This window comes from Natrix helvetica (assembly GCF_964273705.1).
Source record: "Natrix helvetica genome assembly, chromosome: 1".
Taxonomy (NCBI): domain Eukaryota; kingdom Metazoa; phylum Chordata; class Lepidosauria; order Squamata; family Natricidae; genus Natrix; species Natrix helvetica.
Window position 1 is genome coordinate 190,022,910 of NC_138548.1, and position 144,179 is coordinate 190,167,088.

At 43.9% G+C, this 144,179-nt stretch overlaps 1 protein-coding gene across 1 annotated transcript; it reads left to right on the top strand.

Annotated features, from left to right (window-relative positions):
- The first annotated feature begins 4,532 nt into the window (after positions 1–4,532).
- RAMP1 (receptor activity modifying protein 1) lies at positions 4,533–66,744 on the top strand. Its single transcript, XM_081932560.1, has 3 exons — positions 4,533–4,853; positions 45,691–45,826; positions 65,731–66,744. Exons 1-3 carry the CDS (start codon positions 4,802–4,804, stop codon positions 65,984–65,986), a joined length of 444 nt encoding a protein of 147 aa, XP_081788686.1. The 5' UTR covers positions 4,533–4,801; the 3' UTR covers positions 65,987–66,744.
- The last annotated feature ends 77,435 nt before the right edge of the window (positions 66,745–144,179 follow it).

Consider the following 144,179-nt stretch of genomic DNA (forward strand, 5'->3'; position numbering starts at 1 on the left):
ATCTATCGGAGCAGGGGAATCCAGAACATTCTCATATAATTATCCAACACAGGAGGGTCACATCTAAGGTTGAACTTAAAAAATAGGAATTAATGTTATAATACTACCATCAAAGGAATATACTGTTATTGTTATTGCTGTAAGATTATTAATCCCAACTCTTTTCGATATTATTGGCATTAGTACTGATTAATTTAGGAGATTGTTTGATCACAATATAAGTAATAACTATAAGCAATTTACTCTTAGATTTTATTAAGTTAATAAAATAGATTAATAGATTAATAGAAATTTAGGAGTATTATAAGTGTGACACACACACACACACACACACACACACACACACATGAGCCAGGGAAATAGGTATGTATTTGTGTTACAACCCCTGGTATGCCTAAATATGGGAGGAAGGTCACTACTCCCTCTTTCTGTCCTTCGGCTCATCACAGAAGACCATGCAGGCAGAAAACCACATTTTTATTTTTAATGTTGTCTTTTTATATTTGTGTTGTATTTGTACTGATAAATAAATAAAGGGAGACTAGTATAGATCTATTTCGAGCTAATTAGCTCTCATCAGCTAGCCATATCTTTACTGGGATTTGAACCTGGGCTGTATTAACATTAAAACATTAAAAATAAAAATATGGTTTTCTGCCTGGTGCACAATGAAAAACAGGTTGCACTAATCTTTCTCGATGCCCAAAAGGCATTTGATAATGTCAACTGGGAATTTTTGCTCCAACAATTAGAATACATGGATTGTGGGGATAAATTTATAAACCAAAAAGCCAAAGTAATAATCAATGGTGAATTAACACAAAGTATTGTAATCCAGAAAGGTACAAGACAAGGTTGCCCCTTATCCCCCCTGCTGTTTATACTAACCCTAGAAGTACCAGCCAGGAATGTACGTAAAGAGGTACAGATAAAGGGACTAGAAATCAAAAAGGAGCAATTTAAGTTACAGGCCTTTGCGGACAATCTAGTGTTTGTGCTAGAAGAGCCTATAAAGTCCGGTACGAAACTCATTGAGGAATTGACAGAGTATGGGAAAATAGCGGGTCTAAACATAAATATGACAAAGACCAAAATGCTGACTAAAAATATGACTGTTAGCGTTCTAAATACCATGCAGAATTAAATCATTGTCCAAGGCAAAGTTATCCTTAAAGGTCCAATTTATTCGTACAGGCAAGTTAGCATGTCTATGGAATTCCAACACTGATTTTAGTCTTGGAATTCCACCCAGTTGAAAGTTCATGATCTATCCCCACACCCCATAATCCATCACATGTTCCAATCATCATCTTCCACGCTGGCATCTACACCCCTCTGCTTCCGGTCAGGTGTTGAGGTGCGGAGACAAAAGTTGACCTTGGCTTCTATAAAAGAATGTCAACAATACATTCCACAATCCTACTCCTTTCTATTCCCCCCTCCCAACTACTATACTAATGAACAGCATAGAAAATTATAAGAAAGTGTGGCAGGCCAAAGATCCTAAAAAGAACATAACTACAGGCCTGACAGGCGGCCTCTCCTCAGAAGAAAAACATTTCCTGAAAAGAGAATAACATAAAAGTTAACATAACAAAATTAACCACCTCTTCTCCACCAATGGTGGGAGAACAAATTATGTTTAAACCAGAAACTTTTCTCCTAGGCATAATACCGGAGGGGTTTAAGAAAGATACACTTTATCTAATTATACATATACTAACTGCAGCGCTCATAACCTATGCACAGTATTGGAAAAAAGAAAATACACCATCAGAGCTTTATATAATCAGAAAAGTGTTGGCCTGTGCAGAAGCAGATAGGCTCACTCTTGAACTTAAAAATAAAGGGGAATCAGAATATTTTGAAGTATGGAACAGATTTTATAATTGGTATAAGACAAGATGACAAGACTGGAACAAATGTATATATTGTGATTGGACAGAAGGATAGACAATGTATTAAGTAGATTAATTGTTAATGGTTGAAACTAGCTGTACATAATGTGAATGTATGGTCACTCCGACTCCGCGGTATTGCATTGTGGGATAGATAACATATATATATAAGGAGTTGACAGATGTCATCTCAGAACCACTGTATCACGTCTTCCAAAAATTCTGGAGCACCAGGGAACTACCACAGGACTGGAAAAGTGCTGATGTAGTTCCCATCTTCAAAAAAATGGGGGTGGGGAACAGACCCAGGCAACTACATACCAATTAGCCTAACATCAATACTCGGGAAGATACTGGAAAAGATAATAAAAAACCTAGAAATGAGTAAAGTAATAACTAGCAGTCAGCATTGGTTTGTTAAAAACAAATCATGCCAAACTAATCTTATTTCATTCTTCAACATAGTGACTAAATAAGTAGACAAGTGAAATAATGTGGACATAATATAAGTACGTATATTATGTCCACATTATTTCACTTGTCTACTTATTTAATATAAGTAGATATAATATGTATATTATGTCCACATTATTTCACTTGTCTACTTCAGCAAGGCATTTGACAAAGTAGACCAAGACCTACTTCTTGGTAAGCTAGAAAAAAGTGGGATAGATAACATCACCATCAGATGGATTCTTAACTGGCTGACAAACCATACTCAATGAGTAGTCCTTAATGATACTACATCTACATGGAGGGAAGGAAGCAGTGGGTTATCACAAGGTTCTGTCCTAGGCCCAGTACTTTTCAATATCTTCATAAACTTTTTAGATGACGGAATAGAATTACCAAATTTGCAGATTATACTAAACTGGCAGGAATAGCCAATACCCTAGGTTAGCGATGGTGAACCTTTTATGGCTCCTGTGCCATAAGGGGGAGAGCGCAGGGGGCCGTTTTTTTTGCACTCTAGAGGCTTCAGGGTATATTGTTAAGCCCTCCTCAGGCTCCTATAAAGCCTCTGGAGCCTGGGGAGGCCGGAAAAAGCACGCAAAAAATGGGGGGGTCGCGCCTGTCATGCAAATGGGAAAGTGGCACAGTGTAGATGTGACAGATTATATTTTCTTAGTAAAGAAAATTGTCGGTTTAATAATATACTGCTAGATAGACTCACAGTGGGTGAAATTAGTGCTAATTGGTGGATCTACTTCAGCTTACAGGGAAGAATTGAGTGGAATGCCAGGAAGCTTAGTTCCGAGTCCTGTTCTTTTAATGTTTTTTAATCAATGACTTGTGTGAGAGGTGGTGAGTTTGCAGAAAGGCACAAACGGGAGGGTGGGGGGTTGTGTAAGTAAATAAATTTAAAAAATTAAAAATATATAGACAGATTTGAGCAGTAGGCTGAAATGAATAAATGGAATTTGTTCAAGGAGAAATTTAAAGTTCTGCATCTGGCTGGGATGGGTATTTGGCTTGGCAGTACACATAAAAATAATCTAGATACTCTGGTCAAACCCAAGTGAAGCATGAGCCAGCAATATGATGCAGCTGCTAAAAAGGTCAAACACTATTCTGCAGTAGACAAGGGCATGGTGCTCCGATCATGAGAAGTAGTTTGAAGTACGGTATTTAGTTTGGGGCATCATTAGTCAAATATGATAGTGACAAACTGCAGCAAATATTGGGGCTATTAAGATGGATGAGGGCTCCAGAAACCAAGGCCTATAAAATGTTGAAAGATCTGGTTATATTTTGCTTTACATAAATTATAGCTGTGAGGACATAGTATAAGTGTCTTCCAATACTGGAAGATTTGTCACTGCCCTAATGGACTCTAACTCCTGACTGAGTTGTCAGCCAGGGGAAGAGACTGCTACACAATTTGGTGAATTTTTTGCAACAGTGTTTGGGACAGGCTGTAAAGCCATCTATCAGAGATGCTCAAGTAGATATGATTCTAGAATTAATCAGAACACTTAGAAATCTTGTTCGACAGAGTATTTTTAAAGCTATACAATTTTGTCTGAATGGGTAGGATGTTTTTTTTAAACTGCACAATGTTGCCTATTTTATTAAAGGGCATTTACCAAGCATAGTTTAAAAACGATATTTGCCTTCAGAAAAAAAGGAAATTGCTCTTTTCCCCATCACCCGGGGAGGTGGGGGTGTGCGGAGTACTGTATCAGAGATAAAGATAAAGGTGGCTTTCCCGCTCCTTGTCGAGAAACGGCCCGTGATACTATCCGCGAAGGAGGTCGTACAACACTGGCGGCTGGATAACATTAGAATTTATTGTCTTTTGCTTTCGACTCATGGCGACTCTCCGCGTTGCCCTCTTTCAACTTTGATCTTTTGAGTTAATAATAAAACAAGGAAGTGATCCTTGGTTAATTCATTTTCAGGCAGTCTCAGAAATAGAACCCACAAGGCCAAAAACGATTCCACCAGCACAAATTAATTTATTTTAAATATCTCTGTTACGCATGTTATTTACGCTTGCGACGGAGTCTGGTACAAGCTACCCTTATAGCAACAGCATGGCCCTCCGCCGCCCAGCAAGTCCCTGGAGGAAGAAGAAAAACGAAAATAATTCCTTCGCTCTTCCTCTGCCCTCCCAGAAACGATCCAATCAGAACTGCTTCTCTTTCTACGTGTCTTTTGCGACCGCTAACGATCCTTTCTCGAAGAAGAGCGAAGGGACGGCTCGTGGGCTCGTTTACTACAGCTCGTATCTTCCAAACTCTCTTAGTGGAGGCTTTTCACGAGGTTGAATTGGTTGCATTCGGTCCTCCCCTTGACGTCTGCAGCAGTGTCTGTCTTTGGAATGATTTGTTCGTCAAAGATTCCTGTTGCTTAAAATAAAGTCCCTTGGCGTCGACAGGCTTCATTCCTCTACTGGAGCCATGGCTTTGGGAATGGTCCCCCTACTGAAACGTTGCTTGTGGCTTGGCCTCGGTGAGTGCTGCTTCGTGCCAGTTCAGAATGTGGCTATTTAGAGGCAAGAACAGAGGGGTGGGCAGGCCAGACACGACCGGAGTCATCCACACTTTGAGATGATATAGACTAAAATCCGAATGGGGAAATTTAATACATGTATGTATGTGTGTGTATACATATTTGTGAGTGTTGACACACACGTATACATATACTCTATGTGTCCATATATTGTCAATCTGCCTTTTGATGATGATAGGATGGTAACTGGTGATGATGATTAATGGCAATACAAAACAATTGACCAGCTTCTCACAAAATAACTTTTCCTTTGAATCAACAGACAAACTTAATTTTCTAGCAATATCAACTTTCAGCTGCAGTGGAATTGTACAGTGCCTTTTGCATTTACAAATACAATTTGCACAAATTATTTTTGAGTTTGTATTCTGCTTCTGTTTTATCAACTTATGCTTTGCAAGTCAGTTTATGTGATGTCTTTGCTAATCATTTGGAAAACACCATGCAATGTCTTAGCCTCCAAGTTGATAGAATTAAGATCTGTCATATTCTAAATCAGGATAAGATGGAAATAGATATGATCCAGCTATAAGATTGAATTTCAAAGAAAGAAATGGCAAAATCAAGTGAGGTACTAATAGCACTCTATAAAGTCTTAGTAAGACCACACCTAGAATACTGCATCCAGTTTTGGTCACCAAACTATAAAAAAGATGTTGAGACACTAGAACAGGGGTGTCAAACTGGCCACCCAGGCTGGATGCATCCAGCACAGGCCATGCCCTCTACCAGCTCCATGAAGGGAAAAAACATCAGGATACATCACATGACATGGTGAATTTGACACATGTGCTCTAGAAAGAGTGCAGAGAAGAGCAACAAAGATGATTAGAGGGGCCTGGAGACTAAAACATATGAAGAACAGTTACAGGAAATGGGCATGGCTAGTCTAGTGAAGAGAAGGACTAGGGGAGACATGATAGCAGTGTTTCAATATTTGAGGGGCTGTCACAGAGGAGGGTGTCAACCTATTTTCCAAAGCACATGAAGCCAGATAAGGAATAATGGGTGGAAATTGACAGGGTGAATTTGATTTAAATCAACTTGATTTAAATCATGATTTAAATCACTAGTAAAAAGGCTGATTTAAATCATAATTTTTTAAAGAGCAACTATCATCTCTGTCCCGCAGTGGCTGCTGACCTGCTATTGATTCACCAACAGTCCCATTCACTTTAATGGGACAATTGGTGATGCGACAGTGACACAACAAGGTGACGGATGTGGCAGGCAGCAGGTGAGTGGATGTCCTCTAACGGGCGCTTCCATGATGAATCTGAAATGACAGGTGCTCTTTAATATTTATAAGCTGCATAGGTTTCACTTTACTACTTTCCCTTCACACTAAAGAGCCTGGTGGTACACATGCATTGCTCTTCAATTATATAGTTTGTAGTGTACATAGATTTGCAAACTAATGGGATAAAGGAATATTCCTGAACTTTGTTTTATGATTTATCTCATGGTTACTGTGAAATTGTGTGAATGCACCAATGCAGTGCATGTTATCTCAGCTTGCAGAGCTTAGATTAATTGAATGAGTTTACCAAAAATGTAAATATTGCAGAATATACAGCCTCATGCAACATAACTAAGCTCCATTTCATGCTGAATAAACAAAATTATTAATGTATGTTAAATAGAAAACTATCTTTAGATAGATTTTTTCTCCAAAAGCATTTTATTAAAATAAATTTGATAAAAATAAAAATCCATTTTAAATTTAAAAAATCCAATTTAAATTTAAAAAATCCTTTTTCCCCATTTTAAAAAAAAATCATCAATTTTTATCCACCTGCAAACTGATCAAGGAGAAATTCAACCTAGAAATAAGAAATTTTCTGACACTAAGAACAATCAACCAGTGGAACAGCTTGCCTCCAGTGAAGTTGTAGGAGTTTCATCACTAAAAGTTTTCAAGAAGAGACAGTATTGCCATCTCTCAGAAATGGTGTAGGATCTCCTGTTTGGGAGGGGATGGACTAGATGATCTACAAGGTACCTTCCAATTCTGTTATTCTGTTATTATTAAGATTGGATACAAGTTTAATAAATAATGTTCCCCCTCTCCCATGGAGACCCCTCCCTCTGCTGACCTAAGCAGCTGATAGTGTCCTTTGCTTGTATGTGTGCTCTCTCGCTCTCTCTGCCTCTCTCTCCCTCTACCTTCCTCCTTCCCTCCCTCTCTCAACTTCCCTTTCCTTCTGATTAGCTAAGCTTTGGGCTACATAAGCAAAACGAGCAAATGGATCTGAGCCATAAGGAAGGCTGTTCCTCTTTGCAGGGAATAATCCATCACAATGGGACAACTCTTCCTGAAGTTAGACTGAAGTTGTAATTTCTTAAATCCTTCACCACCCCACCCTTTTTTTTTCTGAGGATAAGAACAAGTTTGCTGTCTCCAGGAGTTTGGGAGTTTTTTTGCCTTCAACTCAATGCTGACTTCTGGTGATTGCCTGGACTGCCTGCAGTTTTCCTGGCAAGATTTTGGAAGTGATTTGCCCTTCCCTGCTTCTTAGAGTTGAGAGAGAATTAGAATGACTGGCCCTAGTCACCCAGATGGTTTTTGTGCCTAAGACAGGACTTGAATTAACAATCTCCTGATTGCTACACTGGTGCCTTAAACCAGAGTTCCCCAAACTTTCTGCCTTTGCAGATGGAGGGGGGGAGGGGATGGTTTCTCACAAGTGGCCAGAAAGTGTGCTTGGGTGTGTGCAGCTCCATTTGCACCAGTGGTGTGCATGCGTTTGACCGCTGCTCGGACAAGTGGGAATGAAAAAGTTACAATGGATAACTTCTCTGTTACAATAAACACATCTCTGTTACAATGTCAGATTTTTGAGATGTAAAAAAATCAAACCAAGATAAATCACTTCAGAATTCTTTTCACCTTTAATATAAGATATCAGTTATATATAAGATATAAGATATCAGTTGTACAATTCAACTGAAAAACAAACTATCATATCAAGTATAGCTGCTCCTTATGAACCTTCTTTTGCCCTCAGAAGGAGAAAGTTTTCCTCAAAAAAATTCCTGGAAGGACAGTGCTTGATGGAGTTATGTCTCAATAGATGCCAAAGTTATTACAGTCTTCCATTTTTCTTTATGGCTTTGTCTATGTAGGACAGATACTATTTTCTAGTGGAAGTATTAATGTCTTTCTGGAGTTTAACATTAGATCCCAGAATGGATTTTGGAGCCTAAAATGGATCCTATGTTGGCAGGAAATGTAAGCTAACATTCATAAAATCATAATCATCTTATTAAAAAAAAATCAAAATTACCTAAATCAAGAAATAAAAACTCATATATAAAAGATAAAGCCATATATGAAAAACTAAGTACACTTTACGATTAAATAGCTTGTAAAATCAGTTTAGCAGCATTAACATGAAGTAATCATTTTCTGTATGACTTCATCAGACTCACATAATTGTGGAGACCTTTGGCCCACTCTTCTTTACAATGTTCCTTTAGTTCATTGAGGTTTATGGGTGTTTATGCACAGTTCTCTTAAAGTCCCATCATAGCACAACATTCAGTAGGGATGATGATTTGCAACTGCTAGATTCTTTTCTTTTTCATCCATTCTGTTGCAGAGTTGCTAGTGTGCGTGGGGCTATTGTTCTGTTGCAATGCATCATCCAATGTTGTCTAAGCTTTAGCTGTTGGACAGGTGGGCTCACATTTGTCTCTAGAATACTTTGATATATAGAGGAGTTCGTGATTGACTCAATGACTGCAAGATGCCCAGGTCCTGTGGCTGCAAAACAAGCCCAAATCATCACACCCTCCATCATTGTGTTCAATGGTTGATGTGAGATGTTTCTGCTGATATGCTGTATTTGATTTTTGCCAAACATAGCACTGTGCATTATGGCCAAACATCTCCAGTTTGGTTTCATCTGTCCAAAGGACAGTGTTCCCGAAGTCTTGATTTGTTCATCTGCAACTTTGCAAACCTGCCATGTGCTGCCATGTTCTTTTTATAGTCCCAAGGCTATTCATGCCTTTAAAAAAAACAGGCCAGTTTTCGTGAAAAACGGGCCGGTTTTGGGAGGTTTGCAGAGTGCAAAAACGTTTTTTTTTCCCTTTTGGAAAACTCTTTAACTGATTGATGAGAATTACATTGATCAAGTGCTGTGCCAGTAGAAACACCTAGCTATCTATTGTATTTCTCTCTATTCCTCTACCTTCCTACCTACCTACACACACACTCTCTCTCTATCATCTCTATTTCTCTCTCTCTCTCTCTCTATCCCTTTATCTACCTATCTATCTATCTCCCTACCTATCTACTGTATCTCTCACTATCTCTTTCTACTTCTCTCTCTATCCACTTACCTACCTACCTACCTACACTCTCTTTCCCTCCCTACCTACTGTATTTCTCTCTCTCTCTTTCTCTCTTTCTCTATCCCTTTACCTACCTACCTAATACTCTCTCTCTCCCTACCTACCTACTGTATTTCTCTCTCTTTCTCTCCCTCTCTATCCCTCTACCTACCTACTTTTTAAAAAATTGCCTCTTCAAAACCTTGGTGCATCTTATACTCCGAAAAATACAGTAACTGTTTTAAACAGACTGCTTAATATTGGATTTGAGAATAAGAGAGCCGTTTACTGGTAAAAGAGAAGTATTGCAACACTACAGCAGCAGTATATTGAAGGGAAGTTAACCTAATATATACAAAGATTAATACACAGAATAGAAGCAACAACATCTGGAGAATGACTTGACCTTGACTATTGTGAGAAGACAATTGGGAAAATCTGAGAACATTTAATGTTCTTTCTTTTTCCTTTTGAAGAATTTTAAGGAGTTAATTGATAATTGATAATTTATTTATTATTTATTTATTTACTGAGCGCTTATAGACCGCCCCCTCTCCCGAAAGGGACTCGGGGCGGTGTACAGTCCATATCGGAAATACATCATATAAATAACTATAAAATTAAGCAATTAAAATTGTTAAATAGATAAATAGATACGAAGGAGGATAAAAAGGTTTAACAGAACTGTACAGCTGAGTAAATAGTTTAAAACCCCTACAAATATCCCATAAGATTAAATTTAAAAAACAATTCCCCTAAAATACCAGTTAAGAAATATGTTTGCCAGGAGGTAGCAGTTATGATTATGCCAGGCCAGCCAATCGGAACAGGTGTGTCTTCAATTTTTGTCGGAAGGAGCGGAAGTCGGTGGTGGTTCTAATGTCGGGAGGGAGGTCATTCCAGAGGGTTGGGCCCATCACAGAGAAGGCCCTACTCCTTGGCGCTGCCCGTTGGCATTGCCTAGTGGACGGCACTAGGAGAAGTCCCTCCCTGTGAGAGCGAATTGGCCGCAGGGATGTGTGTGCAGAGATGCGATCCCGCAGGTAGCTAGGTCCTGTGCCATGGAGCGCTTTAAAGATGGTGATCAAAACCTTGAAACGCACCCGAAAAACCACAGGCAGCCAGTGCAGCTCGCGCAGGAGTGGTGTTACGTGGGAGTACCTAGTACTCCCCATGACAGCCCGCGCAGCTGCGTTCTGGACTAGCTGCAGTCTTCGGGCGCGTCCCAAGGGAAGCCCCATGTAGAGAGCATTGCAGTAGTCCAGGCGAGACGTCACCAATGCATGAGTGACCGTGCGTAGGGCATCCCGGTCCAGAAGGGGGCTCAATTGGCGCACCAGGCGAACCTGGTGGAACGCCCCCCTTGCCACGGCTGCCACATGGTCATCCATTGACAGCCGGGCATCTAGGAGGACGCCCAAATTGCGCGTCCGTTCCACAGGGGGCAATTGTTCGCCCCCTATGGCCAGCGATGGAGTCAGCTGGCTGAACCGAGGTGCCGGTAGCCACAGCCACTCAGTCTTGGAGGGGTTGAGTTTGAGTCTGTTGTCCCCCATCCAGACCCCGACGGCTTCCAAACATCGGGACATCACTTCAACAGCCTCGTTGGGGTGGTTTGGGGTTGAGATGTACAGCTGAGTATCATCAGCGTACAGATGATACTCAACCCCAAAACCACGGATGATCTCCCCCAGTGGCTTCACATATGCGTTGAACAGGAGGGGCGAGAGGACCGACCCCTGCGGCACCCCACAAATGAGTGGCCTCAGGGTCGACCTCTGCCCCCCTGTCAACACACATTGCGTCCGGTCGGAGAGGTAGGAGCCGAACCACCGCAAAATGGTGCCTCCGACTCCCATCCCCTCCAGCCGGCGCAATAGGATACCATGGTCAATGGTATCAAAAGCCGCTGAGAGGTCTAATAGGACCAGGATAGAAGAACAACCTCTATCTCTGGCCCTCCAGAGATCATCAACCAACGCGACCAAGGCTGTCTCTGTGCTGTGCCCGGGTCGGAAGCCGGACTGGCGTGGGTCTAGATATTCGGATTCGTCAAGGTGTCGCAGAAACTGCTGTGCCACCACATTCTCAACAACCTTCGCTAGAAAGGGAAGGTTGGAGACTGGACGATAATTAGCTAGCTCCGTTGGGTCAATCGAAGGCCTCTTGAGCAAGGGCCTCACCACCGCCTCTTTCAAGGCAGTTGGTAAGGATCCCTCACCCAACGAGGCGTTCACCAGGCCCAGAAGCCAGCCTTGTGTCACCTCCCAGGATGCCAGTACCAGCCAGGAGGGACACGGGTCCATTGAACATGTGGTGGGTCGCAGCCGTCCACGCAACCTGTCCAAATCCTCGGGGGCAACAGAGTCAAACTCCTCCCAGAATGGTCTCACAAGACTCACTGTTGACGGCTCGCCCGGTCCACTGGAGGGGGCCCATCCGCTCCGGATCTGAGCGACTTTGTCCTGCAGATATTCCCCAAACTCCTCTGCTCTTCCCTGCAAGGGTGCCCCCCGCGTCCTCTGCGACAAGAGGGAGCGGGTCACCCTAAACAGGGCGGCAGGGCGGTTATCCGCGGACGCAATAAGAGCGGCACAATGTCTACGTTTGGCCGCTCTCAATGCCACAAGGTAGGTCCGTAAATAGGCTCTTACCTGTGTTCGATCAGACTCGGAGCGTGAGGACCTCCACCTGCTCTCTAGACGTCTCCTATGGCGCTTCATCACCCTCAACTCCTCGGTGTACCAAGGAGCTCGGGTGGGTCGCTGCCGTAGGAGAGGTCGCAAAGGCGCAACCCGGTCCAAGGCCCCAGCCGTCGCCCTATTCCAGGCGGCCACTAGGTCTTCCGACCGAGCGCGGGTCAGGGCTATAGGTAGTGGCCCAAGCTCCGTCTGGAACCTATCCGGTTCCATCAGGTGCTTGGGGCGGTACCAGCTTGGACAGTCTGGCTCCGCCTCCTCGCGGTGGAGGGTAGCGCCAGGGAAGTCCAGCCGGAGACATGAGTGATCTGACCATGACAGGGGAGTAACCACTAAATCCCCTATTCCCAGATCACTCGTCCACTGCTCAGATACAAAAACAAGGTCCAGTGTGTGGCCACCTTCGTGTGTGGGGCCCTGAATTAATTGGGTCAGGCCCATGGCTGTCATGGAAGCCATGAACTCCCGAGCCACCTCAGATGCTGCTCCCGTCGACGGCAGGTTGAAATCCCCCATAACCAAAAACTTGGGGATCTCAACCGCCGTCTCTGAGATCAGCTCGAGGAGCTCGGGCAGGGCCGCTGATGTATAGCGAGGAGCCAAGTATACAATCAGCAGACCCCACTGCCTCCCTGGGCCCCATTTCACACCTAGGGACTCACACCCGGGTATCTGAGGGACAGTGAACTCCCTCGGCTCTAGACAATCCCGTATAACTACCGCCACCCCACCACCCTTACCCAGGGCCCGAGGCTGATGGAATGCACGGAAACCCGGTGGGCACATTTCCACCCTCGTGGCCCAACCAGGTCTCCGTTATCCCTGCAGGTCTCTGTTATCCCTGCAAGGTCCAGCTCCCCCTCAGAGATCAACTCACTAATGAGGGGGGCCTTGTTGGTCACGGATCTTGCATTGCAAAGCATCAGCCGCAGGCCCTGGCTCTGTAGTTCCTGGCCACCTAGACTGCGGGGGTTGGTACAATCGACCGGGCGTAGCCAGCAGCCACGGTCTCCCAACCGACCTTGTGATCTTCTCTTGTCCTCGCATCCCCCCCTCCCCGCGACCGTTGTAATAAAACAACCCTCTGCTGGAATAACTTGTTCCCTCTTCCCCCCCACCCCGCTCACTTCCCTCCTGGACTCACCTGTTCGTCTGGCACTGGCTTCCCTCCCGGCCTGGTTGACCCACCCCCCCTCCCTGGAACCCCCTAAAAACAATACAAAACATTTAGATAAAAATCCCCTTAGCTTCCGTTTCTTCCACCTCTCGGGGTTCACAAACCCGTCATCAAGGCAGGCCCTTGAGAGAGCCAAGGGCCATGCCTGCGAGAGAGGGGCCTCCCGCAGGCGGAGCAGGTCTGACCTCAAATAGATTGTTAGATTGTTAAAAACCCAGTAGGGTAAGGGTGCTGGTGATGAAAAGTTAATAGCCGGCGGGTTAGAGTCTCAATGGGAAGCTGGAGGCTTCAATGTCCAGATAGTCCTTGGAAAAGGGGGGGGGGAATGATCAAATATCCCCCAAATGGTGAAGGAAGGCAGAGATGGCAGGGAAGTGGGAGACAGTCCAAGGTGGTTCCAGATGGGTGTGGGTTCCTTAATGGGTGGGGTGGGGGGCATTCTTGGCCCAGTTGTTTTTGGCCTAGGCAGCCGCTCAGGCCTATCCATAGCCCTGAAACAGGGCCTCCAGCGGCCTCTGAAGTTCCAGGCCACCCCCAACCGTTGTTAATAATTAATTGAAGGAATTAATTTGCAATCAGCGAACTTTTCTAAAATTGACTATTGGATTAAGGATTGGAAAGGTCAGAAGAATCTAGTGGATTAATGTGAACTAATTTGGATTTGGACAACTCACAAGAAGGAAAGGGCCAGAAGAAAGGAGAGGAGGAAAATAAGATTTTAAAACTTGGATAATTTGGGAGAGACATATTTGGAGAACTATAAGGCTGTAAATTATTGTAAAATAAAGTGAGGGGTTTGGGAGGTATAAACATGGGATTGATGAAAATTTTTAAATACTGAAATATTGGAACAATAGAAATATACTTTTTATAATTGGTATTAAATCACTGTAAAATGGATCCACAAGAGACATTAGAAATATTGTTGATGTTAAAAAGTATGTGTGAACTTATAAGAGATAGTAACGAGACAAAGAGATTGTTTAAAGATACAAAAATGAATGTAGAAGCTACTCAACAGTTGGGGGGGGAGGAACATGATACACAAGAAATAGATGAGAAATTAGAAAAAGCAGGGGAAGGAAAATAAGAAATAGAAACAAGAAGCAAGAAGCCCACCAATGTATAAGTACAGAGAGAAAAAAGAAAAACCTTGCTAATAAAACAGCGAAAAGAAATCTTGGAGATGGGTGTTCAAATAACACTACAAAAAGAGATAAAAGACACTCAGGAGAGAAAGACTAGTAGATACAAAAAAACCAATAAGAACTCAAGAGAGAAAGATAAAAGGTTGACCAAATAATAAAAAATGATGGAATTCTAGAAAGATTAAGAGATGATAGATAATGAGAAAATATATTAATAAAATGGGAAAATACGATAATCCCAATAAGTGCAGATTAGTAGATGGTATTCTAAGTTTAGATAATGTAACTGTATTATTAATATATTAATAGTGTGTTAAAATATATTGTACTCCCATGATGGATTGAATATTGCTAATAATTTGTGTTATTAGTAATCCCACACATTTGGAACATTGAAACTATGGTGGAATAATGAGTGATTTTCATAATATTTAAGGACAATACCTAGGAAGGGATAACAAATGTAGGGCACAAAGAAATGTTATTGAAATGAAATAATGAAATGTCAAAGGAATATGAAATGAGATAAATATTGTCGAAGTTGGAAGAATTTTACATAATATTTGTATTATTATTGTTAATGTTGTCCAAAACAGATTTGACCCAGTCAATGCAATGTCCATAAATTATGTATGTTTATTACTGGAAAATAAAAAAAAACCTATATGGGAAAAAAGAGTCTGACAGCCCAAGGATAGAAACCATTTTTAAACCTCTTCCTCTTCGTTCGGCTGGCTATGCTTCAATGTCTTTGGTAGAAGTGCGAAGAGTATCTCTGAGTATCTTCCTAACTCTGCTAAAGCAGCGAAACCTGGCGATGTCATCCAGTGGTGTTAGAAGGCAACCAATGGTTTCTTGTGCTGAATTGATCACTCTCTCTAGTGCCTTCCTGTCCACAGCAGTTAAACCAGCATACCATACTGTAATGCAGTATGTGAGGACACTTTCTATCATGGACTCATAGAAGAGGTCATCAGCTGTTGTTCCACCAGATTTTTTCACAGAACTAAGGAAATGAAGTCTCTGTTGGGCTTTGCCAGTCACCAGAGACGTGCTGTTTTTCCAGGTGAGATCTCTTTTTACAGAGAAAAAGCTTTTTCCTTGCAACCCTTCCAAACAAACCATACTTGTTTAGTTTTTTTTAATTGCACTGTCATGACCTTTAACATTTAACTGAGACCTGTAGAGTCTGACATATAACTCTTGGATTTTTTGCAATTTCGCGATATTTCATGATTTTTTCTAGTTCTTTTCTTCGACTCTGGCATCTCCAGGTACAGCGATATCAATAAACTGTACACTTCGGCCCTCTACAACCGTGATATCTGGCGTATTGTGTTCCAAATGACAATCTGTTTGTATTTGAAATTCCCACAAGATCTTCACCACCTCATTTTTGATAACTTTTTCCACTTTTATGTTCCCATGACTTTCTGGATACAGGTAAATCATATTTTTTACATAATGACCAGTGGATCAATTTAGCAACTCGGTCATGTCTAGCTTTGTAATCAGTTTGTGCAATTTTGCTGCATTCACATATTAAATGTGAAACAGTTTCAACTTTGTTATTGCAAAGTTGGTAGCTTGGGTTGTCAATGGATTTTTGTATCTTTGCTTTCATGGCATTAGTTTGTAGTGCTTGTTCTTGAGCAGCCAGTATTAAACCTTCCGTTTCTTTCTTGATAGTTTCCATCTTAAGCCATGTCCATGTCAAGTTGTCATCACATTTTCCTTCAATGTTTTTCAAGTGCTGTCCATGCGTTCGAGCCGGAGGGGGAAAGAAGGAGAAGGAGAAGGAGGACAACAAAGCCCCATTCGCTTTCCCCGTTCCCCCCCCCTTTCGCCTTAATCCTTGCGATGGCGCGGCTAGAGGAGGAAGAGGAGGAGGCGAGGGCGGCGCGGCCGAGGCCTGACGGACTTCCCTTCGGCCGAGCCCATCCTAGCGGCGGTGGCGGCGGCGGCAGCAATGTGAAGGCCGGGCCCTGGCGAGCGCGCAGAGGCTGGGCGGAGCGGCGCAAGGACGCCGAGCCTGAGGTGCCGCGCGGCGGAGGCGATCCGGGCCCGGGCGATAGAGACGCACGTCTCGTGCCTGTTCAGGGACCATCCCGAGGCTTCCCTGAAGCCTTCAGAGCGCTTAAAACGACCATCTGAGCAACCCGGAAGTCATTTCCGGGTTGCTTGGAGGGTGCTTTTAAGTGTTCCGAAGGCTTCAGGGAAGCCTCCGGACGTTCCCTAAAGCCTCCAGGGGGGGGCGGGGGAGGCTCTTTTCGCCCTCCCCAGGCTCCTATAAAGCCTCTGGAGCCTGGGGAGGGCGAAAATATCATGCAAAAATGGGCGCGTTGTGCGCGCATGCGCATTGGGGGCACGTTGCATTATGGGTGCGGCATGACCGCACACGACCCCCCCGCGCTCCCCCCACTTGTGGCACGCGAGCCAAAAAAGGTTCGCCATCTGTCATGCAGCTGTTTTTCCTTATATTCTGCCTTTGTTTCTGTTGTTTTTATGCTGTTCTCCATTTTCACAGCCTGCAGCAATTTTTCTGTATTTTGGTTCACATAATCATTCAAACTTTGTTTTTCTTCTACAGTTTGATGGATTTGCAATAGCCCCCTGTCCCCTATTTTTCTTGGCAGGTACAACCTGTCAATGTCACTTCGTGGATGTAAAGCATGGTACATATTCAAAAGTTTGCATGTTTTCCGGTCCAAGTTTTCCAGTTCAGCCAGAGTCCAGTTGATGATTTCAGTTGAATAGCGTATCATTGTAGCTACCAATGGTTTAATGGTTTTAATTATGTTTCCAGCATTCAGCTTTGATTTTAATATTTTGTGGACCCTCCTGATGTATTCCTTTTGCGTTGACTCTTTGACTTTTCCATTCAAGATGCTATCTGCTTCCAATATACCTAGGTACTTGTAACCATCATCCTTTGCTAATGGTTTCACTATATTTCCATTTCCCAGTTCTATTCCTTCTGTTTTTTCCATTTTTCCTTGCTGCATAGATAATATAGCACAGTGATGGCAAAACTTTTTTGGCTCGTGTGCCATAAGTGGGGGGAGCGCAGGGGGGTAGTGTGTGGGCGTGGCACACCCATAATGCACTGTGCGAACCCCCGGGTGCATGCGCACACTACAGGTGCTCCCCCCGATTTTTGCATGCTTTTTTGCCCTCCCCAGGCTCCAGAGGCTTTATAGGAGCCTGGGGAGGGCGAAAACAGCCTCCCCCGCCCCCTGGAAGCCCTCCGGAGGCTTGAGGGACGTTCAGGATGCTTCCCTGAAGCCTCGGGAGCAGTCAGAACGAACCTCCGAGCAAACCAGAAGTGATGTCTGGTTTGCTCGGAGGGTCGTTTTGAGCGCCGAAGGCTTGAGGGACCTTCGGGACGCTTCCCTGAATCCTCCGGAGCAGTCAAAACGACCCTCCGAGCAAACAGGAAGAGACTTTCGGTTTGCTTGGAGGGTTGTTTTGAGCGCTCCGAAGGCCTGAAGGACCTTCAGGACGCTTCCCTGAAGCCTCCGGAGCAGTCAAAACAAACTTCCGGTTTGCCCGTAGGGCAGGTTTTTTGCGCTCCGGAGGCTTCAGGGAAGCTCATGAAGCCTCCATGTCAGCGTTCCAAATATCATGCAGAATTAAATCATTGTCCAAAGCAAAGTTATCCTTAAAACTCCAATTTAATAAGACAGACATGTTGGCATTATGCTGTGAAATTTCAACTCTAATGTACATCCCGTGGGTTCACCCAGTTGAAAGTTCATTATCTATCCCCACATCCCATAATTCATCACATGGTCCAACCCTCATCTTCCATGCTGGCATGTACACCCCTCTGCTTCCAGCCAGGTGTCGAGGTGCGGAGACAAAAGACGACCTTGAGCTTCTAAATAACAATACATTCCACAATCATATTCCTTTCTATTCCCCCCTCCCAACTACTACACTAATGAAACAGCCTAAGAAATTAATAAAAAGTGTGGCAGGCCAAAGATCCCAAAAGGAACAGAACTACAGGCCTGACAGGCAGCCTCTCCTCAGGAGAAAAACGTTTCCTGAAAAGAGAATAACATAAAAGTTAACATATTAAAATTTAACCACCTCTTCCTCCCCCAGGGGGACCCTTTGGCTTATCAGGGAACTTCTCATGGAATTGTTTCACTAATTTATCTGCTTTCAGATCCCAACTTTTCACCCACGTAGCTTCGGACAAAGGGTATCCCTTCCAATGCACTAAATACTGTAAGCGATCCCTATACAGCCTGGAATCTAATATTTTTTTCACCTCATAATGTGTTTCCCCTTCTACCACTACGGGAGGAGGTGGAGTTTGGGTGGATGGTCTTATGCTAGACCCCCTTACCGGCTTCAATAAACTACAATGGAATACCGGGTAAATTTTCCCTAAGAGTCTGGGTAGGCTGAGTCGAACTGTAACTGGGTTAATTATCTTTTCTATCAATTCGTTTAATTTCAACTTCACCCAGTTCTTCTCCATTAGCCATAAGCTTCGTTTTCCAGAGGTTCATTGAAGTTTCCATGAATTTTTGTATGTTGCTGCTGATGCCAAAGATTTTCAGGCATTTCTTGATCCAGCTGTGGGGAACTGTATCAAACACTTTCTTATAGTCTTTCCAAGCCATGAACAGCTTGGTTCGTCTTTTCTTTGAATTCTTTAGGATTAGCTTGTCAATCAGCAGTTGGTCCTTTGTTCCTCTTGATTTTTTGCAGCATCCTTTCTGCAAGTCATTTACTTCCAAGTATCCGTAAATTTGGTTTGCAATGACACCAGTAAGGAGCTTGTATGTTATTGGCAAACAGGTGATTGGCCTATAGTTCCCAGGGTCCTTTCCTTTTTCTTTATCTTTTTGGATCAAAAATGTCCTTCCAGTTGAAATCCATTCATCATTTTCAGGTGTTTTTAAGATCTGGTTCATTTGGGCTGCCAATCTTTCATGCATACTTGTAAGTGCCTTTAGCCAGAAACCATGTAGCTCATCTGGTCCAGGTGCACTCCAATTCTTCACTTTTCTTGACTGCCTTTGCACCATTTCTTTTGTTATTTTCACATCTTCCATTTTATGCACTTTAATAGAATCCTCAACCTACTTGATCCATTTTGCATTTCTGTTGTGCTTCTTGTTGTTTTCCCACAAATTCTTCCAGAATTTCATTTTTATTATTACTATTATTACTATTATTACTATTATTACTATTATTACTATTATTACTATTATTACTATTATTACTATTATTACTATTATTACTATTATTACTATTATTACTATTATTACTATTATTACTATTATTACTATTATTATTATTATTATTATTATTATTATTATTATTATTATTATTATTATTATTGCATCAACAGAAGTGTATCACAGCGGCCAGTTGTTTCGCCGGATTTGGCATTAATTACTAGTCGGGCCCCACCCAGGGGCCTAGGACGTTGTAACATATTTTCGTAATATGTGTGCAGATCCAAGCAGTGCAGCCTTTTGCATTTGACTGATGGTGATTTTGTCAATTTTTAACTGTTATATTTGTCAATATTTAACTGTTATATTTGTCAATATTTAACTAAAATTATTATTATTATTATTATTATTATTATTATTATTATTATTATTATTATTATTATTATTATTATTAACTTTATTCATTAAACATGAAACTCAGTCAACTGAACATTCAAAAATGCATCACATTGACTGATGCTAATGGCTGATCTAGGTTTCTGCCAAATACCTTCTTAAGATGTACGAAGCTCCAAGTAGTGCGGTTTTTGCAGTTCCGCTGGTGTTATTGCAGGAAGCTACAATTTCTTGATGTGTTTTATAAAATTCTTGGACGTGGTACCAACTGCCCCGATGACAATGGGTATCACTGCTTATTGTTTATTATTATTATTATTATTATCAGAATTGCATCACAGCGGCCAGTTGTTTCGCGGGATTTGGCATTAATTACTAGTCAGGCCCCACCCAGGGGCCTAGGACATCGTAACGTATTTTCGTAATATGTGTGCGGATCCAAACAGTGCGGCCTTTTGCATTTGACTGATGGTGATTTTGTCAATTTTTAACTGTTTTAAATGTAATTCCAGTGCTTTTGGAATAGCACCCAGTGTGCCGATTACCACTGGAATTACCACTGCTGGTTTGTGCCATAATCGTTGAATTTCGGTTTTTAAGTCCTGGTATGTCGCGATTTTTTCATATTCCTTCTCGGCGACCCTGCTATCACCTGGTATTGCGATGTCTATGATTGTAACCTTATTTTTCTCAACCAGTGTGATGTCTGGTGTATTATGCGCCAGTATTTTATCCGTTTGTATGCGAAAATCCCACAAGATCTTGACCATCTGACCCTCAACGACTTTTTCAGGCTTATATTCCCACCAGTTTGTTGCTGTTTTAATATTATAATTTTTGCACAAATTCCAGTGGATCATTTGTGCCACTGAATTGTGCCGCATTTTATAGTCAGTCTGCGCGATTTTTTTACAGCAGTTGAGTATGTGGTCAACAGTTTCATCAGCCTCTTTGCAAAGTCTACATTTGGCATCATCAGAGGATTTTTCGATTTTGGCCTTAATGGCATTTGTGCGGATAGCTTGTTCTTGCGCAGCCAGGATTAGTGACTCTGTTTCTTTCTTTAATGTACTTGCTGTTAACCATAACCAAGTTTTTTCACTGTCCACTTTATCTTTTATTTTTTCCAGAAATTGGCCATGCAATGCTTTGTTCTACCAACTCTCCATTCTTAATTTTATCACATCTTTTCTGTATTCTTGTTTCGTCTGTTGGGCCTTCAATAGATTTTTGTTCTTTACTTCGATTAATAGATGTTCTTGACTTTCTTTTAAATAATCAGCCAGTGCATGTTTTTCTTCTTCAACTATTTGCTTCACTTGTAATAATCCTCTGCCACCTGATTTTCAGGGTTGGTATAGTCTATCACCGTGATGGCGAACCTATGTCACGCGTGCCACAAATGGCATGCGGAGCCATTTGTCAGGGCACGCAAGGCGCTGCCCTGTCAGCTGGCCAGCGCGCATGCGCGCGCTGGCCAACTGAGTTCACCTTTTTAAAAGCTATTTTTCACCTTCCCCAGGCTCCAGAGGCTTTATAGGAGCTTGGGGAGGGCGAAAAGAGCCTCCCCCCCCGGAAGCTTCAGGGACCGTCCCTGAAGCCTTCGGAACGCTTAAAACCACCCTCCGAGCAAACCGGAAGTGACTTCCGGGTTGCTCGGAGCGTCATTTTAAGCGTTCCGAAGGCTTCAGGGACCATCTGGACAGCGGAGGGAGGGTGGACTCTATAGCCTTCCTGCCATGCGTCCTCTCGGGGCTTTGCGCGGGCGTCACAAGGATTAAGCCGAAAGGGGGGGAGGGGGAAAGCGAAGGGGGCTTTGTTGTCCTCCTTCTCCTTCTCCTCCTTTCCCCCTCCGGCTCGAACGCGGCGCCAGGGCCTGGCAGGCAGCGAACGAATCTGAGCCTGCCAACTGAAGGAAGAGGGTGAGAGGCGGGTCCTGTGAACGGCGGCAGCAGCGGCGGCAATAGTTGCAACTCGGCGGCAGGCAGCTGAGTTGCGACTATTGAGCGCCGCGCCGCCTGAGGCTAGAGGAGGAGGAGGAGGCGAGGGCGGCGCAGCCGAGGCCTGACGGTCACACAGCCGCCTCGATCCCTTGCACCGCTCCGCCCAGCCTCTGCGAAGGGAAGTCCGTCAGGCCTCAGCTACTCCCGCCCTGGCGGCGGCAGCAGCGATGTGAAGGCCGGGCCCTGGCGAGCGCGCAGAGGCTGGGCGGAGCGGCGCAAGGACACCGGGCCCGAGGCGCCGTGTGGCAGAGGCGATCCGGGGCCAGGCGATGGAGACGCACGTCTCGTGCCTGTTCAGGGACCGTCCGGAGGCTTCCCTGAAGCCTTCAGAGCGTTCCGAAGGCTTCAGGGAAGCCTCTGGACGGTCCCTGAAGCCTCCGGAGGGCCTCCGGGGGCCGGGGGAGGCTCTTCTCGCCCTCCCCAGGCTCCTATAAAGCCTCGAGCCTGGGGAGGGCGAAAAAAGCATGCAAAAATGGGCACGTGCGCGCATGCGCACTGGGGGGCGCGTTGCATTATGGGTGCGGCACGCCCGCACACGACCCCCCCCGCGCTCCCCCCACTTGTGGCACGCGAGCCAAAAAAGGTTCGCCATCGCTGGTCTATCAATATCACCACGTGGATGTAAACTGTAGTGCATTGTCATTAGTTTCCTGGTTTTTCGGTCCAAAATGTCCAAATCAGCTTGTGTCTAGTTGACTATACCAGCTGTGTATCTTATAACTGGTATTGCCCAGGTGTTTATGGCCTTGATTGTATTTCTACCATTCAATTTAGATTTCAAAATTTTCCTAACTCTGTTGGTGTACTCTCCCCTGACAATAGTTTTTACTTCTCCATGCTTGATGTTATCCAACTGCAGAATGCCTAAATATTTGTAGGCTTCATTTTCATTGCATTTAATTTGTTGGCCATTGGGCATTTCAATTCCCACATATGTAGTGATTTTGCCCCTCTTTATGGATACAGTGGCACATTTTTCCATGCCAAACTGCATTGAAATATCGGTGCTGAATACTCGGACTGTGTTTGTCAATGATTGGATTTCTGTTTCTGACTTTCCATAGAGTTTCAAATCATCCATATATGACTTCCGGTTCCGGCTGTGGATCGTGACGGGCATGTTCTGCTCGCTCCGTGCGCTCCTGGTGGGCCCCCCCCTTGATCGGGGAGGGCACAGGAAGCCCCGTAGAGGCTCCTGCCAAGGGGGTGGCTTAGCGGGGACCCCCTGTGTCGGTGTCAGCCGGGGGGGCTCCCTGCATCACCCTAGGCATCGGGAGGCAAAGGGGAGGCGCTTCTGCGTCTTCGCGTTGAGGCAGCTGGGCGAGACTGACGATTCGAAGGACACAGCTGCAATGCGGTGAAATGGAAATTCCCCCCGTTCCCTCTCCTGACTGAAGGAAAAACAAAAAGACTGTCAGCTCTTTGGAAAAACTTTCAACCCGTTCCAGGGAAGTGTGACTGGAGGGAGGGGGATTTCCCCCCCCCCTTGGATAAGCGGCTCTAAACTGCTCGCTGCCCCCAGAGGAGGAGGAGGGGGGTGAGCCCTGGAATGAAGTCACGCTCATAGCAAACAGCAGATTTATTTTACTGCGATTGTGAAAATGAGGTGATGATCTGTTCTTCTTTTGAAAACTTTGAAACCTTTTGGTTTGCTGCCTTCCGATCCCGGAGTTGGCAGGGCAAGATGGCACACTTCCGTTGTCTTCGTGTACTTTGAAACTTGACTCCACCCACAGAAACTGCTGGCATTTTGTCTTTGTCTCCGTGACACTCAGAGATATCTCTTGTTACATTTTATCCTGGAGTTGGAACAATGGATTTTACTGCTTGGACTTAGAATTTAGAAAAGGTCTTTACTTGTCTGGACTGCCTGCCTCGTGATCTCTCTCGGCTATCCACCTTTACAACTGTTTCTTCCCTGTATTGACACAGCCACCTCTGAGCTCTTCTTACTACAATGCCACCCAAAAGACCACCACCAGGGAAACCGGGTTTTGCTGGCTCTGCCCCAGCATCTTCAACGTCCAGCCCCAGTGGACAACAGACTTTAACATCTTTGTTCCAGCCTAAGCCCTTGGAGGTGGACTTTCAACAGATGTTTCAACAACTCTTAAAGGGGCAGGAGGACTTGTAAAACCAATTGAAAGAAATGAACGAACAGCTCAGAGAGAACCAGAACCGAACGATCCAAAATTCACAGAGACTGGAACTGTTGGAGGAGGGGATGGCTGAGATGAGGGGGGAGGTGAAGGGGGTTCAGAGAGGAAATCAAGAACTTGGGAACCATCAGATAAAAATGGAATTTGAAAGGATGTCCCTGGGGGGGAGAGGGGGCGACTAAGAAGTCAAATTAAATAAATAAAATAAATAAATGTCCTTTTTCCTTAGATTTCAAAATGTAATCGAGGCTAATGATGAAGACCTGAGGGATATTATGACAAATCTACTGGCTGAATACATCCAAAAAGACAGACAACAGATGGGGTGGGATATTGACCTGGTCTATAGAGTAAACTCAGCATATGCCAGAACACATAACGTTCCAAGGGAGGTCCACATTAAATTTCTCAGAAAGACTACAAGAGATGAGATTCTGAGTGCACAAAGGGGGCAAGTATTAAAATACAAGGATAGAGAAATATCCTGAAACAAATCCCAAAGAAAGTTAGAGATAAAAGAAAAAATTATTCGCTTCTAGCGAAGAAATTATACCAGAAAGGGGTGTGGTTCAGATGGCTTATGCCAGAAGGTATGTTAATATTCTGGGAGGACACGAGAGTTAGAATCAACACAACTATGGAGGCTGAGGCCTTCATGGAAAAAACCAAAGTCCTCCTAGATAAATTTGATGACACTACACAGGATACACAGGACACGGGAGGTGCCGGAGCCCTGCCGGAGGGGGGAGAAGAGGCAACATCGAGAAAACTCAGATCACTAAAATGAACTGAAAATCTGTTTGATATAAAATGATTGAAATTATTTGAAGATAAAAGGTTATATGCTGACAAAATACTATTAAGTAGTAACAACTTAATGTAATAATAAATGAAAGTTATGAGAATGGGGGGGAGGGCCATTTCCTGCATAATGTGGCTGTCAAAATTTGTAATTTTATCCACCGTCCCCTTTCCTGATTATTTTTTATAAACCCAATAAAATTTTCTTTTTTAAAAAAATCATCCATATATAATAAATGCGAAATTTTATTCGGCTTCTTTGGCTGTTTGGTAGCCTAATTTCATTTTTTTTAAGATTACTGATAGTGGGATCATCGCGATGATGAAGAGAAGAGGTGAAAGTGAATCACCCTGGAAAATTCCTCGCTTGATATTAACCATTCTGTAGTTCTCATTCCCTACTGCCAACTCGGTTCTCCATTGTTTCATCGCCTTTTCAGTAAAGGATGTAATATTTTTGCTAATGCCTGTTGTTTCTAAGCATTTTATGATCCAACTATGTGGCAATGAGTCGAATGCCTTTTTGTAATCAATCCAGACCATATTCAAGTTCGTTTTTCTGTTCTTACAATTTTCTAATATCATTTTATCAATTAGGAGCTGATATTTTGTGCCTCTGCTCCTTCTTTTGTTGCCTTTCTGATCTACTGGCAAGATGTTGTTTGTTTCCAAATAATCCATAATGTTGTCTGCAATAATGCCTGTGAGTAATTTGAAGGTTGTTGGCAAGCATGTTATTGGTCTGTAGTTTTCAGGTATTGTTCCTTTAGTTGCATCTTTCTGAATCAAGTATGTTTTTCCAGTTGTCAACCATTCATCAATCTGGCCATTTTGTAAAATCTCATTCAGTTGCCTGGCCAATATTGCATGTAAACTGGTCAGATATTTGAGCCAGAAACCATGTAATTGGTCCTTTCCAGGTGATGTCCAATTCTTTACTTTTTTTACTCGATTTTTGACCATCTCAGTTGTTATTTCTAATACTTGCATTTGTTTGTTGCCAATGCTTTTCTCAAAGTCATGTATCCATTTTGCTTCCTTATTGTAGTCCTTTGCATTTTCCCACAATTCTTTCCCGAATTCAACTGTGGTCTGCTTTTCTGGTTTTTGACTTTTGGTGTCACCATTCACATTAAGACTTTGATAAAAACGCCGTTGGTCTGATCGAAATTGCTGATTTTGTTTATACTGGATGATTCGTGCCTCATATCTTTCAATTTTCCTAGCTGTTGCTGTTATCTGCTGTTTTACAATCTCTACAGATTCATTGATGTTTCTTGTATCCAATCTATACCTTCTGATTAGCTGATCTATAATTTTGTTGTTCATGCATGTTCTTCAAGTTGCTAGCATCTGCCCTTAATTTTTTGACTTTTTGTTCTAATCGGATTTTCCATTTTGGCTTTGATGCTTTTTCCGTTGTGTAACTAGGTGCTTTGATTTTAATGCCTAGTTCATTAGTGACTATTGCATCTGCGCTGTACATTAACTGGTTCATTTCCAAGATGGATCCCTATTCAATTGTTGAAAGCACTGCATTAACCATTTTCATGATAGGGGCCAAAATTTTCTTAGGCACAGTTTTTAATGATGGTAAACGTTGCCGTTCCTTATTAAACACAAAATGCTCCATGATCTTGTCCTTCAATTCTTTTTGTTTTTGAGTTAGTTCATCAGTTGGTTCAGTGATAACTGGTTCTGGTGACAGTGTTGTTATTTCCTCCCCGACAGCTTCTTCTGGGAGTTCTACTACAGTGTCTTTAGGTGTGTCTTGAGTATCAGTTATTTCTGCTTGTGATATTGTTTTCTTAGTTTTGCAATTTGCCTGAATTTCCTCAAGTTCAACTTCACTAAACACTTTATTCTGTGTAATAAATCGCCTTTGATCTGCAAGTCGTTGTTCACTAACATTTGAATCTGGATGTTGTTGTTTCCATAATTCATACATTTGCCTTAAATAACCTCTTTTTTCAGGCTCTGAGTTGTAGTAACAAGCCATTATGGCACGGTTTTCATCTGCACTATATTTTTGTTGTTTTGTTGGCTATTATTATTATTATTGTTGTTATTGTTATTGTTATTATTGTCATTATTACTACTACTACTATTATCATTATTATTTTCTCTTCTAATTGCAAATAAGACATTGTGGATTAAAAAACAAATGGTCTAAAGGGAGAATTGAAGTGGGATTGGATTTGAAAGACAGTTTACTTCTTTTTCTATACCTATCAGTTAAGTGAGATTTGGGGTGATGGAGGATTATATATGTGTTAAAAGGTGATTGGAGGTGTTGGATACTAAAAAAAAATCTGAGGTAAAATAGTTGACCATGACAAGCACTACAAACCTAACAAAGATAGGGATAAGGAGGAAACCTACCTCCACATCATCATCGACCACCTCAAGTCCATCTAATCAGAGGACAATAGAAGACATGTTACAAATGGAGATATCAAATTCATTTAAGGAATTGCAGGCTATGCTCATGTTAGCGTTCTAAATACCATGCAGAATTAAATCATTGTCCAAAGCAAAGTTATCCTTAAAGGTCCAATTTATTCGTACAGGCAAGTTAGCACGTCTATGGAATTCCAACTCTGATTTCTTCTTGGAATTCCACCCAGTTGAAAGTTCATGATCTATCCCCACACCCCATAATCCATCACATGATCCAATCATCATCTTCCACGCTGGCATCTACACCTCTCTGCTTCCGGTCAGGTGTCGAGGTGCGGAGACAAAAGATGACCTTGGCTTCTACAAAAGAATGTCAACAATACATTCCACAATCCTACTCCTTTCTATTCCCCCCTCCCAACTACTACACTAATGAACAGCATAGAAAATTATAAGAAAGTGTGACAGGCCAAAGATCCTAAAAAGAACATAACTACAGGCCTGACAGCTCCAAGTGATGCAGGAGACCATGACAAAAAACACGATGAAATGAAGAGGAAATAGGAAAAGTGAGAAATGATAACAGGAGAATTAAAAGAAAAGATACAAAAGGATAAAATGTTTGAAAATTTCTAGCAATTGATTACAAAAAACAAACAGAATGATCTACATTTTCCAGACTAAGGGACACCAGTCACAGGTAAAATATAGCACTTTTTTCTTTCCTAAAGAATAACTGCTATACAGAGATATAGTCTGAGTTTCCAGGTAGTTCTACTATGAAGTCCAGCAAGATCTCCTTCCAGGGGGCTTTAGGCTCTGCTAATAGTTGGGGGAATCCTGGGACTTTTTCCTTATTGCGTTTTGTCTACAGCAAAGATGGAGCAGCTAGCCACATAGCTTTCTGTGTCCTTCTTAACGATGGCCACCAAAACTGTTGTTTAACTAAGTGCAGGGTTTTGACAAAGCCAAAATGCCCAGCCACTTTGGAGTCATTGATTTTTTTCCAAGACCATTATCCTTTGGCTTTCTGGGATGTATAATTTTGTTCCCTCAACTTTTCCCCCTCAACCTTTCCCAGCATTAGGCTCTTCTCCAGTGAGTCCTTCCTTCCCATTAGGTGGCCAAAGTATTTGAGTTTTATCTTCAGGATCTGGCTTTCTAAAGAGCAGTCAGGGTTGATGAACTCTAGGATTGACCAGTTTGATTGCCTTGCAGTCCAAGGGACTCATAGGAGTCTTCTCCAGCATCATAGTTCAAAGGCCTCAATTCTTTGGCGCTCAACCTTTCTTATGGTCCAACTTTCACAACCATACATTGCAACTGGGAAACTATAGTCTTGACTATGCACACTTTTGTTGGCAGGGTGATGTCTCTGCTTTTTAGTATTCTGTCTAGATTTGACATAGCTTTCCTCCCCAGGAACAAGCATCTTTTTTTAAAGTAATTTTATTGGTTTTTACAAATATTTTTAGGAAGGGGTAGATAGGTAGAAAAATTTTTGACAGCTACATAGTGCGAAAGGTAGAAATCCCCCCAAATCTCACTTTTACAGTGAAAAAAAGGATCAAAAATTAAGAGATAAACATTGGCAGCTTTTTCTTTTACATTATATCAACAATATATTCAATCATCTTATATATCACTTCCAACAATTACATTGTAACAACAATTGCAATAATGTTTCAAAACTTATTTTTGTGACCTGAGTCTTTTCAATATTGCTTCCTCCCCACTGTCTTCTGGCAGAGCCATGGCCCCTCCCTCCTTCATATCTTGTGTAGTGTCCCCTGTTCCATCTAGAAAGGCACTGTGTTTTTTAATGAAGGCCTCTGCCTCCAGAACTGTGTTATTTCTAATTCTACTGCCCTCCCAGAAAATCAACATTCCTTCTGGCAATAACCATCTAAACCAAACTCCTTTACTATATAATTTCTTTGATAAAGAGGAATATTTCTTCCTTTTGTCTCTTACTTTCTTCAGAATTTGTTTAAGAATGGTTATTTCTTTATCTTTATATTTTAAAGCTTCCTGGGTTTCCACCCAATTGAAAATTCAAAACCTTGCCCCCGGTCCATCACATGGTCCAATCTTCCTCTGCCATGCTGGTATTTCCACCCATCTAGTTCCAGTCAGGTGCAGAGGTGCGGAGACAAAGAATGACCTTGGGCTTCTAGAAAGGAATGTTTTATTTTGACAACACATTCTACCTCTTACTATTTCCCCCCCCCCCACAATTCCCCACTAATAAAACAGCATAGTAAAGAAAGAGAGAGAGTGGCAGGCCAAATATCCTAAAAGGAATATGACTGCAGGCCTGACAGGCGGCCTCTCCTCAGAAGAAAAACATTTCCTGAAAAGAGAGTAACATAAAAATTAACATAACAAAATTAACCACCTTCCCCCCGGGGGGGCACTTTGGCTTATCAGGAAACCTCTCATGGAATTGTTTTACTAATTTATCTGCTTTTAGGTCCCAACTTTTCACCCAAGTAGCTTCGGACAAAGGGTACCCCTTCCAATGCACTAAATACTGTAAGTGATCCCTATACAGCCTGGAATCTAAGACTTTTTTCACTTCATAATGTGTTTCCCCTTCTACAGGAAGAGGGGGAACTTGGGTGGACGGTCTTATGCTGGACCCAATTACTGGCTTCAATAAGCTACAATGAAATACTGGGTAAATCTTCCCTAGAATTCTGGGTGGACTGAGTTGAACTGTAACTGGGTTAATTATCTTCACTATTGGGAATCGACCTTGAAATTTTGGGCCCAATTTCTTGCTAGGCATTCTTAATCTTAAGTATTTGGTAGACACAAAATCTTTGTCCCCCACATGAAAGAGGGATTGGAGTGAGCGGTGTTTATCAGCTTGCTTCTTGTATGCTTCTGCCGCATCTGCTAGAGTTTTCTTTGTATTCTCCCGTCCTTTCTTTAGCGTGTCCACATGGAGGAGGGAGGTTCTCTAGGCAGCTCAGGCATGGGAACAAATTCCATGCTACTGGTAATGTGGAAAGAAGTTAATCCAGTGCTTCTGTGGTCCGCATTGTTGTACACCACTTCCGCAAAGGGTAGCAAGTCCGACTAGTTGTATTGCTGATAGTCCACATAACACCGGATATATTGTTCCACCATCGCATTGGCACTCTACGCTGCACCGTTCGTGCTGGGATGAAATGCTGAGATGAGTCTTTGTGTGGACCCAATGGCTCTCAGGAATTCTCTCCAGAACTTGGCGGTGAACTGAACTCCGCAGTCTGAAATGATCCTCTTGGGCACCCTGTGCAGGCGATAAATGTGTTTCACAAACATTTTCACTAATTTCTTTGCGGACGGCAGCCCTGACCAAGCAATGAAATGCGCCTGCTTGGAAAACAAATCAATAACTGTCCAGATTACTCAATTTCCGCTGCTGTCTGGGAGCTCAATGATGAAGTCCATTGCGATCTCTTCCCATGGTCAGCTAGGGCTGGCCACTCATTGTAGTAGTCCAGAGGGCTTCCCCGGCCGTGTTTTCATTGTTGCGCAAGTAGCACAGCTTTTTACATAATCTTCCACCTCCAGTTTCATCTTTGGTCACCAAAATTGACGCCTGGCGAGGTGGTGCGTTTTTAGGAATCCAAAGTGCCTCCTAGTTTCACATAATGGCTTTGCTGTAGGACTTTCAGCCGCGATCATAGCTTTCCCCCCCTGAGATACCTCATGCATTTATCAACCCAAGCATTCAATTAGCAAATGTGTGGGCAAAAGAAGGAGTTTTCACATTCACTTTACATGATTTACACTATTGAATCCTGAGATTACAAATGTAATTGGCAGGCTCCATTACATTCATAATGCAAAGACTACCTTTCATTGGCATATACCCGTGATGGCAAACCTATGGCACGCGGAGCCATTTCATCTTTTTTAAAAAGTTTTTAATTAGATAAACATTAAAAACATTGGACTTAGTGTGACATTTCTGGCATAAATATTTCCATATAGTGATTAGATCTTACAACAATTACATTTTATATCCATTACATAGGTGTATGTAGTCAGTCATATTACCTGTCCGTTGATCCTTTCTTTTATATAATTACTAATCATACAAATACATATCTGATTCCTACCTAACCCACATTCTTAATACCATATTTTCCAATTCTTAACTTTTCTGTGTTTTTCTGTCCCAGCATTTCCCCCTCATTTCTAACCATCAGTACTATTTGTCCCAGATTTCATGATATTCCGTCTCACCCTTGTCTTTGAGCTCTAGAGTCAGTCTGTCCATCTGTGCACATGTTAGTATCTTATTTATTATTTCTTGTTCCGAGGGAGTCTCCTTATTTTTCCATTTTTGTGCAAAAACCAGTCTTGCTCCCGTTAAAATATGCAGCATTAAATATAGTCCACCTTTGCCATATTTTTCTTTTGTGATCCCTAGCAGAAATAATTCTGGCCTCAACTCCATCCTTTGATTTAGCATCTCTTCCAAATACTTATCTGGTGCCCCAAAGCCCTAACTTTCGTATGGTAGAAGGTCCCTGGTGCTGCATTACATTTCCAACATCATGGCGATAAACTTTTGTTAATTTTAGCTAATCTTTTGGTTAAAATGTGCCACCTGTAGAACATCTTGTATAAGTTTTCCTTATTACGAGGTGGCTAAAGTTAACTTTCTGTTTCTTTACCATCTTGCCAATTGTCCAAATCTATGCTGTAACCAAAGTTCCTACTTCATGCTAACATGGTTCCCTTTACCTTCTCTTCTGCCATTGTATAATCCAATAGATATTGACATAATTTTTTAATCATTTTCTCCTCTTCACCTAGTAAAAGTTTATCTAATTATGTGGGTTCTTTCTTAATACCCCATTCTTTTTTTTCTTTTACGTATCGAAATTGGAGTTGTAAGTAAGCCCACCATTCCAGTTCTATTCCTTCCTCATAAAATTCTCTTCTAGATTTTAGTTCACCTCTTTCATTTAGTATCTCCTTATAAGTAATTACTTTCCCTAAATTAATAAAATTCGGATGCACAAACATCTCCAACATTGATAACCAGGTGGGATTTCCATGTAGTTTTGTTTTTTAATCCTTAACCACACATCAAGTAAAGCTCGTCTTATATGGTGCCTCTGGAAGTACTGGTGGGCTTTATGTTTTCCATCCCATAGGAAGGGAATGCCACCCCATTTACATACCGTGACCTTCCAACGTTAATAGTCTTTTATTTTCAACTTCTATCCAATCTTTTACCCATGTTAGTGCTGCCGCTTGATAGTATCTTTCCCAATTGAGCAGTCTGAATCCTTCTCTTTTCTTGGAATCCTGTAAGAATTTCAATTTAATTCTGAGCCTCTTTCCTTGCCAAATAAATTTAGATACCATTTTATTTAAATTTCTGAAATATTCTTTCTCCAATCTTATTGGTATATTTTGAAATAAAAAAAGTATTTTGGGTAAGATATTCATTTTGACTGTTGCTATTCTTCCCATGAAGAAGACCTGTAATTTTTTCCACAATTCTAGCTCCACCTTAATTTGGTCAAATAGTTTATTGTAATTATCTGCTTTGAGTGTTCTGCATCTCACCATTAATTGTATTCCTAAATATCTCACTTTCTTTTCTGTTTGAATGTTTATTCTTTCAACCAATTCATTTTTCTGCCCATTTGTCATAACAAATAAACTCAAGAGTTTCTGGAGGGCGGGGCCAGCTGCCAAGTTGAATGGGTGTGTCAGACGGTTCTCCGTGGAACACAGCCGATTCCATCCATCCATTTATTCTTCAGAATCATAGGTCCCCTGGAGGGGGACCAGAAGAATTGGGACCCCTGTGAACCGGTTCTCAGACAGCAGCCTGAGACAGGAAGGTAGGAGAAATCCCTGAAGCAACCAGATGAAGGCAAAGACAGTTTGTTGTGGTGGCTGTGAAAGGCTAGCAGCTGGACGATACTAGCGAGGAGTTAGTGGGACAGCAGAGCAATATTTTCTGGTGACAATCGGTTCCGGCAACCTCTTGTGAGTGATCTTGGAGGAAAGAACTTCCTGAGAGGATTTCTAGTGAAGAAAAGAGGAGATGGGGGCCCAGACAGAAAGAGGAGGGAAGATTCCCCCCCTCTGTGGAAAAGCGGCGAAAGATAAGTGTGGGGAAGTAGAGAGATCTGCATTAATTGTGTTTTGCTGGCTGTGTAAAAGGAAGAGATTAAGGGGGAAACGTCAAAGGCTGCAACTGAAAATGGGAGGAGAGGGGGAAAGATTCCCTACTGCATCCCCCTTCGTGGAAGAGCGGCAAAAGTTAAGTGTGGGAAAAAAGAGAGATCTGCATTAACTGTGTTTTGTTGGCTGTGTAAAAGGAAAAGATTATTAAATTCTTCAAAGGCTGTAACTCAAGACGCGATTGTTAATAGTTGATAAATTGAAAAAGTGCTGACTAATTTGAAGAAGCTGACATTTTGGATAGAGACAGCTTGTGTAGCATGGAAAAAGACAAGACTGATAACCTGCTGGCAGAGGAAAGAACAGACTCTTATAGCAATTGGAAAGAGAATAAAGCCAAAAAAGAAAAAAAAAGTTTTTTTCTTTTTGGAAACAGAGGTGCTGGTAGACCTTGTTGACTGGGACCTGCCAGCAGCACCAAAGGATCAAGAAGGAGGACTCTGGAAATAAATAATAAATTGACTTTAGAAGAATATACTTGATTATACTTGTGCCTGGGGCAGGGGTGTTGAAAAAGGCATAAGCAGTAACTAAAATAGAGGATAAACCAAAAAAACCTTACTGGGTATTTGGTATTCCATGGGAAATAGAGATATTGTTGTAAAGCTTTTGGTATATGTAGCTGAATATATCTGTTTGGAATTAGAATTACTATAACTATTACCATTATAAGCTTTCCTGCTGTTTCTTATTACATGTAACTATACTTATCTATATCTATTTATATATCTATTCTACATATTTATGGAATATCAACTATATGTTAATTAGCTTATTTGTACTTAAATATATATGCAATAGATTAACGATATAGATTTTGATACAAAGTGGATAAATTGATGATATTGGTAGAGTGGAGGGAAATATACGAGGTAATATAAATATAAGAGGTAATAGGAACTGGAAGGGTTGGTTTAAAAAGCTGTTGAAAATGACAAGCATTCCAAACCTAACCAAAATTAGAACAGGAAGAAAACAGACTACCCAGACGACATTGGCCTACTCGAGTCCATTGAATCAAACATCTATCAAAGAAATGACACAGAGAGAAAGATCAAATTCATTCAAAAACCTGCAATTAATGTTACAATCAACGCAGGAAGTGATGCTGTGAAAAACCATGAAGATTTGAAAAAGGAGATAGGGGAGGTAAGAAGTGATACTGGGGAACTTAAAGAGAAAAAGTTGATGAAATGAATGAGAGACTGATGCAAGCAAATAAAGACCAAGAGGCAACCGTTTTCTTTTTAGAAGCAGAAAAAGCTGCACACTTCGTACAGTTCCAAAATGTGAGAGAAGAGAGAAGAGACGATCCACCGGAGATGATGACAGAACTGCTGGCAAAGGCCTAGGAATTGGAAAAGAAGAAATGTTGAATGAGAAGATGATAAGCATAGATCCAAAGAACCAAAAGAAGCCAGATCGACAAGAGCAAAAAAAACCAGATATAGGTAGAGATAAGCAGGAAGAGGTGGCGATTCTGTCCTGAATGTTAATGGTTTGAACTCTCCTGTAAAGAGGGGGGAAATTTCTGAACAAACTTAGCAAGAAGAATTTGGATAGAACAATAATACATATAAAAAGACAACAGGAACATCTATTGACCTACCCCATTTGGGAAATATGTTTGCATCATTATCACAACAGAAAAAAAGGGGGGGGTAGTTTTTCAAAATGGCAGAAGAGTTGGACATCCAGGATGGCTAGTCTATAGGCTAAAAAAACAGAAAGAAAGAAGATGGATTAGCAAATTACAAAACAAAGAGGGAAATATAATACATCAAAATGAACGGGGGAAACTGATAACCTATGAGTTCTACAAGAATCTATACAAGGATGACAAATGCAATATAGAAGATAAAGCACAGCGATGTTTTCAGAAAGCCAAACTACCGATAATCCTTGAAAATATAAAAAATATGTTGAACAAAGGCATAACTTTGTTAGAGTTGACAGAAGCAATAAAAAGGCAAAAAAATAATAAATGCCAGACCCTGATGGAACTGCAAGACCTTCTAGGGCCAATACTATTAGAGGTTTTCAATTTGGTATTAAAAGAGGCAAAGATACTGGTATTGCGGGAAGAAGCAAATATTATACTTATCCCTAAGGAGAACTCTGATTTGATGCTAATCAAAAACTATAAGCCCATTTCTTTGTTAAATTTGGACTATAAAATATTTGTGGCCATAATGGCCGAAAGGCTAAAATAAATTCTGGGAGAATTTATCCATGTGGATCAGAGTGGCTTCTTGCCAAGAAGGCAACTAAAAAATAACATTAGGACAATACTAGATGTTCTAGAACAGTGATGGCAAACCTTTTAGAGACTGAATGCCCAAACCCACTTATTTATCTCGGAGTGCCAACATGGCAATTTAACCAGAATATTGAAGTTTTAGTTTAGAAAAACAACTCATATATGATTAACATTTTTTCTCTGAAAAAAACACAATAACAGCGCTTTCAATTATACAAACACCTTTTGATTGAAAGGTAAACGTTTGCATTTGGCATGCTTTTGATTAATGTGACTTTTGCTGTTGTATGCACACTGATAATTTTTCTAACCTTATCTCATACTTTGTAAGTTTGAGATCAGGAGGAGGGAACAAGGGGATTGTAAAAGGCAGCAGAGCTAAGGCAGGATTTACCTCACACCCTCACTCACTCTCATTATAATCTCCTTCCTTCCCTTCTTTTTCCTTCCCTCTTCATTCTTCTTCCTTCCCCTCTTTCCTTCTTTTTGCGTCCTTGCTCTCTTTCCGTCTTTCTTTTTTTTGTTTGTCTTTCCTGTCCCTTCTTGGATGTTCAAATGCAAAAGGGGAAACATTCCTTGCCTTGTGATCAAATGCCACTTTGGCTAGTAGTTTGTGGCCACTTAAAAGACAAACCAGGTTCAGTTTATTCCATGCTTGCATTTCATGGGGACAGACTACAGTACAGCAAAACTGTCAAAATGATGGCTCTGATAGTTGATCAGCGCTCCTCTGTTTTTTATGTGCAATAGCTTTAGCAGTTAAGAACAGAGGTAAATTAGTTGCTTTTCTATTAATTCATAATGATTCCTTAAAAGAGCTCTTCTGTAGGGACACTGCCATGGTCTAATTCCGACTGGAAATATACCCAAGGAACCTATTTTGCCCACTTACTTTGTCCTGTTTTCCCCACTGGAAATAGCTGTTTGCAACACCCAAGGAGGGGATACTTTCCTAAGAGCTCAACATTCAAGAATACCAATGTGCCCATGAGGTATCTCAGGGTGGGGAAGGCCATGGGGGTCCTAGTGATAGAACATATCCTTAAGACCTCCCCAACCCACTAAGATGCCTCCTGCTTCTCCGTTCCTTCCTGCAACAAGGACTCACTTACCTTGCAAACATCTGTTTCCTCTCTTGTTTCTCTGTTTCTTTGTCTTTAAAGAAGGGAGAGGAGAGTTGGTTGGGAAATGTTTTTCATGCCTAGAATGGACACTCCTGGGTGCTATAATATTGTGCAGATTCAGGCACCATCCTCTTTTGCAGAGTCAGAGACTCAGAAACTTTCATTCTTGGAGCAAAAACTGTTTGTCTGCCTATCTCCTGCTCTTCCCCCCCCCCAATTACTTTCCACTTAACTACTTAATGAGGCTTCTTTGTCTCACATGGGGTGGGGTGGAACAGGGACAGTGAAGAGTAAGAGAGCAATCCAAGTGTGTGTGTGTGTGTGTGTGTGTGTGTGTGTGTGTGTGTGTGAGCACTTCAGCCAGGGCATCCAAACTGCTGGCAATGGTGTGGGTGACACCTGAGTAGCAAGGTGGGGGAGAGTTGAATACAAAGCAAGGGAAGGGGTGCAGAGATGCCCCCCAATGGCTTACCTGAGTGCCCTGCCAGCCAGGCACTGAAGCAACTGCTGCCTGCAGCAAGATAGAGTGAGAGGAGGGGGGCTGTCCAAACTGTGTGTGTGTGTGTGTGTGTACGAGAGTGAGCCCCTGCTTTAACCAGGGCACTCAAGTTGCTGGCAACGGCAGGGGAGGGGAGGCGGGAGAGCCAACTGAGCAGCCGTTTTTCTCCCCATCCTCTACATTCAAGCAGGGCCTCTCATTTCCCATGGAATTCCCATGGTGAATTCCAGGTTCAGTTGGGGCATGCAAGCTGCTGGCAGCAGCAACCACCTAAACACCATGATTGCCCCCTCCCCAACCAGCCAGCTCCACCTGACCTGACCTTGCGCAAAGCCTCGCCATTCCTCTCCTTGTCTTCATCGTTGCCCTCTTCATCCAAGTGGCAGCGGGCTCCACAGGACAGGGTCTCATTCCTGCCTTGGTGCAGTGAAATCCGGCAGGCTGGACGTGAGTGTGAATGGCAGTGCTTCCTTGCTCAGTTGGAGGCTTCCTTCAGCCTTCAAACAGTTGCAGGTTTTTTTTCACACTCACATCTAGCCTGCCAGAGTTTGCTGCGCAATGCTAGCGCCTTCCCCCGTGCATGTGCCTCCCATGCTCGCATGGCCCTTAGCAGAGGCCCGAAAACCAGCTGGTCAGCAGCAGGCACGCATGCATGTGTAGTGGAGCTGGACTGGGGCGGCTGGCATGCCCGCACAGGTGCATGTGCCATAGGTTCGACATCACGGTCCTAGAATATTATGAAGTCCACAGTGAGAAACAAGTGGCCTTGATATTTATTGATGCACAAAAAGTGTTTGATAATGTCAAATGGTATGTTGTGCCAGTTATAGTATATGGAATTTGATGAAAACTTCATAAATATGTTTAAGGCAATTTATTGCAATCAAGTGGCCAGAGTGATAATAAATGGGGATACAACACAGAGCTTTAAAATCCAAAATGCACAAGGCAAGGGTGCTCATTATCACCACTATTATTTGTATTAATGTTGGATGTCTTGACTAGGATAATTCAAAAAGATGAGCAAATTAAAGGTGTAGAAATTAAAAGAAGTATTTAAACTCCAAGTGTTTGCAGACGACCTATTTATTATGGAAAAAGCATTGCGGTCTGGCATGAGGCTAATGTACTGGGAGAATATGGGGAAGCAGCTGGTTTGAGGGTAAATAAAGAAAAAACTTAAGGCCCGAAGCCATTTCTGAGAGCACATGAAGTGTTGCCCTGTCAGCTTCAGCATGCATGCATGCGCTGCCCAGCTGATTTTGGCCTTGATTTTTGGCCATTTTTTGCCCTCCGGAGGCTTTCCTGAAGCCAGGGAAGGAACGGAATTCTGGTTTTGTGTATTGGCCTGTTTTTCGCCCTCCCCAGGCTTTTAAAATGCCTCTGAAGCCTGGCAAAAAATGGACCTACTGGACCCACCAGAAGTTGGAAAATGGGCTTTTTCCAGACTCCAGAGGGCCTCTGGGGAGGTGAGGGAGGCTGTTTTCACCCTCCCCAGACTCCAAGAAAGCCGTGCGCGCATGCACAGGGCAGCAGGGTGGGGGCACAAGTGCATGCGCAAGGGGCACAGTGCAGAGAGGTATTAAATTATGGGTTGGGCACGCCCGTGCGATAGCGCACACCTGCTTTGGCACCTGAGATGAAAAAGGTTCACCATCACTGCCATATACTATAGCTCCAAAAATGCTAACCATTACTATTTATCATGTGATCAAGCCTCCAATCTTTAGGAAAATGAATAAAGAATAATATAGACTATCAGCTTTGTTGTATTGTGTCTTATGCACTACTCACAGCAAACAGTCTGCTTTATTTTCCTGTAGATACGGCAGGAGGGGCTACAGCTGGGTTTAGTCACAGCCTGATTGGTTCAGAGACTGAGGGAATTTTGTTAAAGTATCCTTCCTTCCCTATTGGCTCCCAGTTTCCTCTCAGACTCTGGTCCAAGCACTAGCTTTGGCTCCTTGAGGTATTGGTTATAATTTTAATTTGATTAATTGGATATTCTAAATTTTGGACTGCTGGCCATAGAGTCTGCTTTGTCAGTCTCATAAGGAAGCAGGAGTGACCTGGTCTCCTGCCTCTGGGCCTGGGATGCTCTGCCCAGTCCCTGGGTGCACAGGGGTGACAGGCTCCCATTTGCAGCCGAGATAATTCAGAGGCTTCAAGGAATGGCTTTCTACAACTTGATTCTAGCCTCCTGAGCACCGCGGATTTAACAGTCTTGGTGCGGCTTCAAAAGCCTTGCCAAGCCGCCAAAAGCCTCGCCACGGCTTTAAAACCAAATGCGGCTTCAAAACCTCACCATGGCTGTAAGGAAGCCACTGTGGCTCGGAAGCAGCGCACCGCAGCTCGGGAAGCAGATGCTCCCTCAGGGCAGCGCCGCGGCTGGCATTCGGTGCCGCAGCCTCACTCTTACTTGAGTGACAGCGCAGACAGACTCGGCTCGCCACGAGGCCATTGCCTCAGACGGCCTCCTTTTGTCATGAGGTGCGGCGGCCATTTTGAGGCAACGTCGTGGTGGCAGCCATTTTCTAAAGCCAAGGCCTGCATCGCAGTCGTAAATCGAGACAGCAGGCAGTCATCCGGTGGTCCAAAGCCCGCAGCCCGGCCAGACATCAAGGCCAGCAGGCTCCTGAGCAGTTCACTAGCAGGCTCAAGACACGTGAGTGAGGCATGGCCTCCACAGTTCCCGAGTCAGCTCAGGCCCCTGTGGGATCCACGATGAGGTGGCAGAGGAAGGTCAGGGCAGATTGAGAACCAGGGCAGCGGCTACCAGGCCATCTGCTGCCCAGCGCCCTTCTAGAGCTGCTGTGAGGGATGAGCTGAGAGATAGAAGGCCTTGGAAAAGCAAGTGGCCAGAGCAGAAACGTAAGATCAGGCTACTAGATCTGAATCTCCTTGCAGATCCACGTCCCCAGTGAGTCCCAGTTCTCATCCCTCTGCCTCACCCCCCCACAAGGCTTCAGCCCTTCCTCCTTCTATCTTCCCTGCTAGGCTTCGCAGACAAGTGGCCTCTCCTCCTCCCCCAACTCTCTGAGATTGTATAGGGAGGGGGGGTAGGGATCCATTGGAAGGGGGGGGGGTCTAGAGATTACCTTCCGCCCTCACACCTAGTTCCCCAGGGCCTTGCACCCCTTGGGCCCTCAGAGGAGGACCTGGAAGATCTTGAGCTCCTGCCGGAAAGTATCAGGAGACTCATTTCTTCTGCAATCACCAAGGGCATTACCTCAGACCTAGCCCAACAGGAACATGCTTCACAAGGGGTGGCAAGGCCTCATTCTGACTCCAGGCACCCTATATCTCCATCCTCTTCCCGTGGTCATGGTCCACCTAGGGCCCCTTGTCCATCTGTGGTTAGCGAGGGCTCAGTACTAGGGGAGGGGACCCATCCAGACCTGGGGTTTTCAGAGTCACTCCTGATTCCCCAGCCTTCCCCGGTCTCTTTGCACCCCCGGCATTCAAACCTCTCCTGCATAAGGCGAAGAAGACTACTCAGATTGGTACTGGGGCTCAACCTGTGTCCCAACATAGGAATCCCAACCTGGCTATGTTTATAAATCCCAATATGGATAAGGAGGAGGTCCCAGCCCCTCCACTTTTTCTGGAAGTGGTTAAGAACCAGTGAGCTTGACCTTCCACCTTGCTCCTCCTGGGAGTAATGACCGCTGCTTCTACAATATGGAGCAGGCTTTCTCCTAGCCCCTCCAATTGCCAATGGTGGATGCCCCCATTGCTCTTCTTGCTAACACTTCTACTGTGGTCTCAGGGGATGTGGCGGATAAATTAAAGCCCGAGGACAAGCAGGCGGAGTTTACCTTACGTAAAAATTTCACCACTTCCGCCTGGGCTATTAAATCGGCTGCTGCCGCATCCTATTTTAATCGCACCACAGTTATGTGGCTGCGCCAGTTATAGGATCACATCCCGATCCACGATGAGCATCTTCACCAAGACCTCACCAAAATTATTTTGGCCACGCAGTTCTCGGTGAATGTCACTCTAGATTCTATCAAATTCGCTTCCCGGACGTTGTCCACCTCGGTAACATTTTGCTGTCTTTTGTGGCTTCGCAACTGGAAAATGGACAAGTCAAAATGGAATTTGGCAGCGGCCCCTTACACCAGCCCGAATCTCTTCGGGGAATTGCTTGACCCAATTCTCGTTTGAGAACAAGGACAAGAAGAAGGTCCTACCCTCAAACACCAAGAAGCCGGACTCCCGTCCGACTTCTTACCATAGCCCTTCTTCTTACCGGCCTCCTGACCCGGATTATCGGCAACAACGGTACACCCCCTACAGGCCCGACTGGCAGGGTGATCGCCCCTTCTATCAGGATAGGGGGAGGTACCAAGATCAGTCCAAGTGGCCCTTTCGCGGGGGGGGTATGGCCATCCCTTCCACAGAGGGAAATGACTCCAACCCGAGTCAACCCATCGGCAGCTGCTTAGCGTCCTTCGCGGATCAGTGGGACCAGATAACATCAGGTGCTTGGGTCAGGTTCACCATCAGGGACGGCCTCCATCTGGAGTTTCTCTCCCTTCCCCTGATGCTCTTCAGAACCTTTCCTCCGTCCAGGGACCCGGAAAGACGCCGCTTAATGAGTCTAACAATCCAACACCTGCTGAACATTCAGGCGGTGGAACCGGTCCCACCGGAAGAGTATGGGTTGGGTCTATACTCCAACCTTTTCATTGTCCCGAAGCACTTGGGGGGATGGAAGGCAATTCTGGACCTGAAGCACCTCAACCTGGTTTACCGGCACTTCAAAATGTCATCCCGCAGGTCCATTCTCTTGGGGATCAGGCAGGGCGACTTCATGGCGTCCATAGACCTGACGGAAGCGTATCTGCACATTCTGATTCTACCAGCACATCGCAGATTCCTCCGTTTCTTTCACATGGGGTGCCACTTCCAGTACAGGGGTCTCCCATTCACTCTAGCCTCTGCCCTGCGGATGTTCACGAAGGTCCTGGCGGCGTTGGCAGCTCACCTATAATCCCTCCTGGTAAGACTCCAATGCTACCTAGACAACGTGCTTGTTCAGGCCCAATCACGTATAGGAATAGTACCCTGGGCCCGCCTTCACTCTTGGACACTCCAATGGACGCTCATCCCCTATCAACGCCAGCGCATGAGCAGCTCGTTGCAGATAGTCACTCCATCACCGGGCCTCCGCTGGCCCCTATGGTGGTGGTCATCTCCGGCCCTATGTCGCGGATCCGACATTTGGGTGCCAGATCGTACCACGATCACAACAGACGCAATGCTCTATGGCTGGGGGGGCCTTGATGGAATCTAAATTGGTGCAGGGCCATTGGACGATCTCAGACCTGTGCCACAATATAAATTGGCTGGAGCTGAAGGCAGCTCTCCTGGCCCTCCTTCATTTTCGGGACTCGATTGCCAATCACCATGTGCTCCTTCTGACAGACAATGTTGCCACAAAGGCGCACATAAACAGTCAGGGGGGAACTCATTCCAAATGCCTCTGGCTGGAAGCTCAGAAACTTGGAGGAGATCGCCCTGTACCAGGGGGTCCTATTCCACCCGGAGCCCCAGTGGCTCCAGCTGACCGCCTGGCACTTGAGTGGCGCCTCCTGAGGGATGCTAACCTGTCAGCCAAGGTCATTCCTACCATTGAAGCTTCCAGATGCCCGTCAACCACACGAATTTATAACTCAACATGGTCAACATTTGTTTCATGGTGCGGAAGGTTCAATCTATCTCCGGCCAATGCCTCAGTTGCTCAAGTTCTTGAGTTCCTGCAACACGGCCTAGACCAAGGTCTTTCTCATAACACCTTATGGAGACAGGTAGCTGCTCTCTCCTCCATTCTGGCAGGGGATGGATGATTTTCCTTGTCCCAGGTTCCATTAGTCAAATGGTTCCTTAAAGGGGCGGCAAACCTGTGCACCCCTCCAGTGCATTGATTTCCAATGTGGGATCTTTCCCTAGTCCTTAGAGCTCTCACGGGGCCGCCCTTTTCACCGTTGAGGACAGTTCATCTCAGATTTTTAACCCTAAAGGTGACCTTTCTCGTCACCGTTACCTCGGCTCGACGTATCTCTGGGTTAGGGGCATTCCCGTCCAAGGATGACCTATGCCAATTCCACCAGGATAGGGTCATCCTTCGACTAGATCCGACCTTCCTCCCGAAGGTCAATTCCCTCTTTCACAGATCGCAGGAGGTCATTCTCCCTAACTTCTGTCCCTTTCCTTCTCATGAGAGGGAACTCCTTTGGCACCGGCTAGATGTGCGCCGTGCTCTGCGCATTTATCTCAGGTGCACATCCCCCTTTCACCAGTCAGAGGCCCTTTTCCTGTCTTTTCAGCCCAGCACTCTGGGAGCTAGGGTTTCTTCTGCCACTATAGGCAGATGGTTAAGGCAGGCCATCAGGGCAGCTTACAAAGCCTTAGGTCAAGTTCCTCCTCAGGGGATTACGGCCCACTCTACTCAGAGTGCCGCTATCACAGCCGCGTGGGCCACTAGGGCCCCTCTGGAGGACATCTGTAGAGCGGCCACCTGGGCTTCTCCAACGCCCTTTATCCGACACTATCGATTAGATCATTTCGCTTTGGCGGACGCGTCTTCTGGACGTCGGGTTCTCCAACAGGTGGCGACATCCCCTCCCCCGGGGTCTACATCCCGCCCTGGGACTTAGCTTGGGTATGTCCCAGCTGTAGCCCCTCCCACCATATCTACAGGAAAAAGAATGTTGGTCCTTACCTGAACATTTTTTTTATGTAGATAGGCGGGAGGGGCTACATCCCACCCTAGTATTCTGGTTAGGTCAGATAAGGGGCAGTCGGGCGGTGTGTTGTTTGTCTTCTTGCATGATGTTTTTGCAGCTTCTCCATTCCACCTCGAGGAAACTGGGAGCCAATAGGGAAGGAAGGATACTTTAAGGAAATTCCATCAGTCTCTGGACCAATCAGGCTGTGACTAAACCCAGCTGTAGCCCCTCCCACCTATCTACATAAAAGAAACATTCAGGCAAGGACCAACGTTCTTTCTGTGAAAATTTGGATCTTTAATCTAGAGACTTTTATAAAATACCCTACTGATGACTATTTCCTCCTGGCTTATGAGATATGTATAGCATATTAGCAGAGATAGGAAACTTACAAATAATTTTTATTTTGTTTTGTTTTATGAAATTTAGAGGCTACCCAACTGCAGAATATTAAAATTAGAAAATAAGAATAAAGAAAAACCCATTCATCGGGAGTAATGCACACACTGTAAAAGAAAATTTTACCCCAAGCCTGGGAAAACAGCCAGGTTTTTAAAGACTTCCAGAAAATCGATGGGGTAGGAAAGAAACATACAGTATCTCTAGTAGCTAAAACTCAATAGATATAAATCAACATTTATTTCAATATAAATCAAAATTAATTTAGATTTTAATCATGTGCATTTCATGCAATCCTAACATTTCTTACGAAGAAATCTCTGAAGTTGTTAATACTAATAAGGCATTATTTTTCTGTAGGGAGAGACAAAACTTTTAGGGAATTAACGTATACATATGAAATTAACTATATCAAATTGGATATGTGTTGACTGATTCGGTCGTTCACCTAGTTACTTCTACACTCTCAGCTTGACAACAATCGGGAAGGGGTAGTTAGAATGTCTGGGGTGCGAATAGAATGCCAAGACTCCGTGTGCAGATAGTGAGACCCTGCTGCCACCCCCAAGTTCATGCTGCACAGATGTTTGAATGATCCAGGCTGTTCTCATAACAAAAGAAGTGGATGTAATTGGACAATGCAATGAACAGAGGGCCAAAGAGAAAAGGCAAGTTTAACTATGTGGGCATTTGCGCAGGAAACCCAGAGCTGGTTTAGCTTCTGTGCCAATGTAGTGCATTTAATAGAGCTTTACTTTTGGGAAGCACAATGTCCCAGGAGTTCTCTTTTTGGATTTCCTAGCTGGACAGCTGACAGCTGTTTCTTGCCTTTCCAAAAATGCCCTTTATGTTCCTTGTATAGATTTTTGAACAAAATTATTTGTTTACTGATTTATTACATTCTTCAGCAATTGAAAACATCACCACTACTATAACTACTATATTTCCATACAGTCAAATTTGGAAAAAAATGGAAAAATTGTGGTGTTTTCAATTGCTACATTATAACTTACATTTATTAAAACTGCTTGATGGCTGTAGAGGTCTACCTGTAATGTTTCTTTTCTCTGAAATGATTATTTACTCAAGAATAAACAACAATGTTTAATGACAGAAAGATCTATTTGGGATTATTATCCACTGGTAATTTTTATAGTGACATGAATCAAGCAATTTTAGTCTAACCTTATCATGTTTTAAAAATCTTTTTCACTTTCCTTTTTCTATTTTAGCCCATCATTTTATTATGGTCTCTGCATGCCATGAATCTTATGGAGAATTAATTGAGGACTTTTGTCTCAGCAAATTTAAATCTGACATGGAAACTCTCAGGAAGATGCTGTGGTGTGATTGGGATAAGGCTTTGGAGTAAGTATCAAATAATCAAAAGTATTTTTTTTTACTTATTTCTTTTATATTTTTACTTTTTCTTTTATCATGGGTATAAAAGAAAAATTGGATCATAATAGAATGACTAATAATATAACATAATAGAATGAAGTTAAAAGGGACCTTTGATCATTTAGTCCAACCCCTTGCTCAGTACCACATCTGAGAGATGACTGTACAAATCTTAGTGAAGGAGAATTCACCTCTTAATGTGGCAGTCAAGAATTTCCACCAGATATCTAGCCTGAATACACTTTCTTGTAATTTTTATCCAAAACAATATACCGAAAGATTATATTGGAAGGTTAGGGTTAGGGCCTGAATGTTATGGCTGCAAGATGGCCTGAATATCAAGAGAACTGGGGGCAGAGGTAAGCATTACATGCTTGAGGCTGCAGTCTTACTTTTCTTCAGTTTATTTTTCTTGGGATAAAGATCCCATTTATTTGTACTATATTTAAAATGTCATTGCATTTAAAAATTAAAAATCAGACAACTATCTGGAAAAGTAACTTTTCTCTGTACTTTGAAAGTTCTGCTACAAGTCACATTAAAAAATGCTTACCTAACCCTCATTTCAAATTCCCAAAACTAGTAATCTGATTAGGAGGGAAACCAACAGCTTAAAACAGTATTTTAGAAAGGGAGATGAAGGGAAGAGGGAAAAGAAGGAACTGGAATTTTTACATATCCATCAAACTTGTGTTTACAAAAAAACATACTTTTGCCTTAATTCTTTTTCCTTACTGTTTCAACTGACCAGAGAAAAAACATGAAATGTTCAAGGATTTATAGAGATCCTTTGGATTTCTCTTGCAAACTTCTTCAAATGCTGCTAAAAACAAAGAAAAAAGTTTTATGGCATCCTTCCTTCCAAGTGGGGAACACAGATCTTTATTTGAGAAAGCAGAGAGAAAACTCTTGGTGCAACCCTAAGAATTAATTCAATGAGACGGAAAGCCCCAACTGATTTAGATCATCTGAAAGAATCAGATTCCTGTCGGGGGAGCGAGGGACTACAAGACTATTGAAGTGTCACCAAACTGAGGGGTACAAAATGGAAAAGGAAATAAGAGAGTGTGTGTGTTGTGAGGAGGGAATCTTTGGAAAGACTTTTGGCCAGGGAGAGAAGTAGCTACAACCTGAACTCGGATCTCTCACCCACATCGCTGAAGTGTCAAGAAATGGGAATGTGAGGCATAATTTGAAAGGTGTGAAGAAACGTGAGAAGCAGGAAATCTATGGAATCATTCCCTCCAAAAGCCGTTCCAAGACTTTAAGGCACACTGGAGCAATGCAGGCAGATCATTGACCTAACCTGCCTGCTATTGAAGCCACTAACTAGCAATGGACTTTTAGGCAGCAATTTTCTTCTAATTCCCTTGCACTGGCCACTCTGTTTCCTGTTTGTCCATTGCAGCGCAGCCCCGTGCCTTGGAGCTTGCCCCATCCACCATTGCCCAGATGCCCTTGTTTCCACAAGCATTTCTTTGCTAACCTGATTTCTAGCTCTGTCACTTTATTATATCACCATCATGTGTAGGGAAAGTTTGTGGAATTAAAAAAAAAGTTCAATCAATAAATTTCAACTTTGTGAGATTTTTTTTTGCAAGAAGTTGGAATTGATTGATTGAACTTTTTTTTTTAGTTCTACAAACTTTTGTGTCAACTCACAAAAGCATTTCTAGTCTGCTCTTGAGTTGCTATAGGCAGCAGAGGGGGGGAGCATATTCCACTCATACCAGGGTAGGATCTAAGATCCTTGTGAGGTGTGGACTTCTAGAGCCTGCATGAGTGCCTCATTGGAGAATGTGATTTATGACACAGACTAAGAGGAGGTGGGAAACAGGGTCAAAGTTCACCCATAAACTACGTGCCAAAGAATTGACCTCTCTCGAGTAACTGCCGACATGCTGTTCCTAATAAATAACTGGCTTTCTTTTGAAACTTGGCTTAGTCCTCATGAATTAATTAGGATATCTGTCAGAACCTTGACAGCAAGTCAACTGTCTTTTTAAAATTAATCAACATTATCAGGTTTCCTGAATCCCGGACCCTCCGATCGTTCCCCAATATCTGCAGCGCTTGGACGGAACCTCAGGCAACCACGGCAGAGGGCGGGCTATCCAAAGAAAGTCTGCTGCAAGCTACCCAACTTGTTCTTTATGTCTCTTACTCTTTTAGATATCTGTTTCAGGACTACTATTTCTCTCCCTTTATACTTCAGGGGTCCATCTCTTGCTCTTTGAAGTATTTCCACTCTTATTGTCTTCTTAGAAAATCTCACATGCACCACTCTGGAGAGTTTATTCCTTCTCATGTAGCTTGCATGTATTCTGAATATTTCATTCATCCCAGCAAGCATTTCCAGTTTATTCACCTCCAGAGCATCTGCCAGCAACTCTGCCATTTTCTCAGACGATTCCCTTCTTCCTCCTCAATGTTCTGGAATCTCAGAAAATATTCTGCTTTATCCTTCTCCAACATAATTACAGTTCTCTCTAATCCTTTTGTGTGTGTGAGTCTATGGTCCATCTCTTCCACTATTTTGTTTGTTTGCTCTGATTTCACTTCTATTTTCTGAATGTGTTGTTCATTTTTAGTAATTATTTGCTGAATGTTCTCCATTTTATCATCCATCTTTTGTATTCTTTCTTTCATGTCATCATGGTTCTTTGCTATAGCTTCTTGTAGCAGTTGAAACATTGATTTAATTTCTGTTGAAGGGTATTCATTTTTTCCTGTTGTAACATGCTATCTAGTGATCATTGACTTGCTGGACTGGATGTTGCTGATGACATTGCTGATAATGGCGTGGATGTGTTTTTTCTCCCTATTTTGCTTAAATTTGTATTGTAATTTTGGGTTATCTTAGGGAATTTAAAACATTTAAGAGAAATAATCAATAATCAATCAAATAATACACCACAATCTCCAAACAGCTCACAATCCCTTTTCTTTTATTTCTTTTTTTCTTTTCCTAATGTTATCTGGCTGTTTTGATTTAAAAATGCTTTAGCCCCTTTGACTAGACAACAATTCCTGCATATCACCATCATCCTTTTACTCTCTACAGTCTATGTCTATATGGTTTATTTAAAGGGAAACTTTCTTATTGTGCTATTGAAATTATTTTACTCTTTTACTTTTAAGTTGCCAGAAAGGCAATACAGAGCCTTGTCTTTCATACACCCATGTTATTGGGTGAGAGTGATATATTCTGTGGAAGATAATTGATGGCAGCAGGAACTACCAAGCCATTACCTCAAAACAATAAGTGAGATCAAAAGACTCAGAACACTTCTGAAAGACAGTGTTTGAGTCTTTCAGCTTCCCATCTTATGATTCCACTTGTCAATAACAATTATTAAAAACCAAAGATGCTCCTAGATTTCTTCCTATAGAATAGACATAGTATAGGCTCTGTGGAGAAACAGAAGGGGAAAAAATCCAGCCAAGCTGTCTTCAGAACTAACAACAACAAAAATTTATCTGTGATGGGGATAGGATAAAGCAATTGTGACGGAAATGTGCATGACTGTAGTCTCTCTTTGAATCGTCAACAAAGAAAAGAGGTTGGTGGAGAGCTGTAATAGAGATGCAAGAAGAAAAGTTCTTTATTTGGGACACCAAATAACATTCTCTCATCTGCAAGAGGTCATAGAGGTATAATGTAGAGGAGTATGGAGATCACTTTGAAGAAAATATGCATCAGCTTTTAGGAAAACATGGACTTTGCTTAGGAAAACAAAAGAAATATGAGAAGGACACTCAAAACTCTTTCACTTGGTCTCTCTTGTTTATAAGAAGGAGGGAAGGTGAAATGCTGTCAAGATTTTCTATTATAGCCTAAATTAATAAGATAAACCTTCAGTATTTCTTATAATGCTTGTTTCCTGACCTGTCCAGGTTCAAAGATGAGCAAATTGATAGCAGGAACCCTTCTAATACACATGTTACAATCAGAAGTGGGTTGCTCCCGGTTTGGATCTGTTTGGGAGAACTGGTAGTGGTAATTGGGTGTGGGTCACCAAACCGGTAGTGATGGCTGGCTGGCCACGCTCCTAAACTGGCTCACTCAGATGCTCGTGCTGCCTCACCTTCACCACATGCATCCATAGAACTGCTTCCTCCTGCCTACACACAGGTAAGCATTTGTGCTAGTCTAGCACCCCCACTAGCCAGATTCTCCTGAAGCTGTCAGCATTGCAGCCCCCCTCCCCTAAGAGCTCCGAGCAGTGAGTAGGGTGGTGGGGGTGAGCTCTCAGCACTTTTTCCACTTGTGGGAAAAATCTGAGGGGGATCCTTGCTCACCTTTTGCCTGGTCAGCTGGCAAAATGGGGGCCAAGCAACCGGGACCATCAAGCGGCTGTGGCAAGCAGTAAGGGAGCAAGCCCTGGGCCAGCATCCTTGCCTCCTTCCTCCAAGAGGGGGACAGCCAGCATCCCCCACCACTGTAACCCATCCCCTGCCTAGTTAGCTGGCCAGGAAATTGCCAGGCAAGTGGGCGGGACCAGCCTGGCCTCCAATGCTCCATCCAGCATGGGTGGGGGCGGCAAGCTGTAAGGGAGCGAATCCCAGGCCGGCATCCCTGCCTCTTTCCTCCAAGAGTCAGTTTGGGGGATTGCCAGCCTCCCCCACCGCTGCGCCCTTCCCTTGCCGTCCACACAGAGTGTGATAAAGCAGCCCCCGCCGCCAAGGGTGAAGGGGAGCACCCCAACAAGCGAAGAATGCCAGCCATAAAACGCCCGCCTGTGTTCAAATCAGCCTGCCTCTCCCCGCACAGACTCTCTGGAGGGGGAGGGAAGGTCTCTCCCAAGACCGACTTCTTTCCTTCCCTCCTACAGCGTCAGTCCATAGGGGGATGGCACGGACTGTTCGGCAGCAGTGGTGAAAGCGAGGCTTTGCCACCCTCCCATCTAGCAAAACAGAAATTTTCACCTGTTTGGTGTGTGTGGCTAAGTGGGGAGCATGTGACTGAGTGGGCATGGGCGTGAGTGATGTCAGGTTGGCCACGCCCACTGAGTCACATGCCCCCCACCAAGCCGGTAGTAAAAAATTTTGAAACACACCCCTGGTTACAATCCCAAATACCTTAAATAATTTAATAAACCAATTCATGCATATTAACTTTTTGTATTAATAATTTTTGACAATCCAGTTCTAATTAATTTATATCATAGATTAAAACTGCTTTATTGCTTTGAAAGAAAACTCTTTTCCCATCAAGGCTCTGTTGGTTCATAATTTCAGGGAACATTTACTCATTTACCAGTATTCTTCTGCAAAAGAGATTGCATATATGCTGTCTTTCTCTCCTCATATATATATGTCCTGCCCAAGAAGCAACACATATGTATGAAAGCATACATTCTGTTTACAATGTATTCTGGAACATGTATCACACACTCTGTCATTGCCTATTTCAATAGTCTATCTCAACTTCCTGCTTCCTATTTCTGCATGCTCAGTGGAAATATAAATGCATCAAAAAGTTTAATGAAAAATCATTTCATATTGCATATACAGTATTAGTCCTGGGCGCATACATAGCAGTAAGGATGAGTGTTTCTCCTGATAGGTTTTTCACTTAAGTATTGTAATTTTAATAACCTTTCTTGTTTTGATAATGTTTACATTTTATTACATTTTATTTGTTTCCCTTACCATTAAATCAACTCCCAGGATTTTATTCAACTAATTCCTATGTACTGGATGGAGAAGCCAATGCATTTCCCTTGTTTTGCAGTTACTATGAATTCTTTACATGATAAAAGAACAATAGTTCTCCTGGATGCAGAGCTACCAACCCTCAATTATTTACTAGGCAAAAATCCTTGAGTATGAAGCTGTTTTGAAAAGCACTCCAATCCCATTTTTAATGGGAAGAAATTAACAAATTCAAGACCTCAACAAGCAGTGTGAGAAGCCAGGCTTGCAGTTATATCTTCTGGCTACTAGAACTGCTGCCTGAAATTTTGACCAATTGAACCAAGTCCATGGAGTGAAAAATTGAGATCTAAAACATTATCTCCCAGAAGACCTACAGGTGAAACTCGAAAAATTAGAATATCGTGCAAAAGTTCATTTATTTCAGTAATGCAACTTAAAAGATGAAACTAATATATGAGATAGACTCATTACATGCAAAGCAAGATAGTTCAAGCCATGATTTGTCATAATTGTGATGATTATGTCTTACAGCTCATGAAAACTCCAAACCCACAATCTCAGAAAATTAGAATATTACATGCAATCAATAAAACAAGGATTGTACATAGAACAATATTGGACCTCTGAAAAGTATAAGCATGCATATGTACTCAGTGCTTGGTTTGGGCACCTTTTTCAGCAATTACTGCCTCAATGCGGCGTTGCATGGAAACTATCAGCCTGTGGCACCGCTGAGGTGTTATGGAAGACCAGGAAGCTTCAATAGTGGCCTTCAGCTCTTCTGCATTGTTCGGTCTCATGTCTCTCATCTTTCTCTTGGCAATGCCCCATAGATTCTCTACGGGGTTCAGGTCAGGCGAGTTTGTTGGCCAATCAAGCACAGTAATCCCACGATCATTGAACCCAGTTTTGGTCCTTTTGGCAGTGTGGGCAGGTGCCAAGTCCTACTGGAAAATGAAGTCAGCATCCCCATAAAGCTTGTCTGCAGAAGGAAGCATGAAGTACTCCAAAATATCCTGGTAGACGGCTGCATTGACCCTGGACTTAATGAAGCACAGTGGACCAACACCAGCAGATGACATGGCTCCCCAAATCAACAAAGACTGGAAACTTCACACTGGACTTCAAGCATCAAGCATCTTGCAGTGTGTGCCTCTCCATTCTTCCTTCATATTCTGGTCCTTGGTTTCCAAATGAGATGCAAAAGTTGCTCTCATCAGAAAAGAGGACTTTGGACCACTGAGCAACAGACCAGGTCTGCTTTTCTTTAGCCTAGGTAAGACGCTTCTGACGTTGTTTAGGAGCGGCTTGACAAGAGGAATACAACATTTGAAGCCCATGTCCAGGATCCGTCTGTGTGTAGTGGCTCTTGATGCACCGACTCCACCCTCAGTCCACTCCTTGTGAAAATCCCCAACACTTTTGAATGGCCTTTTCCTGACAATCCTCTCCAGGCTGTGGTCATCCTTGCTGCTTGTGCACCTTTTTCTTTTCCCTCTCACATAACTTTCTATTAATGTGCTTTGATACAGCACTTTGGGAACATCCAATTTCTTTTGCAATTACCTTTTGAGGCGTTCCCTGCACAACTGTCAGGTCAGCAGTCTTTCCCATGATTGTGTTTCCTACTGAACCAGACTGAGAGACCATTTAAAGGCTCAGGAACCCTTTCCAGGTGTTATGGCTTAATTAACTGATTAGAGTGGGACACTTTGAGCCTAGAATATTGCACCTTTTTCCAATATTCTAATTTTCTGAGATTGTGGATTTGGGGTTTTCATGAGCTGTAAGCTCATCACAATTATGAGAAATTACGGCGTGAACTACCTTGCTTTGCATGTGATGAGTCTGTCTCATATATTAGTTTCACCTTTTAAGTTATTACTGAAATAAATGAACTTTTGCACGATATTCTAATTTTTCGAGTTTCACCTGTATGTCCTAGAAGATCTTTAGCTCCACATCCTGCCTTGGTTCAGTAGTTCCTGCTACCATCACCCATCCAATGGGAACGTCACATGGTATCTTCCGTCTACAGTTCTGAGGGCTGTCATGACCTTGTTGCTTTTCTAGCCAATGAAAAAAGAAAAATGTGGAGAAAATGCCTATAATGGCAGCCTTTGGCCCAGTGATGTTCTTGTGTGTTGCTAGCTGAATTTCTCCCTGTTCTTTGTGGGGAGAAAGATCAATTTTATTCCCAACTCAAAAAAGCAAAAGAATATAAAAATCTCATTGACAAAAACTCTCAGTAGAAAAGGAGATTAAAATATATGTTTTGAATCAAAAGCAGCATCTTAAAAAACTTCTAATGGAAAAACATATAATTCTGGTAACCCATAAGATGGTGCTTGTCATAAAGACTAGATTGCAGTAAAGATCCAGGTTGCAAGAACACAGCTACATATTAAGCTTGAATAAAGACAAAGAATACTAGAGACAAAATATTAGACTTAAGCATACAAAAACAAAAACAAATGACTTTAATATTCTTACTTCCTCTAGAATATATTGTCGTGTAATTAAATTCTCTTTTGGATTCAGTTGTTACCAGAAATCACTTCCTCCACCAAAAAAACCACAAAACCTTAAATCAGAAGCTGGAAGGGAATGCTCTCCTTTCATTTTTTTTTAAAAAATATTTGATTTATGGCTATCAACTCTGTACATTGTACAATAACAGTCCTCAACCCTTTTGGCACCAGGAACTGGTTTTGTGGAAGACAATTTTTCCATGGACTGGGGCAGTGGTGAAATCTAAAAATTTTCCCTACCGGTTCTGTGGGCATGGCTTGGTGGCCGTGGCTTGGTGGTCATATGACCGGGTGGGTGTGATCAAGTCTTCTTTGCCCTTATGACCTTCAAAAAGAAAATATACCGACTTCCGGTTCCAGCGGCTACGGCGACGGGCAAGGACTTTGCCCGCTCCCGCTCTTCGGTGGGCTTCCCCCATTTTCGGGGGGGCACAGGACGCCCTGAAGAGGCGCCCTGCCGAAGGAGCGGCTCACGGAAGGCTCTGGCACCGGCGGCGGCTGGTGGGGGCTTTTCCGCTTTGCTCCAGGCACCGGGGAGCAGTTTTGGAGGACGCGCCTGCGTCTCGCCCCATGCCGATCGGAGAATGCAAAACTGAAGGAAGCAGCGGCGGTGCGGTGAGATGCTTCCTCTCTTCATCCCCTTACTTTTGAATTGAAAGGCTTTTCAGTACTTTTAAAAGTTAATCTTTCGGAGTTACTCTTTGAGGAGCGGCTAGAGTTGAGGGGGATTCCCCCCCCCTTGGACAAGCGGTTTGTTAAAATTCTGCTCTCGCCCCCTGGGGAAGGAGGAGGGGGGAGAGCCAACTAACGATGCCTCACCCCAGTAAAAGTGCGTTTCATGGGACTTAGATCCAGAACTTATTGATGACCTGAGAACTTTTTGAACTTTTAAAATTTTCTATGCCTCTGAGCCCAAAGCTGGCAGGGCAAGATGGCACACTTCCGTTGTCTTCATGAACTGTGAAACCTGACTCCACCTTTAAAATTCAGGCTTCCGGTCTTTGTCTCCGAGTCACCCAGAGGAATCTCTTGTGGATTGCTATTTTCTGAACTCTTTGGAGAAAAAACTTTCATCTATTGCTAGAGTGATTAAAGAAACTCCCACCTGTTTGGATCCTCTGCCTTCTGGACTCGCCTGCCTGCTCTACTTCTCCAGCTGCCCAGTTCCTACACTGACTGATCTCTTTGTTTCATAAACCATGTCTCCAAAAAGACCACCTCCTGGAAAACCTGGCTTTGCCACTTCTGCTCCAACATCTGCAACATCCAGCCCAGCCACACAGTCAAAGATAACAGAACTGATGCAACCTAAGACTACAGAGATAGACCTTCAACAAATGCTTCAACAAATTTTACAAGGCCAGGAGGAAATCAAGAAACAGCTAAGGGAAATGAAAGATGAAATTAAAGAGAATCAAGCTCAAATTTATAAGAACTCACAGAGACTGGACCTTGTGGAGGGTGGGGTGGCGGAGGCGAAAGGGGGGGTAGAGGCCTTACAGAAGGGGAACAAAGAACTTGATATCCAACAAATGAAAACAGAGTTTGAGAGAATGTCCTTTTATCTTAGATTTCAAAATGTAATAGAAGCAGATGGGGAAAACATAAGGGACATTATGACTAATATTCTAGCTGAATACATACACAAAGATAAACAGCAGATGGAATGGGAAATAGATCTGGTCTATAGAGTGAATTCAGCATATGCCAGAACACACAATGTACCCAGGGAGGTTCATATTAAATTCCTTAGGAAAACCACAAGAAATGAAATTCTGGGTGTACAAAGGGGGCAAACACTGACATACCACGACAGGGAGATAACCATTCTGAAGCAGATTCCCAAAAAAATTAGGGAAAAAAGGAAAAGCTATTCGCAATTGGCGAATAAACTATACCAGAAGGGGGTGTGGTTTAGATGGTTGATGCCTGAAGGTATGCTGATATTCTGGGAGGAGACAAGAATTAGAATCAACACACCCATAGAGGCACAGGCCTTTATGGAAAAAAATAAAGCGAACCTAGAAAAAACAGAAGATACCACAACGGTCACACAGGACATGGGAGGGGCCGGAGCTCTGCCAGCGGGGGGTGAAGGGGAAACACTAAGAAAGCTCAGATCACAAAAATGAATAAGAAAACCACAATGTTATAAACAGACCGAAAGTAATAATGAAATTATATCTAGACTATATATCATAACTATATAAATTGATTGAAAATTATTTTTTCTAGAATTAATATGCTGATTTTTTATCATTATGTATTAATGTTTGATATTTAGATGTAACCTATGAGTTTGGAGGGAGAAGGCGTCTGCCACACTTGCAACTTCTAAAATTTGTAACCATTCCACTTACCCTTTTCCTTATAAATGTTTTAAAAAACCAATAAAACTTTTTTGGGGAAAAAAAAAGAAAATATACCAATTATTTCATGCATTTAATACATAAACAAGATTAATGAAGAATATGTAAGAAGATAAGGAAGATATACCATGATATACAAATTTAACCTTTTAATACTTAAATAAGAATAAAAGAAGTACACAAAACAATAAAAGAGGTACACAAATACTTACATAAAAGTGTTAGTGGTCTTTCACTTTAAGATGTTTCCTCATCGATTTCTCATTGACACTCTCCTCACTTCCACTTTTCTTGATCTTGAGTCTGGGATCATCGGCTGAACTATTCTCATTGCCACTTTCTCACTGCAGGAATAGGGTCCATTTTGGAAGAGGTAGGCCAGTATATTGTCATGAGGTGGATTAAATTAGAAACGGAAAGGCGACTTCTGTTCTCTGAACATATGAAGTTCATTTTTGAGAAATCCGTTTCCGCTTCTGCAGAACTGACAGAAATTGTTCTGACAATATTTTTTGCTTTTTTAACTCTGTCAGGAATTGCATACCATATTTTTCGGAGTATAAGACGCACAAAAGAGGCTGAAAATCTGGGTCCATTTTATACACTAAATACAGCATTTTTGGCCTCCCGAAACCCCACCCCATTCACCAAAACGGCTGTGCAAAGACTTTAGGAGTCCAACAAATCGATGATTTTCCACAAAGTTTATGTTTTTGAAGCCGTCTGAAATAATTAGTCTGTCAACTTTTCTTTCATATGGACCCTTTCCCTTTGCAAGCAGTTCAAATGCTTTCATTGATCTTCTCACCAGTTTCTCAGGCTTTATGATGTCTGCTTGCTTGAAGTGCTGTTGAAAGAAGTGAGATTTCTTCAGAATATCAATCATCAACGTCAAATCATTTAAAAAATATATATTTTTCAGACGGGCAGCCATACTTGAGTATTTTGCATTCAAATAAAAATACTGATGTAGCACTGGATAAGCATGCCATACAGCTATGGTTGCCCTTAAACAGTGGTGGGTTTATGCCGGATCGCACTGGATTGCGCGATCTGGTTGGTCAATGAACCCGGAAGTAATTTCCTGCCCCACCCCCTTGGCATTTTTTGCATTGGGGCTTGCTGCAAGAGAGAGGGAGTAAAGACCTTTTCCGGATTGTTGGTGGTGGAGGTGCGGGCCCGTGCTCACTGAAGCAAGTCCGGGGAAGTCCTTTGCGCCAGCTGGAAAACGTTTTCACTCCCCCCCCCTTGCAGCATGCCCCCGATGCAAAAAATGGCAAGATCGGCACACTTGGGGCTGCTGCTGCGATGTCCAAGATGCGGGCCTCTCCCAGCCACTTTTGTAGCTTCCCGGAGCGCCATGAACCTTTGCGCTCTTCTCCGCGCTCCTCAGCTCCTCGCAATGGCGATCTTAGCAACACGCGATTCACCTCACTCACTGTCTCCCTGGCGACGGGACTGCACTTGCCTGCGCTCCACCAGCTTGGGTGCAACCGGAGAAGTTTCTCTTCAAAGAAATGTCTTCAGTGGAGCGGTGGCAGCCTGCATCCCTTTCAGGAGCTCCAGTGAGGAAACTTCTCCAGTCGCGCCCGAGCTGGTGGAGCACAGGCAAGCACCGTCCCGTCGCCAGGGAGACAGTGAGTGAGGGGAATCGCGTGTTGCTCAGATCACACAGGCGCAGTCTGGTCGAGCACCGGGCAATGGGCGGTAGTTTGTTAGGGCAGCAGAGAACAAAAGTAGATAGCCTAGCCAAGGGCAAAGGATCCTGCAGCCTCCTTTATTCCTTCCTTCCCTCAGCGCCCCCCAAAGCATCCCCCCTGCTCGGCTGCTGTTGCTGCCACCACGCCGTCTCTGCATGCCCGCCTGGGCTCCCCCTGAGTGGTAGTGAGCAATGGCGCAGGGCGGCTACTGCTCCTGGGCTAGCTGTGGGTCGCGCTGCTCAGCGGGCAGCGCCCTGACTCCCTGCCGCCACCCGTGCGCTACCTCATGTTCCTTGTCTTCTGGCCGCGGCCCCACTCCGTGGAAAACAGGCGCAATTACAGCCCGGAGCAGGACCAAAGCCCCTTTCCCAACTGGCCCTTCCTCTCTCAGAAGACTTCGGAGGGAAGCTTCTACAGAAGCCCTGGCAAGTGACAACAAGTTCCCGCCATTACGAAGTCTCCGAGGCTGTAATTTTCTGAGCTGTGCGCGCGTGCCTATGTTTTCCACGGTGTGGAGCAGCAGCGAGGCTCTGCGCGGCCAGCGATGATTCCGGAGGCCATCAGTGGGGGGCAGGGTCCCCCCTCGCGTTCCTCGTCTTCCCGGATGGCCTCCGGAGTCATTGCCGGCCACGCAGAACCTCACCACTGCTCCACGCCGTGGAAAACAGGCGCGCGCGCACAGCTCAGAAAATTACAGCCTCGGAGACTTCGTAACGGCGGGAACTTGTTGTCACTCGCCCGGGCTTCTGCAGAAGCTTCCCTCCGAAGCCCTCCATGCGAGGAAAGGCCAGTTGGAAAGGGGGCTTTGGTCCTGCTCCGGGCTGTAAGCTTCCCTCCGAAGTCTTGGGATGTTCTGAGGAGCCCCCCAAGGAAAAACGCCGCTGCCAGGTACTTTTAACCATATATTTTGGTCCTATGACTGCAGAATGCTGCAAAATACCATAAATGCAGGCCAGTTGTTGAGTGTTTCAAATGTGATTGGAACACTCAACAAGGTGACCACAGTGTGTGTGTGTGTGAGTGAGACAGAGAGACAGACAGACAGAGAGGAACAAAGAGAGACAGAGGGAGTGAGGGAGGGAATCAGAGAGAGACTGACAGAAACACACACACATACAGACAGAGAGAGACAGAGGGGGAGGGAGGGAGAGAAAGATAGACAGACAGAGACACACAGAGTGAGTGATTAAGTGAATGAGTGAGAGACAGACACACCCACATACACACACAGTGACAGAGAGAGGGAGGAAGGGAGGGGAGAGAGACAGAGAGGGAGAGACATAGACAGACACACAGAGTGAGTGAGAGACAGACAGACACACACACACACAGAGTGACAGATGGGGGAGGGAGGAGAGACAGACAGACAGATAGACACACAGAAAATGACAGAGGGAGACAGGGAGGGAGGGAGAGAGACAAAGAGCCAGAGAGAGAGAGAGAAAGAAAGAAAGAAAAAGAAAAAAAGAAAGTGGGAGAGAGAGATGAAAGAAAGAAAAAGAAAGAGAACTTACGACCACAATTGAGCCCAAAATTTTGGTTGCTAAGCAAGAGCGTCGTTAAGTGAGTTTCACCACATTTTCCAAGTTAGCCATGCCCACCCGGTCACGTGGTCGGCAAGCCACTCCCACCAGGTCACATGGCCGGCAAGCCACTCCCACCAGGTCACATGGCCGGCAAGCCACTCCCACCAGGTCACATGGCCAGCAAGCCACTCCCACAAAGGAGGCCACACCCACAGAGTAGGTTCCAAAAAAAATTGAAACCCACCACTGCCCTTAAACTATAGGCAGCCCATCTTGGCCCAAAAACTCTACCATCTTTATGATGCTAATGTCAAGTTCTTCAGATACTTTGTCAAGTTCAATTCGGTTCTTATTGGACTGCTGAAAAATAGAGCATATCTTATCAATAAATATTTTAAAATGATTTACTTGCTTTATTTCCTTTATGGCATCATCTAACACAAGTTGGAGGCAATGATTCAAGCAATGCCATATTGGATTTATTGGATTTATATGGCGCCCTTCTCCCAAAGGACTCAGGGCGGTATACAACATTAAAAAACACATATCACAAAAGTTAAACAGAAATTAGATAAGTATCCAAAAAACAAACCCAATTAATATAACAATAACATTTTAAAAAATAGATAAAATTAACAGGCCAGGCCGGCTTGCTGGAAAAGCCAACTTTTTAGGGCGCGTCAAAAGGACCGGAGGTTGGGGATTATGCGAAGCTCCAGGGGCAACTCATTCCAGAGGGAAGGCACTCCCACAGAGAATGCTCTCACCCTGGGGGTCGCCAGCCAACACTGTCTGGCCGACTGCACCCTGAGGAGGCCAACCCTGTGGGATCGCATTGGACGGTGGGAGGCTATTGGTGGCAGTAGGTGGTCTCGCAGGTACCCTGGGCCTAAGCCATGGAGCGCTTTAAAGGTCATAATTAGTATCTTGAATCACACCCGGAAAACAACTGGCAACCAGTGCAGGCCACCTAAAAGGGGTGTAACATGGGAGCACCTAGGTATCCCCATGATAACCTGCGCGGCCACATTCTGGACCAGCTGAAGCCTCAGGGTGCTCTTCAAGGGCAGCCCCATGTAGAGAGCGTTGCAGTAGTCCAGGCGAGAAAGGACGAGGGCATGAGTGACTGTGCATAGAGCATGCCGATCCAGGAAGGGGCGCAAGTGTCGTACCAGGCAAACCTGGTAAAAGGCCCCCCTGGTCACAGCCATCAGGTGTTCTTCTAAACTAAGCTGTGTGTCCAGGAGGACTCCCAAATTGTGGGCCCTCTCTGAGGGGGCTAAAATTTCTCCCCCTATCATCAAAGATGGAACAAGATGCACAAATCGGGATGACGGAAACCACAGCCACTCAGTCTTGGAGGGATTGACCTTGAGCCTGTTCCTCCCCATCCAGATCTGCACAGCCTCCAGGCATCGGGACACCACGTTTGGGTGGTTTGGGGTAGAGATGAAAAGTTGGGTATCATCAGCATATTGATGATACCGTACCCCAAAACCACGGATGATCTCGCCCAGCGGTTTCATATATATGTTGAACAGGAGGGTGAGAGAACCGACCCCTGGGGCACCCCACAAGTGACGCGCCTCGGGGTCAATCCCTGCCCTCCAGTCAACACGAACTGCGACCAATTCAACAGGTAGGAGGAGAACCACCGTAAAACGGTGCCCCCCACTCCCAACCCCCCGAGTCGTAACAGTAGGATACCATGGTCGATGATATCGAAAGCTGCCGAGAGATCTAATAGGACCAGGACAGAGGAGCAGCCCCTGTCCCAGGCCCGCCAGAGATCATTGACCAACACGACCAATGCCGTCTCCGTGCTGTACCTGGGCCTGAAACCTGACTGAAACAGATCCAGGTAGACAGCTTCATCCAGGTACTGGGGAAGCTGACGTGCTACCACACTCTTGACAACCTTTGCTACAAAGCGAAGGTTGGAGACCGGACGATAGTTGGCTAAAGAAGCTGGGTCCAGGGAAGGCTTCTTAAGGAGGGGCCTAACCATCGCCTTCTTCAAGGCAGTGGGAAAGAACCCCTCTCTCAAGCATTGGTTATTGCCTGGAGCCAGCCTCGTGTCACCTCCCGGGAACCCGAAACTAACCAAGAGGGACATGGGTCCAGCACACAAGTGGCAGCACTGAGTCTCCCCATAATCCTGTCCATGCCCTCGGGGGTCACAGGGTCAAACTCATCCCAGATTGTCTCCACAAGATTCATCCCCGTCGACTCGCACGAATCTATCCAGTCAGAGTCCAAGCCTGTCCGGATCTGAGTGATTTTATCCTGCAGATACTGAACAAATTCTTCAGCCCTACCCTGCAAGGGGTCTTTCCCAGTTCCTTGGTTAAGTAAGGAGCAGGTCACCCTAAACAGGGCGGCTGGGCAGTTATCTGCGGATGTGATAAGAATGGAAAAATGTTGCCATTTTGCCGCTTTTATCACCACTAAGTAGGATTTAATATGAATTCTTACTAGTGTTCGATCAGATTCGGACCAGCTGGCCCTCCAGCCACTCTCTAGGCGTCTTTTTCAGCGTTTCATCTCCCAAAGCTCCTCGGTAAACCAGGGAGCCGCCCAGGATCGACACCGGGTCAGAGGCCGCAAAGGCACAACGCGATCCAAGGCCCCAGTGGCCACCCTATCCCAAGCTTCCACTAGGGCTTCAGTCAAGTTGTGAGCAAGGGATTCAGGAAAAGTCCCAAGCTCCATCAGGAACCTTTCGCGGTCCCCCAGGTGCCTGGGGCAGAACCATCTAGTCGGTTCCGCCTCCCTGTGGCGAGGGGTAGCAGTGTGGAAGTCAAGCCTGATGAGGAAATGATCAGACCATGACAAGGGTTGAATAGAAATATCCCCTAAATCTAGATCATTCATCCACTGCTCAGAGACAAAAATCAGGTCGAGCATGTGTCCCCTATTATGGGTGGGGTCTTGAATTAACTGAGTTAGGTCCATAGCCGTTATGGAAGCCATGAACTCCTGAGCTGACTCGGATGTCTCGCCAATGGAAGGCAGATTAAAATCCCCCAGGATCATAAAGCTGGGGAAATCTACATCCAATCCTTTTCTTGGAAGTTGCTGTCCTGCTGCATTGTCCAACAGTCAGGGAGAATGATTTCAATTTCAGGCTCAGGTGACACAATCCTTGGCTTGCTGCTTTCTCTGAGTGCAAGTTCAAGTGGTGGAAGTGGTGTTGCTTGTGGTGCTTTGGATGGCTTCGGTCATCCAAAATCAATTCTGAAGATCGTTGTGACAGTTTTGGCTTCTTGGCCAAGAAACAAACCAAACTTTGTTGCCTTTTCATCCTTGCTGGTAAAGGCTGCTACCACAAAAGGAAGAAAAAGCGGTTTGTTAGCTGAGGACCAGTGACGGGAGCAATACAAAAGGCACACAAAAACATAAGAAATGGAGACAACTTCCGGTTCCTGCTGGCGACAGACATGCTGTCCACCGCTCGTCTCCCCGGTTGGCTCCCTGGAGGGGTCCCCTGCCAAAGGGCGGCTTGCTGAAGCCCCCCGGAATCAGCGGCAGCTGGCGGGGGTGCTTTTCAGCTTCGCCTAGGAGCTGGGGCTTCGCCTAGGAGCCCTTTTGCCGAATGGATCCGGAGGAGGGGAGTGTACCTGGAGAAGCGCGGCTTTGCCCTTCCCCCTTTCTTGTTTTGATTTTCTTATCCAAATGTAATTGGATTTTTTGCCTTGTAACCAAAGGTATCTAGGCTCAGACTGCCCCTTCTTCTCCCAGACAGGACATTTTATGGTGATACATGTTTTTTTCCAGATAATTGATGGGGATTTAGTTATGAGGAAGGAGATGTCTCTTTCAATAATATAAATTAAAACTATTTCATTTTAAAAAGAAAAGAAGTAAAAATATACAGAAAAAATGGGATAAGGAAATGAAGATAAAGGTCAAGAAATGATATTACCTTAATATTTCAAAAGCAGAAAAAAATGAAGGAGCATAAAAGTGCATTTGTCATGTTTTTCTTAGAACAATTAGCTGAACTCTACCTTGTTTATCATTATTTTAGATAGTAATTTATCAAATCAAAAACACAACATGCAAAATTTGCAATAATCTTTATATTTTAGTCAATTGTAAGTTCAAAAAACAGAGGTGAATTTCTGGTATGGAATCATTTCTCAAATGAAGCCGCTCAGTGAAACAGAATCTTTATAATTGGCATTGTATCTTTGGAAAATACAGCTGATGTGAAAATGCTAAATTTATATAATGTGCTCTGTATATAGGATGCTTGCCATTCATAGCATTTTTCTTAATCAAGCTAATAATTAATATTTCATAACTGGAAATAGTTGTTGAAATCCACTATATTTATTAATAAACTCTTATTAATTTTGTTATTCAATGAGCAATTGTTATGTCAATTGCTCATTGGACAATAAGGGGTTATAAAAATTAACTTCATATCCAAGGTGCTCCAAAGCCAGTGGTGGGTTCCTGCCAGATCGCACCGGATCACGCGCGTTCCCTTTCGGCGCTAAACCCGGATCGCACGCTCCCTTTCGGCGCTAAACCCGGATCGCGCGCTCCCTTTCGGCGCTAAACCCGGAAGTACGGTCTTGCCCCGCCCCTGGCGACGCGGCGACGCTTGCCTGCGCTCCACCAGCTCGGCTGGGAACAGAGACGTTTCTCTGCTCAGCAATGTCTTCAGTGGAGTGGTGGCAGCCTGGCAGGCTGAGCCTGCGTCCCTTTCAGGCGCTCCGCTCCGCTGAGGAAACGTCTCCGTTCCCAGCCGAGCTGGTGGAGCGCAGGCAAGCGTCGTCGCGTTGCCAGGGGCGGGGCAAGAACGTACTTCCGGGTTTAGCGCCAAAAGGGAGCGTGCGATCCGGGTTTAGCGCCGAAAGGGAGCGCGCGCGATCCGGCGCGATCCGGCAGGAACCCACCACTGTCCAAAGCATATGAAAAGAAAAATCTGTTTTTGTTAAGTAACTCTTAAGTAACTATAAACAGGCAGGTGCAAAAGTTATCCTCAGGGGAAGACAATATTTCACAGGTTTTAGATCTATGACATAAAAAGAACATGAGTCAGAAAATATGTTTATGGAATGGCTGGGAATGGGGTTGCTCAAGCACTTTATTTAAATATTGATAGTCCTTGACTTATAACCATTTGCTTAGCAACTGTTCAAAGTTATAGTGGTGCTGAAAAAAGTGATTTAAGATTGGTCTTCACACTTATGACCATTGCAAAATCCCTGAGGTTGTGTGCTCAAAATTCAGGCACTTGGCAACCAGCATGTATTTATGATGGTTGCAGTGTCCTGGGGTCAAATGATTGCCATTTGAGACCTCTTCAACTGGCTTCCAATAAGCGAAGTTAGTGTAGGAAATTGGATTCACTTAACAACCATGGCAGCTTGCTTAACAACTGTGACAAAATAGGCCATAAAATTGTGTACAACTCATTTAATGACTGCCTCTCTTAGCAACAGAAGTTCTGATCCTAATTGTGGTTGTAAGTTGAGGACTACTTGTATAGTTAATAGTAACAGGATACGGTTGGTACAACTAAAAAAAGATTTGTTGATCTTTGATACCTGATTCACGGAGGTGGATTAGGTTAGTTTAAATCAGATTTAAACCCAAGTAACTTGGAATCAGAGTTTCTCAAGCAATTCCATTTTGCTTAAAATTTTTGGAGATGAGGTGAGGGGCCAGGCGAGGCGAGGCCCCTTCGATGTGAGTGATGTCGAGTTGGCCATGACCACCCAGTCACATGACCACCTAGCCATGCCTACCCAGTCACATGATCACCTAGCTGGTAGTAAAAAAATTGAATCCCATCACTAGAAGCTTACTCTTTTGAGCTGGCATCTCCTCTCCCCCGGGGTCAGTGTCCTCCCCCCAGGTTTTCTGGTGGGAAGGATTCTAGAAATATACAATTGTTTGTACTGCTTGTAAGGCACTTTGTGAGAATTGTTACCTATTCTTTACTTTAGAGAAATACCTATGATATTTTGACCCTAAAACAATAACTGCTGTAATTTAGGCTTTGCCTCTATGTAATGGCCCTTAATGATTGAGTGACATTTTTAACAAGTCTCCTTGTCTCTTTTGCAGCTGTTACAAGGAGCTTACCAATTGCACCATCCTGGTAGCTGAGAAACTGGATTGTTACTGGCCAAACCAACTAGTGGATCAGTTCTTCATAACAATTCATAGGCACTACTTCAAAACCTGCCCTGTTTCAGGAAGAGCTGTAGGAGACCCCCCTAACATCATTTTATGTCCATTCATTGTTGTACCAATTTTTATCACCCTACTCATGATGGCATTGGTAGTGTGGCAAAGCAAATACAGTGAAGGCATTATTTAAACTTCTTCTATACCCAAAGATAACATTGGTGAAGATGAAACCCAAAGATTTCAACATCCAAGCTATACTGAAATCTATTTTGCGGTTTCTTTGGTAGAATTCTGGATACCAGAACAAAGTATTTTTAGAGACAGTGTATAATAGAAAACTTTCTGCTACCTAGAGAAAAAAAACTATGCATCTTCTTGAGTTAACAAATATTTTGCTTAAGTCAAGAGAATGCATTGCGAAATTGTTCTCACTGTCTGAACTAGTATTAATAATATTACAGACATGTTGGCAGTACTGCTGCTTCAGTCTTAAATTTTAAGCTTCTCTTTCCTGGTTCTTTCAATATATTTTTATTGTCCTTGGTAATTACACACTTCTCTTTGGCTTATGCACTTTACCTTTAGGTAAGGTAATTTGGGGGGGAAATGATGATGCATCACAATCCGTGTACCATAGAAACAATGTTGATGATGAAATAACAAACTATTTCAATTTATTTTGTTGGTTAAAATCATTGAAAACCAGTATATATTGTTCATTGTGTTAATTTTTCTGGCTGAAAAATTAACATAGCAACGATATTTTAGCAAATCCTAATTCATTCAAATATAATTATTTCTTAGGCATGTTAATGTTTTATCATACCTGTTATATGAACAAATGTTCACTATAAATACTTTATTCGGACATTAAATAATGCAGACATTTATTCACAGACAAAAATTCATCAGATTATTGGCGAAATATTAAAAGTTTGCAACACACCATTCTGAATAAATGCTTTCTAATAAAACTTGTAATAAAATAAAATAAATAGTATAAATATTAAAACAAAAAATCTAGGTTTCTAATAAACCCTATAGCACTAAGAAATTTAATAGTAAATTTGTTAGTAAAGAAATGCTTGGATTTTCTATACAACTTTGGTGGCAAAAGCTAATTTCTGATTACTTTTAGTAAAATTCCCTATCTAAGGACAAGAACATCTACACATTAGCTCACAGCTGTTGGCTATTCCATGTATGGATGTGCTAGACTCTAAGCTAGAGACTGAAAATATGCCATAGGCTATAATTATAAATAATGTTGTTTGAACAATTAAACCCAATGAAAACATGTAAGCTTTGGGTTCATAGGACTTGGTTTGGATATGATTTATTTTCCATGTGTTGCTATTTCAAATCCTAAGCATTACACTTTCATAGGAAATGCAGTTATAAATGAGAAAATAACAGTTATCATCAGCAGGAATTTTTGTTGTCAGGATTCTGGTCTCTCAAAATAATGTATATTCAGATGAGAAAAAGAAGTCGGGCTGATGAGGAGGGGAAGGAAGAAAACATTACTTTTGACCCAGAGCTCACATTCGAAGAATGTTGGTGTTGCCTGAGTCGGAAAAGCTGAAAAAACATTCCATTCTGTGATCTGAGCTTTCACTGAGGAGGTAGACCACAGCATATCTCAGTATTGGCAAAAAAAATTCAATTCAGCCAGAAAACGTTAGTTTTGACCCAGAGCTCAGATTCGAATACTGAGCTTCGAATGTCCTGAGACGGGAAATCTAAAAATCCACTCCATTCGGTGATCTGAACTTATCCTGAGGAATTAAACCAAAGCCTATCCTAGTATTGGCAAGAGAACTCAATTCAGCTGGAAAACGTTAGTTTTGACCCAAAGCTCAGTTTCGAATACGAAACACATATTGGTTGTGTCCTGAGTCGGGATTGCTAAAAGAAACTTTCCCTGAGCACTTAGACCAGTTATGTTAGTGGTCTCCTGAGTCATGGAAGCTAAAAACCCACTCCATTCGCTAATCTGAGCTTTCCCTGAGGAGTTAGACCAAAGCTGATATCAGAATTGGCAAAAGAGCCGAATTCAGCCAGAAAGGTAACTTTTGACCCAGAGCTCAGTTTCGATCAACATGCATACGTTAGTGGTGTCCAGAGTCAGGGAAGCTAAAAAACCGCTCCATTCGCTAGTCTGAGCTTTCTCAGAGGAGATAGACCAAAGCTAATATCAGAATTGGCAAAATAGCCCAATTCAGCCAGAAAGGTAACTTTTGACCCAGAGCTCAGTTTCGAACCACATCCATATGTTAGTAGTGTCCTAAGTCGGGGAAGCTAAAGAACCACTCCATTCGCTGATCTGAACTTTCCCTGAGGAGTTAGACCAAAGCTAATATCAGATTTGGCAAAAGAGTCCAATTCAGCCAGAAAGGTAACTTTTGACCCAGAGCTCAGTTTCGAACCACATCCATATTTTTGTGGTGTCCTGAGTCGGGGAGCTAAAAAACCACTCCATTCGCTGATCTGAGCTTTCCCTGAGGAGTTACACCAAAGCTTATATCAGAATTGGCAAAGGAGCCCAGTTCAGCCAGAAACGTAACTTTTGACCCAGAGCTCAGTTTCGAAACACATCCATATGTTAGTGGTGTCCTTAGTCGCGGAAGCTAAAAAACCACTCCCTTCGCTGATCTGAGCTTTCCCTCAGGAGTTAGACCAAAGCTTATATCAGAATTGGCAAAAGAGCCCAATTCAGCCAGAAACCTAACATTTGACCCAGAGCTCAGTTTCGAACCACATCCATATGTTAGTGGTGTCCTGATTAGGGGAAGCTAAAAAACCACTCCATTCGCTGATCTGAGCTTTCCCTGAGGAGTTACACCAAAGCTTATAACAGAATGGGCAAAGGAGCCCAATTCAGCCAGAAACGTAACTTTTGACCCAGAGCTCAGTTTCGAACCACATCCTTATGTTAGTTGTGTCCTGAGTCGGGGAAGCAAAAAAACCATTCCATTCACTGATCTGAGCTTTCCCTGAGGAGTTGCAGCAAAGCTTATATCAGAATTGGCAAAGGAGCCCAATTCCGCCAGAAAGGTAACTTTTGACCCAGAGCTCAGTTTCGAACCACATCCATGTGTTAGTTGTGTCCTGAGTCGGGGAAGCTAAAAAACCATTCCATTCACTGATCTGAGCTTTCCCTGAGGAGATAGACCAAAGCTTACATCACAATGGGCAAAAGAGCCGAATTCAGCCAGAAAGGTAACTTTTGACCCAGAGTTCAGTTTCAAACTAGATTCATATGTTAGTGGTGTCCAGAGTCAGGGAAGCTAAAAAACCGCTCCATTCGCTAGTCTGAGCTTTCTCAGAGGAGATAGACCAAAGCTAATATCAGAATTGGCAAAATAGCCCAATTCAGCCAGAAAGGTAACTTTTGACCCAGAGCTCAGTTTCGAACCACATCCATATGTTAGTAGTGTCCTAAGTCGGGGAAGCTAAAGAACCACTCCATTCGCTGATCTGAACTTTCCCTGAGGAGTTAGACCAAAGCTAATATCAGATTTGGCAAAAGAGTCCAATTCAGCCAGAAAGGTAACTTTTGACCCAGAGCTCAGTTTCGAACCACATCCATATTTTTGTGGTGTCCTGAGTCGGGGAGCTAAAAAACCACTCCATTCGCTGATCTGAGCTTTCCCTGAGGAGTTACACCAAAGCTTATATCAGAATTGGCAAAGGAGCCCAGTTCAGCCAGAAACGTAACTTTTGACCCAGAGCTCAGTTTCGAAACACATCCATATGTTAGTGGTGTCCTTAGTCGCGGAAGCTAAAAAACCACTCCCTTCGCTGATCTGAGCTTTCCCTCAGGAGTTAGACCAAAGCTTATATCAGAATTGGCAAAAGAGCCCAATTCAGCCAGAAACCTAACATTTGACCCAGAGCTCAGTTTCGAACCACATCCATATGTTAGTGGTGTCCTGATTAGGGGAAGCTAAAAAACCACTCCATTCGCTGATCTGAGCTTTCCCTGAGGAGTTACACCAAAGCTTATAACAGAATGGGCAAAGGAGCCCAATTCAGCCAGAAACGTAACTTTTAACCCAGAGCTCAGTTTCGAACCACATCCTTATGTTAGTTGTGTCCTGAGTCGGGGAAGCAAAAAAACCATTCCATTCACTGATCTGAGCTTTCCCTGAGGAGTTGCAGCAAAGCTTATATCAGAATTGGCAAAGGAGCCCAATTCCGCCAGAAAGGTAACTTTTGACCCAGAGCTCAGTTTCGAACCACATCCATGTGTTAGTTGTGTCCTGAGTCGGGGAAGCTAAAAAACCATTCCATTCACTGATCTGAGCTTTCCCTGAGGAGATAGACCAAAGCTTACATCACAATGGGCAAAAGAGCCCAATTCAGCCAGAAACGTAACTTTTGACCCAGAGTTCAGTTTCAAACTAGATTCATATGTTAGTGGTGTCCTGGGTCGGGGAAGCTAAAAAACCATTCCATGCGCTGATCTGAGCTTTCCCTGAGGAGATAGACCAAAGCTTATATCAGAATTGGCAAAAGAGCCCAATTAAGCCAGAAAGGTAACTTTTGACCCAGAGCTCAGTTTCAAACCACATCCATATGTTAGTTGTGTCCTGAGTCGGGGAAGCTAAAAAACCATTCCATTCATTGATCTGAGCTTTTCCTGAGGAGTTGCAGCAAAGCTTATATCAGAATTGGCAAAGGAGCCCAATTCAGCCAGAAACGTAACTTTTGACCCAGAGCTCAGTTTCGAACCACATTCATATGTTAGTGGTGTCCTGATTCAGGGAAGCTAAAAAACCACTCCATTCGCTGATCTGAGCTTTCCGTGAGGAGATAGACCAAAGCTTATATCAGAATTGGCAAAAGAGCCCAATTCAGCCAGAAACGTAACTTTTGACCCAGAGCTCAGTTTCAAACCACATCCATATGTTAGTTGTGTCCTGAGTCGGGGAAGCTAAAAAACCATTCCATTCGCTGATCTGAGCTTTCCCTGAGGAGATAGACCAAAGCTTATATCAGAATTGGCAAAAGAGCCCAATTCAGCCAGAAACCTAACTTTTGACCCAGAGCTCAGTTTCGAACCACATCCATATGTTAGTGGTGTCCTGATTAGGGGAAGCTAAAAAACCACTCCATTCGCTGATCTGAGCTTTCCCTGAGGAGTTACACCAAAGCTTATATCAGAATGGGCAAAGGAGCCCAATTTAGCCAGAAACCTAACTTTTGACCCAGAGCTCAGTTTCGAACCACATCCATATGTTAGTTGTGTCCTGAATAGTGGAAGCTAAAAAACCACTCCATTCGCTGATCTGAGCTTTCCCTGAGGAGATAGACCAAAGCTTATATCAGAATTGGCAAAAGAGCCCAATTCAGCCAGAAACGTAACTTTTGACCCAGAGCTCAGTTTCAAACCACATCCATATGTTAGTTGTGTCCTGAGTCGGGGAAGCTAAATAACCATTCCATTCGCTGATCTGAGCTTTCCCTGAGGAGATAGACCAAAGCTTATATCAGAATTGGCAAAAGAGCCCAATTCAGCCAGAAAGGTAACTTTTGACCCAGAGCTCAGTTTCAAACCACATCCATATGTTAGTTGTGTCCTGAGTCGGGGAAGCTAAAAAACCATTCCATTCATTGATCTGAGCTTTTCCTGAGGAGTTGCAGCAAAGCTTATATCAGAATTGGCAAAGGAGCCCAATTCAGCCAGAAACGTAACTTTTGACCCAGAGCTCAGTTTCGAACCACATTCATATGTTAGTGGTGTCCTGATTCAGGGAAGCTAAAAAACCACTCCATTCGCTGATCTGAGCTTTCGGTGAGGAGATAGACCAAAGCTTATATCAGAATTGGCAAAAGAGCCCAATTCAGCCAGAAACGTAACTTTTGACCCAGAGCTCAGTTTCAAACCACATCCATATGTTAGTTGTGTCCTGAGTCGGGGAAGCTAAAAAACCATTCCATTCGCTGATCTGAGCTTTCCCTGAGGAGATAGACCAAAGCTTATATCAGAATTGACAAAAGAGCCCAATTCAGCCAGAAACCTAACTTTTGACCCAGAGCTCAGTTTCGAACCACATCCATATGTTAGTGGTGTCCTGATTAGGGGAAGCTAAAAAACCACTCCATTCGCTGATCTGAGCTTTCCCTGAGGAGTTACACCAAAGCTTATATCAGAATGGGCAAAGGAGCCCAATTCAGCCAGAAACGTAACTTTTAACCCAGAGCTCAGTTTCGAACCACATCCTTATGTTAGTTGTGTCCTGAATAGTGGAAGCTAAAAAACCACTCCATTCGCTGATCTGAGCTTTCCCTGAGGAGATAGACCAAAGCTTATATCAGAATGGGCAAAGGAGCCCAATTCAGCCAGAAACGTAACTTTTAACCCAGAGCTCAGTTTCGAACCACATCCTTATGTTAGTTGTGTCCTGAATAGTGGAAGCTAAAAAACCACTCCATTCGCTGATCTGAGCTTTCCCTGAGGAGATAGACCAAAGCTTATATCAGAATTGGCAAAAGAGCCCAATTCAGCCAGAAACGTAACTTTTGACCCAGAGTTCAGTTTCAAACCACATCCATATGTTAGTTGTGTCCTGAGTCGGGGAAGCTAAAAAACCATTCCATTCGCTGATCTGAGCTTTCCCTGAGGAGATAGACCAAAGCTTATATCAGAATTGGCAAAAGAGCCCAATTCAGCCAGAAACCTAACTTTTGACCCAGAGCTCAGTTTCGAACCATATCCATATGTTAGTGGTGTCCTGATTAGGGGAAGCTAAAAAACCACTCCATTCGCTGATCTGAGCTTTCCGTGAGGAGATAGACCAAAGCTTATATCAGAATTGGCAAAAGAGCCCAATTCAGCCAGAAACGTAACTTTTGACCCAGAGCTCAGTTTCAAACCACATCCATATGTTAGTTGTGTCCTGAGTCGGGGAAGCTAAAAAACCATTCCATTCGCTGATCTGAGCTTTCCCTGAGGAGATAGACCAAAGCTTATATCAGAATTGGCAAAAGAGCCCAATTCAGCCAGAAACCTAACTTTTGACCCAGAGCTCAGTTTCGAACCATATCCATATGTTAGTGGTGTCCTGATTAGGGGAAGCTAAAAAACCACTCCATTCGCTGATCTGAGCTTTCCCTGAGGAGTTACACCAAAGCTTATATCAGAATGGGCAAAGGAGCCCAATTCAGCCAGAAACGTAACTTTTAACCCAGAGCTCAGTTTCGAACCACATCCTTATGTTAGTTGTGTCCTGAGTCGGGGAAGCAAAAAAACCATTCCATTCACTGATCTGAGCTTTCCCGGAGGAGTTGCAGCAAAGCTTATATCAGAATTGGCAAAGGAGCCCAATTCAGCCAGAAACCTAACTTTTGACCCAGAGCTCAGTTTCGAACCACATCCATATGTTAGTTGTGTCCTGAATAGGGGAAGCTAAAAAACCACTCCATTCGCTGATCTGAGCTTTCCCTGAGGAGATAGACCAAAGCTTACATCAGAATGGGCAAAAGAGCCCAATTCAGCCAGAAACGTAACTTTTGACCCAGAGTTCAGTTTCGAACCAGATTCATATGTTAGTGGTGTCCTGAGTCGGGGAAGCTAAAAAACCATTCCATTCGCTGATCTGAGCTTTCCCTGAGGAGATAGACCAAAGCTTACATCAGAATTGGCAAAAGAGCCCAATTCAGCCAGAAACGTAACTTTTGACCCAGAGCTCAGTTTCAAACCACATCCATATGTTAGTTGTGTCCTGAGTAGGGGAATGTAAAAACCATTCCATTCACTGATCTGAGCTTTCCCTGAGGAGTTGCAGCAAAGCTTATATCAGAATTGGCAAAGGAGCCCAATTCAGCCAGAAACGTAACTTTTGACCCAGAGCTCAGTTTCGAACCACATTCATATGTTAGTGGTGTCCTGATTCAGGGAAGCTAAAGAACCACTCCATTCGCTGATCTGAGCTTTCCGTGAGGAGATAGACCAAAGCTTATATCAGAATTGGCAAAAGAGCCCAATTCACCCAGAAACGTAACTTTTGACCCAGAGCTCAGTTTCAAACCACATCCATATGTTAGTGGTGTCCTGATTATGGGAAGCTAAAAAACCACTCCATTCGCCGATCTGAGCTTTCCCTGAGGAGTTACACCAAAGCTTATATCAGAATGGGCAAAGGAGCCCAATTCAGCCAGAAACGTAACTTTTAACCCAGAGCTCAGTTTCGAACCACATCCTTATGTTAGTTGTGTCCTGAGTCGGGGAAGCAAAAAAACCATTCCATTCACTGATCTGAGCTTTCCCGGAGGAGTTGCAGCAAAGCTTATATCAGAATTGGCAAAGGAGCCCAATTCAGCCAGAAACCTAACTTTTGACCCAGAGCTCAGTTTCGAACCACATCCATATGTTAGTGGTGTCCTGATTAGGGGAAGCTAAAAAACCACTCCATTCGCTGATCTGAGCTTTCCCTGAGGAGTTACACCAAAGCTTATATCAGAATGGGCAAAGGAGCCCAATTCAGCCAGAAACGTAACTTTTAACCCAGAGCTCAGTTTCGAACCACATCCTTATGTTAGTTGTGTCCTGAATAGTGGAAGCTAAAAAACCACTCCATTCGCTGATCTGAGCTTTCCCTGAGGAGATAGACCAAAGCTTATATCAGAATGGGCAAAGGAGCCCAATTCAGCCAGAAACGTAACTTTTAACCCAGAGCTCAGTTTCGAACCACATCCTTATGTTAGTTGTGTCCTGAATAGTGGAAGCTAAAAAACCACTCCATTCGCTGATCTGAGCTTTCCCTGAGGAGATAGACCAAAGCTTATATCAGAATTGGCAAAAGAGCCCAATTCAGCCAGAAACGTAACTTTTGACCCAGAGTTCAGTTTCAAACCACATCCATATGTTAGTTGTGTCCTGAGTCGGGGAAGCTAAAAAACCATTCCATTCGCTGATCTGAGCTTTCCCTGAGGAGATAGACCAAAGCTTATATCAGAATTGGCAAAAGAGCCCAATTCAGCCAGAAACCTAACTTTTGACCCAGAGCTCAGTTTCGAACCATATCCATATGTTAGTGGTGTCCTGATTAGGGGAAGCTAAAAAACCACTCCATTCGCTGATCTGAGCTTTCCGTGAGGAGATAGACCAAAGCTTATATCAGAATTGGCAAAAGAGCCCAATTCAGCCAGAAACGTAACTTTTGACCCAGAGCTCAGTTTCAAACCACATCCATATGTTAGTTGTGTCCTGAGTCGGGGAAGCTAAAAAACCATTCCATTCGCTGATCTGAGCTTTCCCTGAGGAGATAGACCAAAGCTTATATCAGAATTGGCAAAAGAGCCCAATTCAGCCAGAAACCTAACTTTTGACCCAGAGCTCAGTTTCGAACCATATCCATATGTTAGTGGTGTCCTGATTAGGGGAAGCTAAAAAACCACTCCATTCGCTGATCTGAGCTTTCCCTGAGGAGTTACACCAAAGCTTATATCAGAATGGGCAAAGGAGCCCAATTCAGCCAGAAACGTAACTTTTAACCCAGAGCTCAGTTTCGAACCACATCCTTATGTTAGTTGTGTCCTGAGTCGGGGAAGCAAAAAAACCATTCCATTCACTGATCTGAGCTTTCCCGGAGGAGTTGCAGCAAAGCTTATATCAGAATTGGCAAAGGAGCCCAATTCAGCCAGAAACCTAACTTTTGACCCAGAGCTCAGTTTCGAACCACATCCATATGTTAGTTGTGTCCTGAATAGGGGAAGCTAAAAAACCACTCCATTCGCTGATCTGAGCTTTCCCTGAGGAGATAGACCAAAGCTTACATCAGAATGGGCAAAAGAGCCCAATTCAGCCAGAAACGTAACTTTTGACCCAGAGTTCAGTTTCGAACCAGATTCATATGTTAGTGGTGTCCTGAGTCGGGGAAGCTAAAAAACCATTCCATTCGCTGATCTGAGCTTTCCCTGAGGAGATAGACCAAAGCTTACATCAGAATTGGCAAAAGAGCCCAATTCAGCCAGAAACGTAACTTTTGACCCAGAGCTCAGTTTCAAACCACATCCATATGTTAGTTGTGTCCTGAGTAGGGGAATGTAAAAACCATTCCATTCACTGATCTGAGCTTTCCCTGAGGAGTTGCAGCAAAGCTTATATCAGAATTGGCAAAGGAGCCCAATTCAGCCAGAAACGTAACTTTTGACCCAGAGCTCAGTTTCGAACCACATTCATATGTTAGTGGTGTCCTGATTCAGGGAAGCTAAAGAACCACTCCATTCGCTGATCTGAGCTTTCCGTGAGGAGATAGACCAAAGCTTATATCAGAATTGGCAAAAGAGCCCAATTCACCCAGAAACGTAACTTTTGACCCAGAGCTCAGTTTCAAACCACATCCATATGTTAGTGGTGTCCTGATTATGGGAAGCTAAAAAACCACTCCATTCGCCGATCTGAGCTTTCCCTGAGGAGTTACACCAAAGCTTATATCAGAATGGGCAAAGGAGCCCAATTCAGCCAGAAACGTAACTTTTAACCCAGAGCTCAGTTTCGAACCACATCCTTATGTTAGTTGTGTCCTGAGTCGGGGAAGCAAAAAAACCATTCCATTCACTGATCTGAGCTTTCCCTGAGGAGTTGCAGCAAAGCTTATATCAGAATTGGCAAAGGAGCCCAATTCAGCCAGAAACCTAACTTTTGACCCAGAGCTCAGTTTCGAACCACATCCATATGTTAGTTGTGTCCTGAATAGGGGAAGCTAAAAAACCACTCCATTCGCTGATCTGAGCTTTCCCTGAGGAGATAGACCAGAGCTTATATCAGAATTGGCAAAGGAGCCCAATTCCACCAGAAAGGTAACTTTTGACCCTGAGCTCAGTTTCGAACCACATCCATGTGTTAGTTGTGTCCTGAGTCGGGGAAGCTAAAAAACCATTCCATTCACTGATCTGAGCTTTCCGTGAGGAGATAGACCAAAGCTTATATCAGAATTGGCAAAAGAGCCCAATTCAGCCAGAAACGTAACTTTTGACCCAGAGCTCAGTTTCAAACCACATCCATATGTTAGTTGTGTCCTGAGTCGGGGAAGCTAAAAAACCATTCCATTCGCTGATCTGAGCTTTCCCTGAGGAGATAGACCAAAGCTTATATCAGAATTGGCAAAAGAGCCCAATTCAGCCAGAAACGTAACTTTTGACCCAGAGTTCAGTTTCAAACCACATCCATATGTTAGTTGTGTCCTGAGTCGGGGAAGCTAAAAAACCATTCCATTCGCTGATCTGAGCTTTCCCTGAGGAGATAGACCAAAGCTTATATCAGAATTGGCAAAAGAGCCCAATTCAGCCAGAAACCTAACTTTTGACCCAGAGCTCAGTTTCGAACCATATCCATATGTTAGTGGTGTCCTGATTAGGGGAAGCTAAAAAACCACTCCATTCGCTGATCTGAGCTTTCCGTGAGGAGATAGACCAAAGCTTATATCAGAATTGGCAAAAGAGCCCAATTCAGCCAGAAACGTAACTTTTGACCCAGAGCTCAGTTTCAAACCACATCCATATGTTAGTTGTGTCCTGAGTCGGGGAAGCTAAAAAACCATTCCATTCGCTGATCTGAGCTTTCCCTGAGGAGATAGACCAAAGCTTATATCAGAATTGGCAAAAGAGCCCAATTCAGCCAGAAACCTAACTTTTGACCCAGAGCTCAGTTTCGAACCATATCCATATGTTAGTGGTGTCCTGATTAGGGGAAGCTAAAAAACCACTCCATTCGCTGATCTGAGCTTTCCCTGAGGAGTTACACCAAAGCTTATATCAGAATGGGCAAAGGAGCCCAATTCAGCCAGAAACGTAACTTTTAACCCAGAGCTCAGTTTCGAACCACATCCTTATGTTAGTTGTGTCCTGAGTCGGGGAAGCAAAAAAACCATTCCATTCACTGATCTGAGCTTTCCCGGAGGAGTTGCAGCAAAGCTTATATCAGAATTGGCAAAGGAGCCCAATTCAGCCAGAAACCTAACTTTTGACCCAGAGCTCAGTTTCGAACCACATCCATATGTTAGTTGTGTCCTGAATAGGGGAAGCTAAAAAACCACTCCATTCGCTGATCTGAGCTTTCCCTGAGGAGATAGACCAAAGCTTATATCAGAATTGGCAAAAGAGCCCAATTCAGCCAGAAACATAACTTTTGACCCAGAGCTCAGTTTCGAACCACATCCATATGTAAGTTGTGTCCTGAGTCGGGGAAGCTAAAAAACCATTCTATTCAATGATCTGAGCTTTCCCTGAGGAGATAGACCAAAGCTTACATCAGAATGGGCAAAAGAGCCCAATTCAGCCAGAAACGTAACTTTTGACCCAGAGTTCAGTTTCGAACCAGATTCATATGTTAGTGGTGTCCTGAGTCGGGGAAGCTAAAAAACCATTCCATTCGCTGATCTGAGCTTTCCCTGAGGAGATAGACCAAAGCTTACATCAGAATTGGCAAAAGAGCCCAATTCAGCCAGAAACGTAACTTTTGACCCAGAGCTCAGTTTCAAACCACATCCATATGTTAGTTGAGTCCTGAGTAGGGGAATGTAAAAACCATTCCATTCACTGATCTGAGCTTTCCCTGAGGAGTTGCAGCAAAGCTTATATCAGAATTGGCAAAGGAGCCCAATTCAGCCAGAAACGTAACTTTTGACCCAGAGCTCAGTTTCGAACCACATTCATATGTTAGTGGTGTCCTGATTCAGGGAAGCTAAAGAACCACTCCATTCGCTGATCTGAGCTTTCCGTGAGGAGATAGACCAAAGCTTATATCAGAATTGGCAAAAGAGCCCAATTCACCCAGAAACGTAACTTTTGACCCAGAGCTCAGTTTCAAACCACATCCATATGTTAGTGGTGTCCTGATTAGGGGAAGCTAAAAAACCACTCCATTCGCCGATCTGAGCTTTCCCTGAGGAGTTACACCAAAGCTTATATCAGAATGGGCAAAGGAGCCCAATTCAGCCAGAAACGTAACTTTTAACCCAGAGCTCAGTTTCGAACCACATCCTTATGTTAGTTGTGTCCTGAGTCGGGGAAGCAAAAAAACCATTCCATTCACTGATCTGAGCTTTCCCTGAGGAGTTGCAGCAAAGCTTATATCAGAATTGGCAAAGGAGCCCAATTCAGCCAGAAACCTAACTTTTGACCCAGAGCTCAGTTTCGAACCACATCCATATGTTAGTTGTGTCCTGAATAGGGGAAGCTAAAAAACCACTCCATTCGCTGATCTGAGCTTTCCCTGAGGAGATAGACCAGAGCTTATATCAGAATTGGCAAAGGAGCCCAATTCCACCAGAAAGGTAACTTTTGACCCTGAGCTCAGTTTCGAACCACATCCATGTGTTAGTTGTGTCCTGAGTCGGGGAAGCTAAAAAACCATTCCATTCACTGATCTGAGCTTTCCGTGAGGAGATAGACCAAAGCTTATATCAGAATTGGCAAAAGAGCCCAATTCAGCCAGAAACGTAACTTTTGACCCAGAGCTCAGTTTCAAACCACATCCATATGTTAGTTGTGTCCTGAGTCGGGGAAGCTAAAAAACCATTCCATTCGCTGATCTGAGCTTTCCCTGAGGAGATAGACCAAAGCTTATATCAGAATTGGCAAAAGAGCCCAATTCAGCCAGAAACCTAACTTTTGACCCAGAGCTCAGTTTCGAACCACATCCATATGTTAGTGGTGTCCTGATTAGGGGAAGCTAAAAAAACCACTCCATTCGCTGATCTGAGCTTTCCCTGAGGAGTTACACCAAAGCTTATATCAGAATGGGCAAAGGAGCCCAATTCAGCCAGAAACCTAACTTTTGACCCAGAGCTCAGTTTCGAACCATATCCTTATGTTAGTTGTGTCCTGAGTCGGGGAAGCAAAAAAACCATTCCATTCACTGATCTGAGCTTTCCCTGAGGAGTTGCAGCAAAGCTTATATCAGAATTGGCAAAGGAGCCCAATTCAGCCAGAAACCTAACTTTTGACCCAGAGCTCAGTTTCGAACCACGTCCATATGTTAGTTGTGTCCTGAATAGGGGAAGCTAAAAAACCACTCCATTCGCTGATCTGAGCTTTCCCTGAGGAGATAGACCAGAGCTTATATCAGAATTGGCAAAGGAGCCCAATTCCACCAGAAAGGTAACTTTTGACCCTGAGCTCAGTTTCGAACCACATCCATGTGTTAGTTGTGTCCTGAGTCGGGGAAGCTAAAAAACCATTCCATTCACTGATCTGAGCTTTCCGTGAGGAGATAGACCAAAGCTTATATCAGAATTGGCAAAAGAGCCCAATTCAGCCAGAAACGTAACTTTTGACCCAGAGCTCAGTTTCAAACCACATCCATATGTTAGTTGTGTCCTGAGTCGGGGAAACTAAAAAACCATTCCATTCGCTGATCTGAGCTTTCCCTGAGGAGATAGACCAAAGCTTATATCAGAATTGGCAAAAGAGCCCAATTCAGCCAGAAACCTAACTTTTGACCCAGAGCTCAGTTTCGAACCACATCCATATGTTAGTGGTGTCCTGATTAGGGGAAGCTAAAAAAACCACTCCATTCGCTGATCTGAGCTTTCCCTGAGGAGTTACACCAAAGCTTATATCAGAATGGGCAAAGGAGCCCAATTCAGCCAGAAACGTAACTTTTAACCCAGAGCTCAGTTTCGAACCACATCCATATGTTAGTTGTGTCCTGAATAGGGGAAGCTAAAAAACCACTCCATTCGCTGATCTGAGCTTTCCCTGAGGAGATAGACCAAAGCTTATATCAGAATTGGCAAAAGAGCCCAATTCAGCCAGAAAGGTAACTTTTGACCCAGAGTTCAGTTTCAAACCAGATTCATATGTTAGTGGTGTCCTGTGTCGGGGAAGCTAAAAAACCATTCCATTCGCTGATCTGAGCTTTCCCTGAGGAGATAGACCAAAGCTTATATCAGAATTGGCAAAAGAGCCCAATTCAGCCAGAAAGGTAACTTTTGACCCAGAGCTCAGTTTCAAACCACATCCATATGTTAGTTGTGTCCTGGGTCGGGGAAGCTAAAAAACCATTCCATTCATTGATCTGAGCTTTTCCTGAGGAGTTGCAGCAAAGCTTATATCAGAATTGGCAAAGGAGCCCAATTCAGCCAGAAACGTAACTTTTGACCCAGAGCTCAGTTTCGAACCACATTCATATGTTAGTGGTGTCCTGATTCAGGGAAGCTAAAAAACCATTCCATTCGCTGATCTGAGCTTTCCCTGAGGAGATAGACCAAAGCTTATATCAGAATTGGCAAAAGAGCCCAATTCAGCCAGAAACCTAACTTTTGACCCAGAGCTCAGTTTCGAACCACATCCATATGTTAGTGGTGTCCTGATTAGGGGAAGCTAAAAAACCACTCCATTGGCTGATCTGAGCTTTCCCTGACGAGTTACACCAAAGGTTATATCAGAATGGGCAAAGGAGCCCAATTCAGCCAGAAACGTAACTTTTAACCCAGAGCTCAGTTTCGAACCAGATTCATATGTTAGTGGTGTCCTGAGTCGGGGAAGCTAAAAAACCATTCCATTCGCTGATCTGAGCTTTCCCTGAGGAGATAGACCAAAGCTTACATCAGAATTGGCAAAAGAGCCCAATTCAGCCAGAAACGTAACTTTTGACCCAGAGCTCAGTTTCAAACCACATCCATATGTTAGTTGTGTCCTGAGTAGGGGAATGTAAAAACCATTCCATTCACTAATCTGAGCTTTCCCTGAGGAGTTGCAGCAAAGCTTATATCACAATTGGCAAAGGAGCCCAATTCAGCCAGAAACGTAACTTTTGACCCAGAGCTCAGTTTCGAACCACATTCATATGTTAGTGGTGTCCTGATTCAGGGAAGCTAAAAAACCACTCCATTCGCTGATCTGAGCTTTCCGTGAGGAGATAGACCAAAGCTTATATCAGAATTGGCAAAAGAGCCCAATTCACCCAGAAACGTAACTTTTGACCCAGAGCTCAGTTTCAAACCACATCCATATGTTAGTGGTGTCCTGATTAGGGGAAGCTAAAAAACCACTCCATTCGCCGATCTGAGCTTTCCCTGAGGAGTTACACCAAAGCTTATATCAGAATGGGCAAAGGAGCCCAATTCAGCCAGAAACGTAACTTTTAACCCAGAGCTCAGTTTCGAACCACATCCTTATGTTAGTTGTGTCCTGAGTCGGGGAAGCAAAAAAACCATTCCATTCACTGATCTGAGCTTTCCCGGAGGAGTTGCAGCAAAGCTTATATCAGAATTGGCAAAGGAGCCCAATTCAGCCAGAAACCTAACTTTTGACCCAGAGCTCAGTTTCGAACCACATCCATATGTTAGTTGTGTCCTGAATAGGGGAAGCTAAAAAACCACTCCATTCGCTGATCTGAGCTTTCCCTGAGGAGTTGCAGCAAAGCTTATATCAGAATTGGCAAAAGAGCCCAATTCAGCCAGAAACATAACTTTTGACCCAGAGCTCAGTTTCGAACCACATCCATATGTAAGTTGTGTCCTGAGTCGGGGAAGCTAAAAAACCATTCTATTCAATGATCTGAGCTTTCCCTGAGGAGATAGACCAAAGCTTACATCAGAATGGGCAAAAGAGCCCAATTCAGCCAGAAACGTAACTTTTGACCCAGAGTTCAGTTTCGAACCAGATTCATATGTTAGTGGTGTCCTGAGTCGGGGAAGCTAAAAAACCATTCCATTCGCTGATCTGAGCTTTCCCTGAGGAGATAGACCAAAGCTTACATCAGAATTGGCAAAAGAGCCCAATTCAGCCAGAAACGTGACTTTTGACCCAGAGCTCAGTTTGAAACCACATCCATATGTTAGTTGTGTCCTGAGTAGGGGAATGTAAAAACCATTCCATTCACTGATCTGAGCTTTCCCTGAGGAGTTGCAGCAAAGCTTATATCAGAATTGGCAAAGGAGCCCAATTCAGCCAGAAACGTAACTTTTGACCCAGAGCTCAGTTTCGAACCACATTCATATGTTAGTGGTGTCCTGATTCAGGGAAGCTAAAGAACCACTCCATTCGCTGATCTGAGCTTTCCGTGAGGAGATAGACCAAAGCTTATATCAGAATTGGCAAAAGAGCCCAATTCAGCCAGAAACGTAACTTTTGACCCAGAGCTCAGTTTCAAACCACATCCATATGTTAGTTGTGTCCTGAGTCGGGGAAGCTAAAAAACCATTCCATTCGCTGATCTGAGCTTTCCCTGAGGAGATAGACCAAAGCTTATATCAGAATTGGCAAAAGAGCCCAATTCAGCCAGAAACCTAACTTTTGACCCAGAGCTCAGTTTCGAACCACATCCATATGTTAGTGGTGTCCTGATTAGGGGAAGCTAAAAAAACCACTCCATTCGCTGATCTGAGCTTTCCCTGAGGAGTTACACCAAAGCTTATATCAGAATGGGCAAAGGAGCCCAATTCAGCCAGAAACGTAACTTTTAACCCAGAGCTCAGTTTCGAACCACATCCTTATGTTAGTTGTGTCCTGAGTCGGGGAAGCAAAAAAACCATTCCATTCACTGATCTGAGCTTTCCCTGAGGAGTTGCAGCAAAGCTTATATCAGAATTGGCAAAGGAGCCCAATTTAGGCAGAAACCTAACTTTTGACCCAGAGCTCAGTTTCGAACCACATCCATATGTCAGTTGTGTCCTGAATAGGGGAAGCTAAAAAACCACTCCATTCGCTGATCTGAGCTTTCCCTGAGGAGATAGACCAAAGCTTATATCAGAATTGGCAAAAGAGCCCAATTCAGCCAGAAAGGTAACTTTTGACCCAGAGTTCAGTTTCAAACCAGATTCATATGTTAGTGGTGTCCTGTGTCGGGGAAGCTAAAAAACCATTCCATTCGCTGATCTGAGCTTTCCCTGAGGAGATAGACCAAAGCTTATATCAGAATTGGCAAAAGAGCCCAATTCAGCCAGAAAGGTAACTTTTGACCCAGAGCTCAGTTTCAAACCACATCCATATGTTAGTTGTGTCCTGGGTCGGGGAAGCTAAAAAACCATTCCATTCATTGATCTGAGCTTTTCCTGAGGAGTTGCAGCAAAGCTTATATCAGAATTGGCAAAGGAGCCCAATTCAGCCAGAAACGTAACTTTTGACCCAGAGCTCAGTTTCGAACCACATTCATATGTTAGTGGTGTCCTGATTCAGGGAAGCTAAAAAACCATTCCATTCGCTGATCTGAGCTTTCCCTGAGGAGATAGACCAAAGCTTATATCAGAATTGGCAAAAGAGCCCAATTCAGCCAGAAACCTAACTTTTGACCCAGAGCTCAGTTTCGAACCACATCCATATGTTAGTGGTGTCCTGATTAGGGGAAGCTAAAAAACCACTCCATTGGCTGATCTGAGCTTTCCCTGACGAGTTACACCAAAGGTTATATCAGAATGGGCAAAGGAGCCCAATTCAGCCAGAAACGTAACTTTTAACCCAGAGCTCAGTTTCGAACCAGATTCATATGTTAGTGGTGTCCTGAGTCGGGGAAGCTAAAAAACCATTCCATTCGCTGATCTGAGCTTTCCCTGAGGAGATAGACCAAAGCTTACATCAGAATTGGCAAAAGAGCCCAATTCAGCCAGAAACGTAACTTTTGACCCAGAGCTCAGTTTCAAACCACATCCATATGTTAGTTGTGTCCTGAGTAGGGGAATGTAAAAACCATTCCATTCACTAATCTGAGCTTTCCCTGAGGAGTTGCAGCAAAGCTTATATCACAATTGGCAAAGGAGCCCAATTCAGCCAGAAACGTAACTTTTGACCCAGAGCTCAGTTTCGAACCACATTCATATGTTAGTGGTGTCCTGATTCAGGGAAGCTAAAAAACCACTCCATTCGCTGATCTGAGCTTTCCGTGAGGAGATAGACCAAAGCTTATATCAGAATTGGCAAAAGAGCCCAATTCACCCAGAAACGTAACTTTTGACCCAGAGCTCAGTTTCAAACCACATCCATATGTTAGTGGTGTCCTGATTAGGGGAAGCTAAAAAACCACTCCATTCGCCGATCTGAGCTTTCCCTGAGGAGTTACACCAAAGCTTATATCAGAATGGGCAAAGGAGCCCAATTCAGCCAGAAACGTAACTTTTAACCCAGAGCTCAGTTTCGAACCACATCCTTATGTTAGTTGTGTCCTGAGTCGGGGAAGCAAAAAAACCATTCCATTCACTGATCTGAGCTTTCCCAGAGGAGTTGCAGCAAAGCTTATATCAGAATTGGCAAAGGAGCCCAATTCAGCCAGAAACCTAACTTTTGACCCAGAGCTCAGTTTCGAACCACATCCATATGTTAGTTGTGTCCTGAATAGGGGAAGCTAAAAAACCACTCCATTCGCTGATCTGAGCTTTCCCTGAGGAGTTGCAGCAAAGCTTATATCAGAATTGGCAAAAGAGCCCAATTCAGCCAGAAACATAACTTTTGACCCAGAGCTCAGTTTCGAACCACATCCATATGTAAGTTGTGTCCTGAGTCGGGGAAGCTAAAAAACCATTCTATTCAATGATCTGAGCTTTCCCTGAGGAGATAGACCAAAGCTTACATCAGAATGGGCAAAAGAGCCCAATTCAGCCAGAAACGTAACTTTTGACCCAGAGTTCAGTTTCGAACCAGATTCATATGTTAGTGGTGTCCTGAGTCGGGGAAGCTAAAAAACCATTCCATTCGCTGATCTGAGCTTTCCCTGAGGAGATAGACCAAAGCTTACATCAGAATTGGCAAAAGAGCCCAATTCAGCCAGAAACGTGACTTTTGACCCAGAGCTCAGTTTGAAACCACATCCATATGTTAGTTGTGTCCTGAGTAGGGGAATGTAAAAACCATTCCATTCACTGATCTGAGCTTTCCCTGAGGAGTTGCAGCAAAGCTTATATCAGAATTGGCAAAGGAGCCCAATTCAGCCAGAAACGTAACTTTTGACCCAGAGCTCAGTTTCGAACCACATTCATATGTTAGTGGTGTCCTGATTCAGGGAAGCTAAAGAACCACTCCATTCGCTGATCTGAGCTTTCCGTGAGGAGATAGACCAAAGCTTATATCAGAATTGGCAAAAGAGCCCAATTCACCCAGAAACGTAACTTTTGACCCAGAGCTCAGTTTCAAACCACATCCATATGTTAGTGGTGTCCTGATTAGGGGAAGCTAAAAAACCACTCCATTCGCCGATCTGAGCTTTCCCTGAGGAGTTACACCAAAGCTTATATCAGAATGGGCAAAGGAGCCCAATTCAGCCAGAAATGTAACTTTTAACCCAGAGCTCAGTTTCGAACCACATCCTTATGTTAGTTGTGTCCTGAGTCGGGGAAGCAAAAAAACCATTCCATTCACTGATCTGAGCTTTCCCTGAGGAGTTGCAGCAAAGCTTATATCAGAATTGGCAAAGGAGCCCAATTCAGCCAGAAACGTAACTTTTGACCCAGAGCTCAGTTTCGAACCACATTCATATGTTAGTGGTGTCCTGATTCAGGGAAGCTAAAAAACCACTCCATTCGCTGATCTGAGCTTTCCGTGAGGAGATAGACCAAAGCTTATATCAGAATTGGCAAAAGAGCCCAATTCAGCCAGAAACGTAACTTTTGACCCAGAGCTCAGTTTCAAACCACATCCATATGTTAGTTGTGTCCTGAGTCGGGGAAGCTAAAAAACCACTCCATTCGCCGATCTGAGCTTTCCCTGAGGAGTTACACCAAAGCTTATATCAGAATGGGCAAAGGAGCCCAATTCAGCCAGAAACGTAACTTTTAACCCAGAGCTCAGTTTCGAACCACATCCTTATGTTAGTTGTGTCCTGAGTCGGGGAAGCAAAAAAACCATTCCATTCACTGATCTGAGCTTTCCCTGAGGAGTTGCAGCAAAGCTTATATCAGAATTGGCAAAGGAGCCCAATTCAGCCAGAAACCTAACTTTTGACCCAGAGCTCAGTTTCGAACCACATCCATATGTTAGTTGTGTCCTGAATAGGGGAAGCTAAAAAACCATTCCATTCACTGATCTGAGCTTTCCCTAAGGAGATAGACCAAAGCTTATATCAGAATTGGCAAAAGAGCCCAATTCAGCCAGAAACGTAACGTTTGACCCAGAGTTCAGTTTCAAACCACATCCATATGTTAGTGGTGTCCTGATTAGGGGAAGCTAAAAAACCACTCCATTCGCTGATCTGAGCTTTCCCTGACGAGTTACACCAAAGCTTATATCAGAATGGGCAAAGGAGCCCAATTCAGCCAGAAATGTAACTTTTAACCCAGAGCTCAGTTTCGAACCACATCCTTATGTTAGTTGTGTCCTGAGTCGGGGAAGCAAAAAAACCATTCCATTCACTGATCTGAGCTTTCCCTGAGGAGTTGCAGCAAAGCTTATATCAGAATTGGCAAAGGAGCCCAATTCAGCCAGAAACGTAACTTTTGAACCGGAGCTCAGTTTCGAACCACATTCATATGTTAGTGGTGTCCTGATTCAGGGAAGCTAAAAAACCACTCCATTCGCTGATCTGAGCTTTCCGTGAGGAGATAGACCAAAGCTTATATCAGAATTGGCAAAAGAGCCCAATTCAGCCAGAAACGTAACTTTTGACCCAGAGCTCAGTTTCAAACCACATCCATATGTTAGTTGTGTCCTGAGTCGGGGAAGCTAAAAAACCACTCCATTCGCCGATCTGAGCTTTCTCTGAGGAGTTACACCAAAGCTTATATCAGAATGGGCAAAGGAGCCCAATTCAGCCAGAAACGTAACTTTTAACCCAGAGCTCAGTTTCGAACCACATCCTTATGTTAGTTGTGTCCTGAGTCGGGGAAGCAAAAAAACCATTCCATTCACTGATCTGAGCTTTCCCTGAGGAGTTGCAGCAAAGCTTATATCAGAATTGGCAAAGGAGCCCAATTCAGCCAGAAACCTAACTTTTGACCCAGAGCTCAGTTTCGAACCACATCCATATGTTAGTTGTGTCCTGAATAGGGGAAGCTAAAAAACCATTCCATTTACTGATCTGAGCTTTCCCTAAGGAGATAGACCAAAGCTTATATCAGAATTGGCAAAAGAGCCCAATTCAGCCAGAAACGTAACGTTTGACCCAGAGTTCAGTTTCAAACCACATCCATATGTTAGTGGTGTCCTGATTAGGGGAAGCTAAAAAACCACTCCATTGGCTGATCTGAGCTTTCCCTGACGAGTTACACCAAAGGTTATATCAGAATGGGCAAAGGAGCCCAATTCAGCCAGAAACGTAACTTTTAACCCAGAGCTCAGTTTCGAACCACATCCTTATGTTAGTTGTGTCCTGAGTCGGGGAAGCTAAAAAACCATTCTATTCACTGATCTGAGCTTTCCCTGGGGAGATAGACCAAAGCTTACATCAGAATGGGCAAAAGAGCCCAATTCAGCCAGAAACGTAACTTTTGACCCAGAGTTCAGTTTCGAACCAGATTCATATGTTAGTGGTGTCCTGAGTCGGGGAAGCTAAAAAACCATTCCATTCGCTGATCTGAGCTTTCCCTGATGAGATAGACCAAACCTTATATCAGAATTGGCAAAAGAGCCCAATTCAGCCAGAAACGTAACTTTTAACCCAGAGCTCAGTTTCGAACCACATCCTTATGTTAGTTGTGTCCTGAGTCGGGGAAGCAAAAAAACCATTCCATTCACTGATCTGAGCTTTCCCTGAGGAGTTGCAGCAAAGCTTATATCAGAATTGGCAAAGGAGCCCAATTCAGCCAGAAACCTAACTTTTGACCCAGAGCTCAGTTTCGAACCACATCCATATGTTAGTTGTGTCCTGAATAGGGGAAGCTAAAAAACCATTCCATTCACTGATCTGAGCTTTCCCTAAGGAGATAGACCAAAGCTTATATCAGAATTGGCAAAAGAGCCCAATTCAGCCAGAAACGTAACGTTTGACCCAGAGTTCAGTTTCAAACCAGATTTATATGTTAGTGGTGTCCTGGGTCGGGGAAGCTAAAAAACCATTCCATTCGCTGATCTGAGCTTTCCCTGAGGAGATAGACCAAAGCTTATATCAGAATTGGCAAAAGAGCCCAATTCAGCCAGAAAGGTAACTTTTGACCCAGAGCTCAGTTTCAAACCACATCCATATGTTAGTTGTGTCCTGAGTCGGGGAAGCTAAAAAACCATTCTATTCATTGATCTGAGCTTTTCCTGAGGAGTTGCAGCAAAGCTTATATCAGAATTGGCAAAGGAGCCCAATTCAGCCAGAAACGTAACTTTTGACCCAGAGCTCAGTTTCGAACCACATTCATATGTTAGTGGTGTCCTGATTCAGGGAAGCTAAAAAACCACTCCATTCGCTGATCTGAGCTTTCCGTGAGGAGATAGACCAAAGCTTATATCAAAATTGGCAAAAGAGCCCAATTCAGCCAGAAACGTAACTTTTGACCCAGAGCTCAGTTTCAAACCACATCCATATGTTAATTGTGTCCTGAGTCGGGGAAGCTAAAAAACCATTCCATTCGCTGATCTGAGCTTTCCCTGAGGAGATAGACCAAAGCTTACATCAGAATTGGCAAAAGAGCCCAATTCAGCCAGAAACCTAACTTTTGACCCAGAGCTCAGTTTCGAACCACATCCATATGTTAGTGGTGTCCTGATTAGGGGAAGCTAAAAAACCACTCCATTCGCCGATCTGAGCTTTCCCTGAGGAGTTACACCAAAGCTTATATCAGAATGGGCAAAGGAGCCCAATTCAGCCAGAAATGTAACTTTTAACCCAGAGCTCAGTTTCGAACCACATCCTTATGTTAGTTGTGTCCTGAGTCGGGGAAGCAAAAAAACCATTCCATTCACTGATCTGAGCTTTCCCTGAGGAGTTGCAGCAAAGCTTATATCAGAATTGGCAAAGGAGCCCAATTCAGCCAGAAACGTAACTTTTGACCCAGAGCTCAGTTTCGAACCACATTCATATGTTAGTGGTGTCCTGATTCAGGGAAGCTAAAAAACCACTCCATTCGCTGATCTGAGCTTTCCGTGAGGAGATAGACCAAAGCTTATATCAGAATTGGCAAAAGAGCCCAATTCAGCCAGAAACGTAACTTTTAACCCAGAGCTCAGTTTCGAACCACATCCTTATGTTAGTTGTGTCCTGAGTCGGGGAAGCAAAAAAACCATTCCATTCACTGATCTGAGCTTTCCCTGAGGAGTTGCAGCAAAGCTTATATCAGAATTGGCAAAGGAGCCCAATTCAGCCAGAAACCTAACTTTTGACCCAGAGCTCAGTTTCGAACCACATCCATATGTTAGTTGTGTCCTGAATAGGGGAAGCTAAAAAACCATTCCATTCACTGATCTGAGCTTTCCCTAAGGAGATAGACCAAAGCTTATATCAGAATTGGCAAAAGAGCCCAATTCAGCCAGAAACGTAACGTTTGACCCAGAGTTCAGTTTCAAACCACATCCATATGTTAGTGGTGTCCTGATTAGGGGAAGCTAAAAAACCACTCCATTCGCTGATCTGAGCTTTCCCTGACGAGTTACACCAAAGCTTATATCAGAATGGGCAAAGGAGCCCAATTCAGCCAGAAACGTAACTTTTAACCCAGAGCTCAGTTTCGAACCACATCCTTATGTTAGTTGTGTCCTGAGTCGGGGAAGCTAAAAAACCATTCTATTCACTGATCTGAGCTTTCCCTGGGGAGATAGACCAAAGCTTACATCAGAATGGGCAAAAGAGCCCAATTCAGCCAGAAACGTAACTTTTGACCCAGAGTTCAGTTTCGAACCAGATTCATATGTTAGTGGTGTCCTGAGTCGGGGAAGCTAAAAAACCATTCCATTCGCTGATCTGAGCTTTCCCTGATGAGATAGACCAAACCTTATATCAGAATTGGCAAAAGAGCCCAATTCAGCCAGAAACGTAACTTTTGCCCCGGAGCTCAGTTTCGAACCACATCCATATGTTAGTGGTGCCCTGATTAGGGGAAGCTAAAAAACCACTCCATTCGCCGATCTGAGCTTTCCCTGAGGAGTTACACCAAAGCTTATATCAGAATGGGCAAAGGAGCCCAATTCAGCCAGAAACGTAACTTTTAACCCAGAGCTCAGTTTCGAACCACATCCTTATGTTAGTTGTGTCCTGAGTCGGGGAAGCAAAAAAACCATTCCATTCACTGATCTGAGCTTTCCCTGAGGAGTTGCAGCAAAGCTTATATCAGAATTGGCAAAGGAGCCCAATTCAGCCAGAAACCTAACTTTTGACCCAGAGCTCAGTTTCGAACCACATCCATATGTTAGTTGTGTCCTGAATAGGGGAAGCTAAAAAACCATTCCATTCACTGATCTGAGCTTTCCCTAAGGAGATAGACCAAAGCTTATATCAGAATTGGCAAAGGAGCCCAATTCAGCCAGAAACCTAACTTTTGACCCAGAGCTCAGTTTCGAACCACATCCATATGTTAGTTGTGTCCTGAATAGGGGAAGCTAAAAAACCACTCCATTCGCCGATCTGAGCTTTCCCTGAGGAGTTACACCAAAGCTTATATCAGAATTGGCAAAAGAGCCCAATTCAGCCAGAAACGTAACTTTTGACCCAGAGCTCAGTTTCGAACCACATCCATATGTTAGTGGTGCCCTGATTAGGGGAAGCTAAAAAACCACTCCATTCGCTGATCTGAGCTTTCCCTGAGGAGTTGCACCAAAGCTTATATCAGAATTGGCAAAAGAGCCCAATTCAGCCAGAAACCTAACTTTTGACCCAGAGCTCAGTTTCGAACCACATCCATATGTTAGTGGTGTCCTGATTAGGGGAAGCTAAAAAACCACTCCATTCGCTGATCTGAGCTTTCCCTGAGGAGTTACACCAAAGCTTATATCAGAATTGGCAAAGGAGCCCAATTCAGCCAGAAACGTAACTTTTAACCCAGAGCTCAGTTTCGAACCACATCCTTATGTTAGTTGTGTCCTGAGTCGGGGAAGCAAAAAAACCATTCCATTCGCTGATCTGAGCTTTCCCTGAGGAGATAGACCAAAGCTTATATCAGAATTGACAAAAGAGCCCAATTCAGCAACAAACGTAACTTTTGACCCAGAGCTCAGTTTCGAACCACATTCATATGTTAGTGGTGTCCTGATTCAGGGAATCTAAAAAACCACTCCATTCGCTGATCTGAGCTTTCCGTGAGGAGATAGACCAAAGCTTATATCAGAATTGGCAAAAGAGCCCAATTCAGCCAGAAACGTAACTTTTGACCCAGAGCTCAGTTTCAAACCACATCCATATGTTAGTTGTGTCCTGAGTCGGGGAAGCTAAATAACCATTCCATTCGCTGATCTGAGCTTTCCCTGAGGAGTTGCAGCAAAGCTTATATCAGAATTAGCAAAGGAGCCCAATTCAGCCAGAAACCTAACTTTTGACCCAGAGCTCAGTTTCGAACCACATCCATATGTTAGTTGTGTCCTGAGTCGGGGAAGCTAAAAAACCACTCCATTCGCTGATCTGAGCTTTCCCTGAGGAGATAGACCAAAGCTTATATCAGAATTGGCAAAAGAGCCCAATTCAGCCAGAAACGTAACTTTTGACCCGGAGCTCAGTTTCGAACCAGATTCATATGTTAGTGGTGTCCTGAGTCGGGGAAGCTAAAAAACCATTCCATTCGCTGATCTGAGCTTTCCCTGAGGAGATAGACCAAAGCTTATATCAGAATTGGCAAAAGAGCCCAATTCACCCAGAAACGTAACTTTTGACCCAGAGCTCAGTTTCGAACCACATCCATATGTTAGTGGTGTCCTGATTAGGGGAAGCTAAAAAACCACTCCATTCGCCGATCTGAGCTTTCCATGAGGAGTTACACCAAAGCTTATATCAGAATGGGCAAAGGAGCCCAATTCAGCCAGAAACGTAACTTTTAACCCAGAGCTCAGTTTCGAACCACATCCTTATGTTAGTTGTGTCCTGAGTCGGGGAAGCAAAAAAACCATTCCATTCACTGATCTGAGCTTTCCCTGAGGAGTTGCAGCAAAGCTTATATCAGAATTGGCAAAGGAGCCCAATTCAGCAACAAACGTAACTTTTGACCCAGAGCTCAGTTTCGAACCACATTCATATGTTAGTGGTGTCCTGATTCAGGGAATCTAAAAAACCACTCCATTCGCTGATCTGAGCTTTCCGTGAGGAGATAGACCAAAGCTTATATCAGAATTGGCAAAAGAGCCCAATTCAGCCAGAAACGTAACTTTTGACCCAGAGCTCAGTTTCAAACCACATCCATATGTTAGTTGTGTCCTGAGTCGGGGAAGCTAAATAACCATTCCATTCGCTGATCTGAGCTTTCCCTGAGGAGTTGCAGCAAAGCTTATATCAGAATTAGCAAAGGAGCCCAATTCAGCCAGAAACCTAACTTTTGACCCAGAGCTCAGTTTCGAACCACATCCATATGTTAGTTGTGTCCTGAGTCGGGGAAGCTAAAAAACCACTCCATTCGCTGATCTGAGCTTTCCCTGAGGAGATAGACCAAAGCTTATATCAGAATTGGCAAAAGAGCCCAATTCAGCCAGAAACGTAACTTTTGACCCAGAGCTCAGTTTCGAACCAGATTCATATGTTAGTGGTGTCCTGAGTCGGGGAAGCTAAAAAACCATTCCATTCGCTGATCTGAGCTTTCCCTGAGGAGATAGACCAAAGCTTATATCAGAATTGGCAAAAGAGCCCAATTCAGCCAGAAACGTAACTTTTGCCCCGGAGCTCAGTTTCGAACCACATCCATATGTTAGTGGTGTCCTGATTAGGGGAAGCTAAAAAACCATTCCATTCACTGATCTGAGCTTTCCCTGAGGAGTTGCAGCAAAGCTTATATCAGAATTGGCAAAGGAGCCCAATTCAGCCAGAAACGTAACTTTTGACCCAGAGCTCAGTTTCGAACCACATTCATATGTTAGTGGTGTCCTGATTCAGGGAAGCTAAAAAACCACTCCATTCGCTGATCTGAGCTTTCCGTGAGGAGATAGACCAAAGCTTATATCAGAATTGGCAAAAGAGCCCAATTCACCCAGAAACGTAACTTTTGACCCAGAGCTCAGTTTCAAACCACATCCATATGTTAGTGGTGTCCTGATTAGGGGAAGCTAAAAAACCACTCCATTCGCCGATCTGAGCTTTCCCTGAGGAGTTACACCAAAGCTTATATCAGAATGGGCAAAGGAGCCCAATTCAGCCAGAAACGTAACTTTTAACCCAGAGCTCAGTTTCGAACCACATTCATATGTTAGTGGTGTCCTGATTCAGGGAAGCTAAAAAACCACTCCATTCGCTGATCTGAGCTTTCTGTGAGGAGATAGACCAAAGCTTATATCAGAATTGGCAAAAGAGCCCAATTCACCCAGAAACGTAACTTTTGACCCAGAGCTCAGTTTCAAACCACATCCATATGTTAGTGGTGTCCTGATTAGGGGAAGCTAAAAAACCACTCCATTCGCCGATCTGAGCTTTCCCTGAGGAGTTACACCAAAGCTTATATCAGAATGGGCAAAGGAGCCCAATTCAGCCAGAAACGTAACTTTTAACCCAGAGCTCAGTTTCGAACCACATCCTTATGTTAGTTGTGTCCTGAGTCGGGGAAGCAAAAAAACCATTCCATTCACTGATCTGAGCTTTCCCTGAGGAGTTGCAGCAAAGCTTATATCAGAATTGGCAAAGGAGCCCAATTCAGCAACAAACGTAACTTTTGACCCAGAGCTCAGTTTCGAACCACATTCATATGTTAGTGGTGTCCTGATTCAGGGAATCTAAAAAACCACTCCATTCGCTGATCTGAGCTTTCCGTGAGGAGATAGACCAAAGCTTATATCAGAATTGGCAAAAGAGCCCAATTCAGCCAGAAACGTAACTTTTGACCCAGAGCTCAGTTTCAAACCACATCCATATGTTAGTTGTGTCCTGAGTCGGGGAAGCTAAATAACCATTCCATTCGCTGATCTGAGCTTTCCCTGAGGAGTTGCAGCAAAGCTTATATCAGAATTAGCAAAGGAGCCCAATTCAGCCAGAAACCTAACTTTTGACCCAGAGCTCAGTTTCGAACCACATCCATATGTTAGTTGTGTCCTGAGTCGGGGAAGCTAAAAAACCACTCCATTCGCTGATCTGAGCTTTCCCTGAGGAGATAGACCAAAGCTTATATCAGAATTGGCAAAAGAGCCCAATTCAGCCAGAAACGTAACTTTTGACCCAGAGCTCAGTTTCGAACCAGATTCATATGTTAGTGGTGTCCTGAGTCGGGGAAGCTAAAAAACCATTCCATTCGCTGATCTGAGCTTTCCCTGAGGAGATAGACCAAAGCTTATATCAGAATTGGCAAAAGAGCCCAATTCAGCCAGAAACGTAACTTTTGCCCCGGAGCTCAGTTTCGAACCACATCCATATGTTAGTGGTGTCCTGATTAGGGGAAGCTAAAAAACCACTCCATTCGCCGATCTGAGCTTTCCCTGAGGAGTTACACCAAAGCTTATATCAGAATGGGCAAAGGAGCCCAATTCAGACAGAAACGTAACTTTTAACCCAGAGCTCAGTTTCGAACCACATCCTTATGTTAGTTGTGTCCTGAGTCGGGGAAGCAAAAAAACCATTCCATTCACTGATCTGAGCTTTCCCTGAGGAGTTGCAGCAAAGCTTATATCAGAATTGGCAAAGGAGCCCAATTCAGCCAGAAACGTAACTTTTGACCCAGAGCTCAGTTTCGAACCACATTCATATGTTAGTGGTGTCCTGATTCAGGGAAGCTAAAAAACCACTCCATTCGCTGATCTGAGCTTTCCGTGAGGAGATAGACCAAAGCTTATATCAGAATTGGCAAAAGAGCCCAATTCACCCAGAAACGTAACTTTTGACCCAGAGCTCAGTTTCAAACCACATCCATATGTTAGTGGTGTCCTGATTAGGGGAAGCTAAAAAACCACTCCATTCGCCGATCTGAGCTTTCCCTGAGGAGTTACACCAAAGCTTATATCAGAATGGGCAAAGGAGCCCAATTCAGACAGAAACGTAACTTTTAACCCAGAGCTCAGTTTCGAACCACATCCTTATGTTAGTTGTGTCCTGAGTCGGGGAAGCAAAAAAACCATTCCATTCACTGATCTGAGCTTTCCCTGAGGAGTTGCAGCAAAGCTTATATCAGAATTGGCAAAGGAGCCCAATTCAGCCAGAAACCTAACTTTTGACCCAGAACTCAGTTTCGAACCAAATCCATATGTTAGTTGTGTCCTGAACAGGGGAAGCTAAAAAACCACTCCATTCGCTGATCTGAGCTTTCCCTGAGGAGATAGACCAGAGCTTATATCAGAATTGGCAAAGGAGCCCAATTCCGCCAGAAAGGTAACTTTTGACCCTGAGCTCAGTTTCGAACCACATCCATGTGTTAGTTGTGTCCTGAGTCGGGGAAGCTAAAAAACCATTCCATTCACTGATCTGAGCTTTCCCTAAGGAGATAGACCAAAGCTTATATCAGAATTGGCAAAAGAGCCCAATTCAGCCAGAAACGTAACGTTTGACCCAGAGTTCAGTTTCAAACCAGATTTATATGTTAGTGGTGTCCTGGGTCGGGGAAGCTAAAAAACCATTCCATTCGCTGATCTGAGCTTTCCCTGAGGAGATAGACCAAAGCTTATATCAGAATTGGCAAAAGAGCCCAATTCAGCCAGAAAGGTAACTTTTGACCCAGAGCTCAGTTTCAAACCACATCCATATGTTAGTTGTGTCCTGAGTCGGGGAAGCTAAAAAACCATTCTATTCATTGATCTGAGCTTTTCCTGAGGAGTTGCAGCAAAGCTTATATCAGAATTGGCAAAGGAGCCCAATTCAGCCAGAAACGTAACTTTTGACCCAGAGCTCAGTTTCGAACCACATTCATATGTTAGTGGTGTCCTGATTCAGGGAAGCTAAAAAACCACTCCATTCGCTGATCTGAGCTTTCCGTGAGGAGATAGACCAAAGCTTATATCAGAATTGGCAAAAAAGCCCAATTCAGCCAGAAACGTAACTTTTGACCCAGAGCTCAGTTTCAAACCACATCCATATGTTAGTTGTGTCCTGAGTCGGGGAAGCTAAAAAACCATTCCATTCGCTGATCTGAGCTTTCCCTGAGGAGATAGACCAAAGCTTATATCAGAATTGGCAAAGGAGCCCAATTCAGCCAGAAACCTAACTTTTGACCCAGAGCTCAGTTTCGAACCACATCCATATGTTAGTGGTGTCCTGATTAGGGGAAGCTAAAAAAACCACTCCATTCGCTGATCTGAGCTTTCCCTGAGGAGTTACACCAAAGCTTATATCAGAATGGGCAAAGGAGCCCAATTCAGCCAGAAACGTAACTTTTAACCCAGAGCTCAGTTTCGAACCACATCCTTATGTTAGTTGTGTCCTGAGTCGGGGAAGCAAAAAAACCATTCCATTCACTGATCTGAGCTTTCCCTGAGGAGTTGCAGCGAAGCTTATATCAGAATTGGCAAAGGAGCCCAATTTAGCCAGAAACCTAACTTTTGACCCAGAGCTCAGTTTCGAACCACATCCATATGTTAGTTGTGTCCTGAATAGGGGAAGCTAAAAAACCACTCCATTCGCTGATCTGAGCTTTCCCTGAGGAGATAGACCAAAGCTTATATCAGAATTGGCAAAAGAGCCCAATTCAGCCAGAAACGTAACTTTTGACCCAGAGTTCAGTTTCAAACCAGATTCATATGTTAGTGGTGTCCTGGGTCGGGGAAGCTAAAAAACCATTCCATTCGCTGATCTGAGCTTTCCCTGAGGAGATAGACCAAAGCTTATATCAGAATTGGCAAAAGAGTCCAATTCAGCCAGAAAGGTAACTTTTGACCCAGAGCTCAGTTTCAAACCGCATCCATATGTTAGTTGTGTCCTGGGTCGGGGAAGCTAAAAAACCATTCCATTCATTGATCTGAGCTTTTCCTGAGGAGTTGCTGCAAAGCTTATATCAGAATTGGCAAAGGAGCCCAATTCAGCCAGAAACGTAACTTTTGACCCAGAGCTCAGTTTCGAACCACATTCATATGTTAGTTGTGTCCTGAGTCGGGGAAGCTAAAAAACCATTCCATTCGCTGATCTGAGCTTTCCCTGAGGAGATAGACCAAAGCTTATATCAGAATTGGCAAAAGAGCCCAATTCAGCCAGAAACCTAACTTTTGACCGAGAGCTCAGTTTCGAACCACATCCATATGTTAGTGGTGTCCTGATTAGGGGAAGCTAAAAAACCACTCCGTTCGCTGATCTGAGCTTTCCCTGACGAGTTACACCAAAGCTTATATCAGAATGGGCAAAGGAGCCCAATTCAGCCAGAAACGTAACTTTTAACCCAGAGCTCAGTTTCGAACCACATCCTTATGTTAGTTGTGTCCTGAGTCGGGGAAGCAAAAAAACCATTCCATTCACTGATCTGAGCATTCCCTGAGGAGTTGCAGCAAAGCTTATATCAGAATTGGCAAAGGAGCCCAATTTAGCCAGAAACCTAACTTTTGACCTAGAGCTCAGTTTCGAACCACATCCATATGTTAGTTGTGTCCTGAATAGGGGAAGCTACAAAACCACTCCATTCGCTGATCTGAGCTTTCCCTGAGGAGATAGACCAAAGCTTATATCAGAATTGGCAAAAGAGCCCAATTCAGCCAGAAACGTAACTTTTGACCCAGAGCTCAGTTTCGAACCACATCCATATGTAAGTTCTGTCCTGAGTCGGGGAAGCTAAAAAACCATTCTATTCACTGATCTGAGCTTTCCCTGAGGAGATAGACCAAAGCTTACATCAGAATGGGCAAAAGAGCCCAATTCAGCCAGAAATGTAACTTTTGACCCAGAGTTCAGTTTCGAACCAGATTCATATGTTAGTGGTGTCCTGATTCGGGGAAGCTAAAAAACCATTCCATTCGCTGATCTGAGCTTTCCCTGACGAGTTACACCAAAGCTTATATCAGACAGGGCAAAGGAGCCCAATTCAGCCAGAAACGTAACTTTTAACCCAGAGCTCAGTTTCGAACCACATCCTTATGTTAGTTGTGTCCTGAGTCGGGGAAGCAAAAAAACCATTCCATTCACTGATCTGAGCTTTCCCTGAGGAGTTGCAGCAAAGCTTATATCAGAATTGGCAAAGGAGCCCAATTCAGCCAGAAACGTAACTTTTGACCCAGAGCTCAGTTTCGAACCACATTCATATGTTAGTTGTGTCCTGAGTCGGGGAAGCTAAAAAACCATTCCATTCGCTGATCTGAGCTTTCCCTGAGGAGATAGACCAAAGCTTATATCAGAATTGGCAAAAGAGCCCAATTCAGCCAGAAACCTAACTTTTGACCCAGAGCTCAGTTTCGAACCACATCCATATGTTAGTGGTGTCCTGATTAGGGGAAGCTAAAAAACCACTCCATTCGCTGATCTGAGCTTTCCCTGACGAGTTACACCAAAGCTTATATCAGAATGGGCAAAGGAGCCCAATTCAGCCAGAAACGTAACTTTTAACCCAGAGCTCAGTTTCGAACCACATCCTTATGTTAGTTGTGTCCTGAGTCGGGGAAGCAAAAAAACCATTCCATTCACTGATCTGAGCTTTCCCTGAGGAGTTGCAGCAAAGCTTATATCAGAATTGGCAAAGGAGCCCAATTCAGCAACAAACGTAACTTTTGACCCAGAGCTCAGTTTCGAACCACATTCATATGTTAGTGGTGTCCTGATTCAGGGAATCTAAAAAACCACTCCATTCGCTGATCTGAGCTTTCCGTGAGGAGATAGACCAAAGCTTATATCAGAATTGGCAAAAGAGCCCAATTCAGCCAGAAACGTAACTTTTGACCCAGAGCTCAGTTTCAAACCACATCCATATGTTAGTTGTGTCCTGAGTCGGGGAAGCTAAATAACCATTCCATTCGCTGATCTGAGCTTTCCCTGAGGAGTTGCAGCAAAGCTTATATCAGAATTAGCAAAGGAGCCCAATTCAGCCAGAAACCTAACTTTTGACCCAGAGCTCAGTTTCGAACCACATCCATATGTTAGTTGTGTCCTGAGTCGGGGAAGCTAAAAAACCACTCCATTCGCTGATCTGAGCTTTCCCTGAGGAGATAGACCAAAGCTTATATCAGAATTGGCAAAAGAGCCCAATTCAGCCAGAAACGTAACTTTTGACCCAGAGCTCAGTTTCGAACCAGATTCATATGTTAGTGGTGTCCTGAGTCGGGGAAGCTAAAAAACCATTCCATTCGCTGATCTGAGCTTTCCCTGAGGAGATAGACCAAAGCTTATATCAGAATTGGCAAAAGAGCCCAATTCAGCCAGAAACGTAACTTTTGCCCCGGAGCTCAGTTTCGAACCACATCCATATGTTAGTGGTGTCCTGATTAGGGGAAGCTAAAAAACCATTCCATTCACTGATCTGAGCTTTCCCTGAGGAGTTGCAGCAAAGCTTATATCAGAATTGGCAAAGGAGCCCAATTCATCCAGAAACGTAACTTTTGACCCAGAGCTCAGTTTCGAACCACATTCATATGTTAGTGGTGTCCTGATTCAGGGAAGCTAAAAAACCACTCCATTCGCTGATCTGAGCTTTCCGTGAGGAGATAGACCAAAGCTTATATCAGAATTGGCAAAAGAGCCCAATTCACCCAGAAACGTAACTTTTGACCCAGAGCTCAGTTTCAAACCACATCCATATGTTAGTGGTGTCCTGATTAGGGGAAGCTAAAAAACCACTCCATTCGCCGATCTGAGCTTTCCCTGAGGAGTTACACCAAAGCTTATATCAGAATGGGCAAAGGAGCCCAATTCAGACAGAAACGTAACTTTTAACCCAGAGCTCAGTTTCGAACCACATCCTTATGTTAGTTGTGTCCTGAGTCGGGGAAGCAAAAAAACCATTCCATTCACTGATCTGAGCTTTCCCTGAGGAGTTGCAGCAAAGCTTATATCAGAATTGGCAAAGGAGCCCAATTCAGCCAGAAACCTAACTTTTGACCCAGAACTCAGTTTCGAACCAAATCCATATGTTAGTTGTGTCCTGAACAGGGGAAGCTAAAAAACCACTCCATTCGCTGATCTGAGCTTTCCCTGAGGAGATAGACCAGAGCTTATATCAGAATTGGCAAAGGAGCCCAATTCCGCCAGAAAGGTAACTTTTGACCCTGAGCTCAGTTTCGAACCACATCCATGTGTTAGTTGTGTCCTGAGTCGGGGAAGCTAAAAAACCACTCCATTCGCTGATCTGAGCTTTCCGTGAGGAGATAGACCAAAGCTTATATCAGAATTGGCAAAAGAGCCCAATTCACCCAGAAACGTAACTTTTGACCCAGAGCTCAGTTTCAAACCACATCCATATGTTAGTGGTGTCCTGATTAGGGGAAGCTAAAAAACCACTCCATTCGCCGATCTGAGCTTTCCCTGAGGAGTTACACCAAAGCTTATATCAGAATTGGCAAAAGAGCCCAATTCACCCAGAAACGTAACTTTTGACCCAGAGCTCAGTTTCAAACCACATCCATATGTTAGTGGTGTCCTGATTAGGGGAAGCTAAAAAACCACTCCATTCGCCGATCTGAGCTTTCCCTGAGGAGTTACACCAAAGCTTATATCAGAATGGGCAAAGGAGCCCAATTCAGACAGAAACGTAACTTTTAACCCAGAGCTCAGTTTCGAACCACATCCTTATGTTAGTTGTGTCCTGAGTCGGGGAAGCAAAAAAACCATTCCATTCACTGATCTGAGCTTTCCCTGAGGAGTTGCAGCAAAGCTTATATCAGAATTGGCAAAGGAGCCCAATTCAGCCAGAAACCTAACTTTTGACCCAGAACTCAGTTTCGAACCAAATCCATATGTTAGTTGTGTCCTGAACAGGGGAAGCTAAAAAACCACTCCATTCGCTGATCTGAGCTTTCCCTGAGGAGATAGACCAGAGCTTATATCAGAATTGGCAAAGGAGCCCAATTCCGCCAGAAAGGTAACTTTTGACCCTGAGCTCAGTTTCGAACCACATCCATGTGTTAGTTGTGTCCTGAGTCGGGGAAGCTAAAAAACCATTCCATTCACTGATCTGAGCTTTCCCTAAGGAGATAGACCAAAGCTTATATCAGAATTGGCAAAAGAGCCCAATTCAGCCAGAAATGTAACGTTTGACCCAGAGTTCAGTTTCAAACCAGATTTATATGTTAGTGGTGTCCTGGGTCGGGGAAGCTAAAAAACCATTCCATTCGCTGATCTGAGCTTTCCCTGAGGAGATAGACCAAAGCTTATATCAGAATTGGCAAAAGAGCCCAATTCAGCCAGAAAGGTAACTTTTGACCCAGAGCTCAGTTTCAAACCACATCCATATGTTAGTTGTGTCCTGAGTCGGGGAAGCTAAAAAACCATTCTATTCATTGATCTGAGCTTTTCCTGAGGAGTTGCAGCAAAGCTTATATCAGAATTGGCAAAGGAGCCCAATTCAGCCAGAAACGTAACTTTTGACCCAGAGCTCAGTTTCGAACCACATTCATATGTTAGTGGTGTCCTGATTCAGGGAAGCTAAAAAACCACTCCATTCGCTGATCTGAGCTTTCCGTGAGGAGATAGACCAAAGCTTATATCAGAATTGGCAAAAAAGCCCAATTCAGCCAGAAACGTAACTTTTGACCCAGAGCTCAGTTTCAAACCACATCCATATGTTAGTTGTGTCCTGAGTCGGGGAAGCTAAAAAACCATTCCATTCGCTGATCTGAGCTTTCCCTGAGGAGATAGACCAAAGCTTATATCAGAATTGGCAAAGGAGCCCAATTCAGCCAGAAACCTAACTTTTGACCCAGAGCTCAGTTTCGAACCACATCCATATGTTAGTGGTGTCCTGATTAGGGGAAGCTAAAAAAACCACTCCATTCGCTGATCTGAGCTTTCCCTGAGGAGTTACACCAAAGCTTATATCAGAATGGGCAAAGGAGCCCAATTCAGCCAGAAACGTAACTTTTAACCCAGAGCTCAGTTTCGAACCACATCCTTATGTTAGTTGTGTCCTGAGTCGGGGAAGCAAAAAAACCATTCCATTCACTGATCTGAGCTTTCCCTGAGGAGTTGCAGCGAAGCTTATATCAGAATTGGCAAAGGAGCCCAATTTAGCCAGAAACCTAACTTTTGACCCAGAGCTCAGTTTCGAACCACATCCATATGTTAGTTGTGTCCTGAATAGGGGAAGCTAAAAAACCACTCCATTCGCTGATCTGAGCTTTCCCTGAGGAGATAGACCAAAGCTTATATCAGAATTGGCAAAAGAGCCCAATTCAGCCAGAAACGTAACTTTTGACCCAGAGTTCAGTTTCAAACCAGATTCATATGTTAGTGGTGTCCTGGGTCGGGGAAGCTAAAAAACCATTCCATTCGCTGATCTGAGCTTTCCCTGAGGAGATAGACCAAAGCTTATATCAGAATTGGCAAAAGAGTCCAATTCAGCCAGAAAGGTAACTTTTGACCCAGAGCTCAGTTTCAAACCACATCCATATGTTAGTTGTGTCCTGGGTCGGGGAAGCTAAAAAACCATTCCATTCTTTGATCTGAGCTTTTCCTGAGGAGTTGCTGCAAAGCTTATATCAGAATTGGCAAAGGAGCCCAATTCAGCCAGAAACGTAACTTTTGACCCAGAGCTCAGTTTCGAACCACATCCTTATGTTAGTTGTGTCCTGAGTCGGGGAAGCTAAAAAACCATTCCATTCGCTGATCTGAGCTTTCCCTGAGGAGATAGACCAAAGCTTATATCAGAATTGGCAAAAGAGCCCAATTCAGCCAGAAACCTAACTTTTGACCCAGAGCTCAGTTTCGAACCACATCCATATGTTAGTGGTGTCCTGATTAGGGGAAGCTAAAAAACCACTCAATTCGCTGATCTGAGCTTTCCCTGACGAGTTACACCAAAGCTTATATCAGAATGGGCAACGGAGCCCAATTCAGCCAGAAACGTAACTTTTAACCCAGAGCTCAGTTTCGAACCACATCCTTATGTTAGTTGTGTCCTGAGTCGGGGAAGCAAAAAAACCATTCCATTCACTGATCTGAGCTTTCCCTGAGGAGTTGCAGCAAAGCTTATATCAGAATTGGCAAAGGAGCCCAATTCAGCCAGAAACGTAACTTTTGACCCAGAGCTCAGTTTCGAACCACATTCATATGTTAGTTGTGTCCTGAGTCGGGGAAGCTAAAAAACCATTCCATTCGCTGATCTGAGCTTTCCCTGAGGAGATAGACCAAAGCTTATATCAGAATTGGCAAAAGAGCCCAATTCACCCAGAAACCTAACTTTTGACCGAGAGCTCAGTTTCGAACCACATCCATATGTTAGTGGTGTGCTGATTAGGGGAAGCTAAAAAACCACTCCATTCGCTGATCTGAGCTTTCCCTGACGAGTTACACCAAAGCTTATATCAGAATGGGCAAAGGAGCCCAATTCAGCCAGAAACGTAACTTTTAACCCAGAGCTCAGTTTCGAACCACATCCTTATGTTAGTTGTGTCCTGAGTCGGGGAAGCAAAAAAACCATTCCATTCACTGATCTGAGCTTTCCCTGAGGAGTTGCAGCAAAGCTTATATCAGAATTGGCAAAGGAGCCCAATTTAGCCAGAAACCTAACTTTTGACCCAGAGCTCAGTTTCGAACCACATCCATATGTTAGTTGTGTCCTGAATAGGGGAAGCTACAAAACCACTCCATTCGCTGATCTGAGCTTTCCCTGAGGAGATAGACCAAAGCTTATATCAGAATTGGCAAAAGAGCCCAATTCAGCCAGAAACGTAACTTTTGACCCAGAGCTCAGTTTCGAACCACATCCATATGTAAGTTCTGTCCTGAGTCGGGGAAGCTAAAAAACCATTCTATTCACTGATCTGAGCTTTCCCTGAGGAGATAGACCAAAGCTTACATCAGAATGGGCAAAAGAGCCCAATTCAGCCAGAAATGTAACTTTTGACCCAGAGTTCAGTTTCGAACCAGATTCATATGTTAGTGGTGTCCTGATTCGGGGAAGCTAAAAAACCATTCCATTCGCTGATCTGAGCTTTCCCTGACGAGTTACACCAAAGCTTATATCAGACAGGGCAAAGGAGCCCAATTCAGCCAGAAACGTAACTTTTAACCCAGAGCTCAGTTTCGAACCACATCCTTATGTTAGTTGTGTCCTGAGTCGGGGAAGCAAAAAAACCATTCCATTCACTGATCTGAGCTTTCCCTGAGGAGTTGCAGCAAAGCTTATATCAGAATTGGCAAAGGAGCCCAATTCAGCCAGAAACGTAACTTTTGACCCAGAGCTCAGTTTCGAACCACATTCATATGTTAGTTGTGTCCTGAGTCGGGGAAGCTAAAAAACCATTCCATTCGCTGATCTGAGCTTTCCCTGAGGAGATAGACCAAAGCTTATATCAGAATTGGCAAAAGAGCCCAATTCAGCCAGAAACCTAACTTTTGACCCAGAGCTCAGTTTCGAACCACATCCATATGTTAGTGGTGTCCTGATTAGGGGAAGCTAAAAAACCACTCCATTCGCTGATCTGAGCTTTCCCTGACGAGTTACACCAAAGCTTATATCAGAATGGGCAAAGGAGCCCAATTCAGCCAGAAACGTAACTTTTAACCCAGAGCTCAGTTTCGAACCACATCCTTATGTTAGTTGTGTCCTGAGTCAGGGAAGCAAAAAAACCATTCCATTCACTGATCTGAGCTTTCCCTGAGGAGTTGCAGCAAAGCTTATATCAGAATTGGCAAAGGAGCCCAATTTAGCCAGAAACCTAACTTTTGACCCAGAGCTCAGTTTCGAACCACATCCATATGTTAGTTGTGTCCTGAATAGGGGAAGCTACAAAACCACTCCATTCGCTGATCTGAGCTTTCCCTGAGGAGATAGACCAAAGCTTATATCAGAATTGGCAAAAGAGCCCAATTCAGCCAGAAACGTAACTTTTGACCCAGAGCTCAGTTTCGAACCACATCCATATGTAAGTTCTGTCCTGAGTCGGGGAAGCTAAAAAACCATTCTATTCACTGATCTGAGCTTTCCCTGAGGAGATAGACCAAAGCTTACATCAGAATGGGCAAAAGAGCCCAATTCAGCCAGAAATGTAACTTTTGACCCAGAGTTCAGTTTCGAACCAGATTCATATGTTAGTGGTGTCCTGATTCGGGGAAGCTAAAAAACCATTCCATTCGCTGATCTGAGCTTTCCCTGAGGAGATAGACCAAAGCTTACATCAGAATTGGCAAAAGAGCCCAATTCAGCCAGAAAGGTAACTTTTGACCCAGAGCTCAGTTTCAAACCACATCCATATGTTAGTTGTGTCCTGGGTCGGGGAAGCTAAAAAACCATTCCATTCATTGATCTGAGCTTTCCCTGAGGAGTTGCAGCAAAGCTTATATCAGAATTGACATAGGAGCCCAATTCAGCCAGAAACGTAACTTTTGACCCAGAGCTCTGTTTCGAACCACATCCATATGTTAGTTGTGTCCTGAATAGGGGAAGCTAAAAAACTACTCCATTCGCTGATCTGAGCTTTCCCTGAGGAGATAGACCAGAGCTTATATCAGAATTGGCAAAGGAGCCCAATTCCGCCAGAAAGGTAACTTTTGACCCAGAGCTCAGTTTCGAACCACATCCATGTGTTACTTGTGTCCTGAGTCGGGGAAGCTAAAAAACCATTCTATTCACTGATCTGAGCTTTCCCTGAGGAGATAGACCAAAGCTTACATCAGAATGGGCAAAAGAGCCCAATTCAGCCAGAAACGTAACTTTTGACCCAGAGTTCAGTTTCGAACCAGATTCATATGTAAGTGGTGTCCTGAGTCGGGGAAGCTAAAAAACCATTCCATTCGCTGATCTGAGCTTTCCCTGAGGAGATAGACCAAACCTTATATCAGAATTGGCAAAAGAGCCCAATTCAGCCAGAAACGTAACTTTTGCCCCGGAGCTCAGTTTCGAACCACATCCATATGTTAGTGGTGTCCTGATTAGGGGAAGCTAAAAAACCACTCCATTCGCTGATCTGAGCTTTCCCTGAGGAGTTGCACCAAAGCTTATATCAGAATTGGCAAAAGAGCCCAATTCAGCCAGAAACGTAACTTTTGACCCAGAGCTCAGTTTCGAACCACATCCATATGTTAGTGGTGTCCTGATTAGGGGAAGCTAAAAAACCACTCCATTCGCTGATCTGAGCTTTCCCTGAGGAGTTACACCAAAGCTTATATCAGAATTGGCAAAGGAGCCCAATTCAGCCAGAAACGTAACTTTTGACCCAGAGCTCAGTTTCGAACCACATCCATATGTAAGTTCTGTCCTGAGTCGGGGAAGCTAAAAAACCATTCTATTCACTGATCTGAGCTTTCCCTGAGGAGATAGACCAAAGCTTACATCAGAATGGGCAAAAGAGCCCAATTCAGCCAGAAATGTAACTTTTGACCCAGAGTTCAGTTTCGAACCAGATTCATATGTTAGTGGTGTCCTGATTCGGGGAAGCTAAAAAACCATTCCATTCGCTGATCTGAGCTTTCCCTGACGAGTTACACCAAAGCTTATATCAGACAGGGCAAAGGAGCCCAATTCAGCCAGAAACGTAACTTTTAACCCAGAGCTCAGTTTCGAACCACATCCTTATGTTAGTTGTGTCCTGAGTCGGGGAAGCAAAAAAACCATTCCATTCACTGATCTGAGCTTTCCCTGAGGAGTTGCAGCAAAGCTTATATCAGAATTGGCAAAGGAGCCCAATTCAGCCAGAAACGTAACTTTTGACCCAGAGCTCAGTTTCGAACCACATTCATATGTTAGTTGTGTCCTGAGTCGGGGAAGCTAAAAAACCATTCCATTCGCTGATCTGAGCTTTCCCTGAGGAGATAGACCAAAGCTTATATCAGAATTGGCAAAAGAGCCCAATTCAGCCAGAAACCTAACTTTTGACCCAGAGCTCAGTTTCGAACCACATCCATATGTTAGTGGTGTCCTGATTAGGGGAAGCTAAAAAACCACTCCATTCGCTGATCTGAGCTTTCCCTGACGAGTTACACCAAAGCTTATATCAGAATGGGCAAAGGAGCCCAATTCAGCCAGAAACGTAACTTTTAACCCAGAGCTCAGTTTCGAACCACATCCTTATGTTAGTTGTGTCCTGAGTCGGGGAAGCAAAAAAACCATTCCATTCACTGATCTGAGCTTTCCCTGAGGAGTTGCAGCAAAGCTTATATCAGAATTGGCAAAGGAGCCCAATTTAGCCAGAAACCTAACTTTTGACCCAGAGCTCAGTTTCGAACCACATCCATATGTTAGTTGTGTCCTGAATAGGGGAAGCTACAAAACCACTCCATTCGCTGATCTGAGCTTTCCCTGAGGAGATAGACCAAAGCTTATATCAGAATTGGCAAAAGAGCCCAATTCAGCCAGAAACGTAACTTTTGACCCAGAGCTCAGTTTCGAACCACATCCATATGTAAGTTCTGTCCTGAGTCGGGGAAGCTAAAAAACCATTCTATTCACTGATCTGAGCTTTCCCTGAGGAGATAGACCAAAGCTTACATCAGAATGGGCAAAAGAGCCCAATTCAGCCAGAAATGTAACTTTTGACCCAGAGTTCAGTTTCGAACCAGATTCATATGTTAGTGGTGTCCTGATTCGGGGAAGCTAAAAAACCATTCCATTCGCTGATCTGAGCTTTCCCTGAGGAGATAGACCAAAGCTTACATCAGAATTGGCAAAAGAGCCCAATTCAGCCAGAAAGGTAACTTTTGACCCAGAGCTCAGTTTCAAACCACATCCATATGTTAGTTGTGTCCTGGGTCGGGGAAGCTAAAAAACCATTCCATTCATTGATCTGAGCTTTCCCTGAGGAGTTGCAGCAAAGCTTATATCAGAATTGACATAGGAGCCCAATTCAGCCAGAAACGTAACTTTTGACCCAGAGCTCTGTTTCGAACCACATCCATATGTTAGTTGTGTCCTGAATAGGGGAAGCTAAAAAACTACTCCATTCGCTGATCTGAGCTTTCCCTGAGGAGATAGACCAGAGCTTATATCAGAATTGGCAAAGGAGCCCAATTCCGCCAGAAAGGTAACTTTTGACCCAAAGCTCAGTTTCGAACCACATCCATGTGTTAGTTGTGTCCTGAGTCGGGGAAGCTAAAAAACCATTCTATTCACTGATCTGAGCTTTCCCTGAGGAGATAGACCAAAGCTTACATCAGAATGGGCAAAAGAGCCCAATTCAGCCAGAAACGTAACTTTTGACCCAGAGTTCAGTTTCGAACCAGATTCATATGTAAGTGGTGTCCTGAGTCGGGGAAGCTAAAAAACCATTCCATTCGCTGATCTGAGCTTTCCCTGAGGAGATAGACCAAACCTTATATCAGAATTGGCAAAAGAGTCCAATTCAGCCAGAAACGTAACTTTTGCCCCGGAGCTCAGTTTCGAACCACATCCATATGTTAGTGGTGTCCTGATTAGGGGAAGCTAAAAAACCACTCCATTCGCTGATCTGAGCTTTCCCTGAGGAGTTGCACCAAAGCTTATATCAGAATTGGCAAAAGAGCCCAATTCAGCCAGAAACGTAACTTTTGACCCAGAGCTCAGTTTCGAACCACATCCATATGTTAGTGGTGTCCTGATTAGGGGAAGCTAAAAAACCACTCCATTCGCTGATCTGAGCTTTCCCTGAGGAGTTACACCAAAGCTTATATCAGAATTGGCAAAGGAGCCCAATTCAGCCAGAAACGTAACTTTTAACCCAGAGCTCAGTTTCGAACCACATCCTTATGTTAGTTGTGTCCTGAGTCGGGGAAGCAAAAAAACCATTCCATTCACTGATCTGAGCTTTCCCTGAGGAGTTGCAGCAAAGCTTATATCAGAATTGGCAAGGGAGCCCAATTCAGCCAGAAACCTAACTTTTGACCCAGAGCTCTGTTTCGAACCACATCCATATGTTAGTTGTGTCCTGAATAGGGGAAGCTAAAAAACCACTCCATTCGCTGATCTGAGCTTTCCCTGAGGAGATAGACCAGAGCTTATATCAGAATTGGCAAAGGAGCCCAATTCCGCCAGAAAGGTAACTTTTGACCCAGAGCTCAGTTTCGAACCACATCCATGTGTTAGTTGTGTCCTGAGTCGGGGAAGCTAAAAAACCATTCCATTCACTGATCTGAGCTTTTCCTGAGGAGTTGCAGCAAAGCTTATATCAGAATTGGCAAAGGAGCCCAATTCAGCCAGAAACGTAACTTTTGACCCAGAGCTCAGTTTCGAACCACATTCATATGTTAGTGGTGTCCTGATTCAGGGAAGCTAAAAAACCACTCCATTCGCTGATCTGAGCTTTCCGTGAGGAGATAGACCAAAGCTTATATCAGAATTGGCAAAAGAGCCCAATTCAGCCAGAAATGTAACTTTTGACCCAGAGCTCAGTTTCAAACCACATCCATATGTTAGTTGTGTCCTGAGTCCTGGGAAGCTAAATAACCATTCCATTCGCTGATCTGAGCTTTCCCTGAGGAGATAGACCAAAGCTTATATCAGAATTGGCAAAAGAGCCCAATTCAGCCAGAAACGTAACTTTTGACCCAGAGCTCAGTTTCAAACCACATCCATATGTTAGTTGTGTCCTGAGTCGGGGAAGCTAAAAAACCACTCCATTCGCTGATCTGAGCTTTCCCTGAGGAGTTACACCAAAGCTTATATCAGAATGGGCAAAGGAGCCCAATTCAGCCAGAAACGTAACTTTTGACCCAGAGCTCAGTTTCAAACCACATCCTTATGTTAGTTGTGTCCTGAGTCGGGGAAGCAAAAAAACCATTCCATTCACTGATCTGAGCTTTCCCTGAGGAGTTGCAGCAAAGCTTATATCAGAATTAGCAAAGGAGCCCAATTCAGCCAGAAACCTAACTTTTGACCCAGAGCTCAGTTTCGAACCACATCCATATGTTAGTTGTGTCCTGAGTCGGGGAAGCTAAAAAACCACTCCATTCGCTGATCTGAGCTTTCCCTGAGGAGATAGACCAAAGCTTATATCAGAATTGGCAAAAGAGCCCAATTCAGCCAGAAACGTAACTTTTGACCCAGAGCTCAGTTTCGAACCACATTCATATGTTAGTGGTGTCCTGATTCGGGGAAGCTAAAAAACCATTCCATTCGCTGATCTGAGCTTTCCCTGAGGAGATAGACCAAAGCTTACATCAGAATTGGCAAAAGAGCCCAATTCAGCCAGAAATGTAACTTTTGACCCAGAGCTCAGTTTCGAACCAGATTCATATGTTTGTGGTGTCCTGAGTCGGGGAAGCAAAAAAACCATTCCATTCACTGATCTGAGCTTTCCCTGAGGAGTTGCAGCAAAGCTTATATCAGAATTGGCAAAGGAGCCCAATTCAGCCAGAAACGTAACTTTTGACCCAGAGCTCTGTTTCGAACCACATCCATATGTTAGTTGTGTCCTGAATAGGGGAAGCTAAAAAACCACTCCATTCGCTGATCTGAGCTTTCCCTGAGGAGATAGACCAGAGCTTATATCAGAATTGGCAAAGGGGCCCAATTCCGCCAGAAAGGTAACTTTTGACCCAGAGCTCAGTTTCGAACCACATCCATGTGTTAGTTGTGTCCTGAGTCGGGGAAGCTAAAAAACCATTCCATTCACTGATCTGAGCTTTTCCTGAGGAGTTGCAGCAAAGCTTATATCAGAATTGGCAAAGGAGCCCAATTCAGCCACAAACGTAACTTTTGACCCAGAGCTCAGTTTCGAACCACATTCATATGTTAGTGGTGTCCTGATTCAGGGAAGCTAAAAAACCACTCCATTCGCTGATCTGAGCTTTCCGTGAGGAGATAGACCAAAGCTTATATCAGAATTGGCAAAAGAGCCCAATTCAGCCAGAAAGGTAACTTTTGACCCAGAGCTCAGTTTCAAACCACATCCATATGTTAGTTGTGTCCTGAGTCGGGGAAGCTAAAAAACCATTCCATTCGCTGATCTGAGCTTTCCCTGAGGAGATAGACCAAAGCTTATATCAGAATTGGCAAAGGAGCCCAATTCAGCCAGAAACCTAACATTTGACCCAGAGCTCAGTTTCGAACCACATCCATATGTTAGTGGTGTCCTGATTAGGGGAAGCTAAAAAAACCACTCCATTCGCTGATCTGAGCTTTCCCTGAGGAGTTACACCAAAGCTTATATCAGAATGGGCAAAGGAGCCCAATTCAGCCAGAAACGTAACTTTTAACCCAGAGCTCAGTTTCGAACCACATCCTTATGTTAGTTGTGTCCTGAGTCGGGGAAGCAAAAAAACCATTCCATTCACTGATCTGAGCTTTCCCTGAGGAGTTGCAGCAAAGCTTATATCAGAATTGGCAAAGGAGCCCAATTTAGCCAGAAACCTAACTTTTGACCCAGAGCTCAGTTTCGAACCACATCCATATGTTAGTTGTGTCCTGAGTCGGGGAAGCAAAAAAACCACTCCATTCGCTGATCTGAGCTTTCCCTGAGGAGTTGCAGCAAAGCTTATATCAGAATTGGCAAAGGAGCCCAATTTAGCCAGAAACCTAACTTTTGACCCAGAGCTCAGTTTCCAACCACATCCATATGTTAGTTGTGTCCTGAATAGGGGAAGCTAAAAAACCACTCCATTCGCTGATCTGAGCTTTCCCTGAGGAGATAGACCAAAGCTTATATCAGAATTGGCAAAAGAGCCCAATTCAGCCAGAAACGTAACTTTTGACCCAGAGTTCAGTTTCAAACCAGATTCATATGTTAGTGGTGTCCTGGGTCGGGGAAGCGAAAAAACCATTCCATTCGCTGATCTGAGCTTTCCCTGAGGAGATAGACCAAAGCTTATATCAGAATTGGCAAAAGAGTCCAATTCAGCCAGAAAGGTAACTTTTGACCCAGAGCTCAGTTTCAAACCACATCCATATGTTAGTTGTGTCCTGGGTCGGGGAAGCTAAAAAACCATTCCATTCATTGATCTGAGCTTTTCCTGAGGAGTTGCAGCAAAGCTTATATCAGAATTGGCAAAGGAGCCCAATTCAGCCAGAAACGTAACTTTTGACCCAGAGCTCAGTTTCGAACCACATTCATATGTTAGTTGTGTCCTGAGTCGGGGAAGCAAAAAAACCATTCCATTCACTGATCTGAGCTTTCCCTGAGGAGATAGACCAAAGCTTATATCAGAATTGGCAAAAGAGCCCAATTCAGCCAGAAACGTAACTTTTGACCCAGAGCTCAGTTTCGAACCACATCCATATGTAAGTGGTGTCCTGATTAGGGGAAGCTAAAAAACCACTCCATTCGCTGATCTGAGCTTTCCCTGAGGAGTTGCACCAAAGCTTATATCAGAATTGGCAAAAGAGCCCAATTCAGCCAGAAACGTAACTTTTGACCCAGAGCTCAGTTTCGAACCACATCCATATGTTAGTGGTGTCCTGATTAGGGGAAGCTAAAAAACCACTCCATTCGCTGATCTGAGCTTTCCCTGAGGAGTTACACCAAAGCTTATATCAGAATTGGCAAAGGAGCCCAATTCAGCCAGAAACGTAACTTTTAACCCAGAGCTCAGTTTCGAACCACACCCTTATGTTAGTTGTGTCCTGAGTCGGGGAAGCAAAAAAACCATTCCATTCACTGATCTGAGCTTTCCCTGAGGAGTTGCAGCAAAGCTTATATCAGAATTGGCAAGGGAGCCCAATTCAGCCAGAAACCTAACTTTTGACCCAGAGCTCTGTTTCGAACCACATCCATATGTTAGTTGTGTCCTGAATAGGGGAAGCTAAAAAACCACTCCATTCGCTGATCTGAGCTTTCCCTGAGGAGATAGACCAGAGCTTATATCAGAATTGGCAAAGGAGCCCAATTCCGCCAGAAAGGTAACTTTTGACCCAGAGCTCAGTTTCGAACCACATCCATGTGTTCGTTGTGTCCTGAGTCGGGGAAGCTAAAAAACCATTCCATTCACTGATCTGAGCTTTTCCTGAGGAGTTGCAGCAAAGCTTATATCAGAATTGGCAAAGGAGCCCAATTCAGCCACAAATGTAACTTTTGACCCAGAGCTCAGTTTCGAACCACATTCATATGTTAGTGGTGTCCTGATTCAGGGAAGCTAAAAAACCACTCCATTCGCTGATCTGAGCTTTCCGTGAGGAGATAGACCAAAGCTTATATCAGAATGGGCAAAGGAGCCCAATTCAGCCAGAAACGTAACTTTTGACCCAGAGCTCAGTTTCAAACCACATCCTTATGTTAGTTGTGTCCTGAGTCGGGGAAGCAAAAAAACCATTCCATTCACTGATCTGAGCTTTCCCTGAGGAGTTGCAGCAAAGCTTATATCAGAATTGGCAAAAGAGCCCAATTCAGCCAGAAACGTAACTTTTGACCCAGAGCTCAGTTTCAAACCACATCCATATGTTAGTTGTGTCCTGAGTCGGGGAAGCTAAATAACCATTCCATTCGCTGATCTGAGCTTTCCCTGAGGAGATAGACCAAAGCTTATATCAGAATTGGCAAAAGAGCCCAATTCAGCCAGAAACGTAACTTTTGACCCAGAGCTCAGTTTCAAACCACATCCATATGTTAGTTGTGTCCTGAGTCGGGGAAGCTAAAAAACCACTCCATTCGCTGATCTGAGCTTTCCCTGAGGAGATAGACCAAAGCTTATATCAGAATTGGCAAAAGAGCCCAATTCAGCCAGAAACGTAACTTTTGACCCAGAGCTCAGTTTCGAACCAGATTCATATCTTAGTGGTGTCCTGAGTCGGGGAAGCTAAAAAACCATTCCATTCGCTGATCTGAGCTTTCCCTGAGGAGATAGACCAAAGCTTATATCAGAATTGGCAAAAGAGCCCAATTCAGCCAGAAACGTAACTTTTGCCCCGGAGCTCAGTTTCGAACCACATCCATATGTTAGTGGTGTCCTGATTAGGGGAAGCTAAAAAACCACTCCATTCGCTGATCTGAGCTTTCCCTGAGGAGTTACACCAAAGCTTATATCAGAATTGGCAAAGGAGCCCAATTCAGCCAGAAACGTAACTTTTAACCCAGAGCTCAGTTTCGAACCACATCCTTATGTTAGTTGTGTCCTGAGTCGGGGAAGCAAAAAAACCATTCCATTCACTGATCTGAGCTTTCCCTGAGGAGTTGCAGCAAAGCTTATATCAGAATTGGCAAGGGAGCCCAATTCAGCCAGAAACCTAACTTTTGACCCAGAGCTCTGTTTCGAACCACATCCATATGTTAGTTGTGTCCTGAATAGGGGAAGCTAAAAAACCACTCCATTCGCTGATCTGAGCTTTCCCTGAGGAGATAGACCAGAGCTTATATCAGAATTGGCAAAGGAGCCCAATTCAGCCAGAAACGTAACTTTTGCCCCGGAGCTCAGTTTCGAACCACATCCATATGTTAGTTGTGTCCTGAGTCGGGGAAGCTAAAAAACCATTCCATTCGCTGATCTGAGCTTTCCCTGAGGAGATAGACCAAAGCTTATATCAGAATTGGCAAAAGAGCCCAATTCAGCCAGAAACGTAACTTTTGCCCCGGAGCTCAGTTTCGAACCACATCCATATGTTAGTTGTGTCCTGATTAGGGGAAGCTAAAAAACCACTCCATTCGCTGATCTGAGCTTTCCCTGAGGAGTTACACCAAAGCTTATATCAGAATGGGCAAAAGAGCCCAATTCAGCCAGAAACCTAACCTTTAACCCAGAGCTCAGTTTCAAACCACATCCTTATGTTAGTTGTGTCCTGAGTCGGGGAAGCAAAAAAACCATTCCATTCACTGATCTGAGCTTTCCCTGAGGAGTTGCAGCAAAGCTTATATCAGAATTGGCAAAGGAGCCCAATTCAGCCAGAAACGTAACTTTTGACCCAGAGCTCTGTTTCGAACCACATCCATATGTTAGTTGTGTCCTGAATAGGGGAAGCTAAAAAACCACTCCATTCGCTGATCAGAGCTTTCCCTGAGGAGATAGACCAGAGCTTATATCAGAATTGGCAAAGGAGCCCAATTCCGCCAGAAAGGTAACTTTTGACCCAGAGCTCAGTTTCGAACCACATCCATGTGTTAGTTGTGTCCTGAGTCGGGGAAGCTAAAAAACCATTCCATTCACTGATCTGAGCTTTTCCTGAGGAGTTGCAGCAAAGCTTATATCAGAATTGGCAAAGGAGCCCAATTCAGCCACAAACGTAACTTTTGACCCAGAGCTCAGTTTCGAACCACATTCATATGTTAGTGGTGTCCTGATTCAGGGAAGCTAAAAAACCACTCCATTCGCTGATCTGAGCTTTCCGTGAGGAGATAGACCAAAGCTTATATCAGAATTGGCAAAAGAGCCCAATTCAGCCAGAAACGTAACTTTTGACCCAGAGCTCAGTTTCAAACCACATCCATATGTTAGTTGTGTCCTGAGTCGGGGAAGCTAAATAACCATTCCATTCGCTGATCTGAGCTTTCCCTGAGGAGATAGACCAAAGCTTATATCAGAATTGGCAAAAGAGCCCAATTCAGCCAGAAACCTAACATTTGACCCAGAGCTCAGTTTCGAACCACATCCATGTTAGTGGTGTTCTGATTAGGGGAAGCTAAAAAACCACTCCATTCGCTGATCTGAGCTTTCCCTGAGGAGTTACACCAAAGCTTATATCTGAATGGGCAAAGGAGCCCAATTCAGCCACAAATGTAACTTTTGACCCAGAGCTCTGTTTCGAACCACATCCATATGTTAGTTGTGTCCTGAATAGGGGAAGCTAAAAAACTACTCCATTCGCTGATCTGAGCTTTCCCTGAGGAGATAGACCAGAGCTTATATCAGAATTGGCAAAGGAGCCCAATTCCGCCAGAAAGGTAACTTTTGACCCAGAGCTCAGTTTCGAACCACATCCATGTGTTAGTTGTGTCCTGAGTCGGGGAAGCTAAAAAACCATTCTATTCACTGATCTGAGCTTTCCCTGAGGAGATAGACCAAAGCTTACATCAGAATGGGCAAAAGAGCCCAATTCAGCCAGAAACGTAACTTTTGACCCAGAGTTCAGTTTCGAACCAGATTCATATGTTAGTGGTGTCCTGAGTCGGGGAAGCTAAAAAACCATTCCATTCGCTGATCTGAGCTTTCCCTGAGGAGATAGACCAAACCTTATATCAGAATTGGCAAAAGAGCCCAATTCAGCCAGAAACCTAACTTTTGACCCAGAGCTCTGTTTCGAACCACATCCATATGTTAGTTGTGTCCTGAATAGGGGAAGCTAAAAAACCACTCCATTCGCTGATCTGAGCTTTCCCTGAGGAGATAGACCAGAGCTTATATCAGAATTGGCAAAGGAGCCCAATTCCGCCAGAAAGGTAACTTTTGACCCAGAGCTCAGTTTCGAACCACATCCATGTGTTCGTTGTGTCCTGAGTCGGGGAAGCTAAAAAACCATTCCATTCACTGATCTGAGCTTTTCCTGAGGAGTTGCAGCAAAGCTTATATCAGAATTGGCAAAGGAGCCCAATTCAGCCACAAATGTAACTTTTGACCCAGAGCTCAGTTTCGAACCACATTCATATGTTAGTGGTGTCCTGATTCAGGGAAGCTAAAAAACCACTCCATTCGCTGATCTGAGCTTTCCGTGAGGAGATAGACCAAAGCTTATATCAGAACTGGCAAAAGAGCCCAATTCAGCCAGAAACGTAACTTTTGACCCAGAGCTCAGTTTCAAACCACATCCATATGTTAGTAGTGTCCTGAGTCGGGGAAGCTAAATAACCATTCCATTCGCTGATCTGAGCTTTCCCTGAGGAGATAGACCAAAGCTTATATCAGAATTGGCAAAAGAGCCCAATTCAGCCAGAAACGTAACTTTTGACCCAGAGCTCAGTTTCAAACCACATCCATATGTTAGTTGTGTCCTGAGTCGGGGAAGCTAAAAAACCACTCCATTCGCTGATCTGAGCTTTCCCTGAGGAGATAGACCAAAGCTTATATCAGAATTGGCAAAAGAGCCCAATTCAGCCAGAAACGTAACTTTTGACCCAGAGCTCAGTTTCGAACCAGATTCATATGTTAGTGGTGTCCTGAGTCGGGGAAGCTAAAAAACCATTCCATTCGCTGATCTGAGCTTTCCCTGAGGAGATAGACCAAAGCTTATATCAGAATTGGCAAAAGAGCCCAATTCAGCCAGAAACGTAACTTTTGCCCCGGAGCTCAGTTTGGAACCACATCCATATGTTAGTGGTGTCCTGATTAGGGGAAGCTAAAAAACCACTCCATTCGCTGATCTGAGCTTTCCCTGAGGAGTTACACCAAAGCTTATATCAGAATGGGCAAAAGAGCCCAATTCAGCCAGAAACCTAACTTTTAACCCAGAGCTCAGTTTCGAACCACATCCTTATGTTAGTTGTGTCCTGAGTCGGGGAAGCAAAAAAACCATTCCATTCACTGATCTGAGCTTTCCCTGAGGAGTTGCAGCAAAGCTTATATCAGAATTGGCAAAGGAGCCCAATTCAGCCAGAAACGTGACTTTTGACCCAGAGCTCTGTTTCGAACCACATCCATATGTTAGTGGTGTCCTGATTAGGGGAAGCTAAAAAACCACTCCATTCGCTGATCTGAGCTTTCCCTGAGGAGTTACACCAAAGCTTATATCAGAATTGGCAAAGGAGCCCAATTCAGCCAGAAACGTAACTTTTAACCCAGAGCTCAGTTTCGAACCACATCCTTATGTTAGTTGTGTCCTGAGTCGGGGAAGAAAAAAAACCATTCCATTCACTGATCTGAGCTTTCCCTGAGGAGTTGCAGCAAAGCTTATATCAGAATTAGCAAAGGAGCCCAATTCAGCCAGAAACCTAACTTTTGACCCAGAGCTCAGTTTCGAACCACATCCATATGTTAGTTGTGTCCTGAGTCGGGGAAGCTAAAAAACCATTCCATTCGCTGATCTGAGCTTTCCCTGAGGAGATAGACCAAAGCTTATATCAGAATTGGCAAAAGAGCCCAATTCAGCCAGAAACGTAACTTTTGCCCCGGAGCTCAGTTTCGAACCACATCCATATGTTAGTGGTGTCCTGATTAGGGGAAGCTAAAAAACCACTCCATTCGCTGATCTGAGCTTTCCCTGAGGAGTTACACCAAAGCTTATATCAGAATGGGCAAAAGAGCCCAATTCAGCCAGAAACCTAACTTTTAACCCAGAGCTCAGTTTCGAACCACATCCTTATGTTAGTTGTGTCCTGAGTCGGGGAAGCAAAAAAACCATTCCATTCACTGATCTGAGCTTTCCCTGAGGAGTTGCAGCAAAGCTTATATCAGAATTGGCAAAGGAGCCCAATTCAGCCAGAAACGTGACTTTTGACCCAGAGCTCTGTTTCGAACCACATCCATATGTTAGTGGTGTCCTGATTAGGGGAAGCTAAAAAACCACTCCATTCGCTGATCTGAGCTTTCCCTGAGGAGTTACACCAAAGCTTATATCAGAATTGGCAAAGGAGCCCAATTCAGCCAGAAACGTAACTTTTAACCCAGAGCTCAGTTTCGAACCACATCCTTATGTTAGTTGTGTCCTGAGTCGGGGAAGAAAAAAAACCATTCCATTCACTGATCTGAGCTTTCCCTGAGGAGTTGCAGCAAAGCTTATATCAGAATTAGCAAAGGAGCCCAATTCAGCCAGAAACCTAACTTTTGACCCAGAGCTCAGTTTCGAACCACATCCATATGTTAGTTGTGTCCTGAGTCGGGGAAGCTAAAAAACCATTCCATTCGCTGATCTGAGCTTTCCCTGAGGAGATAGACCAAAGCTTATATCAGAATTGGCAAAAGAGCCCAATTCAGCCAGAAACCTAACTTTTAACCCAGAGCTCAGTTTCGAACCACATCCTTATGTTAGTTGTGTCCTGAGTCGGGGAAGCAAAAAAACCATTCTATTCACTGATCTGAGCTTTCCCTGAGGAGTTGCAGCAAAGCTTATATCAGAATTGGCAAAGGAGCCCAATTCAGCCAGAAACGTAACTTTTGACCCAGAGCTCTGTTTCGAACCACATCCATATGTTAGTTGTGTCCTGAATAGGGGAAGCTAAAAAACCACTCCATTCGCTGATCAGAGCTTTCCCTGAGGAGATAGACCAGAGCTTATATCAGAATTGGCAAAGGAGCCCAATTCCGCCAGAAAGGTAACTTTTGACCCAGAGCTCAGTTTCGAACCACATCCATGTGTTAGTTGTGTCCTGAGTCGGGGAAGCTAAAAAACCATTCCATTCACTGATCTGAGCTTTTCCTGAGGAGTTGCAGCAAAGCTTATATCAGAATTGGCAAAGGAGCCCAATTCAGCCACAAACGTAACTTTTGACCCAGAGCTCAGTTTCGAACCACATTCATATGTTAGTGGTGTCCTGATTCAGGGAAGCTAAAAAACCACTCCATTCGCTGATCTGAGCTTTCCGTGAGGAGATAGACCAAAGCTTATATCAGAATTGGCAAAAGAGCCCAATTCAGCCAGAAACGTACCTTTTGACCCAGAGCTCAGTTTCAAACCACATCCATATGTTAGTTGTGTCCAGAGTCGGGGAAGCTAAATAACCATTCCATTCGCTGATCTGAGCTTTCCCTGAGGAGATAGACCAAAGCTTATATCAGAATTGGCAAAAGAGCCCAATTCAGCCAGAAACCTAACATTTGACCCAGAGCTCAGTTTCGAACCACATCCATATGTTAGTGGTGTTCTGATTAGGGGAAGCTAAAAAACCACTCCATTCGCTGATCTGAGCTTTCCCTGAGGAGTTACACCAACGCTTATATCTGAATGGGCAAAGGAGCCCAATTCAGCCACAAATGTAACTTTTGACCCAGAGCTCTGTTTCGAACCACATCCATATGTTAGTTGTGTCCTGAATAGGGGAAGCTAAAAAACTACTCCATTCGCTGATCTGAGCTTTCCCTGAGGAGATAGACCAGAGCTTATATCAGAATTGGCAAAGGAGCCCAATTCCGCCAGAAAGGTAACTTTTGACCCAGAGCTCAGTTTCGAACCACATCCATGTGTTAGTTGTGTCCTGAGTCGGGGAAGCTAAAAAACCATTCTATTCACTGATCTGAGCTTTCCCTGAGGAGATAGACCAAAGCTTACATCAGAATGGGCAAAAGAGCCCAATTCAGCCAGAAACGTAACTTTTGACCCAGAGTTCAGTTTCGAACCAGATTCATATGTTAGTGCTGTCCTGAGTCGGGGAAGCTAAAAAACCATTCCATTCGCTGATCTGAGCTTTCCCTGAGGAGATAGACCAAACCTTATATCAGAATTGGCAAAAGAGCCCAATTCAGCCAGAAACGTAACTTTTGCCCCGGAGCTCAGTTTCGAACCACATCCATATGTTAGTGGTGTCCTGATTAGGGGAAGCTAAAAAACCACTCCATTCGCTGATCTGAGCTTTCCATGAGGAGTTGCACCAAAGCTTATATCAGAATTGGCAAAAGAGCCCAATTCAGCCAGAAACGTAACTTTTGACCCAGAGCTCAGTTTCGAACCACATCCATATGTTAGTGGTGTCCTGATTAGGGGAAGCTAAAAAACCACTCCATTCGCTGATCTGAGCTTTCCCTGAGGAGTTACACCAAAGCTTATATCAGAATTGGCAAAGGAGCCCAATTCAGCCAGAAACGTAACTTTTAACCCAGAGCTCAGTTTCGAACCACATCCTTATGTTAGTTGTGTCCTGAGTCGGGGAAGCAAAAAAACCATTCCATTCACTGATCTGAGCTTTCCCTGAGGAGTTGCAGCAAAGCTTATATCAGAATTGGCAAGGGAGCCCAATTCAGCCAGAAACCTAACTTTTGACCCAGAGCTCTGTTTCGAACCACATCCATATGTTAGTTGTGTCCTGAATAGGGGAAGCTAAAAAACCACTCCATTCGCTGATCTGAGCTTTCCCTGAGGAGATAGACCAGAGCTTATATCAGAATTGGCAAAGGAGCCCAATTCCGCCAGAAAGGTAACTTTTGACCCAGAGCTCAGTTTCGAACCACATCCATGTGTTCGTTGTGTCCTGAGTCGGGGAAGCTAAAAAACCATTCCATTCACTGATCTGAGCTTTTCCTGAGGAGTTGCAGCAAAGCTTATATCAGAATTGGCAAAGGAGCCCAATTCAGCCAGAAACGTAACTTTTGACCCAGAGCTCAGTTTCGAACCACATTCATATGTTAGTGGTGTCCTGATTCAGGGAAGCTAAAAAACCACTCCATTCGCTGATCTGAGCTTTCCCTGAGGAGATAGACCAGAGCTTATATCAGAATTGGCAAAGGAGCCCAATTCCGCCAGAAAGGTAACTTTTGACCCAGAGCTCAGTTTCGAACCACATTCATATGTTAGTGGTGTCCTGATTCAGGGAAGCTAAAAAACCACTCCATTCGCTGATCTGAGCTTTCCGTGAGGAGATAGACCAAAGCTTATATCAGAACTGGCAAAAGAGCCCAATTCAGCCAGAAACGTAACTTTTGACCCAGAGCTCAGTTTCAAACCACATCCATATGTTAGTTGTGTCCTGAGTCGGGGAAGCTAAATAACCATTCCATTCGCTGATCTGAGCTTTCCCTGAGGAGATAGACCAAAGCTTATATCAGAATTGGCAAAAGAGCCCAATTCAGCCAGAAACGTAACTTTTGACCCAGAGCTCAGTTTCGAACCAGATTCATATGTTAGTGGTGTCCTGAGTCGGGGAAGCTAAAAAACCATTCCATTCGCTGATCTGAGCTTTCCCTGAGGAGATAGACCAAAGCTTATATCAGAATTGGCAAAAGAGCCCAATTCAGCCAGAAACGTAACTTTTGCCCCGGAGCTCAGTTTGGAACCACATCCATATGTTAGTGGTGTCCTGATTAGGGGAAGCTAAAAAACCACTCCATTCGCTGATCTGAGCTTTCCCTGAGGAGTTACACCAAAGCTTATATCAGAATGGGCAAAAGAGCCCAAATCAGCCAGAAACCTAACTTTTAACCCAGAGCTCAGTTTCGAACCACATCCTTATGTTAGTTGTGTCCTGAGTCGGGGAAGCAAAAAAACCATTCCATTCACTGATCTGAGCTTTCCCTGAGGAGTTGCAGCAAAGCTTATATCAGAATTGGCAAAGGAGCCCAATTCAGCCAGAAACGTGACTTTTGACCCAGAGCTCTGTTTCGAACCACATCCATATGTTAGTGGTGTCCTGATTAGGGGAAGCTAAAAAACCACTCCATTCGCTGATCTGAGCTTTCCCTGAGGAGTTACACCAAAGCTTATATCAGAATTGGCAAAGGAGCCCAATTCAGCCAGAAACGTAACTTTTAACCCAGAGCTCAGTTTCGAACCACATCCTTATGTTAGTTGTGTCCTGAGTCGGGGAAGAAAAAAAACCATTCCATTCACTGATCTGAGCTTTCCCTGAGGAGTTGCAGCAAAGCTTATATCAGAATTAGCAAAGGAGCCCAATTCAGCCAGAAACCTAACTTTTGACCCAGAGCTCAGTTTCGAACCACATCCATATGTTAGTTGTGTCCTGAGTCGGGGAAGCTAAAAAACCATTCCATTCGCTGATCTGAGCTTTCCCTGAGGAGATAGACCAAAGCTTATATCAGAATTGGCAAAAGAGCCCAATTCAGCCAGAAACGTAACTTTTGCCCCGGAGCTCAGTTTCGAACCACATCCATATGTTAGTGGTGTCCTGATTAGGGGAAGCTTAAAAACCACTCCATTCGCTGATCTGAGCTTTCCCTGAGGAGTTACACCAAAGCTTATATCAGAATGGGCAAAAGAGCCCAATTCAGCCAGAAACCTAACTTTTAACCCAGAGCTCAGTTTCGAACCACATCCTTATGTTAGTTGTGTCCTGAGTCGGGGAAGCAAAAAAACCATTCCATTCACTGATCTGAGCTTTCCCTGAGGAGTTGCAGCAAAGCTTATATCAGAATTGGCAAAGGAGCCCAATTCAGCCAGAAACGTGACTTTTGACCCAGAGCTCTGTTTCGAACCACATCCATATGTTAGTGGTGTCCTGATTAGGGGAAGCTAAAAAACCACTCCATTCGCTGATCTGAGCTTTCCCTGAGGAGTTACACCAAAGCTTATATCAGAATTGGCAAAGGAGCCCAATTCAGCCAGAAACGTAACTTTTAACCCAGAGCTCAGTTTCGAACCACATCCTTATGTTAGTTGTGTCCTGAGTCGGGGAAGAAAAAAAACCATTCCATTCACTGATCTGAGCTTTCCCTGAGGAGTTGCAGCAAAGCTTATATCAGAATTAGCAAAGGAGCCCAATTCAGCCAGAAACCTAACTTTTGACCCAGAGCTCAGTTTCGAACCACATCCATATGTTAGTTGTGTCCTGAGTCGGGGAAGCTAAAAAACCATTCCATTCGCTGATCTGAGCTTTCCCTGAGGAGATAGACCAAAGCTTATATCAGAATTGGCAAAAGAGCCCAATTCAGCCAGAAACCTAACTTTTAACCCAGAGCTCAGTTTCGAACCACATCCTTATGTTAGTTGTGTCCTGAGTCGGGGAAGCAAAAAAACCATTCTATTCACTGATCTGAGCTTTCCCTGAGGAGTTGCAGCAAAGCTTATATCAGAATTGGCAAAGGAGCCCAATTCAGCCAGAAACGTAACTTTTGACCCAGAGCTCTGTTTCGAACCACATCCATATGTTAGTTGTGTCCTGAATAGGGGAAGCTAAAAAACCACTCCATTCGCTGATCAGAGCTTTCCCTGAGGAGATAGACCAGAGCTTATATCAGAATTGGCAAAGGAGCCCAATTCCGCCAGAAAGGTAACTTTTGACCCAGAGCTCAGATTCGAACCACATCCATGTGTTAGTTGTGTCCTGAGTCGGGGAAGCTAAAAAACCATTCCATTCACTGATCTGAGCTTTTCCTGAGGAGTTGCAGCAAAGCTTATATCAGAATTGGCAAAGGAGCCCAATTCAGCCACAAACGTAACTTTTGACCCAGAGCTCAGTTTCGAACCACATTCATATGTTAGTGGTGTCCTGATTCAGGGAAGCTAAAAAACCACTCCATTCGCTGATCTGAGCTTTCCGTGAGGAGATAGACCAAAGCTTATATCAGAATTGGCAAAAGAGCCCAATTCAGCCAGAAACGTACCTTTTGACCCAGAGCTCAGTTTCAAACCACATCCATATGTTAGTTGTGTCCAGAGTCGGGGAAGCTAAATAACCATTCCATTCGCTGATCTGAGCTTTCCCTGAGGAGATAGACCAAAGCTTATATCAGAATTGGCAAAAGAGCCCAATTCAGCCAGAAACCTAACATTTGACCCAGAGCTCAGTTTCGAACCACATCCATATGTTAGTGGTGTTCTGATTAGGGGAAGCTAAAAAACCACTCCATTCGCTGATCTGAGCTTTCCCTGAGGAGTTACACCAACGCTTATATCTGAATGGGCAAAGGAGCCCAATTCAGCCACAAATGTAACTTTTGACCCAGAGCTCTGTTTCGAACCACATCCATATGTTAGTTGTGTCCTGAATAGGGGAAGCTAAAAAACTACTCCATTCGCTGATCTGAGCTTTCCCTGAGGAGATAGACCAGAGCTTATATCAGAATTGGCAAAGGAGCCCAATTCCGCCAGAAAGGTAACTTTTGACCCAGAGCTCAGTTTCGAACCACATCCATGTGTTAGTTGTGTCCTGAGTCGGGGAAGCTAAAAAACCATTCTATTCACTGATCTGAGCTTTCCCTGAGGAGATAGACCAAAGCTTACATCAGAATGGGCAAAAGAGCCCAATTCAGCCAGAAACGTAACTTTTGACCCAGAGTTCAGTTTCGAACCAGATTCATATGTTAGTGCTGTCCTGAGTCGGGGAAGCTAAAAAACCATTCCATTCGCTGATCTGAGCTTTCCCTGAGGAGATAGACCAAACCTTATATCAGAATTGGCAAAAGAGCCCAATTCAGCCAGAAACGTAACTTTTGCCCCGGAGCTCAGTTTCGAACCACATCCATATGTTAGTGGTGTCCTGATTAGGGGAAGCTAAAAAACCACTCCATTCGCTGATCTGAGCTTTCCATGAGGAGTTGCACCAAAGCTTATATCAGAATTGGCAAAAGAGCCCAATTCAGCCAGAAACGTAACTTTTGACCCAGAGCTCAGTTTCGAACCACATCCATATGTTAGTGGTGTCCTGATTAGGGGAAGCTAAAAAACCACTCCATTCGCTGATCTGAGCTTTCCCTGAGGAGTTACACCAAAGCTTATATCAGAATTGGCAAAGGAGCCCAATTCAGCCAGAAACGTAACTTTTAACCCAGAGCTCAGTTTCGAACCACATCCTTATGTTAGTTGTGTCCTGAGTCGGGGAAGCAAAAAAACCATTCCATTCACTGATCTGAGCTTTCCCTGAGGAGTTGCAGCAAAGCTTATATCAGAATTGGCAAGGGAGCCCAATTCAGCCAGAAACCTAACTTTTGACCCAGAGCTCTGTTTCGAACCACATCCATATGTTAGTTGTGTCCTGAATAGGGGAAGCTAAAAAACCACTCCATTCGCTGATCTGAGCTTTCCCTGAGGAGATAGACCAGAGCTTATATCAGAATTGGCAAAGGAGCCCAATTCCGCCAGAAAGGTAACTTTTGACCCAGAGCTCAGTTTCGAACCACATCCATGTGTTCGTTGTGTCCTGAGTCGGGGAAGCTAAAAAACCATTCCATTCACTGATCTGAGCTTTTCCTGAGGAGTTGCAGCAAAGCTTATATCAGAATTGGCAAAGGAGCCCAATTCAGCCAGAAACGTAACTTTTGACCCAGAGCTCAGTTTCGAACCACATTCATATGTTAGTGGTGTCCTGATTCAGGGAAGCTAAAAAACCACTCCATTCGCTGATCTGAGCTTTCCCTGAGGAGATAGACCAGAGCTTATATCAGAATTGGCAAAGGAGCCCAATTCCGCCAGAAAGGTAACTTTTGACCCAGAGCTCAGTTTCGAACCACATTCATATGTTAGTGGTGTCCTGATTCAGGGAAGCTAAAAAACCACTCCATTCGCTGATCTGAGCTTTCCGTGAGGAGATAGACCAAAGCTTATATCAGAACTGGCAAAAGAGCCCAATTCAGCCAGAAACGTAACTTTTGACCCAGAGCTCAGTTTCAAACCACATCCATATGTTAGTTGTGTCCTGAGTCGGGGAAGCTAAATAACCATTCCATTCGCTGATCTGAGCTTTCCCTGAGGAGATAGACCAAAGCTTATATCAGAATTGGCAAAAGAGCCCAATTCAGCCAGAAACGTAACTTTTGACCCAGAGCTCAGTTTCGAACCAGATTCATATGTTAGTGGTGTCCTGAGTCGGGGAAGCTAAAAAACCATTCCATTCGCTGATCTGAGCTTTCCCTGAGGAGATAGACCAAAGCTTATATCAGAATTGGCAAAAGAGCCCAATTCAGCCAGAAACGTAACTTTTGCCCCGGAGCTCAGTTTCGAACCACATCCATATGTTAGTGGTGTCCTGATTAGGGGAAGCTAAAAAACCACTCCATTCGCTGATCTGAGCTTTCCCTGAGGAGTTACACCAAAGCTTATATCAGAATGGGCAAAAGAGCCCAAATCAGCCAGAAACCTAACTTTTAACCGAGAGCTCAGTTTCGAACCACATCCTTATGTTAGTTGTGTCCTGAGTCGGGGAAGCAAAAAAACCATTCCATTCACTGATCTGAGCTTTCCCTGAGGACACCACTAACATATGAATGTGGTTCGAAACTGAGCTCTGGGTCAAAAGTTAGGTTTCTGGCTGAATTAGGCTCTGCCAATTCTGATATAAGCTTTGGTGTAACTCCTTAGGGAAAGGTCAGATCAGCGAATGGAATGGTTTTTTAGCTTCCCCGACTCAGGACACCACTAACATATGGATGTGGTTCGAAACTGAGCTATGGGTCAAAAGTTACCTTTCTGGCTGAATTGGGCTCCTTTGCCAATTCTGATATAAGCTTTGGTGCAACTCCTCAGGGAAAGCTCAGATCAGCGAAAGGAATGGTTTTTTAGCTTCCCCGACTCAGGACACCACTAACATATGAATGTGGTTCGAAACTGAGCTCTGGGTCAAAAGTTAGGTTTCTGGCTGAATTGGTCTCTGCCAATTCTGATATAAGCTTTGGTGTAACTCCTTAGGGAAAGCTCAGATCAGCGAATGGAGTGGTTTTTTAGCTTCCCCGACTCAGGACACCACTAACATATGGATGTGGTTCGAAACTGAGCTCTGGGTCAAAAGTTACGTTTCTGGCTGAATTGGGCTTTTTTGCCAATTCTGATATAAGCTTTGGTCTATCTCCTCAGATCAGCGAATGGAGTGGTTTTTTAGCTTCCCCGAATCAGGACACCACTAACATATGGATGGGGTTCAAAACTGAGCTCTGGGTCAAAAGTTACGTTTCTGGCTGAATTGGGCTCTTTTGCCAATTCTGATATAAGCTTTGGTCTATCTCCTCAGGGAAAGCTCAGATCAGCGAATAGAGTGGTTTTTTAGCTTCCCTGAATCAGGACACCACTAACATATGGATGTTGTTCGAAACTGAGCTCTGGGTCAAAAGTTACGTTTCTGGCTGAACTGGGCTCCTTTGCCAATTCTGATATAAGCTTTGCTGCAACTCCTCAGGGAAAGCTCAGATCAGCGAAAGGAATGGTTTTTTAGCTTCCCCGACTCAGGACACCACTAACATATGAATGTGGTTCGAAACTGAGCTCTGGGTCAAAAGTTAGGTTTCTGGCTGAATTAGGCTCTGCCAATTCTGATATAAGCTTTGGTGCAACTCCTCAGGGAAAGCTCAGATCAGCGAAAGGAGTGGTTTTTTAGCTTCCCCGACTCCGGACACCACTAACATATGGATGTGGTTCGAAACTGAGCTCTGGGTCAAAAGTTACATTTCTGGCTGAATTGGGCACTTTTGCCAATTCTGATATAAGCTTTGGTCTATCTCCTCCGGGAAAGCTCAGATCAGCGAATGGAGTGGTTTTTTAGCTTCCCCTAATCAGGACACCACTAACATATGGATGTGGTTCGAAACTGAGCTCTGGGTCAAAAGTTACCTTTCTGGCTGAATTGGGCTCCTTTGCCAATTCTGATATAAGCTTTGGTGCAACTCCTCAGGGAAAGCTCAGATCAGCGAAAGGAATGGTTTTTTAGCTTCCCCGACTCAGGACACCACTAACATATGAATGTGGTTCAAAACTGAGCTCTGGGTCAAAAGTTAGGTTTCTGGCTGAATTGGGCTCTGCCAATTCTGATATAAGCTTTGGTGTAACTCCTCAGGGAAAGCTCAGATCAGCGAATGGAGTGGTTTTTTAGCTTCCCCGACTCCGGACACCACTAACATATGGATGTGGTTCGAAACTGAGCTCTGGGTCAAAAGTTACGTTTCTGGCTGAATTGGGCGGTTTTGCCAATTCTGATATAAGCTTTGGTCTATCTCCTCAGGGAAAGCTCAGATCAGCGAATGGAGTGGTTTTTTAGCTTCCCCTAATCAGGACACCACTAAAATATGGATGTGGTTCGAAACTGAGCTCTGGGTCAAAAGTTACCTTTCTGGCTGAATTGGTCTCCTTTGCCAATTCTGATATAAGCTTTGGTGCAACTCCTCAGGGAAAGCTCAGATCAGCGAAAGGAATGGTTTTTTAGCTTCCCCGACTCAGGACACCACTAACATATGAATGTGGTTCGAAACTGAGCTCTGGGTCAAAAGTTAGGTTTCTGGCTGAATTAGGCTCTTCCAATTCTGATATAAGCTTTGGTGTAACTCCTTAGGGAAAGGTCAGATCAGCGAATGGAATGGTTTTTTAGCTTCCCCGACTCAGGACACCACTAACATATGGATGTGGTTCGAAACTGAGCTCTGGGTCAAAAGTTACGTTTCTGGCTGAATTGGGCGGTTTTGCCAATTCTGATATAAGCTTTGGTCTATCTCCTCAGGGAAAGCTCAGATCAGCGAATGTAGTGGTTTTTTAGCTTCCCCTAATCAGGACACCACTAAAATATGGATGTGGTTCGAAACTGAGCTCTGGGTCAAAAGTTACCTTTCTGGCTGAATTGGTCTCCTTTGCCAATTCTGATATAAGCTTTGGTGCAACTCCTCAGGGAAAGCTCAGATCAGCGAAAGGAATGGTTTTTTAGCTTCCCCGACTCAGGACACCACTAACATATGAATGTGGTTCGAAACTGAGCTCTGGGTCAAAAGTTAGGTTTCTGGCTGAATTAGGCTCTTCCAATTCTGATATAAGCTTTGGTGTAACTCCTTAGGGAAAGGTCAGATCAGCGAATGGAATGGTTTTTTAGCTTCCCCGACTCAGGACACCACTAACATATGGATGTGGTTTGAAACTGAGCTCTGGGTCAAAAGTTACGTTTCTGGCTGAATTGGGCTTTTTTTGCCAATTCTGATATAAGCTTTGGTCTATCTCCTCAGGGAAAGCTCAGATCAGCGAATGGAGTGGTTTTTTAGCTTCCCCTAATCAGGACACCACTAACATATGGATGTGGTTCGAAACTGAGCTATGGGTCAAAAGTTACCTTTCTGGCTGAATTGGGCTCCTTTGCCAATTCTGATATAAGCTTTGGTGCAACTCCTCAGGGAAAGCTCAGATCAGCGAATGGAATGGTTATTTAGCTTCCCCGACTCAGGACACCACTAACATATGAATGTGGTTCGAAATTGAGCTCTGGGTCAAAAGTTACGTTTCTGGCTGAATTGGGCTTTTTTGCCAATTCTGATATAAGCTTTGGTCTATCTCCTCAGGGAAAGCTCAGATCAGCGAATGGAGTGGTTTTTTAGCTTCCCCTAATCAGGACACCACTAACATATGGATGTGGTTCGAAACTGAGCTATGGGTCAAAAGTTACCTTTCTGGCTGAATTGGGCTCCTTTGCCAATTCTGATATAAGCTTTGGTGCAACTCCTCAGGGAAAGCTCAGATCAGCGAAAGGAATGGTTTTTTAGCTTCCCCGACTCAGGACACCACTAACATATGAATGTGGTTCGAAACTGAGCTCTGGGTCAAAAGTTAGGTTTCTGGCTGAATTGGTCTCTGCCAATTCTGATATAAGCTTTGGTGTAACTCCTTAGGGAAAGCTCAGATCAGCGAATGGAGTGGTTTTTTAGCTTCCCCGACTCAGGACACCACTAACATATGGATGTGGTTCGAAACTGAGCTCTGGGTCAAAAGTTACGTTTCTGGCTGAATTGGGCTTTTTTGCCAATTCTGATATAAGCTTTGGTCTGTCTCCTCAGATCAGCGAATGGAGTGGTTTTTTAGCTTCCCCGAATCAGGACACCACTAACATATGGATGGGGTTCAAAACTGAGCTCTGGGTCAAAAGTTACGTTTCTGGCTGAATTGGGCTCTTTTGCCAATTCTAATATAAGCTTTGGTCTATCTCCTCAGGGAAAGCTCAGATCAGCGAATGGAGTGGTTTTTTAGCTTCCCTGAATCAGGACACCACTAACATATGGATGTTGTTCGAAACTGAGCTCTGGGTCAAAAGTTACGTTTCTGGCTGAACTGTGCTCCTTTGCCAATTCTGATATAAGCTTTGCTGCAACTCCTCAGGGAAAGCTCAGATCAGCAAAAGGAATGGTTTTTTAGCTTCCCCGACTCAGGACACCACTAACATATGAATGTGGTTCGAAACTGAGCTCTGGGTCAAAAGTTAGGTTTCTGGCTGAATTGGTCTCTGCCAATTCTGATATAAGCTTTGGTGTAACTCCTCAGGGAAAGCTCAGATCAGCGAATGGAGTGGTTTTTTAGCTTCCCCGACTCAGGACACCACTAACATATGGATGTGGTTCGAAACTGAGCTCTGGGTCAAAAGTTACGTTTCTGGCTGAATTGGGCTTTTTTGCCAATTCTGATATAAGCTTTGGTCTATCTCCTCAGATCAGCGAATGGAGTGGTTTTTTAGCTTCCCCGAATCAGGACACCACTAACATATGGATGGGGTTCAAAACTGAGCTCTGGGTCAAAAGTTACGTTTCTGGCTGAATTGGGCTCTTTTGCCAATTCTGATATAAGCTTTGGTCTATCTCCTCAGGGAAAGCTCAGATCAGCGAATGGAGTGGTTTTTTAGCTTCCCTGAATCAGGACACCACTAACATATGGATGTTGTTCGAAACTGAGCTCTGGGTCAAAAGTTACGTTTCTGGCTGAACTGGGCTCCTTTGCCAATTCTGATATAAGCTTTGCTGCAACTCCTCAGGGAAAGCTCAGATCAGCGAAAGGAATGGTTTTTTAGCTTCCCCGACTCAGGCCACCACTAACATATGAATGTGGTTCGAAACTGAGCTCTGGGTCAAAAGTTACGTTTCTGGCTGAATTGGGCTTTTTTTGCCAATTCTGATATAAGCTTTGGTCTATCTCCTCAGGGAAAGCTCAGATCAGCGAATGGAGTGGTTTTTTAGCTTCCCCTAATCAGGACACCACTAACATATGGATGTGGTTCGAAACTGAGCTATGGGTCAAAAGTTACCTTTCTGGCTGAATTGGGCTCCTTTGCCAATTCTGATATAAGCTTTGGTGCAACTCCTCAGGGAAAGCTCAGATCAGCGAATGGAATGGTTATTTAGCTTCCCCGACTCAGGACACCACTAACATATGAATGTGGTTCGAAATTGAGCTCTGGGTCAAAAGTTACGTTTCTGGCTGAATTGGGCTTTTTTGCCAATTCTGATATAAGCTTTGGTCTATCTCCTCAGGGAAAGCTCAGATCAGCGAATGGAGTGGTTTTTTAGCTTCCCCTAATCAGGACACCACTAACATATGGATGTGGTTCGAAACTGAGCTATGGGTCAAAAGTTACCTTTCTGGCTGAATTGGGCTCCTTTGCCAATTCTGATATAAGCTTTGGTGCAACTCCTCAGGGAAAGCTCAGATCAGCGAAAGGAATGGTTTTTTAGCTTCCCCGACTCAGGACACCACTAACATATGAATGTGGTTCGAAACTGAGCTCTGGGTCAAAAGTTAGGTTTCTGGCTGAATTGGTCTCTGCCAATTCTGATATAAGCTTTGGTGTAACTCCTTAGGGAAAGCTCAGATCAGCGAATGGAGTGGTTTTTTAGCTTCCCCGACTCAGGACACCACTAACATATGGATGTGGTTCGAAACTGAGCTCTGGGTCAAAAGTTACGTTTCTGGCTGAATTGGGCTTTTTTGCCAATTCTGATATAAGCTTTGGTCTGTCTCCTCAGATCAGCGAATGGAGTGGTTTTTTAGCTTCCCCGAATCAGGACACCACTAACATATGGATGGGGTTCAAAACTGAGCTCTGGGTCAAAAGTTACGTTTCTGGCTGAATTGGGCTCTTTTGCCAATTCTAATATAAGCTTTGGTCTATCTCCTCAGGGAAAGCTCAGATCAGCGAATGGAGTGGTTTTTTAGCTTCCCTGAATCAGGACACCACTAACATATGGATGTTGTTCGAAACTGAGCTCTGGGTCAAAAGTTACGTTTCTGGCTGAACTGTGCTCCTTTGCCAATTCTGATATAAGCTTTGCTGCAACTCCTCAGGGAAAGCTCAGATCAGCAAAAGGAATGGTTTTTTAGCTTCCCCGACTCAGGACACCACTAACATATGAATGTGGTTCGAAACTGAGCTCTGGGTCAAAAGTTAGGTTTCTGGCTGAATTGGTCTCTGCCAATTCTGATATAAGCTTTGGTGTAACTCCTCAGGGAAAGCTCAGATCAGCGAATGGAGTGGTTTTTTAGCTTCCCCGACTCAGGACACCACTAACATATGGATGTGGTTCGAAACTGAGCTCTGGGTCAAAAGTTACGTTTCTGGCTGAATTGGGCTTTTTTGCCAATTCTGATATAAGCTTTGGTCTATCTCCTCAGATCAGCGAATGGAGTGGTTTTTTAGCTTCCCCGAATCAGGACACCACTAACATATGGATGGGGTTCAAAACTGAGCTCTGGGTCAAAAGTTACGTTTCTGGCTGAATTGGGCTCTTTTGCCAATTCTGATATAAGCTTTGGTCTATCTCCTCAGGGAAAGCTCAGATCAGCGAATGGAGTGGTTTTTTAGCTTCCCTGAATCAGGACACCACTAACATATGGATGTTGTTCGAAACTGAGCTCTGGGTCAAAAGTTACGTTTCTGGCTGAACTGGGCTCCTTTGCCAATTCTGATATAAGCTTTGCTGCAACTCCTCAGGGAAAGCTCAGATCAGCGAAAGGAATGGTTTTTTAGCTTCCCCGACTCAGGCCACCACTAACATATGAATGTGGTTCGAAACTGAGCTCTGGGTCAAAAGTTAGGTTTCTGGCTGAATTGGTCTCTGCCAATTCTGATATAAGCTTTGGTGTAACTCCTTAGGGAAAGCTCAGATCAGCGAATGGAGTGGTTTTTTAGCTTCCCCGACTCAGGACACCACTAACATATGGATGTGGTTCGAAACTGAGCTCTGGGTCAAAAGTTACGTTTCTGGCTGAATTGGGCTTTTTTGCCAATTCTGATATAAGCTTTGGTCTATCTCCTCAGATCAGCGAATGGAGTGGTTTTTTAGCTTCCCCGAATCAGGACACCACTAACATATGGATGGGGTTCAAAACTGAGCTCTGGGTCAAAAGTTACGTTTCTGGCTGAATTGGGCTCTTTTGCCAATTCTGATATAAGCTTTGGTCTATCTCCTCAGGGAAAGCTCAGATCAGCGAATGGAGTGGTTTTTTAGCTTCCCTGAATCAGGACACCACTAACATATGGATGTTGTTCGAAACTGAGCTCTGGGTCAAAAGTTACGTTTCTGGCTGAATTGGGCTCCTTTGCCAATTCTGATATAAGCTTTGCTGCAACTCCTCAGGGAAAGCTCAGATCAGTGAATGGAGTGGTTTTTTAGCTTCCCCGACTCCGGACACCACTAACATATGGATGTGGTTCGAAACTGAGCTCTGGGTCAAAAGTTAGGTTTCTGGCTGAATTGGTCTCTGCCAATTCTGATATAAGCTTTGGTGTAACTCCTTAGGGAAAGCTCAGATCAGCGAATGGAGTGGTTTTTTAGCTTCCCCGACTCAGGACACCACTAACATATGGATGTGGTTCGAAACTGAGCTCTGGGTCAAAAGTTACGTTTCTGGCTGAATTGGGCTTTTTTGCCAATTCTGATATAAGCTTTGGTCTATCTCCTCAGATCAGCGAATGGAGTGGTTTTTTAGCTTCCCCGAATCAGGACACCACTAACATATGGATGTTGTTCGAAACTGAGCTCTGGGTCAAAAGTTACGTTTCTGGCTGAATTGGGCTCCTTTGCCAATTCTGATATAAGCTTTGCTGCAACTCCTCAGGGAAAGCTCAGATCAGCGAATGGAGTGGTTTTTTAGCTTCCCCGACTCCGGACACCACTAACATATGGATGTGGTTCGAAACTGAGCTCTGGGTCAAAAGTTACGTTTCTGGCTGAATTGGGCCCTTTTGCCAATTCTGATATAAGCTTTGGTCTATCTCCTCAGGGAAAGCTCAGATCAGCGAATGGAGTGGTTTTTTAGCTTCCCCTAATCAGGAGACCACTAACATATGGATGTGGTTTGAAACTGAGCTCTGGGTCAAAAGTTACCTTTCTGGCTGAATTGGGCTCCTTTGCCAATTCTGATATAAGCTTTGGTGCAACTCCTCAGGGAAAGCTCAGATCAGCGAAAGGAGTGGTTTTTTAGCTTCCCCGACTCCGGACACCACTAACATATGGATGTGGTTCGAAACTGAGCTCTGGGTCAAAAGTTACGTTTCTGGCTGAATTGGGCGCTTTTGCCAATTCTGATATAAGCTTTGGTCTATCTCCTCAGGGAAAGCTCAGATCAGCGAATGGAGTGGTTTTTTAGCTTCCCCTAATCAGGACACCACTAACATATGGATGTGGTTCGAAACTGAGCTCTGGGTCAAAAGTTACCTTTCTGGCTGAATTGGGCTCCTTTGCCAATTCTGATATAAGCTTTGGTGCAACTCCTCAGGGAAAGCTCAGATCAGCGAAAGGAATGGTTTTTTAGCTTCCCCGACTCAGGACACCACTAACATATGAATGTGGTTCGAAACTGAGCTCTGGGTCAAAAGTTAGGTTTCTGGCTGAATTGGGCTCTGCCAATTCTGATGTAAGCTTTTGTCTATCTCCTCAGGGAAAGCTCAGATCAGCGAATGGAGTGGTTTTTTAGCTTCCCTGAATCAGGACACCACTAACATATGGATGGGGTTCGAAACTGAGCTCTGGGTCAAAAGTAACGTTTCTGGCTGAATTGGGCTCTTTTGCCAATTCTGATATTAGCTTTGGTCTATCTCCTCAGGGAAAGCTTAGATCAGGGAAGGGAGTGGTTTTTTAGCTTCCCCGACTCAGGACACCACTAACATATGGATGTGGTTCTAAACTGAGCTCTGGGTCAAAAGTTACGTTTCTGGCTGAATTGGGCTCCTTTGCCAATTCTGATATAAGCTCTGCTGCAACTCCTCAGGGAAAGCTCAGATCAGTGAATAGAATGGTTTTTTAGCTTCCCCGACTCAGGACACAACTAACATATGGATATGGTTTGAAACTGAGCTCTGGGTCAAAAGTTACGTTTCTGGCTGAATTGGGCTCTTTTGCCCATTCTGATGTAAGCTTTGGTCTATCTCCTCAGGGAAAGCTCAGATCAGCGAATGGAGTGGTTTTTTAGCTTCCCTGAATCAGGACACCACTAACATATGGATGGGGTTCGAAACTGAGCTCTGGGTCAAAAGTTACGTTACTGGCTGAATTGGGCTTTTTTGCCAATTCTGATATAAGCTTTGGTATATCTCCTCAGGGAAAGCTCAGATCAGCGAATGGAATGGTTTTTTAGCTTCCCTGAATCAGGACACCACTAACATATGGATGTGGTTCTAAACTGAGCTCTGGGTCAAAAGTTACGTTTCTGGCTGAATTGGGCTCCTTTGCCAATTCTGATATAAACTCTGCTGCAACTCCTCAGGGAAAGCTCAGATCAGCGAATGGAATGGTTTTTTAGCTTCCCCGACTCCGGACACCACTAACATATGAATGTGGTTCGAAACTGAGCTCTGGGTCAAAAGTTAGGTTTCTGTCTGAATTGGGCTCTGCCAATTCTGATATAAGCTTTGGTGTAACTCCTCAGGGAAAGCTCAGATCAGCGAATGGAGTGGCTTTTTAGCTTCCCCGACTCCGGACACCACTAACATATGAATGTGGTTCGAAACTGAGCTCTGGGTCAAAAGTTAGGTTTCTGTCTGAATTGGGCTCTGCCAATTCTGATATAAGCTTTGGTGTAACTCCTCAGGGAAAGCTCAGATCAGCGAATGGAGTGGTCTTTTAGCTTCCCCGACTCCGGACACCACTAACATATGAATGTGGTTCGAAACTGAGCTCTGGGTCAAAAGTTAGGTTTCTGGCTGAATTGGGCTCCTTTGCCAATTCTGATATAAGCTTTGGTGCAACTCCTCAGGGAAAGCTCAGATCAGCGAAAGGAATGGTTTTTTAGCTTCCCTGACTCAGGACAACACTAACATATGAATGTGGTTCGAAACTGAGCTCTGGGTCAAAAGTTAGGTTTCTGGCTGAATTGGGCTCTGCCAATTCTGATATAAGCTTTGGTGTAACTCGTTAGGGAAAGCTCAGATCAGCTAATGGAGTGGTTTTTTAGCTTCCCTGACTCAGGACACCACTAACATATGGATGTGGTTCGAAACTGAGCTCTGGGTCAAAAGTTACCTTTCTGGCTGAATTGGGCTCCTTTGCCAATTCTGATATAAGCTTTGGTGCAACTCCTCAGGGAAAGCTCAGATCAGCGAATGGAATGGTTTTTTAGCTTCCCCGACTCAGGACACCACTAACATATGAATGTGGTTCGAAACTGAGCTCTGGGTCAAAAGTTAGGTTTCTGTCTGAATTGGGCTCTGCCAATTCTGATATAAGCTTTGGTGTAACTCCTCAGGGAAAGCTCAGATCAGCGAATGGAGTGGTTTTTTAGCTTCCCCGACTCCGGACACCACTAACATATGAATGTGGTTCGAAACTCAGCTCTGGGTCAAAAGTTAGGTTTCTGGCTGAATTGGGCTCCTTTGCCAATTCTGATATAAGCTTTGGTGCAACTCCTCAGGGAAAGCTCAGATCAGCGAAAGGAATGGTTTTTTAGCTTCCCCGACTCAGGACACCACTAACATATGGATGTGGTTCGAAACTGAGCTCTGGGTCAAAAGTTACATTTCTGGCTGAATTGGGCTCCTTTGCCAATTCTGATATAAGCTTTGGTGCAACTCCTCAGGGAAAGCTCAGATCAGCGAAAGGAATGGTTTTTTAGCTTCCCCGACTCAGGACACCACTAACATATGAATGTGGTTCGAAACTGAGCTCTGGGTCAAAAGTTAGGTTTCTGGCTGAATTGGGCTCTGCCAATTCTGATATAAGCTTTGGTGTAACTCCATAGGGAAAGCTCACATCAGCGAATGGAGTGGTTTTTTAGCTTCCCCGACTCAGGACACCACTAACATATGGATGTGGTTCGAAACTGAGCTCTGGGTCAAAAGTTACCTTTCTGGCTGAATTGGGCTCCTTTGCCAATTCTGATATAAGCTTTGGTGCAACTCCTCAGGGAAAGCTCAGATCAGCGAAAGGAATGGTTTTTTAGCTTCCCCGACTCAGGACACCACTAACATATGAATGTGGTTCGAAACTGAGCTCTGGGTCAAAAGTTAGGTTTCTGGCTGAATTGGGCTCTGCCAATTCTGATGTAAGCTTTTGTCTATCTCCTCAGGGAAAGCTCAGATCAGCGAATGGAGTGGTTTTTTAGCTTCCCTGAATCAGGACACCACTAACATATGGATGGGGTTCGAAACTGAGCTCTGGGTCAAAAGTAACGTTTCTGGCTGAATTGGGCTCTTTTGCCAATTCTGATATTAGCTTTGGTCTATCTCCTCAGGGAAAGCTCAGATCAGGGAAGGGAGTGGTTTTTTAGCTTCCCCGACTCAGGACACCACTAACATATGGATGTGGTTCTAAACTGAGCTCTGGGTCAAAAGTTACGTTTCTGGCTGAATTGGGCTCCTTTGCCAATTCTGATATAAGCTCTGCTGCAACTCCTCAGGGAAAGCTCAGATCAGTGAATAGAATGGTTTTTTAGCTTCCCCGACTCAGGACACAACTAACATATGGATATGGTTTGAAACTGAGCTCTGGGTCAAAAGTTACGTTTCTGGCTGAATTGGGCTCTTTTGCCCATTCTGATGTAAGCTTTGGTCTATCTCCTCAGGGAAAGCTCAGATCAGCGAATGGAGTGGTTTTTTAGCTTCCCTGAATCAGGACACCACTAACATATGGATGGGGTTCGAAACTGAGCTCTGGGTCAAAAGTTACGTTACTGGCTGAATTGGGCTTTTTTGCCAATTCTGATATAAGCTTTGGTATATCTCCTCAGGGAAAGCTCAGATCAGCGAATGGAATGGTTTTTTAGCTTCCCTGAATCAGGACACCACTAACATATGGATGTGGTTCTAAACTGAGCTCTGGGTCAAAAGTTACGTTTCTGGCTGAATTGGGCTCCTTTGCCAATTCTGATATAAACTCTGCTGCAACTCCTCAGGGAAAGCTCAGATCAGCGAATGGAATGGTTTTTTAGCTTCCCCGACTCCGGACACCACTAACATATGAATGTGGTTCGAAACTGAGCTCTGGGTCAAAAGTTAGGTTTCTGTCTGAATTGGGCTCTGCCAATTCTGATATAAGCTTTGGTGTAACTCCTCAGGGAAAGCTCAGATCAGCGAATGGAGTGGTTTTTTAGCTTCCCCGACTCCGGACACCACTAACATATGAATGTGGTTCGAAACTGAGCTCTGGGTCAAAAGTTAGGTTTCTGTCTGAATTGGGCTCTGCCAATTCTGATATAAGCTTTGGTGTAACTCCTCAGGGAAAGCTCAGATCAGCGAATGGAGTGGTCTTTTAGCTTCCCCGACTCCGGACACCACTAACATATGAATGTGGTTCGAAACTGAGCTCTGGGTCAAAAGTTAGGTTTCTGGCTGAATTGGGCTCCTTTGCCAATTCTGATATAAGCTTTGGTGCAACTCCTCAGGGAAAGCTCAGATCAGCGAAAGGAATGGTTTTTTAGCTTCCCTGACTCAGGACAACACTAACATATGAATGTGGTTCGAAACTGAGCTCTGGGTCAAAAGTTAGGTTTCTGGCTGAATTGGGCTCTGCCAATTCTGATATAAGCTTTGGTGTAACTCGTTAGGGAAAGCTCAGATCAGCTAATGGAGTGGTTTTTTAGCTTCCCTGACTCAGGACACCACTAACATATGGATGTGGTTCGAAACTGAGCTCTGGGTCAAAAGTTACCTTTCTGGCTGAATTGGGCTCCTTTGCCAATTCTGATATAAGCTTTGGTGCAACTCCTCAGGGAAAGCTCAGATCAGCGAATGGAATGGTTTTTTAGCTTCCCCGACTCAGGACACCACTAACATATGAATGTGGTTCGAAACTGAGCTCTGGGTCAAAAGTTAGGTTTCTGTCTGAATTGGGCTCTGCCAATTCTGATATAAGCTTTGGTGTAACTCCTCAGGGAAAGCTCAGATCAGCGAATGGAGTGGTTTTTTAGCTTCCCCGACTCCGGACACCACTAACATATGAATGTGGTTCGAAACTCAGCTCTGGGTCAAAAGTTAGGTTTCTGGCTGAATTGGGCTCCTTTGCCAATTCTGATATAAGCTTTGGTGCAACTCCTCAGGGAAAGCTCAGATCAGCGAAAGGAATGGTTTTTTAGCTTCCCCGACTCAGGACACCACTAACATATGAATGTGGTTCGAAACTGAGCTCTGGGTCAAAAGTTAGGTTTCTGGCTGAATTGGGCTCCTTTGCAAATTCTGATATAAGCTCTGCTGCAACTCCTCAGGGAAAGCTCAGATCAGTGAATGGAATGGTTTTTTAGCTTCCCCGACTCAGGACACAACTAACATATGGATATGGTTTGAAACTGAACTCTGGGTCAAAAGTTACGTTTCTGGCTGAATTGGGCTCTTTTGCCCATTGTGATGTAAGCTTTGGTCTATCTCCTCAGGGAAAGCTCAGATCAGTGAATGGAATGGTTTTTTAGCTTCCCCGACCCAGGACACCACTAACATATGAATCTGGTTCGAAACTGAACTCTGGGTCAAAAGTTACGTTTCTGGCTGAATTGGGCTCTTTTGCCCATTGTGATGTAAGCTTTGGTCTATCTCCTCAGGGAAAGCTCAGATCAGTGAATGGAATGGTTTTTTAGCTTCCCCGACTCAGGACACCACTAACATATGGATGTGGTTCGAAACTGAGCTCTGGGTCAAAAGTTAGGTTTCTGTCTGAATTGGGCTCCTTTGCCAATTCTGATATAAGCTTTGGTCTATCTCCTCAGGGAAAGCTCAGATCAGCGAATGGAGTGGTTTTTTAGCTTCCCTGAATCAGGACACCAATAACATATGGATGTGGTTCGAAACTGAGCTCTGGATCAAAAGTTAGGTTTCTGTCTGAATTGGGCTCTGCCAATTCTGATATAAGCTTTGGCGTAACTCCTCAGGGAAAGCTCAGATCAGCGAATGGAGTGGTTTTTTAGCTTCCCCTAATCAGGACACCACTAAAATATGGATGTGGTTCGAAACTGAGCTCTGGGTCAAAAGTTACCTTTCTGGCTGAATTGGTCTCCTTTGCCAATTCTGATATAAGCTTTGGTGCAACTCCTCAGGGAAAGCTCAGATCAGCGAAAGGAATGGTTTTTTAGCTTCCCCGACTCAGGACACCACTAACATATGAATGTGGTTCGAAACTGAGCTCTGGGTCAAAAGTTAGGTTTCTGGCTGAATTAGGCTCTGCCAATTCTGATATAAGCTTTGGTGTAACTCCTTAGGGAAAGGTCAGATCAGCTTCCCCGACTCAGGACACCACTAACATATGGATGTGGTTCGAAACTGAGCTCTGGGTCAAAAGTTACGTTTCTGGCTGAATTGGGCTTTTTTGCCAATTCTGATATAAGCTTTGGTCTATCTCCTCAGGGAAAGCTCAGATCACCGAATGGAGTGGTTTTTTAGCTTCCCCTAATCAGGACACCACTAACATATGGATGTGGTTCGAAACTGAGCTATGGGTCAAAAGTTACCTTTCTGGCTGAATTGGGCTCCTTTGCCAATTCTGATATAAGCTTTGGTGCAACTCCTCAGGGAAAGCTCAGATCAGTGAAAGGAATGGTTTTTTAGCTTCCCCGACTCAGGACACCACTAACTTATGAATGTGGTTCGAAACTGAGCTCTGGGTCAAAAGTTACCTTTCTGGCTGAATTGGTCTCCTTTGCCAATTCTGATATAAGCTTTGGTGTAACTCCTTAGGGAAAGCTCAGATCAGCGAATGGAGTGGTTTTTTAGCTTCCCCGACTCAGGACACCACTAACATATGGATGTGGTTCGAAACTGAGCTCTGGGTCAAAAGTTACGTTTCTGGCTGAATTGGGCTTTTTTGCCAATTCTGATATAAGCTTTGGTCTATCTCCTCAGATCAGCGAATGGAGTGGTTTTTTAGCTTCCCCGAATCAGGACACCACTAACATATGAATGTGGTTCGAAACTGAGCTCTGGGTCAAAAGTTAGGTTTCTGGCTGAATTGGTCTCCTTTTCCAATTCTGATATAAGCTTTGGTGTAACTCCTTAGGGAAAGCTCAGATCAGCGAATGGAATGGTTTTTTAGCTTCCCCGACCCAGGACACCACTAACATATGAATCTGGTTCGAAACTGAACTCTGGGTCAAAAGTTACGTTTCTGGCTGAATTGGGCTCTTTTGCCCATTGTGATGTAAGCTTTGGTCTATCTCCTCAGGGAAAGCTCAGATCAGTGAATGGAATGGTTTTTTACCTTCCCCGAATCAGGACACCACTAACATATGGATGGGGTTCAAAACTGAGCTCTGGGTCAAAAGTTACGTTTCTGGCTGAATTGGGCTCTTTTGCCAATTCTGATATAAGCTTTGGTCTATCTCCTCAGGGAAAGCTCAGATCAGCGAATGGAGTGGTTTTTTAGCTTCCCTGAATCAGGACACCACTAACATATGGATGTTGTTCGAAACTGAGCTCTGCGTCAAAAGTTACGTTTCTGGCTGAATTGGGCTCCTTTGCCAATTCTGATATAAGCTTTGCTGCAACTCCTCAGGGAAAGCTCAGATCAGCGAATGGAGTGGTTTTTTAGCTTCCCCGACTCAGGACACAACTAACATATGGATATGGTTTGAAACTGAACTCTGGGTCAAAAGTTACGTTTCTGGCTGAATTGGGCTCTTTTGCCCATTGTGATGTAAGCTTTGGTCTATCTCCTCAGGGAAAGCTCAGATCAGTGAATGGAATGGTTTTTTAGCTTTCCCGACCCAGGACACCACTAACATATGAATCTGGTTCGAAACTGAACTCTGGGTCAAAAGTTACGTTTCTGGCTGAATTGGGCTCTTTTGCCCATTGTGATGTAAGCTTTGGTCTATCTCCTCAGGGAAAGCTCAGATCAGTGAATGGAATGGTTTTTTAGCTTCCCCGACTCAGGACACAACTAACATATGGATGTGGTTCGAAACTGAGCTCTGGGTCAAAAGTTACCTTTCTGGCTGAATTGGGCTCCTTTGCCAATTCTGATATAAGCTTTGGTGTAACTCCTTAGGGAAAGCTCAGATCAGCGAATGGAGTGGTTTTTTAGCTTCCCCGACTCAGGACACCACTAACATATGGATGTGGTTCAAAACTGAGCTCTGGGTCAAAAGTTACCTTTCTGGCTGAATTGGGCTCCTTTGCCAATTCTGATATAAGCTTTGGTCTATCTCCTCAGGGAAAGCTCAGATCAGCGAATGGAGTGGTTTTTTAGCTTCCCTGAATCAGGACACCACTAACATATGGATGTGGTTCGAAACTGAGCTCTGGGTCAAAAGTTAGGTTTCTGTCTGAATTGGGCTCTGCCAATTCTGATATAAGCTTTGGTGTAACTCCTCAGGGAAAGCTCAGATCAGCGAATAAAGTGGTTTTTTAGCTTCCCCGACTCCGGACATCACTAATATATGAATGTGGTTCGAAACTGAGCTCTGGGTCAAAAGTTAGGTTTCTGGCTGAATTGGGCTCTGCCAATTCTGATATAAGCTTTGGTGTAACTCCTCAGGGAAAGCTCAGATCAGCGAATGGAGTGGTTTTTTAGCTTCCCCGACTCCGGACACCACTAACATATGAATGTGGTTCGAAACTGAGCTCTGGGTCAAAAGTTAGGTTTCTGGCTGAATTGGGCTCTTTTGCCAATTCTGATATAAGCTTTGCTGTAACTCCTCAGGGAAAGCTCAGATCAGCGAATGGAGTGGTTTTATAGCTTCCCCGACTCAGGACACCACTAACATATGGATGTGGTTCGAAACTGAGCTCTGGGTCAAAAGTTACGATTCTGGCTGAATTGTGCTCCTTTGCAAATTCTGATATAAGCTCTGCTGCAACTCCTCAGGGAAAGCTCAGATCAGTGAATGGAATGGTTTTTTAGCTTCCCCGACTCAGGA

Bases quoted from the DNA above. Each gene is read 5' to 3' on its own strand.
- RAMP1 (XM_081932560.1), top strand. From the start codon at position 4,802: ATGGCTTTGGGAATGGTCCCCCTACTGAAACGTTGCTTGTGGCTTGGC. The intron at 4,854-45,690 runs GTGAGTGCTGCT...TTTCTATTTTAG, and splicing joins TTGCTTGTGGCTTGGCCTCG to CCCATCATTTTATTATGGTC. The intron at 45,827-65,730 runs GTAAGTATCAAA...TCTCTTTTGCAG, and splicing joins GATTGGGATAAGGCTTTGGA to CTGTTACAAGGAGCTTACCA.